This window comes from Epinephelus fuscoguttatus, linkage group LG23, assembly GCF_011397635.1.
Source record: "Epinephelus fuscoguttatus linkage group LG23, E.fuscoguttatus.final_Chr_v1".
Lineage (NCBI taxonomy): Eukaryota > Metazoa > Chordata > Actinopteri > Perciformes > Serranidae > Epinephelus > Epinephelus fuscoguttatus.
In genome coordinates this window covers 29,547,653-29,691,312 of record NC_064774.1, presented here as the reverse complement: position 1 = coordinate 29,691,312, position 143,660 = coordinate 29,547,653, and the positions used below count along the sequence as shown (strand labels likewise).

The 143,660-nt window shown below is 40.4% G+C and overlaps 8 protein-coding genes and 1 pseudogene across 11 annotated transcripts in view; 7 read left to right on the top strand and 2 right to left on the bottom strand.

Annotated features, from left to right (window-relative positions):
- The window catches only part of nectin4a (nectin cell adhesion molecule 4a), a 24,518-nt gene extending 2,671 nt beyond the window's left edge, over window positions 1-21,847 (top strand). The window contains exons 2-11 of the mRNA XM_049568512.1: window positions 4,200-4,394; window positions 5,049-5,216; window positions 6,872-7,150; window positions 7,715-7,832; window positions 13,251-13,405; window positions 13,494-13,653; window positions 14,040-14,115; window positions 14,413-14,475; window positions 18,427-18,615; window positions 18,764-21,847. Coding sequence (XP_049424469.1) covers window positions 4,200-4,394; window positions 5,049-5,216; window positions 6,872-7,150; window positions 7,715-7,832; window positions 13,251-13,405; window positions 13,494-13,653; window positions 14,040-14,115; window positions 14,413-14,475; window positions 18,427-18,615; window positions 18,764-19,156 — 1,796 coding nt within the window. The 3' untranslated portion in view covers window positions 19,157-21,847. The remainder of the gene's footprint in view (window positions 1-4,199; window positions 4,395-5,048; window positions 5,217-6,871; window positions 7,151-7,714; window positions 7,833-13,250; window positions 13,406-13,493; window positions 13,654-14,039; window positions 14,116-14,412; window positions 14,476-18,426; window positions 18,616-18,763) is intronic.
- Window positions 21,848-23,926: 2,079 nt separating this feature from the next.
- otub1b (OTU deubiquitinase, ubiquitin aldehyde binding 1b) lies at window positions 23,927-30,761 on the top strand. The gene is made up of 7 exons (XM_049568151.1): window positions 23,927-24,081; window positions 26,409-26,470; window positions 26,898-26,996; window positions 29,167-29,285; window positions 29,534-29,618; window positions 29,874-30,068; window positions 30,171-30,761. The coding sequence occupies exons 1-7, from the start codon at window positions 23,997-23,999 to the stop codon at window positions 30,366-30,368; spliced, it is 843 nt and encodes a 280-aa protein (XP_049424108.1). The 5' UTR covers window positions 23,927-23,996; the 3' UTR covers window positions 30,369-30,761.
- A 1,086-nt stretch (window positions 30,762-31,847) lies between these two features.
- On the top strand, window positions 31,848-36,126 carry cskmt (citrate synthase lysine methyltransferase). The gene is made up of 2 exons (XM_049568152.1): window positions 31,848-32,026; window positions 34,544-36,126. Exons 1-2 carry the CDS (start codon window positions 31,951-31,953, stop codon window positions 35,218-35,220), a joined length of 753 nt encoding a protein of 250 aa, XP_049424109.1. The 5' UTR covers window positions 31,848-31,950; the 3' UTR covers window positions 35,221-36,126.
- Window positions 36,127-38,102: 1,976 nt separating this feature from the next.
- Window positions 38,103-44,633, top strand: LOC125883678 (C-type mannose receptor 2-like). 2 transcript variants are annotated; one of them, XM_049568148.1, is made up of 5 exons: window positions 38,103-40,360; window positions 41,683-42,063; window positions 42,160-42,564; window positions 42,649-42,746; window positions 42,840-44,633. In XM_049568148.1, the coding sequence occupies exons 1-5, from the start codon at window positions 40,324-40,326 to the stop codon at window positions 42,957-42,959; spliced, it is 1,041 nt and encodes a 346-aa protein (XP_049424105.1). In that variant the 5' UTR covers window positions 38,103-40,323; the 3' UTR covers window positions 42,960-44,633. The 2 variants fall into 2 exon arrangements, with proteins under 2 accessions (XP_049424105.1, XP_049424106.1); XM_049568149.1 differs by having other exon boundaries at window positions 38,105-40,360; window positions 42,160-42,393.
- A 4,002-nt stretch (window positions 44,634-48,635) lies between these two features.
- LOC125883456 (uncharacterized) lies at window positions 48,636-49,661 on the top strand (annotated as a pseudogene).
- A 1,938-nt stretch (window positions 49,662-51,599) lies between these two features.
- On the top strand, window positions 51,600-54,514 carry LOC125883679 (C-type mannose receptor 2-like). Its single transcript, XM_049568150.1, has 5 exons — window positions 51,600-51,619; window positions 52,678-53,058; window positions 53,155-53,505; window positions 53,645-53,742; window positions 53,836-54,514. Exons 2-5 carry the CDS (start codon window positions 52,806-52,808, stop codon window positions 53,953-53,955), a joined length of 822 nt encoding a protein of 273 aa, XP_049424107.1. The 5' UTR covers window positions 51,600-51,619; window positions 52,678-52,805; the 3' UTR covers window positions 53,956-54,514.
- A 3,363-nt stretch (window positions 54,515-57,877) lies between these two features.
- Window positions 57,878-66,706, bottom strand: epdl1 (ependymin-like 1). Its single transcript, XM_049567743.1, has 13 exons — window positions 66,547-66,706; window positions 66,293-66,327; window positions 64,343-64,477; window positions 62,822-63,008; window positions 62,653-62,740; window positions 62,370-62,504; window positions 61,331-61,350; window positions 60,227-60,361; window positions 60,015-60,049; window positions 59,739-59,873; window positions 59,462-59,654; window positions 59,202-59,289; window positions 57,878-58,354 (listed from the first exon to the last, which is right to left on the bottom strand). Exons 1-13 carry the CDS (start codon window positions 66,608-66,610, stop codon window positions 58,231-58,233), a joined length of 1,374 nt encoding a protein of 457 aa, XP_049423700.1. The 5' UTR covers window positions 66,611-66,706; the 3' UTR covers window positions 57,878-58,230.
- Window positions 66,707-70,519: 3,813 nt separating this feature from the next.
- alpk1 (alpha-kinase 1) lies at window positions 70,520-82,682 on the bottom strand. 2 transcript variants are annotated; one of them, XM_049567805.1, is made up of 14 exons: window positions 82,660-82,682; window positions 81,769-81,949; window positions 79,405-79,559; window positions 79,123-79,321; window positions 78,863-78,922; window positions 78,682-78,768; window positions 78,523-78,599; window positions 78,315-78,410; window positions 75,741-75,845; window positions 73,751-75,578; window positions 73,509-73,656; window positions 72,446-72,608; window positions 71,117-71,303; window positions 70,520-71,015 (listed from the first exon to the last, which is right to left on the bottom strand). In XM_049567805.1, exons 2-14 carry the CDS (start codon window positions 81,884-81,886, stop codon window positions 70,813-70,815), a joined length of 3,426 nt encoding a protein of 1,141 aa, XP_049423762.1. In that variant the 5' UTR covers window positions 81,887-81,949; window positions 82,660-82,682; the 3' UTR covers window positions 70,520-70,812. The 2 variants fall into 2 exon arrangements, with proteins under 2 accessions (XP_049423762.1, XP_049423761.1); XM_049567804.1 differs by lacking the exon at window positions 82,660-82,682 and adding an exon at window positions 82,510-82,649.
- Window positions 82,683-85,526: 2,844 nt separating this feature from the next.
- Window positions 85,527-139,020, top strand: LOC125883513 (RAS guanyl-releasing protein 2-like). 2 transcript variants are annotated; one of them, XM_049567830.1, is made up of 17 exons: window positions 85,527-85,979; window positions 101,216-101,351; window positions 101,645-101,747; window positions 101,955-102,011; window positions 102,292-102,423; window positions 102,806-102,956; window positions 105,200-105,373; window positions 110,824-110,940; window positions 111,576-111,857; window positions 117,906-117,980; window positions 118,272-118,391; window positions 118,894-119,009; window positions 119,091-119,232; window positions 127,977-128,013; window positions 134,226-134,384; window positions 134,908-134,970; window positions 137,522-139,020. In XM_049567830.1, exons 2-16 carry the CDS (start codon window positions 101,282-101,284, stop codon window positions 134,964-134,966), a joined length of 1,794 nt encoding a protein of 597 aa, XP_049423787.1. In that variant the 5' UTR covers window positions 85,527-85,979; window positions 101,216-101,281; the 3' UTR covers window positions 134,967-134,970; window positions 137,522-139,020. The 2 variants fall into 2 exon arrangements, with proteins under 2 accessions (XP_049423787.1, XP_049423786.1); XM_049567829.1 differs by having other exon boundaries at window positions 85,529-85,979; window positions 118,269-118,391.
- The last annotated feature ends 4,640 nt before the right edge of the window (window positions 139,021-143,660 follow it).

Sequence of the window (143,660 nt, the reverse complement as noted above, 5' to 3'; positions counted from 1 at the left end):
ACGTAGGTTAGGTTTGTGAAAATAAAACATGGTGACAATGTACCTTAAAACAACTTAAAGTTCACTTGATTTCACATAGGACATGAATACCCGTCTCCTGGGTGAAAGTCCCATATTATATACATATTGTTAAACAACATAATGGTAATCAAAACTAGACAGATTAAATTCATAGACATTAAAGGAGGAAAATACTAATGACAAAATTACTTTCATTCCTCATAAATGACTCTTGGCAGCAAAACTTTTACACATAGGAGGCATCAGTTGTTCTTTGGCAGGCAAGGAGGGGTCATCACAGACTATGTGCATAATTAGTTCATGGCTCTGTCTCATATCTGACAGGTGCAATTTGAATTGCTAAACTTGCCTCCAGTCTCCCCCTTGTTCTCTTTTAACACTTCTACCACTAATACTTACATACTTTCAAGATTAGATCACAACGGTGAACCTGAAAATGTAGACTTGTGAAAACAGATCCTGTTAGTGATCAGTTTAAACAAGTTACCATGACTGTCTACAGCACAATAACTACTGTTTATGATAGCAAACGGTGAGAACAGTGATCATAGATAAGAGGCTTGCTTCTACTGGTCATTAGGCCATTGTAGGGGCAAGTGGTGAAAAGGCCAGATGTACTGTATTTCACCTTACATGCACATGGTCTGTCATGTTGTGAATTGATAAATCAGCAGTGTGTATGAGTAATCCACCTGCTGAAATTCATTTTCCATACAAGCTGTTTTCCTCCGGTCTCAGTGGTGTCATCATCATCAGGAAATCGCTCCTTTTGAAAGAGAATCAATCACCAGCGACAGAAGCCTGATGTCAAGAGCAGCAATATAATAATACACTGTGGTGATGAATCACCTGTCCAGGCTTCAGGTAGCATAAGCAAACATTACACTTGATGGCATTAGTAGAACTTACACAACACAGAGTTTTACTTTAGCAGCGCGCCTACAAACATTTCTTGTTTATCATTAAATGCAGGTTGTAGTGATCTACATCTCGTGACTGTATATTCACTGAATGGGTGTGTACTTTATGAGATTGCTGGAGGACAGCAGACAATAATCTGTCACATTATAATTTGTCGACATCAAACAGAAGATAAGAAAAGCAGTAATATGAGAGATGTGTTTGTGGTTTATAGCATTGCAGTGTGACGTGCACACAATACACAGTGTACGTGTTCTACGTCTTGTATGTTTCCTGAGGCTTTGAACGTCTCGCTCTGTCCAGACACTGTGGTAACCCTCTGTAAGTTTACTTTGAAAGCTTATCTCGAACAACTAGTTAAGCGACATATCTTTACTTGCACTTCTCCTCACAGACAACTTGTTCTCTCTCTCCTCCCTCTTCTCTGTCTTCACTCTGCATGAACTGTTTAAACCCCGTCTGTGCTCATCTAGCATTCAAGTCAAAGTTTGATGTCTGAATATGTATTGTCATACATGCCGTGATATTTTTACCCGATTCATTCATTCTGTAGATGTTAAACCTTTTTTGATTCAAGGCCAGAACACTGAGCAACGGTATCTCATGAAAACCCTTTGTGTTATGCTAAACTTACTGGCTGCTGGCTGGAGCTTTATATTCAGTGGGTGGATATGAGAGTGGTATCCATCTTCTCATCTAAAACGCTGCAAGAAGAAGGCAAATAAATGATGGCGAAGAGGAAGCTTGGACTGAAATGATTGTGACTTGATCTCTACCCAACCTAGATAAGTAGCCTATGGCTATAGCTTGAACTTGAAAGGACAGCACAGACAAAGTAGTAAGGCTAGACAACATTCTTCGGAGGGAGGTGCACATGTTTTTTTTTTTTTGTTTTTTTTTTAAAGATATTTTTTGGGGCATTTTTTACCTTTAATTGATAGGATGGTTGAGTGTGGAGGGGGGGAGAGGCATGCAGCAGGGGGCCACAGGCTGGGGTTGAGCCTGGGCCGCTGCGGCAACAGCCTTGTACATGGGGCGCCTGCTCTACCACTAAGCCACCGATGCCCCAGAGGTGCACATGCTTTTGCAATATTAGCTTTTACTCTCTTTTGAAGTTGGCAAATTAGCAAGAAGAGCAGTGTTCTTTGGCTTCAGAGTGTGTAAATTAGCAATTGGGATTATTCTCTTACCTGCTCTTCGAGGAACTACAAGTTCAGGTTGCAGGTCGAAGGTCACTCTCAGGGATGTGGTAGAGCTGGTAGGGATTTTGTGTTGAGGTCAGTGTCACTGTATTACACACTGAACCTAAGACCCTGTAAACACTTGATTTTAAAATTTGATGTTTCTCAGCTGTCCCCCTGTCCCTGTCATGTGTCTCTCTAGCTAACCACTTGTGTTCAGATTTTGTTGTTACATAACTGGATAGCCCAGTCGCCAGAAGAAAATGTTGCCATTGTACGTTTCTGCAAACCACAGATGTGTTCCATTTGTATGTTTCATACGTATCATATCAACTATTCCAAAGTGACATGAGCTGACTTTGTTATCATGAGGTGGAAATGACACCTAGGTGACACCTGCCAAGCTGCAGATCACAGTCCAAGAACAACAAAGAACAAAAGCGGCTGTTTTTTTTTTTTTTTTTTTATGAATCACAGCTGTGTTTCCAATGGCTTTTTAGCTGCCAAACGTGGGTGTTTTTAGGGGCCTATTGCTGTTTTTCCAGCAGTTATAGTTGCACCAAAACCAGGCATTTTAATCCAGAATATGATTTTTCTCCCCAACCATAGCCAAGTGGCTTTTTTAACCTAAACCCAACTACCTGTTAACCATAGCAATGTTGAAATGTAGAGTTTCAAGGTATCCACTACATAATAACATGCAGGTATCTGTGGTTTGCAGAAACATACAGTTCCAAGATTTTTTCTGGTGACTGGATCGAACTTATGTCAAAGCGCTCTTGCTCCTCATGTGAGCAGTTGTGTCCTACAGCGGGAGATATTACTGTCAGCAGAATCCAACTGATCACCTTCCATTGGGCTAAACAATGAACAGTCACACAGAACTTAGTCCAACTTGTCCTAAAATGGGCAAGTTATTGAGAAAGTTGCTGCATTAATCACCATGTCCTGCATTGATGACATATTTTCCTTTTCGTTATCACAACCCTTTTCTGGCATTGTAAAGCATGTACGCACCTCTACTCTAAAAGTCTGCTGTTTCCACCCAGACAACAAATAAACAGCTAGTGATGGTGAAGACAGCTGCTCCCGCCTCATCCTCTGACATTTTCCCAGTGAGTGAGAGATGGACAGAGAGATGGAAAGTACTAAGAGAAAGCAATACTCAACCAAATTTCAGACACCCTTAAAAGAATAAGTCTTGTGTGTTACGGAAAGTTTTGAAGGGGACCTATTGTGCTTTTGTGTCTTAGTGTTATAATGAAGAATGTTAATATCAAATGTAGCCAAAGTTTCAGATTATAATGTAAATGAATCCTTGTGAGCAATACCACAGGTTTCCTACCGTTCTACCTCATTTATTCGACATTTGTTTTGTACTCTGACTACAGTGTGATGTGATAAGAAGCTATTTATGGTGTAGACAGAGCTGCTGTTTTCCGTTACGTTCATCCCCCACCTGCAAGTACACTGCTAACCTACATGTAACTACATGTTAACATCAGGGAAACATGTAAACTTGGGTACCGATGTTGTAAATTTCTCCCCAACCACAGATCATATTCCTGCTGGAACATGTCTGGTTGTGTCTGAAGCTTTTAATGGTGATTTTTCAGGGTAGAAAATGCTGCTATTCTCCGTTACGATCATCTCCCATTTGCAAGTACACTGCTAGCTACATGTAGCTACATCATGCTAACGTCAATCTTGGTTGCTGGTGTTATTAATATGATGATATGAATGACTGAAAACTGATGAACGCTGGTTTATGATCGAAATTCCTGCAAGCTCACGCTGAAGGGGCAAATTATTCTGTATGCTTTCCTGAGAAGTAAAAGCGAATTAAAAGTATTTTTTACATAAAAATGCATTATAGATGTTATTTTCTTTTTTTTTAGTCTTTTAAAGTCACCAGAATGCAAGAAACAAAGTTTTTCAAAATGAAATTATTTATCATTTAATCAGCCAATTGCAGGATCTCTCAAAGGACTCGTTTTGCTTGGCATCTTGTTCTCTCTACATCTCTTATATTTCTTGGGTAGATGTGATGACTTACCAACCTGTCTCCTCTTTTAGTTACAGTGATACGGGGAGACTTTGTGGATCTCCCTCCAAAGGATCCCATACTCTCCTTGGCAGAGGAGGAGACCATACTGCCCTGTCGCTACCAGTCAACTGATGAAACTTTGGTGCAGGTCACCTGGTATAAGGAGAAACCCGATGGCAACAAGGAGCAGATCATGACTGCACACCATATTAATGGACAGACAGGTCGGTTGGTGCCGTGGCCTAGCTCTAGTTGTGTTCTGTCTGCCACATGCTAAATAAGTTAATTTAAGAATAACTTCTCTTTTCCTCACAGTGAGTAACTTTCTTCTTGTCATAGCACTAAGTCTGATGTGCTCATTCCACCGAGCAAAATTTCTGGTATTACAAGCTGATTTGTCAGTTTCAGTTGGCAAGTGTTGGTTGGAGGCTTTTTTCCTCTGCTCATAGAACGAATAGAGCTTTAAGGCAGGTCTTCACAACCATCTAAAAGTTTTAAATAAACTCTAGACTGTGAGAAACTGACAATTTTGCTGTGATATCACAGGAATATTTCACAGGTGCCAAGATTCTGATCTTTGCACTATTTATTTTTGGCTTCGTTTCTTACTGTGCTGAATTAGGAATGGAGGCTAACACCGACTGTGAGTGTGAGGCATGCCAGAAAAAGACCTCGAGCTAAACGCCCAGAATGTAAATGTAATTTCTAGCATGAGTGCAAGCATGTGTATGGAACTTAAAGTGACAAAGGAAAGCTCCCAAGGCCTTTTTTGAACTTGCTGGACTTAATTTTTTGTGTCACATCCCTCATCATAAGCTCTTGAAAGTCTCTCCCTTCCTAACTCTCTGTCTCTCTCCCTCTTTTCTGCCTCTCTGCAGCGTTTGGTGCGTGGTCTCGACGTGTGCGCTTTAAAAGCAGCGACCCCACATTGGACTCTTCTCTGGTCATCATGAGCACGGAAGTCTCTGATGAGGGGAAATACCTCTGTCATATCAGCACCTTCCCCTCCGGCAACTTTGACTTAGCGATGTCGCTCACCGTGTGGAGTGAGTTCCTTCATTCAGTCATGGTCATACAGTAAAAAAGTATAGCTCAGTAAAGTTTGTAACTGCAGAAACAGGAGTGCTAATATCTTGCACAAGGATCAAAATTGACAGTAATTGCCAAAGTCTATCTAGTCACAATGGGAATCAATATGACTGTTTTTTAGTTTGCTTGTCAATATTTCACAACCTGATTCACATCTAATCTAAGGCCCAATATTGTACAATAATAAAATTATAACAACATATTAACTATCAACATATTAACTATCACCTTATTTGTCGGTAGTTTTTCTCACACGTTTCTCACAATTAAAGCATTTGTTGTATTCCTTATAAGGTGATAATCACCAGAATAGGAAACATAATGTAATTTTATTTTGTTGAGGAATTAATGACAATAATTTCTGATAATATATTGTTAGATTTTCTAATCTGATGGCTTTTTAGAGAAAGCAATTTTTTTGAATATATATACATATTCCAACATTTTTACATTATTATCCCTCTCTCGAGTGTCAGAGGTTCCCGGAGGATTGTCATATTTAAGATATATTCAGTTTTAATTTGAAGGGGCACACTGATTGTAAGGAACTAAACATTTACTGGGAACAAGCCTTCTCAACAGTGTGGGGGCCAGCAATTATATCAGGGTGGTCATGGCCCCCCTGGCCACCCCTTCTCTGTGCCACTGTCTGCTCACCCTTCACAGTCAATCTTTCTTTTTGTTGCATGGCTGGTTTTCAACATGCCAATTCCATTTTTTAATCTAGGCTCCAACATTGAATTTCTCTTGATAACAAGTAACTATCGCTGACTATTTTATTTGTTTTATGCAAAGGTGGGAGTAGGTCGCATGTCCAAGTAACAAGCAAGTTTTAACCTTCAAGTCTCAAGCAAGTCCCAAGTCACTGTGGTTAGAATCAAGCACGTCAAGTTCAGTCTTTCCTTAGGTCAAGTTAAGTCACATGACTTGACCAGAGTCTGACTCCAGGCGCAAATTTTAGGACTTGAGACTTGCTTGACGAACACTGATGAAGGACTCAGCTTGACTTTGACTTGGTATTCTTGACTTGAGACTGGACTTTGACTTGAGACAGAGAACTTTTAAGGACTTTACATTTTAGTAAACATATATATATATGTATATATGTATGTCATAATCACAAACTATCAACTATCAAATTTGCAACTTGAGTCAGACTCGAGTCAAGTCATGTGACTTGAATCCTCCACCTCCAGTTTTAAGAAGTTAAAGTACTAAAGGCCCTGAAAGCTTTGGATTTTCTATAGCGCTGAATGTGAAAATAGTAACTAAAATTATTATAATAAAGTTAATATTTAACAGTTAATTTAAAACTTAGCAGGAAATGTATGACACCAGCTTTCTATAACTGAGCTCTGCCCACTTCAAACCAATAAGCAAAGCACCAACAAAAACACAAATAAGGAAATCTGTTATTTGAAACAAGGAAATACTTCTACAAATAATTTTGTTGAAAACTGTGTTCATGTACCAGTCAGTCTTAGTAGCTGATTAAGAAAATTGTTTACAGATGTCTTTAAGTCTATGTGTGCATTCAGCTCTGCCTGCTAAGAGTGCTGACTCATCATCATTATCTTCACTCTGACCAAACACTGTAACAACCCCCCCCCAGCCATTCCCATCTCCTCCCTGGAACCTGTGGTCCTGGTGGAGGGACAGCCCTACCGACAGGCCGCTTCCTGTCGCTCTGTAGCCCGTCCGCCTCCCCGCCTCTCCTGGGACACCGACCTGAGCGGCCAGTCCGTCAATCGTAGCTCCGACAATGGGGCGGTCTCCTCACACTACTCCCTACACCCTCTTAGGGGCATGAACGGCAAGAAGCTGGACTGTCTGGTGTGGCATCCGACTCTACGGGGCCCCCGCAGGATCCCAAACAAGTTGGTGGTGCACTGTGAGTATTCATCACCATCACACAAGACAGTGTTACATTTTACAAATCAAGGTTTGAATTGGTCCCTTTAAAAACACACTCTAAACCAAAACAATGATACTTTCAAAACATTCAAAGACCATCTAAGAAAAAAAAGTTTTTCCACACTGGTAGCACTTTCAGAGCTTTACTTCCTGTTTTTATCACTGCCATATCACTTCAAAGCAGGAAGAGACTTTGTAGACACTGTATCACCTTTTCATATTCCTCTCTTTATTACTGAGTTTGGTTTGCAGTACCCAAATGACTCTACCATATTAAATTCCCTTTCCTTATTTATGACTTTAGTGTGAAATCTAATACATGATAATTTTACAGGAAATACTCAGGGTACTAAGACTATTTTTGGTTCCTTGTGAAATGTTGTATCATAGAAAGTTGTCATTCACAACTGCATCAGCTTCCTAAAAGCTTGACTATTCAGCCATAGCTGCTGCACATTAGATCCTGGTCTTATTTTATATCCCCCCCCCCCCCATGTTCCCTGGCAAAACAACCCTGATGAATTATTGTTCTTCCTTTCAGTCCCTCCACATGCAGAAGTGGCTGGCTACAATAAAGATTGGATCGTGGGTATGGAGAATGCTGCCCTGAGGTGTGTGAGTGGAGGAAACCCCAAACCACAGAGTTTCACCTGGATCAGGTACAGTAGGACCCGCCTCCCTCTCCGGCTGTCTGGTACTCATGTGACTAACCGTCTGATGTGTCTGGTCACTGTTACTTTTCTCGTAACTCTGGGAGTAATTGTACCAATTATTTTGCTACGATTACACCAGTCAAAAGGGCAAATGGGATGTTCAGTGAGGTTGCACTCAGGGCATTGTCAGGGGCCAACAAGTTATTTCAAAAAGCATTTCATTCAAAGCAATATTGACGTGGGCTACACTATAAATTTTAATGATCAGTTTCGAGAGAATGACCTCATCTTTTATTATTAACTCGATTTAAATAGAGAAGTTTGCCAGTTTCATGTCAAGTCATAAGTGCAGTTGTATTAGACTTACATATTCTTGTGTGCAATTGGCTGATTAGAGTGTATGGAAAATAAAGAACTAACCCTCTGTTTTGTTTGTATCATAAGCGCACGCAACCCTGCTGGTGTCATACACATTCATGCTGATGGTTTCCTGCCATCTGTTAAGCATATTCTGCTGACTGACAGTGTGGCAGTGCACAAGAAACGTACCAGTACACTCACAATGGCACTGAAGAAGACTGCTAACAAATGAACATGATGTAAAAAATCTAATGAAAACAATTTAAGAATTGAAGATCCCTTCCACTCAAAAATATGTTTTTCTCCTGTGTAGGTCCCCTAAAATGTCTGACTTTAACTATACTGACTTGAATCTGTACAGAGTTTGTCACTAAAGAGGTGTTTTCACATTCTTCTACTAAAGAGGACAATGTCTTTGCACTTCCCTAAAATCTGAGATTCAAATGCAGGCTTCCCAGGGCGAGCGAGGTTAGGTATGCCACTAATACGAAAGCCAATTGCTGTCTAATACGGGAAACACATATGGAGAGAGGAACAGACTTTGAAACATCAGCAGCAAAGACACCTAAAACCTCCAGCGCAGAGTGGACTTGTCAGTACAGAGTGTGCGAGTTAGCATGAGCATAATGAAAATTTTGATAGCAAACATGGTAGAGTGTGCAGTTTTTGGATGTAAATGGAACCCTGGAGCTTTGTTACACTATCTACCAAAACCCCACCATAGCAGGTATAATTGTATGTGTAAAAACTCCTACAAGTGGTACAAGAAGCCAATTTGATATAGTGGCCAAACTGTGGAACCACAGCGTCCAAGTCCATCACATGACGCCATGTGGCCCAGAAAGATTGTATCTCATAGACTAGATGTTAAAGAGACATCTCGAAATCACTGAATAATTTTTTTTTTTTTTTTTAGTGGCACAACCCCCACAAAATGACTGGTTTCACTAGTGAGGTTTGATCCATTCAGTCCAATAACATTTCGAAATGTCTAAAAGAGCTGCATGATTAAATCATTTTATCCCCATTCAAGTTAGCAAAGCGCTAAATTGGAAATTAGCAGTTAGCCAGAGAAAGTCTCCAGTTCACATGCTCTATGGGCCCAATGTTGTGGAATATATGAGTAATTCTGCACCTCGGATGTCAAACTTTTTTGGCTTCATGAGCCACGGAGCAACTTTCATAGGAATGAATGAGGTCCCACCTCCCACACTGTAACCAGTTCTCTTTTTGCATCCCTCCTACTAATGTTGTACTAGTCACCCCCCATTAGCCTACAAGCCAACAAACAACAAAATTAAATGAGAGGTGCTCACTGCACTTATTCTGTTACATGTATGAGTCATCGATTTTGATGCACAACAGACTCTCTATCTGAGGCTGGCACTGACTGAGGCTTTTCCTCTAACACTAATGCTAATGCTCATGCTAATGCTACTGCTAACAATCTTGATACGCACTGCTCTTTCACCAGTCAACCTCGTGCCAGTCTCACATAGCCAGACCTATCGCCACACTTCATTTTAGCACTGTGCCTGTGCTGAAGAAAGTGAAAAGCAAAAGCAAAACTTTCCGCAAGTAGCAGTGGTGGCTGGGGCGGAGGGCCAGATCCAGATTTTCTCAGTGAGGGAGAAAGAGTAGATCTGCTGCCAACCCCTTTTCAGATTTTTAAATATTTTTATGTAGGAAAACCATGTTAATTAATGTATTCACCATAGCAAAGTGTTTTGTTTGACATATTTTAAAACATGTATGGAGAAAATTGGCTCCACAAAAGTTGAAAAAAGAAGAAAATGCACTCAATACTTTTGTTTGACCTCATAGATACACAAATGTCATTTCAATGAGAAACTCTGGAAGTAAACATTAATAAACTCTGCAGCTTTTATATCTGAGGTTTATCAAATTGATCTGAAGTTGGCAGTGACGTTGTGGTGGATCTCCACCCTTTCCACGTGACTTAACCAAACAAGCCCTAGCATCGTCACCTGCAGATTTTGCTGCTTCAGTGGAAACTAACACATCCAAATGTTGTGTGTGTCATTTAAAAATGTGGCACATTGCTGGCCAGCTTTAAACGCCAGACGAGGGTTTGACTCAGATCCGTCTTCTTCTGCTTGAGTCACCTGTTGTCATCTTTAAGCCAATTCCTTTGGTGCATTAATATTCTTAGGGTGTGGCGTGGAGTTTGGCTCGAAAAATATGAGCTACTCAAAGTGACTGGAAGAGGAATGGCTCCCATGGCATTATGAGCAGTGACAGTTAGGCCCCAAGGGAGAAATTCCTTTGATGGGGCATAGGACTCCTAAAATGTAAAGAAATGTGAGTAAAATGTTTAAGGTTTCTTCTGATTAGAGGTGTATTTGCCAGACGATGATGTAGATATCACTTGCTGTTAGTCACAGAAACACACCTTGGTAAAATGAGTTTTTGTGAGTACAGCTCACCAGACAAATACCATTAACACAAACATACACACTCATAAGTGAACATGTATACACGCACATACACAGCACCAAGTCAGCACTCAAAATCTCTGGTATCAACCTCTCCTTACTCATGCACACATTTCACATGAACACCTACACACACACACACACACACACACACACACACACACACACACGAATGTGCGGCAGCGGCTGCAGCAGCGGGCAAACCTGTTAGCTTTGTCAATAAAAGGCGGCGGGTGAAGTAATAGCTGGTGTCACAGTGTCGTGTTGCGACTTGTGCCGAGAGCAGACAGATGAGACAGTTTCACACGAAGGAGGGAGGAAGAGGGGGGATGAGAAGAAAAAGGGAAAGGGATGAGCGGCCCCAGTGAGAGAGGTGAACTAGTGGGAGCAGGTATAGGCAGAGGGGCTGGGGTGAGCCAAGGCAAGGGGGTGAGAGGAGGAAGAGAAAGCAGAATGTGTAGATTTTGTGTGAGATGTTATCACGGAGGTGTGTCTACTGCGTATGTGAAAAAAACAGACAGTTCCTGTTTTCTGTGTGTGGTGGGGGTTAGTGTGGCCTCTGTGAATAGAAACTAAGTTTACTTGAGTGCATATGTTCGTATAATTGGGGAAATACTCTCTGTACTTCTGGGGCAATGCAGGTTGATAATGTTCCCAGCTATAGGCAGGCATTAAGGTCAAGTCTGTTCCAAATGATTAAATCAAATTATGCTCAAAACAACAACAGTGAGGCAACACCCTGGACTGTGTTGCTCATCGACTTTTTAAAAACATCATCCCTGAGTCACACTACCAGGAAATATACGGTGATTCCAAATAAATGAGGGGCATTATGTTGCTGTAACATAGATTAAAAGAGTTTTTTAATATAAATAAATCAGATTTCTACTCTACCTCACTGATTAATCCTGTGTTACACAAGCATAACTGTCCTTTGTGTATGTGCTTTATGTGTTCAAGTTTGAAATAAAAAGCAGAAATGGTAGTGTGGTCAGCATGAGCAGTTACAGGCAACATGGCTGAATAAAGCATATGGCATCCCACAGAAATTACAACTTCACAAGTGACAATTTTTTATCACTTGTGAAGTCAGTCAGAAAAGATGTATTTTCCATTTGGTGGGGTGAAGGGGTGAGAAAAAAAAGAAAGCAGAAGTACATTAAAGGCCAAAAAAAGGCAGAATCTGAAGATACATACATCCCTTTCTTGCAGCTCTGACCTCTCTGTCCTAATCTTATTCATTGTAGAGTTGCAGACTGTGCATTGACTAACCCCTTCGTGCCCTGCTGTCTCCTTCTGTTCACGAGACCACAAATGCGACAAGAATTAGCTGCTAGCCACCCCATAGTCCCTCCGCCTCACTCCCCACCACTGTGGATTGCTTCCCCAGGAGGAAAGTGGGCAGCAGCTCAGGAGACAGACCTTTGGTCAGTGGCTATAGCAGCTCAAACAACCCAGCCCCGGGTATCACAGTGGGCTGGTGGCCATCGGCAGTGCAGCGTCTAACTTGTGTAACATCAGTAACAGAAAGTTTGCTGATGTGGCAGGGAGTCAGAGCCGTGCGGTTCCCCCAGAGCTTGAGTTTGTGTTGGCCAACTGGGGGTCTGTCTCTGGAGCTGCTGCCGTCTCTTCTCTCGCTGAGGTTGTCTGTGAGGGGTGAGGCTAAGAACATACCTTGTTTTGAGGCTCTAATGTTAGCTTAAGTTAGCTGCATAAACTTGAACTTGATGCCACAGCCGTGAGCCTTTAACTCCCATTAGCAAAAAGCTAAACTATTAGCAACATTTACTCTCCATCTCTGAAATGCTTTTGCCATTGTGTTTACCATCAGACTCTCTTTCAGACTCTTTTTGAGAAGTTTGTCTTCCTTTTTTGGGTTGCTTTGCAGTGTAGGCTGTTGTTACAAATGTCATAATAGCAACCTACCCTGTGAGATTCTCTGCTATTGAATCAGGCTTTCACTGAAGCGGCATGCATGCCCATCTGTAATTGTGGAACAGCCAATGGGATTGCCATCTCTCTGAAATTGCCTACGATTGGCCAACATCTCCTGTCATGGCCTAGATTTTCTAAAGCCCTAAAACAGAGCCAAGAGGAACTCCAGAGGTCTATTTTTCTCTCAGACCACATGAATTACAAGTTTATTGTAGGATTTTTGCCCAGTGACTTAAAAAATGAAACTGCCTACCCTAGCTTTAAAGTTAAATGTGTCAAAACACTTGAATAAGTGACAGGGACAGCTATTGGTTCAAAAATAAAGACTGGCTAGAATATCTGTAAACAGGATGCATCATTTTGTCATGTTGTCCACAGTTGCTAATTACACCTCCATTGTGCGATCAGGTGGTGATATTAAAATTATTGTTCTGTTAACATATTAAGATTTAAATTTAATAGTCATTACTGGCAAAATACACTGCATTAATCAATAGCGTCACTTATAAGATTTTGTGAGGAGTTTTTTTTTGTACAGTCCCTAATGGTTAGTTATTCTTTGAATATATGACCAAACATTTGTAAAAAATGTGGATTACCACTTAACCCAGATTATGAGGTCTATGCGTTAATCTAAATGCACTGTAAAGTAACTGTTTTGTCCTGTTTGCAGAATGGGTGGAGATTTGCCAGAAGGGGTAATCCCCCACCCTAATGGAACACTAGCTTTTGGGCGACCCCTAAGCTTGTCAGACAAAGGCACCTACCAGTGTGTGGCGAAGAATGATGTGGGAGTGGGGAAGGCGGAAGTGGAGATTAGTGTGGAAGGTAGATGACAGCAATGTCAACACTATATACTAAGACTCACTGTGAGAATAGATCTGCCAACTTCCCTTGCTGACTTTTTGCTTTACAGATGCTCCCGAGGGGCAGACCATGATCGAAAGCATGCTGATGATCATCGTGGGGGCCGTGGCTGGGGGGCTGCTCATCTTGATGCTCATTGTTGTAATCTGCGTCACTTGCCATCACAAACGCAAGAACAAAAAGCTGGAGAGGGAGCTGACTGAGAAGAAGTATGTTGTGATTTTCTTAATTAAGATGAGATAAGATAAGATGAAACGATATCCGCAGGGAAGACTGAGCCAGTAAGAATAACTATGAATGGAGCAAATCAGGGCTATTAATCATATTAGCACTGACAGTTACAACAGTAGAGTGTGCTAAGTAGATTTAAAACAGCAAAAAGTGTCAAGTTCAGTTGATAAATGACTATGTGTGCTGGATGTGCAAAATAACAGCAGAAAATATGTATGAAACTAAATAAAGAATGAAAAATATGCAGTATGAACTACATTAAAAACTAAAATTCACAAAAATAATTCACAGTGGATCTCTGCCAATTTCTTCAGTCATTTAAATATCTTTCTCCCTCTTTCTTTCTGTGTCTTGTTTCTTACAGGGAGGAAATAAGTACTCTCTCCAGGCAAGCTTCTTTTAGGAGAATGAACTCTGTCAGCACAGATACCAGAGGAGCGGTACTATGACTGAATTATTCTTTTCATACTGAGCATAGTGTTCTACTGTAGCATCATCTTGTGTTTTCTCCTGTGTCTGCACGACCTGATTCAGGCTGCTGGTCCCACATGTTTCACACAATCCTTTATCACAGGATTCTTCTCTGTACTGTGATGAATACCAAATAACATGTCAGTCAATGATAATATCACATCTGTCATCCATCATTGCTTCACAAAGGGCATGATGTTAGATGCGCAGATTTTTTTTTTTACAGTCCCACAGCTAATCCAGCCCTGTGCTTCTTTTCATTGCAGACAGAGGAAAACATCCCTCTGAGGGTGGAGGGGACCATAAGGACCAGCCTGTCTTCACTCGGGGTCAGTCTAGCTATCTATCTTACTCTGCATGCAGGGCCAGGGCTGTAAAGTGAGGCTTTACTGTCCCAGATGCCAGACGAATAAGTTCTGATCTTCAGCGTTTCAAATTAGAATCTAGTGCATCTCAGATATTGGTAAGGGCCTTATGTTTTTAGCGCAGGGCTTTTGAATTTCTTGAAACAAAAAACAAGGAATGCGAAGAAGCATATTTCCCATAATGTCAAATTGTCCCCTTAATTTCATCTATGGTGTAATACTGCTGACCTGAACCATGGTGTTCTGTGCAAGGTTATTCCAGTACACTGTTTAAACTCTTTATATGGTTGCTGCAGTTATCAGCCTTTAACACGTGAGACTAAGGTTATCAAACAGGCCCATGGGCCAGAACTGACCCATTAAGGGGTCTAATCTGGCCCACTGGATGACTCACATTGATGCACTTGTGAAGGCTAAGAGGCGCCATATTTCTGGCCCAAGTTAAACAGTGAGTCACAGCTCTCTGACAAAACAGTGAGTACTTATTATGGTCATATTTAAAGATACTGATCTTTGTGAAAACAGACTTCTATCTCCTATCTAACCCAGTCACTAGGCCACTGCCAAAACATTTGGTTTGTAAATAGTCTGTAAGGCAGGGGATAACTCAACCTGCTTCCTCAATAGCTTCCACGTTAGTTTGGTGTGGTGATGCCAGCATTACACACAGGAGTGGACATGTATGGAAAAATGCACATGGAATGACAGTGAGTGGTAGTGAGTGGTACTAACTGAATTGTACATATTTTTCTCAAGACATCTCAGGCTGGTTTTAATCTGTTTAGCAAATATATGAGCATTTTTAGCATGTACCTCAAGAAACAGGAAAAAATGAAAAATGGGTTGTTAATTATTTATAGGTCATTATACAGTGGTTTTACTGGTCTGGACCACTTGACATCAATGTGGGCTGTATGTGGCCCAGGAACTAAAATGAGTTTGGCACCCCTGCTTTAGCTACACTGCTAAAACCTTATGATATTCAGTGGCCCTTGAATTTTATTCAGCATTATTCTTCCTGATGTGTCCTGGAAAGAACTATGTCATTTGTTATTAATTTTTGGAAACAACGAACTCATAGTAGTCAGTAGTCATCATTTGATATTAATTTAATGGCTAAATTATATATTTTTGTCGGTGCAACATAGTGGTTTGAGTACAAGATCTGAGAAAGAACAATATAAGTAACATTGTTAACACTGTGCTACATTACAGAGAAATACAAAACTGTACTGATGAACCTTCATTAATATAGGCCTATATTTTATCTACATGTGCACGTCACACACTGAGCGAGCCGCCTGTTAATTACACTGTTGGCAAAGCAGTAATGATTGTGCTAAGTGGCTAATGGGCATGTAGCTACTTACATGTTTCAAATGATACGTCATGGTTGTAGTCAACAAATGGTAGGCAATTGCTGGGTTCGTCCTTCACTTTCTCCAAATGATCCAACACTTTGGATTTCCTGCTCAACATGTTATTAACTAGCCTGTGTAATAACTGCAGGTACCAGCCCTGTAAAGTAACATGACTCCTGTCCTGTCTGACTACTGAGTGTGGCCTCTTCCTGTATCTGTCCTTTCAAATTAAATTCCCACATGGTCCAGTCATATAGATTTTGATTTATTTTTGACAAGGTGCAGCTCCTAATAGAGTTTCACATTTGTTTTTGTTTTTTTCTGCATATAAGCGACCAATGAAATCTTGCCAACTAATGACTTTCTTGGTCGACTTACGTTTGGTCGTCAATGAAAGGGCAGCCCTAATTTAAACACAAATAAACTAATTAATTTTTTGTGTATTATTACCTGATTTTTTTTTATCATGTTGATATACTCATTTGTTGACAAAATTCATTTTTGCATGTTCACCGAACTTGCTGTGCACTGACTAAAAGATTCCTTTGGACACAACCCAGTTGCCAGAATAAATGTTAGCATTGTAGGTTTCTGCAGACCATGGATAGGTAACATCTGTATAATGTTATGTAGAATTTGTTGAAACTTTAGATTTCTTTACATTTCAACAATTCTGTGATTAATGTGTGGTTAGGTTTAGGCACACAAAACACTTTGTTATTGTTAGGAAAGTTTTGGCTTAAAATACTCTGGTGGCACAATACCGTCAGGAAACACAGCGATGTCTCTGTAAAAAACTTACTAAACTTACAAAATTACTTTTTGCTGCACTATCTCAGTGGAAAAACAGTTTCAGGAAGCGAAGAAACACCCACGTTTGATGACTAAAAAGCTGCTGGAAATGCAGTGATGACAAAACAGTGATGCAGTGATAAAAAACAGCCTGTGTTTTTGTCACTTTAGAAATATTTATATGATACATATGAAAAGTACAAATGTAACATATTTGTGGTTTGAAGAAATGTACAATGCCAACACTTTCAGTTCACATTTGTAGTTTTTCCTACAAAGCATCTTGGAAATTATTGAGACATTACTCAGAAATTTCAGACCCATTTAAGTTTTGCATAATCTTGCTTATCTTGGCAAAAACTAATTTTTTAAAGGGCCCCTAGGGCATGCCAGCAACAGCAGTTACACTATGTTTTAAAATTTTGTATTTCCTAAATAACTCAATAAATCTGCCAATAGGGTGACAGAATTTTCATCTAACAGGGATATTTTTAGCAAAGGAAATTTTCACATCAGTCATCACTTTTAGAAAATGTTTAAAGAGGAAACTGTGGGAAAGGGAAATTGTTTGCCTTCTTGCTGAGGGTTAAATGAGAAGATTGGATACCAGGAAGTTACTGCGCTCAGTCAAGAAAGAGTCTGGTGCTAAAACTGCAACATATCTGTTTTACACTTCTTTTTTTCTTTTTTTTATTACAGATTAAAAAACAAACCGCAGATAAGTGGTAACTGATATAACTGCTGGGAGGTGGAGTTTGTCACCTCTGGACAAAGCGTATAGATACAACAGTGGAATCAATTTTCTCATCTAATTCTCAGCGAGCAAGCAAAGAAGCATGTTTCCCAATATGTTGAATGTTTGCTTTAATTCATCAAAGCTACAGTAGGTAATGTTTTCTCAGCAAGAATTAGTGTACCATTTAGCTGTTACAGTAAATGGGAAAGTTTGCTCTGGCCCATGGACAGGGCTTCATTTTGCCATGCCTATGTACAACATGGCAGTGGGGTCACAAACTGCAGGGGAGATTGGATGGTTAGAACATTTTTGACATTTCTTTTTGTATCTTGCAGCTCTTTGAAGCCAGTGCATTCAAAATGTGATAAGACCTAATTACATGTGTCTGCTATTAAGTGGCGTAACTGTTATCTCTGTAACAGACAGGGCATGGTGTAGTCTCAAACACAAGGACTGAAATGTTACAATTCACCCCATAGTCTTGGTTAGTTGTAACAGAGCCTGGGGTGAAATGTGACATTAAACACTTGAATGACATTTTAACATAATTAGTGTGTGTGTGTTTCTGCGTCTGTGTTTGTCTGTTTTCTCTATGTGTGTTTGTGCTTGTCAGTACTGCACTCATGTGTGTGTGTGTGTGTGTGTGTGTGTGTGTGTGTGTGTGTTAACATGTTTGACAGCTGCCCTCTCTGTAATGACCTGTGATTGGTTAAAGGCTAGATTTTCTACAGCCTGAAAATAGCCAAGTGGAGGTGCAGTAGTGTTCTCTCAGACCACTTTACAGTATGCTCAAATCTTATAATCTGATTTTTACCCAATGATGCCAAAATTAAGATGCCTACCCCAGCTTTACTGTGCATCAGAAGTGAATTAAGTTATGTCACTATGATTTGGCCTGCTTCAAACTGACACTGCTCTATGTCTAAAGTCACTTCTGTTTAAGTTAGGGTGAAAAAGAGATCACAATCTGTGGGCCTAATCAGTGTATGTGTGAATACTGATCAGTGTCTTTTCCTGTGTTGACAGGAGCAGGCTCACTGCCGCGACAGCCGTTCTACTATCTCAGGTGGCAGGGGAGGAGGGGGAGCATTTGACTACTTGGGCAGACCAGTTCTACACAACAACTCGCGGAGAGGAAGAGAAAAGCTTCTGGACAGAGACGAGGAGAACCGACTCCGAGTGGAGACATATGTGAGAAACAGCGCCATCTCTTTAGTAAGTGTATCTTTGTTCATGTGTTGTTCTGGGCAAGTCAAAACCTGATTTCATCAAATTGTGGAATGCATCTTACTCAGCTTCACTTTTGCATACTCACCCTAATGATGATGCAATTAAGAAGTGTGACTACTCTGTGTCTTTGCAGCAGGAAACTCGTTTCCACCCTCCTCTCACGCCATCGCCCTTCCCGATGGTACAGTCCACCGAGATTGTAAGACAGCTAAATGGAAGCGCCATTATCCCAACAGATGGGGGTTCACGGTCAGGAAGTGTCGCCAAGAATCACCAGCACCCTCCTACAAGCTCTAGCTACCCAGCGGTGACAGATGATGAGGATGAAGTAGACGAGGGTTTGGGGGGTCCTGCCAGCCAGGAGCATCCTGATGACCAAGACAGCGAGACCAACAGCTCCCAAGTGTCTGAGGCTCACAGTGCACGCTATCAGCAGACTAATGGCACAATCCGACCCAAACCCCGGCCGAGTCCGGCTGTGGTCAGTCCCCATGCCTCCCTGATTCACAAGGCCCAGATAGTTTAACGGGGAGCTGGAAAAGAACACATGAAACTACAAGACTGGACAGTTCCGGTCTTAGATTTGGGCCAAATGTGGATACACTGGCAAAGTTTGGTCAAAGCCCAGAAAACAATGCAACTGACTACAATGCTGCGTCTTTTTATTGTGTGGGAACATGGTGCAATAGAATAAATGGAAAATCTACTCTAAAGCATCAACTGGACATTTCTGGACATCTGATTTCTTCCTGATTTCTGATGATCAACATTATGCTGTGTATTCCCGGAATTACTGGCACAAACAGAGATGATGTTGCAATATTTCCGATGCAGCTACTACAGCGTTTAATCGCAGACAATATCCTTTTCTCATCTTTCGCAATACACTATCTGCTGCTCTACCTGGCTGTAACAAACAGGTGAATGCAGCATACATTCCTTTTGTGGGGGATGTCGAAAGCACTCAAAGACATGACCAGTAGGAAATCAGGAAACGCAGGACAAGTCGAGGAGGCTGTGGGAACATTGGTAAATCAGAAACTTAGATTGCAACACCTCTGTATTGAGCGTGGATTTTTACTGTAGAGGTGTTTAGTGTGTTAGTAGCTTTGCCTGTGTCATGTCCCATTACACAACACTGTTTGGGATCTGATCCAAACCATGGGGTTGTTCCTCTCTTGCCACACCTGCAACATTCTTACCTCCGTATTGTCTTCCTGTTGTTGTGGCTTTAAGAGCTGAGACATTTTGGATCAGATAAAGATTTCATATTGCAGCCAAAACAGTGGTGCCCTAATGCGGAGGCCAGTGGGCATACAATCACTTGCCCCCCTAACCCCACCAGGCGATAATAATACGAGTACGATATTACTTTCTTTAAGACGCAGTGGTGTGAAGATAATGTATCCTCTGAAACTAGAAAATCTAAGGCATCCATTAGTACCAACCATGTTAGCATAGCTTGTAGTGAAGGGGACTAAATAACTCTCCTAAGCTGGGCTAAATTTTGGCAAGGCAACAACCAGCATAGACATTTTTAAAGGGGTCCCCTGAACTCTCACCTCTAGATATCTGAATGAAAATGGGTTCTATGGGTACACACTGGTCTCTCCTCAACCTGAAAAGGCTTGTTCTCTTTCTAAGGAAAAAGACAATCATACATATACATAGGTAACACATTATAACAATCTTGCTGTGGAACTCAAAATGTTAAGTGCACTGGTGTTAGTCTATGCACATCAAATACTAATAATAACTGTAAGTAAAAACCCAGAGTATATCAATGTGTGATTCCTTAGGGGTCATGTATGCTCAATGTTAGCTACGGAGACAGACGGAGCCTTCTAGTCCGTACTTTGTGTTTATTTGGTCTGCATTTGTGCACGTTTTGTGGAAGCTTATGGATACAGACAAAACATAGCAGTACCACCAGGCAGTGTAGTGTAGTTCAAGTGTGATATGACTGTAGGAGACGAGAAAGAACTTTAAATAATGGCGGAACAGAATGAGTCGGTTATAAAGTGAAAAGAATTCTCCGTTCACATGTCTGAATGTATAGCCTATAATGGCCACACAGGCCACTGCCATCTACAGCGCTGCCTTCGTTTAAAGGTACAATATTGCGACCTCCTCCACTGTCACCTCTGATGTCGTGTCAAACTTTTGATTCTGCCTCTAGTGCCATCTCTTGGCTGTATTTATGCCAACATAGAGGATGCATAGAAGCATGACAGTGACATTTACAACATTTGAAATGGACGTATTTATTTTAATACGTAAAAGGTGTATAAATTAACTCTCCATATTGACATAGTTTTCAACTCGCCTATATACTTCAACAGCATAAGCAAATTCCTGTGCTACACACGCACATAGCAGATACATAATTTACCCTGCTCCTGCTCCTATGTAGTGAGGATGGAAGTTTTAATATTACTTTATTAAACATACACACACACTAAACAGATAAAAACATTCACATGTTGTGTACCGTCATGTATGCACAAACATATATACAGAGGATTAAAGTTGGAAAACCTGCTGTACATTTGTAAAATACATTCTTTATGTGATTCTTTTGTAAATACACTTGGACTCTTACACTAGAGACCCCAGACATCTGTATGTTGGAGAGTTTTCTCTGCCTGCAGGACTTCTTTTAACATTCAAGACAAGACGACCGTCAAAGAGGAATTTGACATAAACTGGTTATTTTTGATACTGAGGCAAAACCAGGCATGTATTATTTATCTGTATAAGAACAGTGGTAGATACATTTTGTATATTTGTATGTATTTGGGTTCTGTTACAGCCCTGATATGGGAAGCAATGTGCCAAAGGGATAATATTAAAAAACTCACTTTTGCCTTTTTGGCAAATATGAAGTATTATTTTGTTCTGCACACATGTATCACACTGTACTACTACTGTTTTGATTTGTTACCTTCTGTAAGTACAAAACAAATATGAGCAGCAGATGAATGGCATTATGTGCAGATTGTTTTTAGTGTAGACAGTGCCCCCTGACGTGTACTGCTGGAAAGTGCAGGGACCCGATTGAGCCTACTGCAAAACTATGTTAACTATGAAATTTCACTGTGACCTGGGGAAATGATTTTCCTGGTCACTTGCCTGGATTTTCATTTGTTTTAAGGGATATGTATGGGTATCAGATTGTAATGATGGTTTGAAATAAAAGTGCATGTTTTTTTGTAAATTGTTGGTCCTAACACAAGCTTTTGGGTAAAAACTCTTCTGAATCATCTTAATATGAGGGGTTTACACTGATATTCTGGTTTGCTTAGGAATTGTCTGTTGAGATACATGTGAAAATGTTTTCAGGGGTTGATTAACAAAATTGAGGTGCCCTGGGCAGGACTGGATTAAAGGACACGATGAGCTGTGGGCCCTATTAACCACCTGTTCCTCCTACTGTAGCTGCAAGGTCTTAATTCAGGAAAAACAACAATGTAAGCATAACATCAACAAAGACAATAAAAGGTATTAAAACTAGATTTTGACAAAGGGTCATACAAAACAGAACATTATTCGTAATTAAAATTAATCCCCAAGAACCAAATACCACGCTGTGAACACACAGTGTGGCCTTTAAGGCCACCCAAGGTTCTGGAGCCTTAGAACATTTGCCCCTTCTGTGTTGTTGGTGATCTGGCCTTGACCCTCAGTCAAGAGACCTCCTATGAAAATGATTTAGATGTCTCTCTAACTACAACAGTTCAAATATTAGGGTATTTACATGGCCCCCATTTGGTCCACCTTAGCCACACAAAAGTGGACCAAATCACCTCTAAGTAGATAAGTAGCAACTGACTTCAATGCCTGAGGTATGTAAAATTGGCAAATGTTGATTTCTGTTGTCATTTTCAGCTATAACATTTAAAAGTGCATAGTTAAATACTGTGGTCCGACCTAGCTGATGTTTCTGCTGTGCGTATGTTACTTTGCCATCATCTTGCCATTGATAAACCAAATCTACCAGCATGGAAGCTAAGCAATATACTGTTGTGGTCAGGGCGATGAATTTCAGCCACATAGAAATATATTTTTTAATTTTTGCTCCACTTTTCCTAACACACTGACCAATTGAGGCCACAGTAGACTAGCAACTTCAGTGTTGTGCCAAGGAATATTACCATGTTTGTCAATAAAGTCTGTTGGCTTTGAGAAAACCACTTTAATTCCCCGTTGGAAAAGCCTGTCAGACAGCAGGCAAAACAGTAAAAATATTTTTAATATAGCGGTAAACTGTTACTGATTTTTTTGGTGGACATTTTTTTTTGGGTGGCTAAAAACTAAACAAATTGAGGCAGCATTTGCTCAGCGCTGGTTGATTTTATGTATGTGAGGTGGGGGTTTTCTACCCACAAGTTATTGTAAATAAAAACTGTGATTCAGACTATGGGCTTTTTGCACTATACTTATCCCCAGGCTAAAGGAGCTTGTAGCCTGGGGATAAGAAAACGTTCACGCCAGCACAATCCTGACACATTCCAACCCAGCCAGTATTTGTGTGTGTGGCCCATATGTGTTGTAAATGGGCTGAAAATGGGCAACATGGGATTGCCCACGAGTTCCGCAATGGCCCCATTTCAACTGCCCACATGTGGGCCCCAGATAAGATGCCCATTTTGGGCCCATACCCACGGGAGCGTATCTATGTTTCCCGGGTTCTATGTTCCCCACTTAACCCTGCAAAAAAGGTTCTATGTTCCCCGGGTTCTATGTTTACCGCTCAACCAAGTGGGGAACATAGAACCCGGGAAACATAGGGATGACCCCATACCCAATTGGTGCCCTGGTAGACTTAGCATAACCTATGTGGGGCCCACTTGTGTAAACCCACCCATGTGGGCAATTGGCATGAGCCTATTATGGAACTTGTGGAAAATCCCGTTTAGAATCCCCTTTTCAGTCTATTTACTACCCACATGGACCCCACATACAAATGTTAGCTGGGAAGAGGCTAACCCAGACTTCAACCTAAGGCTTGCTGGTACATTGTGACATGGGTCTAAGTTAACCGAATAGATAGAATTTTGGAATGTTAACACCTGTCTTTAAGATGATATTTAACCCGGGTCTAGTGCAGTGTGAATAGTATGCCCCTGGGCTTATGTTCATATTGTTTGTGTCAAAAGGGCAAAGTAAGAGAATGCAGTGTGAAAAGCCTGCTACTTCTCACAGTTGGAGAATGTATAGTATACATTTAGCCAAAACAAGACTGGTTTTGTTCAATTTCAGTTTTGTTTATACTCCTCTCGACATGGAAATGTCTACCATTGTTATTAAGAAATATTAAACAAACACAAACAAGCAAATTAGCTTCGCCCGGAAGTGTGTAATGAATGAGGTCATGCAGAAGGAGGAAACACATCTCGATAGCTAAGATGGCGGAAGAGCAGCAGGAATCATCACAGGGAGAGGTGGAGGGTGAGAGAAACCGTTACAACACTAAACAACCATGTAACAGCGCGGTCACCTCTCTAACAAAGGCAGCCAACATCCATGCGAGTGTCCGCTCGGTGTTAAAGTCGTTGCCCTTTCCGTTATAACGGCGGTTGACATGCAGGGATGAGGGGGAGACAGAGGCCACAGCTTGTTGGCTAACGTTAGCTAGCTACCATTGCTACACAAAGAAAAAACGGTTGTTTAGTTACAGACAGGGCAACAGTAAATGACAGTCTCAGAGTTTTTGACCTAAGGAAATACTGAACTTGTATGCTGAACATTAAGGAAAGGTCACCCCCTCTATGTCAGCTAAATTAACATATTCGTCGTGACTAGATTTTGTTTTGTTTCGCACAGGTCGAGCTAGCTAAGTTGAGCTGACTGACGTTAGCCGGTGTTGTGGATTAACTTGTTTTTATGTTGCTTGTGGTGACAGCATGTGGTGTGAAGAGAGCATGTCGCTGTTTTCGTAAATGCTTCATTAATATCTCCATTATGTTACATTTTTAATTTATACACATCTGATTCTTTTTTTTATTGACGTAAGTGCAGTGTTGGTGTCGCCAAGCAGACACCTCGCCTGTCTCTTCATAATGTCAAGAAAATAATTGACTGATAAACAAAAACAGATCCACATACAGGTTTTTACACTGAACGCACCAACCACCTCTGCCTCCGGGAAACAATTTGTGTTGGAGCTGCATCATTTCTCCACAGGTTGTCCGGCCGGGTGGTTTGTGTAACCCAAACAATACAGCCAGATTTATTTGTGCATGCAACGTGCAATGCAGCTTCTGGTCCTACACCTGCAAACAAGCGACCCAGAATAGTTTGAGAGATTATTAATGAACAAATCAAATTATTTTGAATCCGTGTTGTGGCTTGTTTTTGACGGGAATTGCGAAAACGTGTTGCGGTTGTATTGTGCATGTAAAGATGATAATCCAGCAGTATTGTTTAGGTGGCAGGGCTGCATATAACACCTGCATAGACAGCTTTACTGTCTGTGTGTGCAGGTGGTTTTCTGTAACCATTGTTTTGCTAGAGGGCAAAGCAGGCTACTTTTGTGTATACTCACACCGCTGTGTTTATTCATGAATTTCTAAGCTTTAACAATGGCATCATTATTTAACAGTGGATTTCTGTTGTTGCTTGCTACTGCATTTGCCAGATTGTAAATCTACATTATCGACCTTCCAACATACCAGCATTTCAACATTATAGTCACTCATTTGCTGTATCGTGGATTTCCACCAATGTCCTTGAGGGAGTTCCAGGGGTCTCCTGAAAAATCTGGAATCGATAATTTTTTACTATTTAATTCACTACACAAGTGAGCCCAATGTCAGTAAGAGTCATAAGAGTGACTATTTTGATCATAGTTTTCATTCCCTCTGCAGGTAACTCCTCATCTGTTGTTGACAGCTACAGAATTCTGGTCTCAATCATATCTGACTACTAAATCTTATCAAATAGAGGTTCTTGAAGCAAAATCATATCAAATGGGGGTCTAGGGATCTTTGTCATGAAAAAGTTTGAGATCACTTCATTAAGGGATATGAATTTTGACCAATTTTTCTTTTGGATTGTTTCATAAACCTTGGCTCTGTTCTGATGCAGATTTGAAATCCAGATGCCATGTAATTCATTAAATGATTCTTATGGAAACATCCATCACTGGCCTCAGGTGTAAATATAGACAGTGCAGGCAGGGGGCCTGCACTGGGTGCTCATGGAGTGAGGTCGCTCATAGAAAGAGGGCCTACCAACAATATGTGGACAGAAACTGAGCCCGTGTGTGTTATTCAGATTGCCACCTCATGAAGAAATACGCCTGTTTTCAAAGAATTCAAATCTAATTATAAATGGTGCATTATATGCCATTGAAAAGGCAAAACCATCTTCATCTTGGTTTTCTTTTTTTTTTTTTTTGGTAAAATATTAAGTGACAATCTTTAGCAAAATATGTTATAAAATATATGCTTGTTCTACAGAAACTACAAAAAACATTCAGTTAAATATGTAATTCATTATTTTCTTTGGTATTTTTGTCATGTACAAACATGCCATGATGATATCTGGGTAGTATGTGTGTTGGTGTAATCCAATGTCAAGCTCATGTGATCATGTGATGAGAAGATTTTGAGGTAACTAGCCTAGGTGCATGACTAGTAACTTGTGTGCACTGGGGCCCATTGAAACTACCACTCACTGGCCTTGTACAATGTTGGCTATCATTGTGGCCTGTCTGTCTTCGTTTGGAGTGTTTCCTCCTGAAGCCTAATTAATCTGTCCTCCTTCTCTTACAGGAGTGAACTGCCTCGCATATGATGAGGCCATAATTGCTCAACAGGACAGAATTCAGCAGGAGGTGAGCAAACTCTTTTCAGGATCAGTAAGTTTCACATCAGTTTAACATCCAGAAAACTCAGCTGATTTGAGGACACAGCTGAACCCTTCATATGCAGCTGTCACAGAAGATGCCCTAATGCTTTGCCTTTGCAATTGATGTTTATTTTCATGACCTGCTGGTCTGTGTTTTAAGAAAATGCAAAATTGAATTTTGGGTTCAGTCTTTAAAAGCATTTTTTAATAATAAAAACTTAACACATCCAAAATTTCACTGGAAGTTCTGTATAATTGAATTTTAAATGCATAGATAATTTTGTTGGTCAAAATTGCAACCTTTATTCAGACTACAGGCAGAGCCCACAGCTGGGCAGGACATAGTCACCCATGTGTTTAGTTGCTCACAGTGCATGCTCTAATTTTTGTTGTTGTTGTGCTTGGTTATCTAGATAGCCAACAGTAACCCTTTAGTGTCGGACAGACAGGATCTGGCCGTGCTGCAGAGGGAGTACGCTGAGGATGACACAGTTTATCAGCTCAAGATCAAGGTTAGTCAAACCACACCACACGAAGCAAGTTTAGCGTACCAAGGATATCCAGTATGCTTATCAGGTGGTTGACGCTACATATTTTCCGACGCGTGCTCTCTGTCTGCTGGTGGGAGTGTGCTCAAGTGTGTGCACGCACATCAGTGTGGAACTCCGCCGTGTGTGATACAGAGAGCAGAGGAGAATTGTAAACGCAGGACCATGTAGAGACAGAAATGACATGCTGTCATGTAAAGTCATATTCATCAGAGCGAAATGTAAATGCCTGTAGTCGTACAACTGAATAAAAAGATATAAAAACACTGGAAATAATTTCCAAATCTTAAAAGTAGGCTAAGACTTAAAATATATGTAGGTATTATTACATATGACCTAAGTGTAGAGTGAGGATTCCTTGCTATTTAGTTGGATGATAAAGAAACTACTCTGAATATTTCACATAAAACTACTCATTAAGTAAGTAATGGCAGACTGATTCTGCTACTGATGTAACGAGTAGAAAAGCAGTCCATGACTGATGAGGTCTCTGAGTGAAATGTTGTATTTATAATCACAGGAGCCAGTTAACAGTGTGTGGAATATTTTCTTAAAAAAAACAACAATATTTGGTTTTTATTTCCACTTCTCGTCACACAGGTGTCTCATGCAGGGGCAATTGCTCCGAGACAACAAGGGAGGCTGAACTTGCCCTAAAATTTCATAGAAGAAATGGTCAAATATGCATTATTGAATTTACATTAAAATAAGAATTTACCATGTTTGAACAATATTATGAATTCAATATGCTAACGAGGAGGAGGGTGGGGGAAAGGGGGTTAATCGGGTGAAAACAAAGACAACAAAGGCAGTCATTTCTTATGCTACCCACACCAAATGTTTTTCTTTTAATGTCCTATTTGTTGTCGGCAAAAAATCAATAAACATCACAACAAAAATAAAATAAGAATTTACATTGCATTAAACATGCACTAGGATGCGTTTAACATCATGACTATGATGCTTAAATGTCAGCTTTTATCACCAGTTTTCAAACGTGACTTCCCTGTCATACATTCTCGCGTCAGCACAGTGGACGCGGAGCCTCCAAGCATTCCTATGAGATAGCGCCGTGCAGGTTTTTTTCATGGAGCAAAGCGAGACGGTCATTGGATAAATGTGACAAAATCGTCACTTCCAGGGAGACTTAGCTTCGCTGGGACCGAATGGAGCGGTAGGCGGGGGAGGACGCTCGGTGTATGCATGATGATTGGAGGAATTGTCTAAAAGGCTGAACCCCTTTGTGATTGACAGCGCTTTGGAAATACTCACAGGCATCGTCACAATTCGAGCTCAGTCCCATGCAGATATTTGTGAGTGGAGTCTTCTGATAGAGTGTCGTCCAGAGTTCCTTATTTCCATAAGCGATATAGTGTATAATGTAGGAGAACGTTTATTTAAACCAGAACAGTGGTGCATTAAACACATTGTTGTGTTATGCAGGCGCACTGTGTTTTAATATTACAGGGTTTAATTCAGTTTGATTCAAAGGGGCTTTATTGGTGTAGGAAACAAAATTGTATGTACAATAAGCAAAGATCTACCAAAATTTGGTTTATATACATAATGCCGCTGATTGGGCACACAACTGACACACCCACTGAATGAGAGAAAACGTACCTGAAAGGCTGCTGCACACACCATTCTGAGGAAACATGTCGTTCAACCTGGAAACAGGAGCAAAATGGTGAATGCAGTTTTCAGATTGAATGTGCCCCTGATGTGCCACCATGATCGTGATGCAGTAGCTAGTTATAGCTACTACAGTGTGTGGCTACAACTCAGGACTTTTGTCCATGGAGCGATCCTTTTTTCCCCAGTGATCGGATTGGTCAGGGTGTTGACAGGTTGTGATGTAATCCTCTAAGTTAACCTGCTTCCCACAGTGGTTCATCATACTCAAAAGTGATCTAGCTTCCTATTACTGAGAATACATGGGTAATTCTGCGGTTACCTCAATAACCTCAAAACCTGCTTCGTAGTACAAGCCTCTGCTCTCAGGTTACTGCACCCACATCAAGGTGCACTTCCTCCACAGTCCAGGGTGTCATTTTATCCAAAACCGCTGAACAAAACTCTATGTTCCTTGTTGTTGCATTTGATTGTGTGTAATTCTTTACTTGTTCTGTTGCAGGACCTACACAAAAAATACTCGTACATTCGCAAGACACGGCCAGATGGGAACTGTTTCTACAGAGCCTTTGGCTTCGCACATCTCGAGTCCCTGCTAGATGACAGCAAAGAACTTCAGAAGTGAGTTTCACATACTGTTAGTGCTGTAGTAGCTATCGGTCTCAAGACTCAAGTTCACACTTTTGTAATCTTGGACCATTAAAGCCTGTTTTGGCACAGTTTTGCCTTCTCATGGCTGCACAGATTTGATATATTTAGTTTGTAGTTATGTAATTATGTAATTGTGTATGCAGTCATTTAACATCTAATGGTGAAAACTGTGTTTGCCATGAGTTATTGAATACATGTTTTTTTTTGTGTCTCTTCAGGTTCAAAGCAGTTGCAGCTAAAAGTAAACTGGACTTGGTTAACGAGGGCTTCACTGAGTTTACCATCGAAGACTTTCACAATACTGTGAGTTTCGTGTACAAAAAAATACATTAGTTCTCACAGTACTTAACAATATATCTTTTATCCTGTTGGATTAAGTGTGTGATGGCGTTTATTGCAGTTTGCTCATTGCCCTGCCAACTCTGAATGATCATCTGCCAAAGCACATGATATATTTGATGATCTGGAGCAGACAGACACCTTAGATTTGGACAGTAATTTGGCAAGCAGGACATGCACACATCAGTCTAATGATGTAAATGATGTCTCTCCTCCCAGTTCATGGATTTGATTGAACTGTGCGAGAAACAGCCAAACCTGCAGGAGCTGCTGAACTCCTTCAACGACCAGAACGTGTCAGACTACGTGGTTGTGTACCTGCGGCTGCTCACCTCGGGCTACCTGCAGCGAGAGTACGGTTTCTTTCAGCACTTCATAGAAGGAGGACGCTCTGTCAAGGAGTTCTGTCAGCAGGTGGGTTTTATAACACGTATCATCACAATGTTCCATATCGAACCATCTAAGTCCTGCGAATACAAACTCACACTTAATGTGCTTCTTTCTTTGTTTTTCAAGGAGGTAGAGCCTATGTCTAAAGAAAGTGACCACATTCACATCATCGCCTTAGCCCAGGCCCTGAACGTTTCCATCCTGGTGGAGTACATGGATAGAGGAGAGGGAGGAACAGTCAATCACCACGTTTTCCCCGAAGGCGGCGACCCACGCATCTTCCTTCTCTATAGACCTGGCCATTACGACATCTTGTACAAATAACACTCCTGGCCACACCTCATTGTCCTCCTGCTGTACGCTGCAGCAGTGGGTTTAAAAAAATAACTTCAGCAGCCACGTTGATGACGCATACATCTGTGTATGAGATTACACTCATGTATTTAAAAAAAAAAAAAAAAAATCAAAATAAAAGATAAAATCACATTACATGCCTCCCTTACCCCTCTCGCCCCAAACTCCCAAGTTTATCCTCAGTCATCACAAAATGGTTAATTAAAAAAGTCTTTGGAAAAATAGAAGTGACTCCAGGCATTTAGAGTTGTACAGGTTTTTTTTCTTTTGTGGTTGTAAATGTTATCTACTTGCTTTATGTTGGATTCTTTTCCTTTGTTACACTGCGTTTCATTGAGTTTTATTAAAGGGATTTACATCTTATTTCTCGTCACGTTTTTTTTTCATAAATAGTCAGGTTACTGTTCAGAAATACCAATCAATAGATGACTTGGACCCGAGTCATGCTCAAGTCACAAATTTAATGACTTAAGACTTGACAAAATCACAAAACTCGCAACTTGGACTTTGACACAGGTGACTTGTGACTTTACTTGGACTTGAGCCTTTTGACCCCCACGGCCAAAGATGAAAAAGTGTGCCACGAATCATTTCATTTCCTTTCATTGCTTGAGTCAACTAACAACTTGTTTAAACAAACAAGTAGAAATTTTGAAAAAGTATTCATGATTTTTTGTAAATTTAATATATTATTACTCTTGTTAAAGTGGCATTGCTTTGGTGAAAAGCATGTTATAACTTGTTATAGACACAAAACTCAAAGTTAATGTGTCTTGGAACTTGCAAATCTTGACTTGGGACTTGACTAACTTGACTTTGGACATGCCTGTCTTGACATGGGACTTGACACAGGACATAACCTGACTTGACATGGGATTTGCCCAACTTTACTTGGAGCATGACTTGGGTCTTGCTTCTCATGACATGAGACTTGACTTGGGACTTGAAAAAGGCCTTACCTGTCTCGACTTGGGGCACAAGGTTGGACTTGAGTGCAAACACTTGTAACTTGAAAACAATGACTTGGTCCCTTCTCTTTCAATTAATCACCTACATTTGTTTATATAGCTCAGAAATGTAAAACTTGTCTGAATCCAGTGTGACATCTTCAAACAGCATTTTTAGCAACACCCCAGAACTCAAAGATACAGTGTTTGCACTGATCTAAAAAAGGAAAAGCAGAAAATTCTCACATTTGGAAAGCTGAAACCACACATACATTTTTGCTTGTTCATTTGTTTTCTTTTCATAATTTTATATACTTTATTTATCCCCGAGGGGAAATTCATTTTTTTAAATGACTGAAACAATAATAACTTAACAAGAAAAAAAATGACATTGTAAAACACAAGGTTGATCATGTTTCATCTATATGGCAGCATTTACACCTGCTCTTAAACAAGCGCAGTCAAAGACCGTCTCCTCAACGGTGGATGCCATCTCGTTCCCGTTTTCAGGAACGCTAACAGTTGCCGTTGGTAGTAAGAAATACGGGCAGAGTGAGAGCTCTTCTTTGGACAAGAGTAAAGACAGGCAAAGTCGCTGAGGGAAAATGTTTATCAAGTCGTTGACATTGTCAGGCAGGAGATTTGTTGCAGCTTGTGTACGGCATCACTCCTCTCTTACAAGTAAGTTACGTTTAAACCTTATGAAGTATCCGATTTTAGATATTTACTGAAATGTTTCTGTGTCGGTGTCGTAACGGCAGGAGACACATGGCAGTGCCACTGCTGTCAACAAACGTTAGCTGGTTAGCTAGCTACAGTGGGTTAGCTATGACGTTATGTGTGACTCGCTAGTTCACTTAAATGACATGGGATAATTTCACATAGCGTGAATGTGCAGTTGTGTGCAAGTTTGTGCACAGGTTCTTGTCACGTTGACAATGATAAGGTCACTAAAAATTAATGAAGGAGCTATATTGTTGATACGGACAGGAAGTTACCATCAAGTAGCACTTACTTTTCCCTCTTAAGTTGTACACTAACACATTAACTTAACACTTAATTGCCAGTTTAGCTAACGTTACAGCAGGCTAAAACTGATGCACTGATGTCTACAAATGTCCTGCATCACCGTGAAATATTAACGTAACCTTCATGAAAGGTTAGGGACTGTTCTTTACTTACCAGAGGAGGGGAGTGGCTGGGGTGTGATTAAAAAAAATAGAAAATAAATAAAAATTGACACTCCTCGAAGCTACAGATATTTTTTATTAGATGTTTAAAGCTTACCCTTTGATGTTTTAAAGTTTAAAGTACAAGACAAAATCCTAGAGTTGAAAAAAGCCTTGGTTTTTCCACTCTTGTCGTGCTGCTGGTTAGTTAGTTAAAATGTTATATTTTTGGCCAAATTTTAAACGAGACATAGAATAAAGTGATTTTTAATGGAATATTACTATTTTAAACAGGCACTGTGTAGGAATTTCTCCCATCTAGTTTTGAGATTGTATATTGCATTCAAATGGATAGCGCACTCTAGCGCCTCACTGTTTCAAATGCGTATTGCAACAGCGGTAGCTGCTGTGTACCAAAAAGCTATGATAACATTGATGAAACCATGTCATCCGATACTTCATGGAGTATTCGTTCAGGCTCCTACACAGACACACAACGCGAGTTGACAAACCCCCTCCTCACCATGCTGGCTGTGTTTACAATGTAGGACTGTTGGGGCGGGTGTAAAAACAGCTGTTAGCCGCTGTTAGCTGTGATTCTCCTTCAGCAGCTCTCTCCACCTGGGAAAAGCTACCCCGATGTTGACCCTCATTTTTTGAAATCGCCGGTCACGTGGCCTTTTCAAATGCACCGGCACTTGTGAGTAGCCTGCTTGCTGCTGCTTTTCGTCACTCTACCTGCAGGCGTAAACCGGAAAACAACAAGTGAAAACCCAAAAGGCGATTCCGTATTTCTCAAGTATGTCCCTGTACGTACCTGTATTTTCAAGATGGCGCACATACATGATGAGACACCGGTCGCAATGTATATGATGGAGGTAAATACACATGTGCTAAGACACACTTTTGACTGCAAAATTTGTTTGTCTCAAAGACCAACTGAAATTGTTACACATAGTGCCTTTGAGCTTAGATTTGGTAAAAAAAAAAAATTCTGACAGAAGTATTCATCACACATTATGTGTCCAAGGACCCCTGGAAATTTGAAAAATCCAATGATAATTTCAGTTTTTTACAGTTTCTGGTTGTGATAAATGGTATCATTTTAGCAATTTAAAAAAAAAAGAAAAACATGCCTTTAAACCTTGCAAAATGGGCGGTAAAATAAATACAAAATACGACCATTTAATTTAGTATGTGCCTTCCCTAACCAAAAATAAATAACGAACAGTCCCTTTTTGTTGAAACTGAGAGGTGTTCAATATCATGATCATTTTAATGGATAGTTTGTACATTTTAGAGGTTGTGGCTGTTGCCTACCCTCACTGATATAAATGGAATGGACAACATAAAAACTCTGGTCAGTGTAACACATTATGATTCAATAGCACCATAAAATGCAGCCTCAAAAGGGCCATACATTTAAGTAAATACCTACAGTGGCCAAGATGATTCAGACGAACTGCATATCCAAAATGCTGTGCAAATAAAAACACATTTGCACCACTGGAAGAGACAAACACAAATGTCACAACACGAATGCCAAAATCAAAACACTCCACATGTGAAGTCAGTGATCAGTGCTGGGAAGGTTACATTTGAAAAGTAATCAGTTACAGATCACTAGTTATCCTGTAAAAAATGTAATAAATATGTGACTAATTCTGTTAATGTGCTTCTTATTTTTCAGTTTGCAAAGCATTTTGGATATTCTGTTCATTCACACTGTCTCAGCCACCATAATTACGTCTCTAAAACAGTCACTAAATTTAAAGATGGTTAGTTTGGTAGGCTGTCTTCATGCAGATTTCAGTAGTGGCTGCTACGGACCTAAGAACAGCTCTTAAATCATGTGTTACAAGGAAAGACATTTTTTATAAGCAAGGAGATATTAAATTGACAGATTTTTAATAAAGTTTGGCATAAAGTCCCTCAATATATGACAACTATGTAGGCACTAACTTCAGGTGTATGTTACACTGCTAATGTTCACTAACTAACTCTTATAATCCCATGTGTTTCTGCCTAGCTGAGCTGATTGAAAACATGGATAAGAAGGCAACCTGGGACCGCTTCTACACTGAGAACAGCAGCAGGACTAACACCTTCAAAAACTTTGAGTGGTTCTTTGGCTTCGATGCTCTTCGGGACTTTATTATGCCCCTCTTACAGACCAAGGTCCACCCAGATGCTCTGCTCCAAGTCCTGGATATGGGCTGTGGCACTTCAGCTTTGGGGCCCTGTATTTACAGACACTCTCCTCTCCCGGTCCGGGTCACTTGTGCTGACATTTCCCCCGTGGCTGTGCGACTCATGCAAGAACACATCCAAGCCGAAGCCATTCAACCTCTCAATGTTTCTTCGCAGCTTGAGTTTGTAGAGCTGGACTGCACGCAGCTTCACAAGCACTGTGGTTGTAGCAGTGTGGACGTTATAGTTGATAAAGGCACCACAGACGCCTTGTTGAGGTCTAAGGAGGGGAGAAAGAAGGCCAGTCTGGTGTTGAAACAGTGTTTGAAGGTGTTGCGGAGCTCTGGATCTCTGCTCCAGTTCTCGGATGAGGACCCTGATGCCAGGCTGCTGTGGCTGGAGACTGAGGCACAGGAGCCTGGGCTGTTGGCAGCAGATGTTGGGGTGCAGGAGGTTGGGGAGTTGAGGGGAATGTTGTACTACTGCTACCAAGTGACTCCTCGCCCAGTTGTATAGCAGTAATCTTCTACCTCTGCATGGTCAGAATATTAGATGATTAAATTATTTAACATGATTGTTCAAAAAATGGATGTGGGTTTTCTTTTATCCAACCTATATAGAACCTATGATGCTATGCAATTATACATTTAAAGGGACAGTTCACCCCCACAAATACACATATCTTTTTTTCCCTCTTACTTTTAGTGCTATTTATCTCTCTAGATTGGTTTGGAGTGAGTTGCAGAGTGTCTGTTATAGAGATATCGGCCGTATCGGCTGTGACTGCCATGTCACTATAATGGAACTAGATGGCACTCAGCTTGTGGTGCTCAAAGCACTAAAAATGCATTTGAGAAACTGAACAGTAATGTCTCTTTCCATAAATCATGGCCCAGTTAGCCAAGATAATCCACAGACTTTGTAGATGACATTTTCACATAGGAACTTTTTGTTTGTCTACCAAACTACACCTGTTAACTGTATCACAGCATAGCACATAGAGAAAGTAAGGTATAGAACACGCAAACAAAAGGGGCAGGGGACACTGTTAGCCTCCAGGCATGCTAAAGTTGATCTTATCAGTGATGATGGAAAATATAACAGTGTTTAAATCAATCAATCAATCAATCAATCAATTTTATTTATAAAGCCCAATATCACAAATCACAATTTGCCTCACAGGGCTTTACAGCATACGACATCCCTCTGTCCTTAAGACCCTCACAGCGGATAAGGAAAAACTCCCCAAAAAAAACCCCTTTAACGGGGGAAAAAAACGGTAGAAACCTCAGGAAGAGCAACTGAGGAGGGATCCCTCTTCCAGGACGGACAGACGTGCAATAGATGTCGTACAGAACAGATCAACATGATAAATTAACAGTAATCCATATGACACAGGGAGAGAGAGAGAGAGAGAGAGAGAGAGAGAGATATGCAGGTAATGACAGTATCTTACAACAACATTAATGGAAGTAATAATATTATAGTTATAGTTCTGGTTACTGCGGTACAATATGTTGAAAGTATGTATTAATACCTGGCAGTATACATGTGTGACAATAATCATATGTGTATAATAACAGAAGAAGTATGACTAATGACTAATGATGGCAGCAGCAGCAGGAGGCATCTGGCGGGACCACGGCAGCAGCACAACCACACACGTCACGCTGTCCAGGCACCGCTGTGATATGAGTTAATCTGAGAGACAGTGGAGCACAAAGGCTCCGGAGAAGAAGCCGAGTTAGTGACATCCAGAATGGCCGGGTTAGCTAGATGCAGTAATAGGATACGAGAGAGAGAGAGAGAAGGAGAGAAGGGGCCCGGCTGTATTATAGAGGGGTCCTCCGGCAGACTAGGCCTAAGTCAGCCTAACTAAGGGCTGGTACAGGACAAGCCTGAGCCAGCCCTAACTATAAGCTTTATCAAAGAGGAAAGTCTTAAGTCTAGTCTTAAATGTGGAGACGGTGTCTGCCTCCCGGACCGTAACAGGAAGATGATTCCACAGGAGAGGAGCCTGATAGCTAAAGGCTCTGGCTCCTGATCTACTTTTGGAGACTTTAGGGACCACGAGTAACCCTGCGTTCTCAGAGCGCAGTGTTCTAGTGGGATAATATGGCACTATGAGCTCTCTAAGATATGACGGAGCTTGACCATTTAGAGCTTTATAAGTTAACAGTAGGATTTTAAATTCAATTCTGGATTTTACAGGGAGCCAGTGCAGAGAAGCTAAAACAGGAGAGATATGATCGCGTTTATTAGTTCCTGTTAGTACACGTGCTGCTGCATTCTGAATTAGCTGGAGAGTTTTTAAGGACTTACTAGAGCTACCTGATAATAGAGAGTTACAATAATCCAGCCTTGAGGTAACAAAAGCGTGGACCAATTTTTCTGCATCTTTTAGGGTCAGGATAGGCCTAATTTTCGCAATATTACGCAGATGAAAAAATGCAGTCCGTGAGGTTTGTTTTAAATGAGAATTAAAAGACAAATCTTGATCAAATGTTACTCCGAGGTTTCTTACGGTAGTGGCAGGGGTCAGATAAAGAGTCTCTGAGTTGTTTGGGGCCAAGAACAATAACTTCAGTTTTGTCTGAATTTAACATCAGGAAATTGGTGCTCATCCAAGTTTTTATGTCTTTAAGGCAATTATGGAGTTTAGTTAATTGATTGCTTTCTTCTGGCTTCATTGATAAATACAACTGAGTATCATCCGCATAACAATGGAAATTTATAGAGTGATTTCTAATGATGTTACCTAACGGAAGCATATATAGAGTAAACAGGATTGGTCCGAGCACAGAACCTTGCGGAACTCCAAAACAAACTTTAGTACGTAAGGATGGTTCATTGCGAACGTCAACAAATTGAAAGCGATCAGATAAATAAGATTTAAACCAGCTTAGTGCTGAACCTTTTAAGCCAATTAAGTGATCCAGTCTCTGCAGCAGAATTTGATGGTCAATTGTGTCAAACGCCGCACTAAGATCTAATAAAACAAGTACAGAGACGAGTCCTTTGTCTGAAGCAATCAGAAGGTCATTTGTAATTTTAACTAGAGCTGTCTCAGTGCTATGATGCACTCTAAATCCTGACTGAAATTCCTCAAATAAATTATTATCCTGGAGAAAATCACACAGCTGGTCTGCGACTACTTTCTCAAGGATCTTTGACATAAAGGGAAGATTAGATATTGGTCTATAGTTGGCTAACACCTCTGGATCCAGGGTGGGCTTTTTTAGTAGAGGTTTAATTACAGCTACCTTAAAAGACTGTGGTACATAGCCTGTTAATAAGGATATATTGATCATATCTAATATATGAGTGTTAACTATAGGTAAGACCTCCTTAAGTAGCCTAGTTGGGATGGGGTCTAAGAGACACGTTGATGATTTGGATGAAGAAATCACTGCAGTCAATTCTTGAAGAGAAACATTATGATTAAATAGTTCAGATGTTATTGGAGATCAGCTGTGCCCATTAATACACTTTTCCCATTAATTATGATGAAACTGATGTTTTCAATGGGACTTTAGGGGATAATTAATGGATAATGGACGCACCTCTAGCTGGCGTGTATTGTGCTGTGATGGATTCTGCGCAGCCCTGCTTGCCAAGCAAGATAATAAACACAAAAGAGGGAGGGGAAAATACAATAAACAAAACAAAAGTAAATGGATAATAATACAAACTTGTTTAAATTCCTGAGTTATGATGAGTAATGGCCAGAAAAGTGTTTTTGCGGAACATCATGATGTCATAGTGAAGTTGACCATATCCATGTGGATATAAAATCCTATCAGACATTTGAGTGAAATTTTGTCAGAATTAACGCATGAATTCCTGATTTATGGTTTGTAAGGTTAAAGTGATCTTTGACTACCAAATTCTGATCAGTTCTTTCTTGAGTCCAAGTGGATGTTTGTGCCAAATTTAAGGAAATTTCCTTAAAACCTCCATGAAAGATTGCATTCACAAGAATGAGAGGGATACAAGGTCACAGTGACCTTTACCTTTGATCAGTGAATACTATTCAGTTCATTGTTGTGTGCAAGTGGACGTTTGTGCCAAATTTGAGGAAATTCCCTCAAGGTGTTCCTAAGAGACCACATTTACAAAAATGATAGATGAGGTCACAGTGACCTTTGACCACCAAATTCTAATCAGTTTAGTTAGCGGAAGTTTGTGCCAAACTTTAAGAACGTCCCTCAAGATGTCTTGAGCTCGTGGGTTCACAAGAAAAAGATGGACGCACAGCTGTGCGGACAACCCAAAAACATAATGCCTGGTCATGGCTTCCACTGGCTTAGAGGCACACAAGAAAAAGAGTTCCCATTGACACATGCAGCTTTATAGTGACTTGCCATGTGAAGACAAAGGCAACAAGACAGAAACTGAAGCAGCAGGGAGATCTCAACACATTAACAATGATCAAGCCAGCATGCTATAAGAAACAATGTGTCACTGTTAAACCTGTAAATAACTGAAATGGTTAGGGGGAGCACAACTCAACTTCTACACCTGAGAGACATCTGACAATATATTCTAGTTCCTATTCAGAGGACTTGAAATGTGCACAAACAGTTTGTACACCTACCTACTGACTGACAGCTGCAGCAGAAGAAAGTGCGCAGCAGTTTCAGAAACAAAAGAACTTTGAAGACTAACTTTGGAAGAAGTCCACTTAATTTGTTTATTTTAACAGCTTTACAAGAACATTTTTGCATGAAATAAGTACTGAAAAATTTGTCCCCATTTACTTATACTGAAAGCGCATAAGGAAGGGATCTTTTATTACCCAACTCAAGTAAGAAGATGCAGTGAATTTTGAGCCCCTGGTGTGTTTTCCTTTATTTTCAGCTTTGTAAATATTCTCCAGATTGTTCTATCTCATTTCATTATCCAAAAAAAAAAAAAAGCAAATAAATACAAAAGCAATGTCTTTTCCTAAAAAGCTATTTTATTCATGAAATGTATCTTCAAGAAGATAAAACTTAACGTAATGACTTGATTTTAATTGTGTTTAAAATTGATTTAAAACAAACAAAAAACAACATGACAAATAACTACACATTGCTGTCCCATTATTTACATACCAAATTACTAGATAAGAAAATGTCTCTGCCCATACACTAATCTTTGAAAGCAACACTTTCATACTTGCATCTCACAGGCGTTGAAAGGCATTCTGAATGATGTAGGAAATTGTTTTAGCTGGTTGAGAGACAGACAGAGCGCATGGAGAAAAATTCCGATCTTTCATTATAAAAACAAAAATGTGGTCTGTTTTGAATATTCTTGCAAACTTGATCAGAATATGAAAACCACACAAAGATCTGCGATTGGCTTCCTTGGAAATACATAACTAAACCTTCCGGACAGAAAAGTCTTTACTTTGAATATTCAGAGAAAGGCAGACATTCATTTTTGCAAATATCTGTCAACATTGCCATGAAGCCATCCTGTTTTTTGCATAAAGAGCCCACGGACCTATAAACTTTACCAGTAACATAATAGGAGTGGGTGTTGACTTACTTTAGATTTGCCTATCAGTAATCTTGGTTGAGTTTCCTTTCAGAGCCATACATAGACACGCACAGTCCACAGAGCAGCATCACCATGGAAAGGATCTGGCTGGGTGTCTTGTATCTCTCAGGTCAGTAATTCTTGGATATTATTTATGTCTGACTGCTTATTACCTTATGATACCCTAATATTAAAGTCACAGGCGTTGTCCTGGTTAGTTTAAAAAATATTTATTTTTGTGCTGGGACCCCCGACAGACTATCTGTGTTGAGAGCCTACTTAAAAATCAAAAGAGAGGTGTAACCGCCTTTTAATGTTGCTAGTTTAAATACTTAACAAACAGTTAAATAATTTTGTCCAGTGGTTCCAAACTCAGGGGTAAGGGCCCTCCAAAGTTGTGGCATGATTGAATACCTGCAGAAAAGAAGAAAAGTGCATCTCATTCATAGGTGCTGAGCCCGTAAAGTAAAAGTAGGCAGGTACAAGACTCGCAACACTGCAGCTCCCGGTAGAAGAATTCTTTTATTGAGTGACTACTAATAACTAAAGATTACATAATAGATAAAGACAACATTTCGAGCCCAAACGGGCTCTTTGTCAGGTCAGTGATTAGACAAGTGTGTGCAAGTGTTCATCATTGGGGATCATCATTGGAGACACAGCTGATGATCATAATGGCACTCATACAATATACAAGCAAGATACCAAAAAATGTTTAAATAACATGTACAGTATAAAAATAGGGATTCTGTTGTTTAATAGCTGCAAATTTGATAAGAAGGGGCTTAACCCATCTCAAAGAAAGGAATAAAGGCCTGTGTAATCAAAAAAGAAAAAATCTCCACTAAGAAAATTTAAGAGACTCAAACGAGGACAAAACTAATAAAATAATAATAATTCGAAAAATGTAAGAAAAAACATATATTATGGTTGTCTGGGGGATATTAATGAGGCAGCCTGAAGCTGTCAGTTGATGAAGAATCAAGTTCCCCTTCATGATTGAATACCTCAAAACAGTACTTAGTGTAGTACAAAGCTATATCTGTACTGTGCCTGCTCATCTTAAGTAATTTAAACCTGCCCGCAATCAGGCAACTCTTTCCTACATCCAAATCGCAGTATGTTCCTGCAAACCACAGATGCGTTACATTTGTACATTATTATGTAGCGGATAAGTTAAAACTTTGAACAGCTTTGTCATTAACAGTGGTTAGCTTTAGGGACAAAAACCATTTGGTTAGGGAGAGCATGACATTTTGTCTTAAAATACTCATTTTGTTATGTAGTGCCACAGGCTTTAATGGCTCTTTCCATGGCACTATCCTGGCAGGAAACGCAGCAATGTCTCAGGACAAATATTCAGATGAATGAATGATGAATGGTGGGCATAATTTGGGAGTTCAAATGTGTTGGGAGACAGAAACCTTTAACAAAGCCTTGTTCCCCTCACAGGCTGGCACATCTCCTCATGCTTTCTCCGTCAGTACCACTATGTTGCTGATCCAAAGACTTGGACTGAAGCTCAGGCCTACTGCAGAGAGAAATACACAGACCTGGCCACCATTCAGAACTCTACAGAAATGGACCAACTTGCCGACACAGTTTCATCTTCTGGCCACAACTCTGACGTCTGGATTGGTCTGTACAGTGTAGTTGACTGGAGGTGGTCAGACGGCTACAATGGGAGTGGAGCGGAATATAGGAACTGGCAAAACCGTATTGACAACGAACCAGACTTTTACTCATTCCATCAATTCTGTGTGAACATTGGAAGCGCCGGAGGGTGGTGGGATGATTCATGCTCAATATCCTACCCATTTATCTGTTACAGAGGTAAGGATATAGGAAGGCACATGTCAGTGTTGAAAAGAAATTGATTTGGAATTCATTATGTGAAATTAACAAATCTTCCCCAAACCCTGACTGCAGGAACACAGCTGGAGCCTCAGTTTGTTTTAGTCCCGAATGGAAAGAATTGGTCCGATGCTCAGAGGCACTGCAGGGAGAACTTCATAGATCTGGCCACTGTGAGGAGCGGCACTGAGAACCAGGAGATCCACAGCTTGGTGCCGAGTGATGCCTGGGTGTGGATTGGTTTGTCCAGAGACCCCAACATGTACTGGTCAGATGGGAGTGGCTACACATATAGCTTCTTGTCCACAGGTTCAATCAACATTAGCTCGACGAGCGTCATATGTGGTACAGCTCAGCAGAAATCAGGAAAGCTGAGGCACTGTGAATCTAGATTTCCATTTGTCTGCTACAGCGTCCCTCCACCTCATGAGTGGTTTACTGTCCTTCAGTGGAAGAGAGGGCATTACATTAGAATAAGTGGTACACTGTATGCAAATATGTATGGTGGATGAGTTTGGTGTCACAAAGATAATTCCAAACATGTTTTTTTTCTCTGTGTTAAAGCACCTCTAATGAGACAGGTGGTAAAGCTGAGGATCGAGCCAGACGCCCCCTCTGTGGATATGAATGACCCTGCTGTGAAAGCAAACATCCTAAAAAAGGTGAGTCTCCCAAAATCTACCCTGGCCAAATAAAAGCTTCCAACAAATATTGTGGATTGACGTTTCAAAATGGCTACCGTCTGTGTTTCCCAGCTCCAGGACAGGCTGAAGGAGAAAGGAATGAGTGGAGTCACCCTGAAGTGGAGAGAGCAGCCCGATGGGAAAGTCTTCCACAAGGAGAAAAAAAGTTCACGGAAGAAAACTGAGCTCTGAAACTAAAGTCCAACTTTACTTCTGTTTATCTGACACCTTTGGTGAATGGGGATTCTCTGTAGTACACTTTTGTAGCAGCTATGTGAAATATTTTAATGGAATGTAATGATGTTGAGCACGGGCAGAGCCGGAGGTTGTAAACATCTGGGGCTCAGCCAAAACCTAGGGGGCCCAGGGGCATGCTACTACAGGGAAATTTTTTTCCCCATTACAGCAGCTAAAGTATATGCTCTATTTTCAATCAACTTAAGATCATAGAAGACCTAAAAATCTGTACATAAATTGGGCAAAATATGATAGTTTCCAAGGAACAAAATATAGGGTTTAACACGGCAAATGTTGTGGATGACTCATTTTTACGCCTGCCACCTAAAGAGGCAAACATTGTCTGATGTCACTATTTAGGGTAGAAACTTGGTGTAAAAAGCATTACTAATCTTGAAACCTATTTTTGTTGTGAAACTGTGCTGGAGTGGAGTTCACACAATGCATCAGAATCAGAATCAGAAAACCTTTATTGTCCCTTGCAAGAAGCAACGGAAATTCGTCTTTGACGTGCTCACAAATGTACATAGAATAAAAACACAAGTTAAAACACAGTTTAAACATAGAACATCAATGCAGAATAAATACAGTGAGGACATTAAAAGATTTCATTGTGAGTTGTTGATGATGCTGATGGCGGATAAAATGAATGATTTTTTGACTAAGTTTGTTCTTGTTCGAGGGAGCCTGTATCTACGGTCTGAAGGAAGGAGTTGAAATGAGCTGAGGAGCGGATGTGAAGGGTTGTGTATGATGGTGGCGGCTTTCTGTCTGACTGCCTGAGTGTGGAGGTCTAAGAAAGAGGACTGTGTGATGCCTCTTATTTTACTTGCATGTTTGATGACCCGTGACAGTTTGGATTTGGTTAGCTAATAAAGCTGCTACATTCAAATCCATGAGATAATAATCTGGGTTGTTCTAATTTCAAATCAGGGACATTGTCCCTGATGTTTAGGCAATTTCAAATTTAGTCAGAATCTGTCAGCTCAGTTAAGAGTTTTTTTTTTCCGATTCATGGTCATCACTGTGTCATTATATCTTTTGGATGACCACTGACAGTGAACACACATCATCTTTTTAAATTGCAAATTAATTGAGCGCTTCAGGTACCTGCGAGGGAATTAAAGTGCAACACTGCCCTCTTCTGTTTGTATGAGTTTATTACTATATTGCCTTTAAAAAAACAACATATATGGGGCTGCAATTACTGTGTACTGTTAGTTTTAATATCTTCAGAAACATTTTCAACATCTGAGTGCGGTTATTTATAATCCCTGTTACATATATTACAATTTATAATAGCAGAGCCCTGCACTGAATGTATACATAATATTCTTGTACAATATGCTACAATAAAATAATTAATAAATGTCTTGTCCAACACGCCGAACCATCAGATATTTTTGTTGACACAAATACTAATGTATCTCATGGTGTGACATTAGGCTTAATGTCATCTCTGGGCTCACGGATGGCATTTATGTGACGGGTATTTCATATAGAGTGATGTGACGTGACTGGAGAATTATTGATTTTGATTGTAGAATAATGCTGACTTAAATATTTATTTTGCCTTACAATGACATACTATCAATAGCACATAATGTTCTACATGCAAATATGTGACAATAAAACCTACTGGGTAAAAGACATTTGACATATTGTTTATTTCAGTGGAGTTTTTCAATGTGTGATGTAGTCTTATTGGTCTCATCATAAGGTTTCCTACTCCTGACACATTGTAAACCCAACCATTTATCCATTAATCAAACAAGTACATACTAGAATACTTAACAATGAGTAATCATAAATTACAGTCCCAATACATTAAAAAAAACAACGAAAAAACAAAACTATACTATAAATATTTTTAACATACTATACTGTGACTTTAATTGACTAGCTATACTTTGACTTTTTGGACATACTACACTGTGACTTCTTTATGAGTTTTTATGTGCTGTACTTTAATTTTTTTTCACATGCTCACGACTGACTTTTTCAACAGATTTTTAAACTATGCTATGACTAGGTTTTTGACATGTTATATTGTGACGACTTCTTTTTGAGTTTTTTTTTTACATGCTTTATCATGAGTTTTTTGTGACTTTTGTTATTATTTATGACTTTTGAAACCATTTTTCATCATGCCATACAATAGGTTCTTTTGACATACCATGCTATGACTTTTTATGTGTTTCGACATGCTATACTGTGATTTTGTGACAGTTTTTTGACATGCTATACAATGACTTTTTTCAACATACTATCCTATGACTTCCTCATGAGTTTTTGTTGACATGCGACAATGACTTTTTTGGACGTATTATACTATTTTTCCGATATATACCTTTAACAATATTTTGAATATTCTATAATATGACATTTTTGACAAACTGCACTGTAACTCCAGCTCATTGTTTTGTTTTATCTGTGCTTAAATCACTGTCTATATTCCCATCAACCGAGTCATCCATCACATTGCTTTTTGCATGAAGGGTGTGGTAGCTCTTTAAACTTAGATGGTAGAGGAGCTGGTGTTGACTTACTATAGATTTGCCTATGATGTTGGTTGAGCTTCCTTTTCCATACATTGACACACACAGTCCACAGAGCAGCATCACCATGGAAAGAATCTGGCTGGGTGTCTTGATTCTCTCAGGTCAGTGAATTGTTTGATATTGTTATTGTCTGACTGCCTATTATTTTATAATACGGTAACACTGAAAGAATAAGTGAAGTCACAAGTGTTGTCCTATTTAGTTTGAAAAAATATTTTAACACTCTTTGGTACTGTGTTGCCTTAACAAACCTATTTTTTGGCCATTTCCACAGACACAAACACATTTACACTCTTTATAGTTCAGCATGACTTTCTCAAGGCTATGTTGAGTCCCTTTTTGGGGGCATCCTTTGCATGGCTCAGCTTCATCAACTCTCTAAAAAAAAGGTTTTAAAACTTTTCTGTCATTTTGCAATCTGGAAATCATTGGATTTACAATAAAAGAGATGAGTAAAGTTTGGTTTTTAGTTGTTTAATATGCTTTATTTGATAATCAAGTAATAGAAAATTGTTAAAATGAAAATGTTGCCTTGAAGCAACACTGTACATTTATTGAACCCTACCATATCTTGTTTTGGTACTGTGTATTCAGGTTTATATACCGTTCAAAAGCATGACAGTCATCATAATTTTCTTTTTATCTTTACAAATGAACATAGATACATTTAGTATTGTTAATGGTAATACATTTCAGGCTATAGCACTTTATAGTCTCTATAACAGTACACACATTTGTCTTTCATTTAAAGAACAAATGCAATATTATCATATGACTCTTCAAAGCAGAAGAGGGTAAAATTAACACTCCCAGTTGATGTTAGTGAGGATGAATCAGAATTTAGTAGATTGGAAGACGACAAACTGCAACCCAGCAGCAACACAGCAAATGGTGGTGACCTACAGTATGTCAGGAAAGACACACACCAGGACACTGCAAACAAGAACAAATAATCAAACACTGAAATATAACTCATTATATTGCTTTGATGATGGTTATGATAGTTTAGTTTGATAAATTGTTGATGTTAAGTTTGTTTGCACTCTTTAATGCATTCATTCCTGAAGGCTGTTCCACAGCGGTGGACAGTGGTAATGTTAAGACAAACAAATACTATGTAAATAGTTGATTTGTTTTCCTATTTCAAATAGCATGCATTTAAAAGTCAAAGGTTTTTGAATATTTCCATAAGTGTTGTATTTAATTTGACTAACATTTTAAACAATAACCCTCCTTTGTCTTTTCTTACGATTATGGTACTGCACGCTAAAATAATTCACTGGTTCAACTGAAAAAAGGTAACAATTTGCATGCATCTTTTTAAGTAGTTCCAGCTCTGGCATATGAGTCTCTTATCATCTGACAAACTCGGTTAAATACAACCAACATGATTTGCTCTTACCTCAAAAAAACCTAATTAAGTTGAACCAACTTAATATTTATCCAAAAGTTGTGGTCATATTTAGCTGTCAAATAATTTAATTTTATTCAAGATATTCCAACTTATTTATCTTAATTCCTGCCTACTCAAAAATATTTTTTGATTGTGATCAACTTCTTAAAATAAGTTGTCAGCTGGCTAAAACATGTTAATGTAAAACGCCTTTATTCTAAGCGTTATCCACTAACCCCATGAACCATTTTTTGCTTTAAGGTAATGCACCCAAAAGACTAGACTACCCCCCAAAATATTCTTTTGAACATTTCTTTAAATTATGTGTACTTGGTCTATTTTATGACAAAAAAGTGTATTATCAGGAGTTAAATATATTTATTTTTATGCTGGGATCCCTGAGGCTTCTTAGTATAAAAAATGTTCTGGTGGTCTATGTTCAGACCCTTTACTTAAAGGGGAACACCACCTAAATTAAGAATTCCAGTGTATTTTTTCCATGGTCTATGGTCAAGATGCTGCAAATGGTTTTGTTGTTTGTTGGTCTTGAACAGTGGTCTGCAGCTTGGCAGGTGTCTCACTTTGGCGCCACATCATCTACCATCCCATTCACCTCCAGCTGACAAAGTCACCTCACAATGTTGATATGATATGAAATGTACAAATGTATCCGTGGTTTGCACAAATGTACAATGCCACCATTTTCTTCTGGCAACTAGGCTGCACTCTATCAGGGATTTGGGAAATTACAGTGATAATTCACTCTCATAAAGCAATGTCCAAAATTTAAAATGTTACAAAGCTCAAGGGGCACAAGCCAGTGTTCTCATTGGGCCGGTTCCAAGCCCGGATAAATGCAGAGGGTTGTGTCAGGAAGGGCATCTGATGTAAAACCATCTGAAGGAGAAATCCTGGAGTGAGTTCGATGAAGTGATGCAGAATATCCCTAGAGGTGAGAGAGTGGTGATCGGTCCAGACTTCAATGTACATGTCGGGGCAGGGAACAGAACAGATACCAGGTTTGGTATCCAGGATAGGAACGCAGGAGGACAGATGGTAGCAGACTTTGCAAAAAGGATGGAAATGGCTGTAGTGAATACTTCCAGAAGAGGCAGGAACATAAGGTGATTTATAAGAGTGGAGGTAGGAGCACACAGGTAGTGTGTAGATGATGTAATCTGAAGGAGAGTGTTTGCTAGACAGCATAAGGTGGTAGAGTGTAGGATGACTCTGGTGGTGAGGAAGATGAAAAGGACAAAGGCAGAGCAGAGGACAAAGTGGTGGAAGCTGAAAAAGGAAGAGGGTTGTGTGGTTTTCAGGGAGGAGTTGAGACAGGCTCTGGGTGGCCAGGAGATGCTCCCAAATGACTGGACAACTACAGCTGATGTTATCAGAGAGACAGGTAGGAGAGTACTTGGTGTGTCACCTGGTTGGAAAGGAGATAAGGAGACCTGGTGGTGGAATGAGGAAGTGCAGGAGTATATACAGAGAAAGAGGTTAGCTAAGAAGAAGTGGGACACTGAGAGGACTGAAAAGAGTAGACAGGAGTACAGGGAGATTCAGCGTAAGGTGAAGGCAGAGGTGGCAAAGGCCAAACAAAGGGCGTACAACGACTTGTATGATAGGTTGGACAGTAAGGAGGGAGAGACTGATTTGTACAGGTTGGCAAGGCAGAGAGATAGAGGTGGGAAGGATGTGCAGCAGGTTAGGGTGATTAAGGATAGAGATGGAAATGTATTGACAGGTGCCACAAGTGTGATGGGAAGATGGAAAAAGCACTTTGAAGAGTTGATGAATGAGGAAAATGAGAGCGAACAGAGAGTATCAGAGGTGACCATTGTGGAGCAGGAAGTAGCAAAGATTAGTAAGGATACAGTGAGGAGGGCAGTGAATAGGATGAAGAGTGGAAAGGCAGTTGGCCCTGATGATATACCTGTGGAGGTATGGAAGCGTCTAGGAGAAGTGGCAGTAGAGTTTTTGACTAGGTTTTTCAACAAGGTCGAAGAGAGTGAGAGGATGCCTGTGGGATGGAGGTGAAGTGTGCTTGTTTTTAAGAACAAGGGAGATGTGCAGAGTTGTGGCAACTACAGAGGGATAAAGTTGATGAGCCATACAATGAAGCTATGGGAAAGAGTAGTGGAAGCTAGACTAAGAGCAGAAGTGAGCATCTGTGAGCAGCAGTATGGTTTCATGCCAAGAAAAAGTACTACAGATGCAGTATTTGCTTTGAGGATGTTGATGGAGAAGTACAGAGAAGGTCAGAGAGAGAACTGCATTGTGTCTTTGTGGATCTAGAAAAAGCATATGACAGTGTGCCGAGAGAGGAGCTATGGTATTGTATGAGGAAGCCTGGAGTGGCAGAGAAGTATGTTAGAGTGATGCAGGACATTTATGCGAGGACAGTGGTGAGGTGTGCTGTAGGTGTGACAGAGGAGTTTAAGGTCATCACATCAAAGATCAGCTCTGAACCCCTTGCTGTTTGCTATGGCGATGGACAGGTTGACAGATGAGGTTAGACAGGAATCTCCATGGACTATGAGGTTTGCAGATGACACTGTGATCTGTAGTGAGAGCAGGGAGCAGGTGGAAGAAAATCTAAAGAGGTGGAGGTATGCCCTGGAAAGGAGAGGAATGACGGTAAGTCACAGCAAGACAGAATACATGTGTGTGAATGAGAAGGACCCAAGTGGAATGGTGAGGTAACAGGGAGTAGAAATAAAGAAGGTGGAGGATTTTAAAGGGGCAATAAGCGAAATCGTTTCACCATTAGGTTCGCTGTTGTGAACTTCATGTAGAGCAAAACAAAGTGTGTCATGAGCCACTCCTCCCTCTACTTCTGCTCTCCAACACCTCCCACTTGCCTCGTCTGTGCTGGTGAGACGAGTACCGCAGCACGGACTATCACATCCAGACGGTCCCGGTGTTTCTTCCGCAGGCTCCGCTTCACTCAGCTTCACTCAGCTGCCCGATATACCCGCTGCTTCTTCCCACATTAACCTGAATAACAAACCAGGGCTCGGTGCTCCAGTTGGATCCAAACAGACAGCCGCTAGCTGGGAAGCTAGTGGAGGCTAACTGGCTGTGTTAGCAGCTGAGTGAAGTGGAGCATGAGGAGGAAGCACCGGTTAGCCCCAGCTTTCACTGCAGGCAGATTCACTCGCCACAGGGGCGAGGAAATAAAACCTAAACAGCCACTTTGTTTAGCAGTTAGCAATGTCTTTCACTCACTCTCGGTCTCTGCTATGTGTAGCTATTTCCCTGCTTTCCTGTTGGCGTTAGCACTCCTTGGCTACCACGCTAACGCTCCAACTCCAACTGAGCTGGGAGCCGGGCTCACGGTCTCACGGAGAAGAGTTGGAATGTTAGCATGGCAGCCCATTAGTGCTAACGTCCCCACGCTTCTCTGCCAGGCTCAGTGAGTCGGAGCTGAGAAGCGTGGGGACGTTAGCGTTAGCACCAGTCGGCTGCCATGCTAACGTTCTGGGAGCCTGCTTCTCCGCTCCGGCGAGCTCTAGCGTGGAGCCTGGTGGGCTCACGGAGAAGAGAGGAATGTTAGCGTTAGCTCCCAGAGTTAGCACTAGAGCTACTATGGCTATTGGAGTAGCTTGCAGCTATGGAGCGCTTCTACCAGCTCTTCTAGTCACTGAGCCTCGCCTCCATTTCAGCAAATATATTGCATTTATTACAGGGACCGTTATCATTGAAGTAGGCAGGGGAATAGCTAAGCCGCCAGGCTGCCCGCCAGGCTACATTTTACAATGCTAATTGCAAATGTTAGCTGGGCTGCCGGGCTACTCACTTAACACAACCGTAACACCTGACCCATTGCTGGGACCAAGCCGCTAATAACTCAAGCTCTGGACATTAACCCATGCAACGATTGTAACATTAAATTTAATTGAATCGACATAGTGACATGTGCCTAATGTTACTGTAACACTAATTAAAACAGACATTTGACTTTATGTTGTACCTGTCCAGGAGAAGAAGAGCTAGCTCCGAGTCAGATTGTAGCCCCTTTAGCTCTCGCAGTGCTCTCCACCTTGGAAATGCAAGGCCAATGTTAATCCGGGTTCTGTCCCTTTCTTTATCCGACAACTTCTTCGCCAATAACCGTTGTTTCTTCAGAGGTAATGTCAGATCCTGGTTGTCTTCAGGTGGATGTTCCGCTCTCTGCCATTTCATTTCGAAAATACGCGCTGCCATTGCTCACCGGCTGTAGCCTTTTATAGGGAGGGAGGGCCAAGGGCTCCGAGAAGGGGGGGGTTCACATGAACGTACATGAACACGCAGCCGGACGGGCTTGTAAACAATGGGCTGGAGATCAACACAGAGAGAGGGTGTGTGAGGTCATGCTATACTCCAGATGAAATTACACCTCTAGTTCTTCACATAGCAATTTTTTAATCTTCAATCTAGAAATGATGAATTTTGCTTATTGCTCCTTTAAGTACTTAAGGTCAACAGTCCAGAGCAATGGAAAATAGGTGAAGAAACGTGTGCAAGCAGGTTGGAACGGGTGGAGAAAAGTATCAGGAGTGATGTGTGATAGAAGAGTACCAGCAAGATTAAAAGGAAACGTGTACAAGACGGTGGTGAGACCAGCAATGTTTGGTTTAGAGACAGTGGCACTGAGGAAAAGACAGGAAGCAGAGCTGGAGGTAGCAGAGATGAAGATGCTTAGGTTCTTTTTGGGAGTGACGAGGATAGATAGGATCAGGAATGAGTACATCAGAGGGACAGCTCATGTTAGGTGTTTTGGAGATAAAGTAAGAGATGCCAGACTGAGATGGTTTGGACATGTTCAGAGGAGGGATAGTGAATATATCGGTTGAAGGATGGTGAGGTTGGAACTGCCAGGCAAGAGGCCTAGAGGAAGACCAAAGAGGTAGTCTGAGTGTCAGACTGAAGCTCCCAGAACCTTCAGTCTGACATGGCTTCCATTGAAGGCGATTTACAAGGGGGAGGGAATTTGATTTTTTCCCTAACCAATCAGTAGAGATCAACGACTCACCCAGAATCTGACGTCATTAGTATCCATGCCTCGGGGGTGCCGAAAACAAGCGAGCATTGCCCATTTAAAATGTCTCCGTCGTCGTGCGCGCCCATCTGCATCACCGTTAAATCCAGTTTAGCAGCTTCCTTAATTTGGTCCTCCATTAACGCGAGTAGTGGCGAAATACCTCGATAGCATCGTCAATGTGGTCTGTAGGATCTGTAGCGGTCGCCATTGTTGCTATCCTCACCAATTACCCACTGGCGTACAGCTTGACATCAGCATGGCGCTGATTGGCGAATCGCTAGACCCCCGGCGTTCATTGCTCCGTCCAGCGTTTGGACGAGATAAATCGCAAATTCATTGAAGTATGCCAGACCAGAGATGCAAGCCTACTCAGTTGAGTGGGCGGGGTCTATGGTCTGGAACCAGGCTACCAAAGAGGAGATTTATGGATGTTCTGAAAGAGGATATGAAGTCAGTTGGTGTGAGAGAAGAGGATGCAGAGGATAGGGTTAGATGGAGGCAGATGATTCGCTATGGCAACCCCTAAAGGGGACAGCTGAAAGAAGAAGAAGAAGAAGAAGAAGAAGAAGAAGAAGAAGAAGAATTCACCCTTATAAAACATATTCAGATGAATGAATGATGAATGGTGGGCATAATTTAGAGGTTCAAATGTATTGGGAGACAGAAACCTTTAACAAAGCCTTGTTCCCCTCACAGGCTGGCACATCTCCTCATGCCTTCTCCGTCAGTACCACTATGTTGCTGATCCAAAGACTTGGACTGAAGCTCAGGCCTACTGCAGAGAGAAATACACAGACCTGGCCACCATTCAGAACACTACAGAAATGGACCAACTTGCCGACACAGTTTCATCTTCTGGCCACAACTCTGACGTCTGGATTGGTCTGTACAGTGTAGTTGACTGGAGGTGGTCAGACGGCTACAATGGGAGTGGAGCGGAATATAGGAACTGGCAAAACCGTATTGACAACGAACCAGACTTTTACTCATTCCATCAATTCTGTGTGATCATTGGAAGCGCCGGAGGGTGGTGGGATGATTCATGCTCAATATCCTACCCATTTATCTGTTACAGAGGTAAGGATATAGGAAGGCACATGTCAGTGTTGAAAAGAAATTGATTTGGAATTCATTATGTGAAATTAACAAATCTTCCCCAAACCCTGACTGCAGGAACACAGCTGGAGCCTCAGTTTGTTTTAGTCCCGAATGGAAAGAATTGGTCCGATGCTCAGAGGCACTGCAGGGAGAACTTCATAGATCTGGCCACTGTGAGGAGCGGCACTGAGAACCAGGAGATCCACAGCTTGGTGCCGAGTGATGCCTGGGTGTGGATTGGTTTGTCCAGAGACCCCAACATGTACTGGTCAGATGGGAGTGGCTACACATTTAGCTTCTTGTCCACAGGTTCAATCAACATTAGCTCGACGAGCATCATATGTGGTACAGCTCTGCAGAAATCAGGAAAGCTGAGGCACTGTGAATCTAGATTTCCATTTGTCTGCTACAGCGTCCCTCCACCTCGTGAGTGGTTTACTGTCCTTCAGTGGAAGAGAGGGCATTACATTAGAATAAGTGGTACACTGTATGCAAATATGTATGGTGGATGAGTGTGGTGTCACAAAGATAATTCCAAACATGTTTTTTTTTCTCTGTGTTAAAGCACCTTTAATGAGACAGGTGGTAAAGCTGAGGATCGAGCCAGACGACCCCTCTGTGGATGTGAATGACCCTGCTGTGAAAGCAAACATCCTAAAAAAGGTGAGTCTCCCAAAATCCACCCTGGCCAAATAAAAGCTTCCAACAAACATTGTGGATTGATGTTTCAAAATGGCTACCGTCTGTGTTTCCCAGCTCCAGGACAGGCTGAAGGAGAAAGGAATGAGTGGTGTCACCCTGAAGTGGAGAGAGCAGCCCGATGGGAAAGTCTTCCACAAGGAGAAAAAAAGTTCACGGAAGAAAACTGAGCTCTGAAACTAAAGTCCAACTTTATTTCTGATTATCTGACACCTTTGGTGAATGGGGATTCTCTGTAGTACACTTTTGTAGCAGCTGTGTGAAATATTTTAATGGAATGTAATGATGTTGAGCACGGGCAGAGCCGGAGGTTGTAAACATCTGGGGCTCAGCCAAAACCTAGGGGGGCCCAGGGGCATGCCACCATAGGAGACTTTTTCCCCATTGATGGTAGCCATGTGCACTATTTTTCAAGCTGTCTGTGATAATAGAATACCTTAAAATCTGTGCATTATTTGGAAAAAAAAATCCAAGAAATAAAAAACAAAAAAAAACATGATAGTTGCCAAGGACAAAAATCATTTCATCATTCTCAAACTATAACACAACAAATGTGGATGACTCATTTTCCTTCATGCCATCTAAAAAGAGGCAAAATTGTCTGATGTTACTATTTTTCAGTTCCATAACATAGGTAGGGTTGGATTTTACCAATCTTGAAACCTGTTTTTGTTAAACTATGCTGGGATGAAGTTCACAGAATTAATGTTTAGCTGACAAATCTGCTAAATTTGAATCCATGCCATAATAATTTGGGCTGCTCTGCTGCTTGTTTTCAATAGTGTGACTCTTATGACACTCAAAACCCATACCGAAGGCAGGAAGTGATAAATCTACATACTGTGCAAATTGAATATAGAGGAAAGGCAGGCAGCAGGCCAGAAAATTGAAACTCGTATTGGATGTGATCCATAAAAAATTGGGTACATTTTTGGTTCTTAAAACGCATTGAGAATGTTACAGTGCAATGTTCTGGTAATGTTTCAGCGGGACGTTTTCTTTCAGAATTGTTCTCCTTAAAGGTAGGGTAACATTCTCTACAAACAACCTAAATATGTTTGGTGATATCCGTCTTAAAATGTTTTTGATTAGAACATGGTGACCTAACATTCTTAAAATGTTATCAGTGATAGGTTTTTTTAAAATGTTCCCAGATTTATTTTATCGTAGGCTAACATGCTTCAAAAACATTATACAAATGTTTGGCGGTACCATTATTAAAATGTTTTTGTAACATTGTTAAAACATTATGCCCTAACATTTACACTTTCAGTAGCAAGCTTTCTTTCTGTACCCAGAATATTGTTATAGAGTAGAATGTGCTTTAAAAACAAATCCTTTGTGCTATCATTTTATTAAAGTAATTTAACATTTTAAAATATACACTGTTGACTTTTTTTTTCAATTCCTTTTCTTTTGTCCTCTATGTCTTTACATATTTAATGCAAAAGTTTACAAGTTTACAAAGACAAGTGTAATGGAAACACATGTTTACATAGCATGTGTGTCCTTGCATCCACTGCTAGTTATAACTGGTAACGTCTTCACTAGCAGTGGCATGTTAATTAGGATATTTTATTTCCTGCACCTTCCTAAAATGCAACATTGCAGCAGCCACATTTTGCTGTATAAAGTAGGCTATGTGAAAAACACCTTTAGCCTCATCTTGTTAGTCATATGATACCCTGAACAGACCCGCAGTCGAGTACAGTATATGTCAAAAATATCTTAAACTTCAGTAAAGATAATAACTGCAGCTATGGTACAGCAATGTCCAGGCTGTATGTACAAGATCAGAGACCCCGTAGCAAAATTTGTCTTACACTAAGTCAGGAGCTGCCCAAGTATTGCTGTCTCACAATAATAGTCCAGAAGAAATGAAAAGCATACACCATAAGAACATAAAAACACATACTACACATAACAGTATTGCACATGAGCCTCTCATGTATTGCACATAACACCAGCACACAACAGAGCACCACAGGCAAAACACAACATAACCCAGTGTTTGCTCAAGTGGGTAGTCAACCCAATCATCGTGCTGGTAGTGTTTGCCTCCAGTTGCCTGCCCTCCATCTAGAAAGTGCACTGGTGTATGACGTCATGTGCAAAGAAGCAAATCAAGGAACAACAATACCAAGTAAATGTGTTGTTCGATACTCTCAACTGAAAATTAGGCCAACAGAAGAACATTTACTCTGTTATATTAGGCTACATTTCTTTCGGGGATAGCATAACGTAGCACCAGGGCTTTTGAGTTAACATTCAGAAGCCATCTCCTACTCTCAGCAATTTCAGTCAGAATTTATCAGCTCAACTAAAAATATCCTTTCACATCATCATCACTGTGCTATTGTATCTTTTGAGAGATGAATGACTATATGAACACTTGCCATATTTTTCAGTTGCAGGTAAACTGAGCTCTTTAGTACCTGTGAAGGAACAGAAGCCCAACACTGCCCTCTTGTGTTTGTCTGCGTATATTGCCTTTAAAAACACAGCTGAGGAATTGTAGGAAACAAAAGAGGCATGCTATGAGTAAAACAAGGTGTAAAGTAATGAGTAAAAGTATATAAAAAAAAATTCAATTAGTAGCCCCGGCTATTATTTGCTTAAATCACTGAACTCCACAGGCGTCTATATGGGACTGGGCTTTAATTCCTTTCCTACAATAGTGTTGCTCAGCAAAGATGGGAAATATGATCGAAGTGTTTACTTGAACCAGTATGAATATTACTTGTATGAGCATTTGGCTTCGAATAACATATCAATTATGTGTTATGTTATGACACCTGTTTCAAGGCACTTGCAGATAACAGCACCAGGCATACTGACACAGCACCACTTTATCCTGTTAAAACAATATTCATAACTTGGATTAGTTTTTATGAAAAACCCTTTTGATTCCTTTGACTGGTGGACCTTTACGGACTAAAGAAATATAAATAACTTACCGGGTAATTGAGGAATGGACACATATTTTGACTTTATGACAGCTACAGAGGTAGGAAGTCACTTTGTCTCTCTTTATTTACCAGGCTGATAAATCTGAATGAATTACTGTCTTCTTTGGTGCTCATGGTTTCCAAAGAACTTCTGTGAATATGGACTGCTTGGCAACAAGACCAGGCGTCTACCTGAGGCAAGCTTTATTTGTCAAAATGAGTAGCAACACCAGGCTAATAAAAGAGATGTTTAACGCAGGCGTTTAACTGGCACTAAGGTGTTAATTGTCTAAGTATCTTTAGACATATTCTCAAAATCTGTTCTCTCTTTAAATGTAGCTTAAATCATTTTTTTCACAAGGGCACTGGTGCAACATCACACTCATTTCATAGTTTCAAACTCATATGTGCACAATAAAAATGTCCTTATTCAATTATATTGTGCCATTATAACAGAGCCATGCATTTAGTATTTGTACAATATGTTACAATAAAATAATAATTTACAAATGTCTTGTCCAAATAGCTGAATCATCAAATAGTTTTGCAACATGAAACAATAATGTATGTCATGGTGAGGCATTAGGCCTAATGTCATCTCTGGGTCATGAGTGACATTTATGTAACAGGTGTCCGTTATAAAATGGAGGAGCACCCCTGCAAATCATGACAGTTTAGTGTTTTCCAAGTTAGACATGACCGCAGAACGCAATGAGAGACATTCGAAAAATGGTGTTACGGAAAAAAATTGGTAATATATTGAAGAGAATTCTCCGTCCACATGTTGTGATGTATTTAATGGCCTCACAGACGACTGCTGTCTACAATGTTGCCTCCATTAAAACGGACATTATTATGACCTCCCCCACCATCACCATGTTTGTTGCTCTCAGAAACCTTTGACTCTGCCCTCTAGTGCCATCTAGTGAATGTATCTATGCCAACATAAAGGATGCATGGAAGTATGTGGGTAGTGATGTTTACAATGTTTGAAATGAACATCATTTTTGTACATAAAACACGGGTTAAAATGAGCCTCAAATTGGTGTTGGTGTTGCTCATAGTGTCCGTATGATGCTCACCTTGAAGCTCTATTTGAACTCTCAGAGATATTATGCTGTCTGGTTAGATTTTAATGAAAGAAGAAACAATCTATTAAACAGATTTTAATATCTGGCAAAAATAAACAAACAAGAAAAAAACTCAATAAGTGAAACATTTGACATTCACCTTGTGATATTATGTTTTCTAATGTTAGACTACAAGTGAAATTATATTGTACATATAATTCCTCCCTTACCCTGTATTTGCAATAAATGATTTGTGAGGTAGGGACCCTCACTCTGTTGCTTGTATTAATCAAAACTGACTGAGTAATGACATTACCCTCACGAATTCTATGACACCAATGACTGCAACTAAAAAAAAAAGAAATAATACAGTGCAAATAGTCATATACAGTATTGACCATCACAGTGCATTACATTTTTGAAAATGTAACATTTTAAAACAAGCTGAAGAAGGTCGCTGGATCCTCACCATCCTCTTTCTCCAGCTGGGCGCCATCACAAAAATGTGGAGGGATGAGCCATTGAGGGTCTGTCAGTCCCACGACGTTGTTGAAGAAGCTGAAGGTGGAAAACAGGAAGAACCCATGATGAAATCATTCAGACGAAACAAAGATGATGCTGCTACTGTAGTTTACTGAAATCAGGAACACAGAGGCTATGGGGTCAGGGGATTCAGGTTATCAAGGGCTGTAGCCAAGTTAGCTCAGCTCAGTCCAACACATAACCCCTCATAAAACCACAAATTGTTGTTGCTATGCTAATCATCGCCTAGCTTGTTGAATCAGTCTTCTCATCTAATTCCAGGCAAGAAAGGCGATAAGCCCATTTCCCAAATTGCTGGACTATTTCTTTAAAGGGACAGTTCACCCTAAAATCAAAACTAAATATTTTTCCTACTACCTGTGGTGCTGTTTATCAGTCTACATTGTTTTTACAATGTGGGTTACAGAGTGTTGGAGATATCGGCCCTAGGGATGTCTGCCTTCTCTCCATTATAATGAAACTCAAAGCCCCAAAAAACACATTTGGAAAAACTCAACAGTAATGTCTCTTTTCAGAAATCATGACCTGGTTACTCAAGATAATCCACAGACCTGGCTTTGAACAGATTCATGTAGGAGCTTTCTTGTACTGAACCAAAAAATGTTTTTTTTTTGTTTTTTTTTTTTTTGGCACTCTGAGCACCACAAGTTGAGTGGTCATCTAGTTCTGTTATGTTTGGGAGAAGGCAGACATAAGATAACATAATGTGTTCTATATATTTTTACAGTTTTGTTTTTAAGTTTTTTTCTTGTAGATGGAAGTTTTCCAGAAGGGTTGGGCATTGGAAGTCTCTCACACACCAAACATTTTGACTCAACATAAGAGGAAACTAAAAGTTGTCATGTGATATGCACACACTGACCCTGTCACGACCCATCCGTTTTTACTGGTATGAAACAGAGTGCTGACAGGAATGCATCCAAACTCAGTGACGGTGCTGATGTACTTTGCTGCAGAAACAGAGGTGGGTCAAAGAGAGCTGAGGCAGCACAACCAGACAAGCAGGTTCACAAGCATAAAACAGGAAGGCAGCTATTACACTGAAAGACCACAGAAAGTCATGTGCTACAGTACACCACATGACATGCATATTTCCTCAAGTTTAGTTCCGTCTTACTCTACCTGGTCCCCTCTTCGTCTGCAGCTCTCCCCACCAGTTGTTGACCAGCAACCCTTGTCCTGGACCAGATGAGCTGCCTGTCACAGTCTGCCCCATCAGGGAAGCATTCTTCGGGATGGCTAGCGGGTGGAACTCTACACTCAGTGGTTTCTTGCAGCATGTTTGGTTCCTGTAGTTAATCTTGTACATGACAGCCTGCAGGACAGTATGGCATTATGCAGCAATTTGTGTTGGGCATGGCATCTAGTAATGTAAATGTTACTGCTATGTTGTCATTACCTGTTCGTAAAGTAAAAGTACATCAAAGTGGAAGGTCTTGTTCTTGTAAGTTCCACATTCTGATAGACGGATGCGCTTTCCCAGTGCGTCATAGCTGTACTTGGCATATGCCATCAGATTCTCACTTTGGGTGGACTTGGAAAATGACAGAAATTTTATTGAAAGTTTTCTTATTGCATCGAGCATTGTAATACTTATTTCGAATAATAGTAAGGTGAATAAAATTTAAGATTTACGCTGTTGCATAAATACATGTGGAAGGAGATAAAAACTTACCACATAGAGCCTTCCAGTCAGCAGTGGTGGAGATGCTGTTAAGATTAAACTTTTTTAAATAAATGAAGCATTTACATCATGACTGTGCGAAGCTTTTAACATAGTTGTATTACTTCCTCATAAATACTAAACTGAATAGCAAAATCATAATCACCATTCGGAAGAAAACTAGATATATGAATGAACTCAACATCTGTTGTGTTTGTACTTACTGCATGGCTGTGGCCTCTGAGCGAGGCAGCCCACTGTCAAGCACACAAACAGGACGAGGGCTCTCATGTTGTCTGATGGTAGATTCCTCTGCACACACAGATGCAAAAATGCTGCAGCTTCAGAGTGCTCACTTCCTCATAAACCAGCTGGTGAGGCTCCCAGTCACACCCACTGCCAGGTTTTGTTTTGTCTTCAGTAGCTCATACACCTGTCCTGTCAAAATAAAACACCATTAATAATAACATGTGGGATGTTTCCGTGACTCAGCTGGCACAGATTTTATCAGATGTTCTGTTTGAATCTGGCCTGAGATGTTTATGTCACGTGATCTTCTCTCTCTCTTCCAGTCCTTTGCTATCTCCTTTTGAGGTAGCAAATTAGAGGGAAATGTTGGTTTATTTCAACCTGTCTCCTATTGTCCTAAATTTGTTTCAAGTGACTAGTGACATAGAAATAATAGTTAGCATGTTAGCTGTTAGCCTAAATACAGCCGAGGCGCATAGTAGCGTCAGACCTGTTAAAACGTAAGTGAACGGGCATACTTCAAGTGCAAAGTTAGTCCACTAAACAAGCTTTTTTTCCACAAAGACCGCCTCATATCGTTAGGATAAATGTCAGAGAACATATAGAAAACAACATGTAAACGTGTTGTCTGACCTTACCGGTCAGTGACCTTGACCTTTGACCACCAAAGTCTAATCACTTCATCCTAAAGTCCAAGTGGATGTTCATGCCAGTTTGAAAGAATTTCCCTCAAAGTGTTGTTGAGATATCACATTCTCAAGAATGAGACAGATGAGGTCATAGTGACCTTGACCTTTGACCACCAGTTCTATCTCTAGGCGGCTTGAGATATCACTTTTGCAACAATGGGACGGACAGATGTACTGATGGTAGATGGATGGACAGACAGAAGGATGGAAGGAAGAACAATTTGAAAACATAATGACTCGGGCCACGGCTATTGCCAGCACATAGGTATTAAGAAAAAAATATTTCAAAGGGAGGTAGTTGGTAAAGTGTTGCCGTATGGAAAAAATGGGCAATTGTGGAAAACTAATTTTTTTCCTGTTTAAATTAATCTAACAATTTATATGGCTTACCAGGCCCGCTGTGTGTCTTGCTAATGACCAGGACAAGATAATCTCCAAAGGCCCCCATGTGTTTTTGACAAATTATTCCAGCAGGTTATACAGGGCCTTCTTGATCCCTCCCTTGACCCAGGGCCTGGTCAACTGACCTGGTGTCCCTTGGTGTTGGTAGCCCTCTGGGTTACAGTCCAAAAGGTCAAATACACACAGATCATTTCCATATTTGCATATAATTGCCATATGGCAACCAGTTAACTATATCATTTGACAACAACCTTATCACATCTAAATTGGTTTTAAAAACTGAAAATTAAAAGTTAACTGGGACCCCCTCGCAAACGAGATGTCACATCTCAAGGGGTTTATCCTGTTAATAAAGAAATTTCATCTTGCCCTAGGAATTCTGCCGTAATACTGAACACTTTGTCAACTTTTGGAGTGGGGAATTTGGTTTCAAGAATTAAACAATACTTTCTCTGATCACAAAGATATTTTTGAACCAGATTTTGTCCTATTAAATTTTTTAGAAGTGCAGCAATGTTGTCATCTGAACCAGTACAGTCATATTAATTTTCCTGCTGTCACTGGACAATTTACAGTAGAAAAGGTGTGGATTCTGTGAACTTTTAAATTCCTGTTACAAATCCCCAAAAAAAATATTACAATGCTGAATATTGTATGTTGTCGTTACAAACAGAGACAAGGTGAAATATATGCATTTGTTTTTTATTGATTAAAATGACATGTGGTCACACTTCAGCACATTGATAGAAAGGAGTTTTTTTTTTCAAAATCAATTGTCAGTATGAAAACATTTATAAGTTCAGCTTTAAGGCAGAAATATGAAAAAAAGAGAAGAAAAGAAAAAAAAAGGAAATGAAAATATGTCAAATTCCGCTGAATTTTGTCTGAGACACTCACAATGCTAAGAATGACACATTCTTAGCAGGAATAAATGTGATGTATTCCACATAAAAAAAGTTATGAGTAGCTCCACTTGTTATATTTCAAATCTCAGAGACAGTTTGAGACATCAGTTTAAGGGAACCCTCAATTCTTGCGGAGGAACAAGCTGAGGAAGTCTACCGGTTCCTCTTCACTGTCAGCCTGCATCTCTGAATCCCGGCAGAAGTCTGGAGGGTTGAGCTTACTGGGGTCTGACATCCCGACGATGTTGTTGAATAAGCTAGTGAACACAAAGTGACATCAAGATCGCTTAGCCAAATGCAAATATTTCTGATTTTCAAAAGTCTGTATCTGGCCTGTCACCATCACACTTGTCCCTTGTGCCCTACAGAGTGATTTACACAGTGTTGATGTTAATGTAAACTAACCTCGTTAGCACCCATCCATACTGGTCAGTGTGGTACACAGTGCTGACAGGAATGCATCCAAATTCAGTGACTGTAGTCATGTACTTTCCTGTAAAGTCAGAGATGAAAAATAAATGTGTTAAACTGGGATGACTGAATAGACAGTTCAGATAATTGCGTACTCATTTACCTGTTTTTTCGGGCAGATCTCCTGTCCAAGTGTTGACCAACAGTCCTTGTCTGGGTCCAGAGGAGCTGCCCAAAACAGCCTGGCCCAGCAGAGATGCATCTTTTGGGATTGCCCAAGGCTGGAAGTCTGCCTTCAGAGGCTTTTTCTTACAGGTCCGATCATGCTCATTAATCTCATACATGGTAGCCTGATGGATAAAAGTAATGGGATAGGGATGACTGATGCTTTTTTGATTCCTTTGACATTTCTTTCTTTGACACTTGACTTTTACACCTTCTTTAATTTGCAGTGATTGGATAAAACACCAATACATGGCATTCGGGGTGTCTTTTAGCATGTAAAAATACATGAGAAAACACAAATTGCAGGAAAGTGTTAGGGTTTTAATACTTTTTAATTGCGATTACTGTAGAACAAGCTGATAAAAAATAGGCTATTATACAATTTCAAGCTTGTAATTTGACAGGATAAGAGGTATTTCTTCAGGTGTAATATTTCTTTTATAAAACAGTTCTACAAATGCCATTTATTAGTTAAAGGGTAATCAGCGATAACACGTTGTGATGTTTGATATTTTTTTGGCTCTGCGAACACAAATAGTTCCACAACTGAACTGGGTCTGGACTGTTGCCAAGCAACACATAACATGTTAGCATAGGACAATTATTTTGTATCATGTACATTTATGTGTATGCAGTGCCGCACTGCAGCCCAGATGGCTTTTGCCTTTTCATTTCCCTTTCTCTAATAGTCTTCCATATGTTTCCCTCATGTTTGATTTCTTTAAATGTCACTTTGGTGGCATGTGTGATTCTCATGAATAAAAAGCATCATTAGATAATATGTTGTGACATTGGCTGATGTCATATGAGCAGACCTAGAGGGATGCAGTGAAGTATCCAGGCTTCTTTCCTTCCCCTCGTCCTCTTCTGACAACCATTAATTATGTAATTCAAATGCTGTTTGTGGACATATCTTCATCTTTGCAGGTTAATCATTCGTACAATGACTGTTAATGTCGGCTAATTAATGGTAAATGTAATTAACACCTGCAAAACGGAGTGATATATGCATAGTCCCAGTGCAGCTGTACTCTCTATCAGCACTCGTGGAATGCCTCTTGTCCAATCAAATAACTTTGTCGGTTTATGGTTTTTTTGATGTCATAACCAAAGGACCACTCATGCATATATAGCTATCGTTTGCAAGGTCAACATACAAGTTGTACTACCACAATAATTTAAAACTCTTCTTTGTTGAGTGAGGAGCGTATACTAAAGACAGCTTAATTGAAATTAAAGATAAATAACATACTCTGAATCAGACTTCATAAATTCCTTACAATTTTCTGTAATTTATACTCCTCACTACCTGAGTACACTCCTGCTGGAATAATCTTTAGGAGCAGATCTCTGTGCTTCTACTCAATAAGATGATATCTCTTTTGGTTTTCACTTGTGATCAGGAGTGACTGTACAATAAAATAAATATTTAGGATGTTCGTGTCATTGCTTTGCTCACCTGTTTGAAGAGCAGCAGAGCATCATAGGTGAATGACTTATTCTCGTAAGTGCCAACCTCCATGAGCCGGATCCGTTGTCCCAGTGCATCATACAGGTATTGGGCATAAGTCCACAGCTTTTCATTCTGTGTGGACTGGAGAAAGACCATGTAAGTGAGTTCACATCTCTCTCTTCAACCAAATCACCAGAATAAACTTTGGCATTGTACATTTCTGTGAACCACGGATATGTAACATTTGTACATTACTATGTAGTGGATACGTTGAAACTTTAGGTTTCAATGACGCTGTGGTTTATTTGTATGGAGGACCACAAGTGTCACGGAAATGATAACAAAGTATTTAATTGATAATGTCACGCAGAAAGAAATTGTTATTAATAAATTTGTTTACAAGTCAATTTAATAATTTATAATTAATAATTTATAATGTAATGTAAGACTAAATTACAAAGTAATTCATTATCAGACAATAAAAAGAGGAATTATAGAAATATTTTACAAATGAAATATTAATTCCTTCTCTAATGTTACCACCTTTTCCTTCCCACCTTAATGTTATATTTGAGTCAATGAGAGAGTCCCAGAGTGTCATGGAAATGCTAAATGGGGATGCTAAAAGGAGAAGCTAAATGAATAAGTAAGTAAATCAAATGATTAACAGGAAAAAGAAGGAGCAGGGAAATAGAAATACAAATGGCAAAATGAAATTGGCCTCTTTCAATGCCGAATTAAAAACTGTTTTCTTAATTCAATTTGTAAATCTATTTCTTTTTTAAAATCGCATTTTCAAATAGAATTTTAAATTCCATAATTAATTAATTAATTAATCAATGACATTCAAATAATGTACTTATTTTTTGTTTAGTGTTGTTTTGCTTAATCCCTTTTTTAAATTGAACTGTTTATTGATGGACTAATATTTCATTTGTAAAATGTAATTATATTTCTTCTTTTTATCGCCAGTAGAATATCTAATAATGAATTACTGTAATTCAGTCTATTTATTTCGATTGATGAATTAATTAAAACAATTATGATTGACTATACAATTAGTTATTAATTAATTAAATGGTTTATTACTATTTCAGTCAGGACCACTTTAGTCAAAGAAAACTTTGCATTTGCAGTATATGTGGCTGTATGGCTCTGCTCTGGGGCCTCTCTGCCGCTCCTTGTGCCTACACAGAAAGCCTAAGGTGCAGAGAGCACACCTTTTCCTCCTTCCATGTGCCTATGTGGAAAGCCTTAAAGCAGAGAGCGCAAACCTCCCTGCCCTTCCATGCGCATACAAGGAATGCCTAATGCATTGAAGGCAAACCACAAAGACCCCCCAAGAACAGCACAGAACAAGGATCAAAGACAAACAGAAATGACATTGACAAGTCAGACACAAAATGAAAAGGAGCTGGGGTGGAGGCAGATTGCAAAGCAGCTTGCAGAGGAAGCAGCAACTAGGCAGGCCAGAGCAGTTGAAATAGGACACCTTGAATGAGATTTGCCAATTAGTTGCATAGAAAGCAATCACGTGATCTGTCAGCTGACTCCTTCCATCAATCATCCATCACTTGATTGGGCTGCTTGAGATCAGCTGATGTAGCTGGGGTGTGAGCTGAGCTTGACATTGTGTCCTGCCTGAGCTAATGCTATGCTTCAGTAACAGGTATGGTCCTCCATAGATATATGGTTGATTATGTTTTGGTTGCACAATCCCCACTGGAAGCACAGTGATGGGTATCTAAGAAAAAACACCTGCTTTTTGTTGCACAATCCCTTTAGAAATGCTGATGTATGACACTGTAAATGTAATGTATCTGCTGTTTGCAGAAATGTTTCATGCCAACATTTTCTTCTGCAATTAGGCTGCCCTCTTTCACACTCTGTAATCCTGCTCAGTCATTTTACTTAGGTCCTGCTTTATGATGCTCATATAGCATAATAAACACTCACCACAGTGAGGGCTCCGCTCAGAAGAGGAGGGCTTGCTGTGTTATGGAGGAAGATGTGTGAAATAGTAACACTGCATTATTTATCGAAAACACACATTTGACACAATAAAACAGCATTAAATTAGCCTGATCACTGTGTAAGTCAGTAACAGTATAAATATTCTAGAATATAATGAAAGCTTTAAAAAGCATAATACATAGGAGCTAAGAAATCCTACTACCACAATGACTTTTCTCTCCCGTTATTATACTTACAGCATGGTTGAGGCTTCTGAGCCAGGCAGCCTGCCAGAAGGCATGATAATACTAAGAGTCTCATGCTTTAGGACTCCACGCTCCTGTTGTCAGTTAGCAACAAATAATCTGGTACTGCCGAGTGGAGTCACTTCCTTATAAGTGCAGGTACTGAGAGTCCAGGAAAGAAATCCGGCCTCCGGGGTTTATTTTTAACCCTTTTACACCCATTTAACCCATTAATCTGGGTGAAAAGCTATTACGACACCTGCTGGTAAATATTTTTCAGAAGACAGAAGATAGTGTGTGTATCTGTTAGGAAATAAATAGTACATCTTCACAAATTTCAACACATTCACCTAAAATACACGGTTCAGTATATTTTGCTGAGAACAAAATACAACAATACACTACTAGAGAAGTTTTCATTAAGTGCATGTAGCCAGAGTGACTGTGGGGTCTGTGCACTGTGGGTCATGGGTAAAGAATGTTGTTTGTGCTCACAAAAGATGGTGGCTAATAAACCCAGAACTGGATTTTGGCTGAATGGAGAGGAGGCTTACACATGCTCTAGGAATTACATCACTGTCACATGATGTTGAGGCATGTGACTGCACTGATAAGGGCACCTGTTTATTGTCTTCTTGCCTCATTGACTTATTCCTCTGAGCAAATACTTAATTTAGCAGCATTACTTTATAATTTCATAATGTTTCCCCCCCTTTATTTCACTTTTTACACTTGCATTTGGCTTACACAGTGAAAGTTAAGGTCACAAAATCAAGGTGACATACAATCATGCAGTTTTACTGTATGTAGGGGAAAGTAGGGTCAATTGGGACAGTGCCTTTTTAGTAAGTAAAAAAGCAACCATCCCTATGCCATTCACCATGCTCATAACCATACAAAAAAACACATGGGACAGTGACACAGCTACAGTTGGGACAGTATTGTCTATAGCTCCTACCTTGTCACAAATCAATAAAAAGTCAACAAACAAGATAAAGGCTTTTTGACTCACTTAGAAGTCAATTCATGTTTTAAGGTATATTTTGTCCAATAAGAGAATTAGAATGTTAAGCCAAATTAATGTGCCAATTAATGTGGGCTGATACACGCCACTGAAATGAAACTTGAGAGACAGTCAAAATCCATATTATAGTATTTCATTAAAATATAATGATTTTACAAATAACATTTTTCTCGAAGAAATGTTAACAAATGACTTTGTAAACAAAAGGTGTTTTAAACTAAATTAAACTGAACAAGGTGAGCCAACTGATGCTATCCACTGTACCAGCTGTCCCTTGGAGGCAGAACTTTTGGAAAATGCACTCCTTGTACATTCAACAAAGTTGTACTTTCCATGTTAAGGTTGGGCTCTAAAAAACGTAATTAATTATTAGCACCTGTATCTGTTCAGGGATCAAATTATAGTCATCACAGTTCATGTGAATAATAGAAGGTTATCTTGTGTCAACACAAATGCGTCGACCCCTATAACAAGGGGATAATTCATGCTCTCCTTCATGACTATCGGTGTTTTACTGTTCTGACTCACAAGGCTGTAACTACCATTGAGGACACCGAGGTCATGACCTTGGTATTTTTTCCAACCTAAATGAATGAATAAAATGAAAATAAAAATAAACCATTTCATTTGTGCGGTCAAAGTTTGTGGGAGGATCGATGGAAGGTGATTGAGTGACTCTCTCTTCTCCATAATAACAATTATTTAAAAAAGAAAATTCTGGTACTCTTGTTTGATCGACGCACTCACACACGGGCTGTGTTTAGTGGGGCGACTCGAGCACCTGTCCGCGATCAAGCCAGGTAACTGAATAAACTAAAATCATTCCAGTGTGGACTGCTTGCTTGCGTCTTGTAATTCTTCTAACAAGAGGCAGCAGCTAGCTGTACTTGCATGAAGTAACGTTGCAATGAATGAATGAATGAATGAATGAAACATATGAAACGTCAGCAAACGTTAGCTAGGTAACGTTAGCTTGCTATTTTAACCCTATGGGCCCGAACGACGCATAGTGCGTCCAAATTCACACCTGTTCTTCTCTATTGATTTTCTCCGTGATCGTTCGTCATAGCAAGAAGCCACGCATATCATGTGAAACAGTGGGACCGTAGCTTTCCGACAAGACCTTGTCGGTAGTCCAATGTTTTCATAGCGAAAAAAAAATGATAAAGCTACACTAAAATGATGTATAACAAAGCTTTCATACAGCTTTGCACACACATCACTCTTGGATGGATTACTTGCGAATGCTTGCAATAATGAAAAAATACTGGCAATCATGTCCGCCTGGCACAAACCACGTTTTGGACAACTGTGAAGTGACAGAATGTCCCACCAGTTCTTATATTGACAGATTCCAGAGAGTCTCCTCTCTTCATATATGGCAGAATGTGTCATTTTCCAACTTGCTATTCTGAGATACATGTAAAAATGTGATGAATTTAGTAACGCGGATTTGTTTTTTTCATTGATAGAAAAATGAATACTGACAACTGACAGACGAAGAGAAGTACTTCCTGCTAAAGAATAAGGGGTTCAAACATAATTATAAATACCCACAAACAAAGTTTGGTGAAAGGCAATTACGCTATAGTATGAAGTGGGAAGAGAAACATGATAAGATGGGATTAATATAATATGATGTGTGTAGTTCTTTATAGATGTAGCCTCTTAATTTGGCTGTCAAAGTGCACCAGATTGAAGCCTTTTGATATGTAATTGTCAAAAATTTCTGACCCACTCACGTGCACCATGACTAAATGACCTCTGTATTTCAAAAATCCTGCGTACGGCCCTGCTGACTCATGCACCACTATGATAGGTTTCAAGGTGAAAAGAGCAGAAGAGCAATGCTTTGTTCTCATAATATATAGTTGCATAACATTTACACAAATGTTTGTCAGTGACAAAAGAAAAGGACGTTTGCAAGAAAAAGATGGACGGACCTTAGAAATGCAGAGCGGTCACCTTGGCTAAGCTACATAGCTTAAGTAAATATTTTCCACCTTGCTGTATTCATATTGGGGTTGTGTATTCAATCACACCCCTTTATGTTTGAACAAAGTCACCTACATCTTATTCACACATTTTAAAAGTCACTACTCATGTTGGCATGTCTACAACGTTATTTTCTATCTGCAGTTGAAACAAATAAAATGGTTATTTAATAAAAATTAAACTGGACAAAACTTTTGCAGCAAAGCTGAACAGCTACCACGAGGGTGTTAATAGTAGCAACATAAGTTCAGATCAACACAGTGCTCCTGATGGAAAATTTTCATAAAGCACATGCTTCATTGTCTGTCACACTGTCAGGTGATTCCTGCACTGCCAATCCAGTTAGACAGCAATCCAGTCACACAGTGATGAGACAGTGATTAAGTTAAGTATTATTTCTAGCAGTACAATCGAACTTCAACTTGCAATCCTGTGGCTGTAAATAATAAAATGTTATTTTCTGACAATTTTTTGAATAAAATCTATCATTTCTTTTCCCATTTTCAAACATGGAAACATGAGACTGGCTTATCATTGAGCTTTTTTAAGCACCTGACCCATCCTTAAAAGTGAATGAGTCTGTTTACACGTGGGGAAAGATATTCAGCTGACTAGCTTTCACAATCATATTTTCCAGGCCTGGAAAAGTCATTGAACTGGTAAAAATCATTAAAAGTTTTGGGAAAGTCGAGGAATAATTGTTACAGTTATCTTCTGTAGATAACCTTTCATGTTTTTTTCAGTCTTTTATCCAGAAATGACTTCATCATCAAAAGCATTAAGAATACACTGATAGTAAAATAATTTCTATTTCCCTCATGCTTAAAAGCCAGTGCCAGACTACTGATATAATGTAAGTGCTTGTATGACTGTGCCCGTGGTTTAAAGTACTGGAAGTAAATATGAACATAACCCACTATTAGAGATTAGACCAGGTTAATTATTAATTTCACACAAGAATTAACATTGGGAGTAAAGTATACTTTACAATTCTGCTTGTGTTATATGTTGTGAACAGTTTTGGACATTTTATTATGGCTCCCAAAGAAATCATGGAATAGTCTTGTCAATGAAAATATGTGGGAGCCCTGCATTAAAAATGCTAAAAATACACAATCTATATTAGTTGTACATGAAAAATACAGTAAACCTGTCAGGAAGGTTAATCAAATGCATATTCTCATATATTTTCTAAGCTAAAAATATGTCAAGTTTTCACATATTTGAGAGTGCAAACACTCAACAACTCCTCAAACTTTCTAAGGTAGAACATACGACTGTCTGACAACTGGAGGTAGTTTGAGCAGCTGGCAAATGTCATTGCACTCTGGTCCATGCTGCTGCTCCAGGAAGATCCTGAGACCTCTGGCGGCAAAGTTGGAGGGGCCTCTGGGGGTCTTGGTGGAGTGAATCTGGGGGTCAGTGAGGTAGGTCAGCCCTTTGCCATTGGCTGTCACCCACCCTGTGAAAAAAAAAGAAAGGATGATGTGTTGACGGTTAAGAACAAACTTTTATTATATATAGTACATAGTGATTTCAGTGATCAGTGACACACAGACGAACCTTGCAGGTCAACAACCACTTCCTGGCAGTCAGAGAGCAGGTAGGTGAAGTGTCCAAAGGCAAGGCCATATTCTGTAGCCTGGAAACTCTTGTCCTTCTTCCAAGTGTTGTTGGTCAGTTTGACAAAGTCTCCAAGCATGTAGGGTTCCACTGTTACACACCCCACAATCTCATTTCCATTCAGAATCTGTTAACAAGTACAGAAAACAAAAGGGGAATTAAGAAATATTTAAAGGGACACTTCACCCCCAAATCAAAAATACATATTTTCCTCTCACCTCTAGTGCTATTTATCAGTCTAGATTGTTTTGGTGTGAGTTGTCAAGTGTTGGAGATATTGGCCGTAGACATGTCTGCCTTCTCTACAATATAATGGAACTAGATGGCACTATTTTCTCTATGGCACTACACCTGCCAACCGTATTACTGTGCAGAAAGAAGAGTGCATATTCTCATGGATGAGAGGCTCATGCTCATGATGGCATGACATGTGCACATAATTGCATCCTCCTTGGCTGAGCTGTAATGTTAGCTAGCTCAGTGGCGCCAGTTGAGCTAGCTGTTGATGCACGCTACCCTCTGCGCACTGATACTGTTGGCAGGTGCAGTTCTGTAGAGAAAAAATAGAAAATAGACGTGAAACTACTCACAACAAGGTCTGTGGATTATCTTGAGTAACTGATTTCTGGAAAGAGACATTGCTGATGAGTTTTTGAATTTATTTTGGGGTGTACTGTCCCTTTAACAAGCAAAAATACAATTATGTGTATTTGTGTACTATAATTTTCTTCAGTAACCCAATGGCTTTATTATGTCAAATTAAATGTGGTGTTAGAGCATGATGGGTCTTCTGTCACTACTCAAAATATTCACTAGTGCAAGTAATGCAGTCTTAGTATATGGTGTTTAATTTGGGGTGTGTGCAGAGACACTGAAGAGAATGCTTGCCACTAAGCTATTATTTGTATTATAATGTCCAGTTATTACCAGCCCATAGTGCATTCTAGACTAATAACCAACAAATGATCAGCTCTAACAAAGTCTTGAGAGTATATTTCTAGTTGTGAACTGACAACTGGAGGGTGTACTGGGGTATTGCATTTGAATTTCAACTAACACTGCTCAAAGGCAGCTGCAGGCTATTCTGCACTCCGCTGTCTCTCGTTATGTATTTGTGTAGGGGGTCCTATTAAAGTGGCATTTGTGAATTGAGCCATTTGAATTCTCATGCAACATCTGATATAGCTACATTTCTTAGATGAAGTAAAACTTTCTATGTTTATTTTATATGTATGGCATGTCAGTGTGGTGTATATGATATGGCCTCACAAGTAGAGCTTCTGAGGGAATGAAGAAGATCTGAGCCATGACTTCCTTGTCGTAAAGACTCTTGTTGAATTCAGTCACATAGTACTGGGCTGTCATCTGTCTCTCCACATCTTTCAGGTGGAACTGGATCTCCTTTGGCTCCAAGTAATCTTTCCCCACATAACTAAATAAACATAAACATAAATACATAAAGTGAGATATAGTCCCAGTCCCATTTCTTAGTTTTACTCCTGTGCATAATTTCTGAGTGCCCCTTTGCCCCTTGGCACAGAGTTACAAGAGGTAGTGATTGAAATCTTCCCCTATGAGATAGGACAACTCTTCAAGAGCCTGATATATCATCAGTAAGCTAACATCATTTTCACTTACATGAACAGATGCAACTATTGCAATAATTGTATTATAACAATGACATTTGCCATTTATCTGAAAAGCATGTTTCAAACTATCAAAGATGTCATCAAATAAAAAAGGACACTGCTTTATTACCAGGCCACTGACAGTGCTCTGTAGGCTAACGTTAGCCACTTGGGATCCTACACTGCCAGTCTGAACTAATATTAGAGGAGCTGCTGTACATGGATAAATTTTGGGCGTCATATGCCAGTAAGGGGTGGGGGCAGGGTTGCATGAAAATATGTCAAAATGTGAGACTGCGTGGCACAAATCATCAACAACAATGTAAAGTTAGCTACCAAGCTAGTTAGCTACTGAGAAATTAGCATACTACCCGTAATGTTTTTGTTATGAATGTTATAAAGAAAAGGACATTGAAACGATATTTAGCTAAGATAACAATGCTTATCGTTTAAATATTCATTGTTGAAGAAAAAGGATTTGTGGGTTTCATTTTTTGCTTGTGCAGCCATCTTAACATTCGGTTTAGAGAGTGCTGCTAAAACAATCGCAGTTTGGAAGGCCATGTAGCCCTAACTTATAACTCCTTCCCAGCAAGGTATCAGGATACTACCCCTTGGCGTGAACGTGCCAAACAGAAGGGTAGAGCTAAGTGGTCGGGGCAAAGGGTGTATCAGATTTGAGCCTCAGATGTGCAGCTACATACCTGCTTAACCTCTCCTCCTGGTGTAAAAACTGCACCCATATTGCCTCTCTCTGCTTGCCCTGCACCCCCATCGGCTCTCCGATGTAAACACAGGTCTCCCTTGCTGTCCACAGTCCTGTGGCTTTGGAGAACTTTAAATGAAGAGCACCTAGTAGAAATGATCCAGAGATCAACAGACAGTTACAATCAGTGTTTTGTACTGATGACACAGACACATTTCAACAATAGGAATTCAAACTTACTGTAGGCAGTTTTGTGTGCCTCTAGTTTGAATTGTATCTTGTCATTGCACAGTCTCTTCAGCAGACATTCATGGCAAACTCCAGCCAGTAGGGCTTGGTAATCCTGCTTTGACAACAAATACTGACCATCAGGGATGACACCCGCTGCAGTGCTGTGCTCTAGACAGCTGTAGCACCAGGGGTTCTTCATCTGGGGGCCATTTACTTTCTCTGAAAATGTAACTTCACTACCCTGGTGTCCACTCGGATGCTCCTCCAGCATCTCAAATGAACTCTCCGAGGAGGTTTCAGTGGAAGCACACTGTTCTAGGACTAAGTGAGAAAGGTTTGGGTGTGGGGTTGCTAAAGAGTTCTTGGCATCAGGTTTTACAGATACTGAGTCAACTTCCGTGTCCATATTTGGGTCAACATTAAGGCTCTGCAAAGGTTTGGAGTCCCATCCAGATGTGTGTTTTTTGTGTGTGGGATCATGAGCTGAATCGCTGCTTTCAGAATCAAGTGTTTCTAAGAGGAAGAAGCTCTCATTGGAATCTGGTGACTTGCTACTTTGGCCTTTGGTTCCTGCTTTTAAATGGCTGCTTGGCTGTGGTGTTCTGTTTGTGTGGGAGTTTAGGTCAACTGGGATTTTCTCCCATGACGACTGGGAACCGAAACTGTCACCAAGAGAGCTGGAGGATGTTTTGAGAGCTAGCTGGGATAAGGATTGCGCTGCTCCTTCGCCTATTGACGGTTTCAGCGCCACATCAACAACGTTGGTCATCCAGTCCTCCTCAGTGCCCAGTGTCTCTATTCCAGCTTGTATCACTTCAAACTTCTCTGAATCACCACTTGCATTGGAGGAGGAAGTGGCTGGTATTGCAGATGTCCGGACTGCATGGGAACTGACACCAGGGTTACAACCCCGTAAGTCTTGCTTCTCGTTTTTATCAGCAGACTGCAGAATGCTGTCTGACCTGTCATCAACCTCAGTGGTCAGCAGGCTCTGATTACGTGCATTTACCTCACGTTCAACGGCACTACTTCCTATGAAGCCACTGCTGCTGGGCCTGGGAGACCCTGAAACACTTAAGGAGAAGTTCTGCCATGAAGAGCCAAGGTCATCTGTGCTTCCTACAGTGCTACTCAGTTCAGGCTTTTGAGGTGGGCGCACAGCAGATGACTTTGAACCTCTCTGTTGTGGCTCCTCTCCTTTAAGTGACACTCTGCAGGCTTCGGTGCTACATTCTGTGTTGAGTGTACCAATGGTCGTCCCCAGTGCAGTAATACATACTGGTAACCTTGCCCCGTCTATCTCATCACCGGTCCCCTCGCAGTTTGTGTTAGTTGCCTCACAAAGTGATGCGTGATACTTTTGGAATCTCTGCATCACCTTACAGAAACCTTCCAGAGTGAACTTGACCATTGCATCTTTAATGTTTTTGTAGCTGTCAGGGATAAATGACCCCTTATCTGAATTATGGAAAGGCTCTACTTGCAACAGAAGCTTGACTTGGGTGACCAGGTGCATGATTTCAGCACAGAGGCCGTCTTTATCTTGAGTATCTGCACTGCAGTAGTCATAGAAATTTGCTAAAGCTTTTTGGCAAGCATGAGTTGCCTGTACCACAACCTCCTGAGGAGTGCCAAGCCATTTGTGAGCAACAGTGAGAGAATAGGCAGCCTTGAGGAAGGTGTGAAGCTCCTGCTTGCTGGTGACCAGCTCGCCCTCTGCTTTAGTGAGCAGGCCGATTGCAAATGCCTCTCTCGCCTGCAGGAGGAAAGACTGTCTTTCAGAGGCAGGGCACTGCACTGAGAAACTGTACGATAACAAGCAGGTCCCTTGAGTTGCCTACAGCAAAAAAAAGTTCAGAGAGAAGCAAAAGAATCATTAAAGCAGCACCAAGTAAGATTTATACCTCTTTGCTGTCGGTATCAATTGTGATCAAAGTGATTTATATCACTTGCATAGAACAGTGAGCCCTGGCAGAGACCCATCAACAGAACAACTTACCACATTGGTCAACACATAGAGTGAAGTGTACTGGCTGTATACCACCGCCATCTTAGCTGCCTGGGCTGCTGAAAGAAGACGATGACTCCCATCCCCGAGGAAAGACTGCTCCAACCAATCAGACAGACATAGATAAACAATTTTACAAGGGAAACAATACACAGGGTTCCCACACATTTTTAACAATGACTTTTCTAGTTATTCTACCCCATTCCCATGACTTTTACAGCCATACATTTTAAACACATACTTTCCAGACATTTGCTGATAAGCAAACTGCTAGCATCTGCTAACTTTACTGTTAGACATTTCAGCCACCAACTTTCAGACAGTTTTTTCAAGAATTCAAGAATTCCAGGTAAGTAGAAAGGTAAGTAGTACAGGTGGTTCTGTGCAGAAGTAGTTTTGATGTAGGAATATGGTTATTAGAGTGAGTTAGGTTCATTACATTGCATTTTGCCAACAGTTGAGTGCAAGTATGAAGTAAAAATCCACTGTGAGGGCCCAAGGACAGAGAGACGTCATTTGCTGTAAAGCCTTCTGAGGCAAATTGTGATCTGTGATATTGGGCTTTATAAATAAAACTGAATTGAATTGAATTGAAAAAGACAGTATTAGGTTCTGTGGTAGGTTGAAAGATTTGTAACATCAGAAATGTGAAGACCTTGACTCATTTTAACAAAAAGAAATTAAAAGATGAATAAATGAAATTAGATCAAATGTTTGTGGCAATTAAGACCTCATAATTTAAATGTAAGACTATTTAATTACTTCTAAGGACTAATATTTGTAAAATTTGATTGAAAACATTTCCACCCTTTTTAAGGATAGACACCCTAACATAAGAGTACTTTGCAGGGGATAGAAACTAAAGATCCTATAAATGTACAAATTATAATTTTGACAAGTTTGTATGTATATATTGCTTGTTAAACCAACATTTGTTTTGTTGACTTGTGTAATGATTGTTTTGCAGCCTTGCCTGAATCTGAGTGGTTGTAAACCCTTAATGAAATGAGTTTGATCTCCGTCATGTCCTTTCAGTCTTCTCCCACCCAACTGGATGAGTGACCCAATACACTGACTGCATAATGCTCATCGGACATCTACACATGTATAAATGCTTGGATCATGGTACCTAATGATTAAATTTGATATGTATATTTGACTGGATGAGGCTAGGTGGTGTCTGTAAATAACCAACCTGTTAATTTGGTTTTAATTTAGCTGGAGATGACAGTCTAATCCTGCTATACTGCATGATTGTCTTGCAGCAGCCTCCCAATAAAGCTAGCGTTAGCTATCCATTAGTATTAAGTGTCAGCAGCATCATTTAACCATTTCCCATACAGACAGTGAATATTTACGAATCTTATGTGTCTCAAATCTCAGTGTAAAAGCCTTAGTTAACCCACTACACAACAGCTTTTCAGCATTTTCCTGTGTCTCTGCATTTTTTTGGCTTGTTTTAGACAGTGGAGGAAGATGATACAAGTGGTGTATTCAGTAATATTCCTTCTGACTGTCGGAGTGCACTCTGGCTCGTAAATTTGTAACACTGTCTAGGCTGTCTAGGGTGACGGAGCAGCAAAGTGCTGAGTGGGGTCAATGTGTGATTAATTTAACCGTTTGTTGATTCATGTAGAAATATAAAGCTCCATTTCTTTGATCAACAGGGCTCTCATTTTAGTGTAGAGCATCACATTACATTTATAAACGCAACACGCCAGGTCAGTCACTGTCCGAGACCGTGAGTGTCACTTGAAAAACTAAACACTGAGCCAACAGGACCAGACCAGCTGACCCGATTGCTCTCACTCAGTGGATGGATGATCTCTCAGGATTGCTGAAGGTGGGATGGCCGGTTTTTTAGTTTTTTTTTAGCTTTTTAGTTGATTACCTACTGCACTACAAAGTTAGTGTTATGGAGAAATCCAATATTCCTCCTCCCAAATTTCTGATTACGTGGACATGATAAACCTTAAAACACATAATGTTATTTATCCCTACAACAGTAAATACTTTTTCCTTAACCTGATAAAAAGAGTGCACTGCACAGGCAAGCATTTTTGATGATTGCCTCCGTCCGGTCCTTTTGTCTTATGGCATTTAACCCTAGTTGACTTTGTTTTTACTGATGGGCAGTGCTGGCTGGTATGTGTTCAAATTTAAGCTTTGAACCATGATTCCTTCTATTCTGCCACTCAGTAACACAACAAGATGACATTTTAAGAGTCCTGCGTAGCTGAAGACTCCTCCTAAGCGATGATGTAATGCTGGTCTGGTCTGTGTGTATCACGTGACACTGTCTTTAAAAGACACACAGCGCAGCACTACATTTTAAATTACTATTGCAATACACATATTTTGTGTAACATTAGAAATATTTTAGGATTTTATAAGCATATTTCAAATAACAGCCAAAACAATGCATATTTAAAACTTTTTGAAAACATTCGTTAATTTCAAACCATTTAAAGGCCTGCAAATAGTTTTTCTAATTTCAAAGCTTTTCCAGAAATCAGACCATGGGAACTCTGAATATAAAGAAATCATTATATCAGTTAGACTGACCAAATCAATATCTGGATTAGTCCTAAAAGCGTGGAAGTCCTCATCGTTCATAGACACCAATATGTTGGCCAGTATGCCAAGAGAGGTTCCAATGCCCTATAAAATATACAGACATGCAGAGCGAAGGTTTATAACAGGGTGTTAACTGGGATGTGCATGTTTACAAGCTGATAATATGGCAACTGCCTTGTTGTAGTTGTCTCTCTACCTTTTTATCAGGTTGAGGAAGTGCGTAGTAGCCAACCAGAGAGGCCCAGATTAGCTCTGCAGCCTCGCGCCACAGGCCTGGAACAAAGTACACAACAGCCATGACACCACTGTATTAGCGGTTTAAACTACTGTCTTTCCTTAAGGAAAAAGATCTTACCGAGCTTTTGTAAAATCATTCCACGCACTTGAACACTCACAGCCTGCACAAGAGCTCTGTCATTTTCATTGTGGTACACCCAACAACCTGTGTAAGAAAACAACAGATTTGGTTTTATTGAGCTTGAAGAAAAAACAACATAATACATTATTAAAGGCAATTAAAAGAACATAGCACCTACCTGTGGCCCCGCTGTCATTAATCAGACTGCTCAGTATGTACTCTGCCTTCTGCAGTTTGCCTGTGGGGAAGATAATTTTAATGTTTATCCAGCTCTGTATAACAAAACATTCTATCTCTACAGTGACAATGTGTAATTAGGACAAAGCCTTTTCACATCTCTATGTTATGAGTTTGTATCAGTTATTTCCCAAAATAATGAATAGGATGATGTATGAAGTGTTACTCATTCATCAACCCCAGGTCTTCACCACACTGTACCAGAGTTAAAGTAGACTCTGGCCTGCCGTATGACCAGCTGGGGAGCCACAGGGGTGTCGGGGTGGCGTCTGTGGAGCAGCTTGGTGATCCTTAGCAACCGGCTGGACTCGTCTGTCCAGTAAAGGAAACGGTCAACTAAAAAGACCACTGCCAGCGCCGTGCATGCCTCGTGAGCCACGATGGAGGCCTTCAGAACAGCCTGGAGACAAAACAAACACAAATACAAGTCATTTTGTTTGTTTAGCAACTCTGCAAGGAGGCCATTTCCTGTGGGATTTTTACCAGCAGTGGAGACAGGTGTTTGCTGATGAGGTCACTGAGGTTGGTCTTGTCACTGGCACTGATTGACTGCTTGTACTGCCACTTCTCCGGCACAAAGGGCCACTTCATCTCCATTGCCTCTTGCAGGAGAGAGGCAAGCTCTGCACACAGCGAGTCTGCAGGAAATTAGTTGGAATTCATAAATCAAACAAAGTGTGTGTTAAGATGAACCGATCCAAAAACTTTGTGTGAATAAATGACACAACACTTGATAAACTTATTCAACTTTTTGGAAGAGTGAATAACTAAACTAAAAGGTTAAGTTTGGGATTTTCCAACCTAGACCATATTTTCCCATATTTTGTGACTAAATGACTCATGTGAACACAATTCTTGGGACTGGTCCAGTATTGAATGAAAGAGCTGCAGCCAGCAGTAGAGCAACATGCTGCAAGGTAACCACTCAGGGCAATTATGCATTTTCAATGTATGTCCATTAAAAGTGACTTGTTTTTACCACTGACAGGGTCAGATTGTTATGAGTGTCTGACAACTTTATGGAAAGGATCCCTACAGAGACTGACCTTTTTGTTAAAAAGTAAGATCCTTTTTGTTGAAGAAACAGCCTTGAAACTGCTGATGGCAATGCCACCAGACTCTAAGACTTTAAATCTTACTATATAATGACGAAAACTCTGTCTCTGGGTGTGTCTGTCTGTGTCTCTGTTCCACGTTTTTCTCCTCACTGACTTGGTCAATCCATGTGAAATTTGGCACAGTGGTAGAGGGTCATGTCAGACATGAAACTTTGCACGGAGATGCCTCTCCTCATGAGGAACAAATTTACCTCAAGAACCCATAACTTCCGGTTATATAGATTTTCAGCCATTTTGAATTTTTTGAAAAACACTTTAAATCGATCTCTTCCTAGGAAGTTTGACCGATCTGCATGAAACTGGGTGAACATAATCTAGGGACCAATATCTAAAGTTCCCCCTTGGAAAGTTGGAAAACTTACTAAAACTGAGCTTCTATAAGGCAATGAATATTGCAGAGGGCGTGGCTCATCACATAAAGGTGTGTAACATCTCAAGGGTTTCACCGATCACCACGCAACTTTGTAGGCACCACACATAATCTAAAGGGGATCCCTCCATTATTGTCCCAATCAAACAAAATGGGTCATGGTATGGTATGCTGTACATAATCACAGAAACTGTCAGTGTGTCATTCTGTCAGTCAGTCATTCTGTCTGTCCCACGTTTTTCTACTCACTGACGTGGTCAATCTATGTGAAACTGCACATAGGCACTGAGGATTGGCATAGGTAGAAGGTGACAAAGCTACCAATGGGTATGGACTAGTAAAGAGTAATTTTAGTGTGTCTAGAGCCAGCATATTTTCACTTCACATTGTTGGAACAGTGCAAAAATGAACCTAGGCAGTTTTTGTGAGTTTCATTTTGGTTCTGTTGACTTCAAATAAAGTGTGTTTTACCATAATGAAATTACTGTTTATTTAAATGGAGTCTGTTGGGTTTGGATGGTTTGGGGCATTTTCTCTTGTAGAATTGCATCAGTTTCATTCTAGGGTTAATATCAGGATTAATATCAAACCAAATAGAACACTGCTGTTTTGGCATTCCTTGCTTTGACAGAGATGTGATGTGGGCACTTGTAAGGCAGATGAATTTGATTATATTGAGTGAATGAGATTTATAATGAGTACTGCCCCATCTTGCGCAACTAAAAGGTTTTGGCTAAACAAAAGGAAATCCCCTAAAATTCACACTGAGCATTTGTAAAGAATGCCTTTGTCCCTCATTCTCCACACAAACCATGGATGGCATTTTCATAATTTTTTGTATATGTATAACACATGAATATTATATGCTACGGCTGGTGGGTGGTGCTTCTTTTTGGCTCCACTGCTTTCAGCATGGCAACCGAGTCACAAATGTTCTCATTTTACAGCTAAACAGTACACTAAAATGTTTCTGAAAACATTTGAAACAAGACATAGGCAATGCAGTAACAGAGTCTCAATTCATATTTGATCAGCGTTGCCTAGTTTGACAATTTGACTTTAGTTCACGAGCACTGGCAGCTGTATTCAAGACTCCTTGGCTCTCTCTGATTGCCTGTTTTTGTTCAGCAGTGGTAGAGTCTAGCAAATGCCATTAGAAGGCACTATGACAAGGAGGAACTTTTTTTCACAGATTATCTGCCTTATATACTACTGTGAGGATATAGACACAGTTTCAGCAAATATAACCAAGAGTTATTTTCATAAAAGTTACTTACTTCAATTTTAATCCAAACCCCAAACCAATCTCCTCACGTTCCCAAATGAAAACTCAACAAACAGCACCATCTTGTGTCTGACCTTTGCAGCTACAGTAGTTGAGCCTCTCTGCCTCAGTGGGTTGGTTGGACTGCTTAGCTGCTCTGAGGCACTCCTCCAGTAAACCCCCCACCTGCTGGCTGTCCATTCTGGTAAACATATCTTGTAGCTGTTGCCTGGGCTGAGAGGATTTCTTCCTCTCTCTGCCTCTTCGCTCTTGTTCCTGTGTTAGAGTGATTCAAGAAGGGAAGGGGGGTTCCAATGAATGACCAGACTGCAGCTGAGAAAAGATTTCACCATCAGGTCTGTTTGTAAATTTCAAAACATGAAATATTGCATCAATACATGAATACAAACTCAAATAAATGAATAAATAATATCACACAATTCTTGTTGTTGTTTTTTTTTATTCCAATTAAAATAAATGTATATGAAATTATAAGTTTATGGACAGTACATCTCTGTTGATGTGCCTGTTTTTTCATGAAACAATGTCACAGGTAAAAAAAAAACCTTTGGTTTATGGTCCTTAAAGAGAGTCACAATGTTTTTTGTTTACCAATGATTTTATAGTGAGCCATACTTTCGGTTCATTCAGACATAATAATTTCATACTATATTACAGCGCATCATATAATATGTAAAACAATGTGTAAAAGTTATTTTGAGTGTATGAACTCTCAGTCCAAGGACAACTTGCAAGTGAAGTGCACATAGAGAAAACACACTATATCGTGTAATATGCCAAACACAGTGCACTGACATTAAAGAAACTCCACTCACATAACAGGGGTGAAAGTCACTGCTGTTTCTGTCGTCACGTTTAAAACAGTCCTTCTCACTCCAGTCAAACGCCAACTTTACAAAACTGTATCATTTACTACAATGTCAGATTGATGAAACATTATTTTCATAAACATAAACAGCACCTACCGTTTCCTCAGGTTCTCCTCGTCTTCCTGAAAGGGCAGTACTATACTGTGCTGCCTTCAAATGCTGTCGGAAATATTGCAATTTCAACTGCAATTGAGAGCGCTCGTTTCAAGTTCCCTTTGTACTTTTTAGTGACGAGATGTGTATTTTCCGGTATGTTCACACACTGACTGTACTTTCCACATATCAGCAAGATGATAGGCCATGTGTTGTAAATTTGTCAATGAAAAAACAAAACAAATTACGTCACTGCGTATAATACCTTAGCATTACATTAGATCACATTATCACTCACTTAAAGGGGAACACCACCTAAATTAAGAATTCCAGTGTTACATGTCTGTGGCCCAGGAAAGTGTAATTAGTATTTGGGAACATGAGCTACTCTCTCTCAAAGCCAGAAACCAGAGAAGTAAAGCTACATCTCCACCTACAGTAGCAGTGTGGTACGTTTCAGTTCAGTCCAGTAAGCATTTTTTCCGTCTACACTGTGAAAAATTGTAGATGGTACCAATGGGGCCATTCTGTACTGCCCCAATTTTGGCCACCCCTCTGTTGGGGTACCTAGCACGCAGATCTGGTACTAAAAGGTGGAGCTAAGAACACTACAGTCAGCTGATTGGTCGATAGCATACTACTTTTGGTCAGGGCTAAGCTGTAGCTGGTTTTGTAACTACTGTTCATACTGTGGCAAGTCTTATATATATTAGTAAACTACAACAATAAAAAAAATAAAGGATGTTTTGCTGCCTCTCGCGGCAGCTGTAGTCTAAGAAAAAAAAACCCCTCAATTCACTGGGCCGACTGCCGGCAACTTTTAGGGTGGAATGTTTACTTATAATATTACTCAGTGCATGAGTTCAGTGAATCACTCACTCAGTGAATCCATCAGCACATCTTAAATTTCAATGTGACAGCTTTGACCATCACTATAGTTGTTGTTTTTTTTTGTCTCTCTTGGATGACGCAGACTTTTAGTAATGAGGGGATCTTCAAACATATATATATGTATATATATATATATATATATATATATATATATATATATATATGTATATTTTGACCAGATTTTGTGAACTGAAAAAAAAAAGCATCGCAGAGTGTTGTTCTTGGGGGGTCTGGACGGCTGTGCTTACCTGGGAAGGACTCAGTGCACAAACCCACTATTTTTAAATATCCCATGGAGAGAAACTCTCACTGCAGCCACTGTTTTTTGTTCTGAAAATGTCGAATTGTTCTCTGGACAAGAACTGAGGTGCGGATGTTCCATCTATGAGGAAATACAGTGAGTGCTGGACGAAGCAGTGTGTGACAACAACCCCGCCCACATTTAAGGGTACTCTTTGTGGTGGAAACACTAAACATACCTAGGGTCTAAGTACCATGTCTGAAGGGTCACTTTTGGTTCCAAAGGTACCATACTGAAAGTGTTAGGTGGAAACTGGACTTAAGCCTCAAACTTGTAATGTCGTTGGGTATAAAGTCTGGAGCTGCTCCACAGACAATGAATGTGAGCCTGATTTTGTGGACCCACAGAATGTTTTTTTTTTAATAGACAAATGGGCTTTATAGACCCTATTACTGTGACATGGCGCAAACATTTCCATTGTTGAAAATTGCAGAGATATGCAAAATCTGCGAACTTATTTCTTTTTTTTCTGTTGTCATTTCCTGCCATAAATATGTAATGTAAAGATGTATACTGTAGTTCAACATGGTGGTCTGACCTATCTGACCTTTCTGCTGTGCTTATTTTATGTACTTTGTTGCTTTGCTAGCGTCTTTGATAAAGCAAATCTAACGGCATGGAAGCTAAGCAATGTACTGCCACTGATGGGTGCCGCAGTGAAACGCACTAGCCACCTAAAAAGATCAATATCACTTTAAGTGTTAAATATATTTGGAATATTTTCCACACTTTACCTTACACACTAATGGATTGAGGCCGCAGTAGACCAGGAGGTAAAGCATTGCGAGGTAAAGCAATGAAAAAAATTCTAAATATAGCGTACATTTAAACTGATTTTGATTTTTGTCGGTGGGCCTTTTCTTAAGGCGGCTAAAAACTAACTGAGGCAGCCTCTGCTCAGCACTGTTTCATTTTATGTATGTGATGTCGGGGGTTATTGTTAACAAACTGTGATTTAGTCACCTCAAAACATTCTCTTGTTACATAGCACATCTTTCCCAATTCATTGTCTAAGGAGCAGCTCCTGACATCACAGATCTGAGTTTCAGCACTCTGGATTCTTTGGATTTGTAAGAAAATGTTTTATGTGTTGTAATATTTTGGGACTTTCTTAGACCATAGGAATAATATGAATGGCTTTGGGAAATTGGTATAGTCCCCCTTTAATCCCCGTGACCTGAACGCAACATGTGACGTCATGAAGGCAGCAAACCCCTACCCTGCAGCAACAGGTAGGTGTACTATATGTTCAACATATCACTATGAAAAAAAAACCCCGTGTATTTAATGTGCAACCGTCCTGATTCACCTAATAAACAGCAATGCAGCATATGTTTTCTCTAACTGCCATGCAGTGTTATAAATGCATTTATCAACAAATGCATGAACGTCCCATTCTGCCACTGCAGCAGCTGTCTACTCCTTGGTTACTGTCATCCAGCCAAGTGCACGAGACCACTCGATAAAATGTTAAAAAAAAAATCGAAATGTATGAAGTGTATGTGAAGGCAGCACAAAACTGAAAGTGTAGACATGTGTGAGACTATAAAGAAATTATACATTTTGTCTGACAAGACGCATTAATATCGCTACGGTGTGTGATGGTGCGTGGCGGCTCGTGCACAACAAGCATGTGCAGACTGGTGCTGCTGTGCTACTACCAATAGGCGGGACTGTGGCTCTGCAGTGTAACTGTGAGCCGCACAGCTGGAACAGGAGCAGAGGGCTGGCACGCGGTCCAGCTGCGACCAGATGACTGAGCTCAGCTGCTCCTAACACGCCAACAACACATCGCATCCATAAACTTGCTTCCGAGCGCGCCAGGAGATGACTTGTGCGCACTGTGGGGTTAATGTGCCGTAGGAAAACCCCCGCATAGCCCATTCAGAGAGCATCAACCCAGCATCAACTCTGAGGAGGAATCCGAGTGCATCTCTTCTGATGACTTATTGGGTTTCGATCATCGGCGCCTCTCTCCGCAGGACCTCGTGTTCCTACTCCGTAGCCGAACAGGCGCTTTGAGTTCGGTACGTGGTGCTGGTGATGTAACGCTTTGCATCTCAGTGCTCACTCCACAACTGTTCTCACTGTCGCCTCCTCTCCCAGAGCATGGGACCCTTCGAACTCTAAGGTAAGACGTGTCATAACTTGCATGTTAGTAATCAGAGGCCGCTGGAGACTTTTTTTTTTTACGCACGGCGGGTTTCAAAAGCTTCTCTTTCTCGTCTGGTCAGACACTTGCATTTAGAAGAAACCCACCACAGTGTAATGCTGCGTGAGTCTTATTTCACTCCTACTTCACCTACAGCAGTGTAAATGTGTATTGTTGTATTGCAACAGTAGATACGATCATGCGAGGACTTGTGTTCTTGCACCATCAGCCACAGCAAATCAGAATTTCATGTTGACTCATTGGGGAGTCATGGGTTTGTACTTCGCGTTGGATAAATTAAAGAAAAAAGCATACTTTTTTATCAAGAATTTGGGGGTGGTGGTTGTATCCTCAAATACATATTATAATTACTGCCTTGAGCTGAACTTATACAAGGCAGTAATTAAAACATATGTATTTGGGGGACCCCCCCCCTCAGTGTATTGATAGAAAATGTAAGAAAGATTTGCTGTGCTTCGAGAGGCAACCCGCACTGCTGTCTGAAATAATCATTAGCAAATGCAATCATAATCATAATTAAACTTTAAAAATGTAATTGCATCACTTCAGGTTCTGGTATTTTGATGTACTGCGTAACTTGTGCAAATGGCGTTGCTGTACCCCGGCTGACACCATTGAACGAAAGTTACAGTTTGTAACTCTTATAAATTTTACAATAAATTACATTATTATCACCTTAAAGGTTACAACTGTGATATTCAACCACATTCAGAGTTTTATTGTTAAATTCATGCAGGTAAATATAGTAGTTTTACAGAAGTACACCACTAAATCACAGTAATATACGCAGTTTGACTGTGAGATTACAGTAAAATATAATAATGCCATGGGAGCATAGTGCTAAATCAATATACTCCAATGTACACAGACGGTGAAGTTACAGTTAAATACATTAATTTTACAGGAACATACTGTTATATTACAGTGATGTAATAATATATGGCTTTAACTGCAAGGATACAATTGAATACAGCAATTTTACAAGAGCATATTGCTAAATCACAATAATATGTTGGCATAACTACTTTGAGATCATAGTATACAGCTGTCATTTCACAATAATTTACTGTAAAAATGATACAGTAACTTACTGTGAAAGTGATGCAACTAGTTGCTAAGAATTTTCTGTAAATGTATATATCTCTAGTGGACTGAAAAAGCAATTGGTTTTATCATTCTAGTAGGCTACCAAAAGTTTAATTTGTATTTGCGATATTATTAATTTATATAATAAAAAAATACTTGCCGTCCATGTATAGATACAATATTGCCACACAAAATATTATGATACTATTATGTATTGATATTTTCCCCACCCCACCGCAGACCCAACTTCAGGGTTTGGCCAATTGAAATAGTCATAAGTAGGTGATTACAGCCCTGAACTAAAGGAATTAATGGGTCAGTGCAATTATTTTCAGGAAGAGGAGCCTCACTGGGCGTAGAGTAGAGAAGGAAATAGGAATTCCAGGGAGTGGCTGGGTGAGTGAGAATAATGGTAAACAAAAGTCTGCTAGTGTGCAAACTTACTGCCTGACCTATCTGGTAAGAGAAGGGGAGGAGGGAAGATGCCTTGCTGAGGGTTCCATGAAATGGCACTAACACTGACCTTTAAGACCCCTGGCAGCTCTGCTAATAACCAATAAACACCTGTGTGCTGATGGGAATTCACCATGACTGGAGAGGCCACATCCCAGCTTATTGTGCTGGGATGTATTATCGTCAGCCTTTGCTGCTGAATTAAACATAGGAGAGGTCAGATTTAGCTCATTTTTCCCCCCTTCAATCAGCCCACCTCATTACCTGTTCTCTTATACAGGCTGCAGCTGTCTGACTGCAGTGATTCGAGGTGATTTTTCTCCCACCACCCTCAAAGCAGCGGGGATTAGGAGGCATCTTTGAGTGCCGGGGCTGCTGATTGCTTGTTCTGCGACGTCTTTGCTTATACTTCACCCCTTCCTTATCCGACCATGTTTTGATGTCAGAGCGGTGGGGATTTGACTTGTAAGCTGCGACTGGCTGCCTCTCTGGATATCTGAAAGTCTTAACAGCCGTAGTTGTGCAGCCCGTCACATCTTCGTGGGAGGCACTTCAGTGTTTTTTTCACAATTTGGCCAGAGCAGCATGTTGCTGATTAACCGCTCCTATTTTGAATATTGGACAGGCTTGCTTTGTGTGCACTTGTTCGTCCAGATCTGCAGCTGATTCAGAGAATGCAAATGTGGCAGCCATCAACCGCATTATCATCATATGTGACAGACAAATCTGTCAGCAAAGCACAGATCAATAAAACAATTAGTCCAAAGTCCATTTTAGCAGCTGCCTCACAGTAACCTCTGTGATCTGCCCGACAAGTGAAGTGGTGCTTGACTTCAAAGGTACAGCTCTTTAAAATGAAAGGATTTCAAGAATTCAGAGTGCCTCCAGCATGATGGTAAAATCAAGAAGTAGAGATTTAAAAAAAAAAAAAAGAAAAAAAAAAAGATCCTCTGTATCTTTATTTTTCCCTCTTCTCCTCTGCTGCCGCAGTGCAATTACTTCAGGCCTCTGGAACAGCCACCCTTGATATTTAGCATCACTTCCAGCCACCTCTGCCACCTCAACCTGCAGCAGTGTTGCACTTATCATGAAAGCCAGCCATAATTGGATCCATTGTGCAGGGGCTGCTGCTTTATGCCAAAGCAGCAACAGCGACAAATCTGGGAGGAGGAGGAGGAGAGGAAGGAATAAAACTAAGGCAGAGCAGAGGGATGTAGTGAGGAAGAGGTAAACAAAACTCAATATACATAGGAGACAAATCAAACAAAAAATTATTACAGAAAACCGACAGGAGCAATGAATGTTCGCCATCATTGGTGTTTACGATCCAATGGACATTTTATCTCTGTCCAGTGCCCTCCCTATCTCATCTGTTCCTCCACAGTCCCTGTACTCACCCCAGCCACCAGAGGAAAATGTTACATTACATTTGTAAATTCCATATGCATCATATAAACATTTCTGTGATGTAGTGTAGGAGCTGCGGCTTTTTAGCCAGTAAACGTAGGCATTTCTTAGTGCCGTGTTGTTGTTTTACCACTGTGGATAGTGCAAAAAGCTTTTGTCTTTTACTGAGATGCCGCTGCATTTCTGTCTGGGATAATACCACGAAAACTGAGACATAGCTGCAATTCCAGGCGGGACATTGTTACGAAAAGCAGTTGGTTTTTTACAGAGACATTGCCACATATCATGCCCGGATAGTGCCACAAAAAGCGGTTGTTTTTTATCGAGACATCAACAGCTTCTCCGGCCGTGATTGTGCCAAAGCCCACCATGATCTTTTCCTAACCACAACCAAGTGTTGTTGAAGATCTTCAGTTATCCAGGCTCTGGCAATCATAAGTGTTGTATCGTAGGCAACTGGACTGGCTTGAGTTTCTTGAAGACGTTTCCCCTCTCATCCAAGAGGCCTCTTCAGTTCCTCTTCTCAGTTCTGATTCTCAGTTCCGAACTGAAATAGCCTCTTGGATGAGAGGGGAAATGTCTTCAAGAAACTCAAGCAAGTCCAGTTGCCCACAAAAAAGCACTTATCATAACCAAGTGGTTTTTGTGCCTAAACCTAACCACAGGTTAATTACAGTGATGCTAAAACATAAAGGAATGTAAAGTTTTAACGTATCTGCTATGCAATAACATACAAATTAAACCTATCTGTTGGTTGCAGAAAGGTACACTGCCAACATTTTTTGTGGCAATTGGGTTGCTGTACTGTGGTCCTAATTACCTGTATCAACCCTTCACATTTTATCTACTGGATTTCATTCACACCAAGCATTATATCATAGGCACCAAGGCCACCTGAATTTATAATTTTTCTTCTAAAGTAAATGTTGGAAGTGTTTTTTTTTCTTTTTAACACCAGAAAGAACATTTAAAGACAGGCAGCATAGGCAGAGCTGGAATCAGATTTAGTTTGGCTCCCACTAACTTGGCAGGACAACAGTGATCCTAAAACTACATCAATAAATGCTCTAATTGTGAGTGGATGTGACATTTCTTAATGTGAACAGGGTCCCTTCAAAACCCGGTGGTTCAGTCCAGAAAAATAGTCATCTCTGCTCTTTCTCCGTCCCTCCTGGGATCTTTCTGCTTCTCTGTCACCTCTGTAACTGCCATGGAAGTGCACAGACCCTGTAAAATCTCAGTCTGTCAATGCACTGTGCTCTCCTCACCTTTAAAGGCATGGCTGGAGTGCAGAAGAGTGGGAGACATAGGAGGGGACGGTAGCTGCTGCTGAGGGAAAGTGCCGGACCTGAGGGGCTATAAATCAAGCTGTGGCTGGAATTAAATCAGTCAGGGGGGAACACAGTTGTGGATGAGCCCGGTGGGAGGGCAGATCGAAACTCACAGGCTGCTGTATCTAAGCTGGTGGAGTGATTACTTAAGGCAGTGAATTAGCAGTGATGGTGATTGCTTGGCTGTGATTAGTTCAGGTTTCAGTTGAATGGCATCACTCTGTGCTACAGGTGTTAGGCGTGCCTCACTTTCAGAAAGCGAATCGAAAAATGAGTGGAACGCCTGTAGCATCCTGCACCTGCAATCAAAAAAAGTGCATACTTTACCTTTGTTTTCATCAATCTGGTTGCAGTCTGTAATCTCTCACACTCTTTATCGGAATGTGCATTATGAATGGTGTATTATGACGACAGGAAATTGTGGGAGTTGTGGTCTGCTCAGGGATGCAAGCTGTTTTAGGGAGGAATACGTAAACAGGAACTAGCCAGGGCTAACGCTGTTAGAAGAAAAAGCCTGCAGGGGTAATGAAGAGGCTAGGTGGGTGAATGTGAAACTCCTAGCATGCACACACAACATTAAACTAGTTTAGAATGACTGTTGTATAAAACCAGCGTATAGCTCAGTGAGCACAACTCTGACAGGCAGGAGGAAATGAAGCAGATAAACACTGCAAAAAAAACAAAAAAACAAATTAGTCTCCAGATGCACACTGTGTGCCCTAGTCTGCAAACCACACACATTTCTTAGAAAACCTGAATTGTGAAAAAGGATTTAACATCACTTGGTGTCTAAGCCCGACCAGCGGCTGTTTTTAGGCAGATGTTTTCCTGCAGTGTTTCTGCATGTTGGGCCTTTGGTTCCTCTTGGCAATGGAACTGAAGTTTGCTGTTAAAGAAAGAGTTCAACATGTTGGGAAATATGTTTATTCACTTCCTTGCTGAGTTAGAGAGAATCAAAACCACTCTTGTATGTGCTACAACCAATAGCCGGTTATCTTAGCCTAGCATAAAAGCTGTATGTATATATAAATATGGATGTATTTGGAAAACTAGTACATGTGGCCCTGTTCAAAATGGTTCAACTGCAGCGTATAAAATTACTTGAATGATCCAGGGATGATCAGCACCGTTCCCGCACTGTGTGGTCCATAGAGCAGGTGCACTAGGGACTTACGGTGGCTGAATGGGACCGAGTGCAGCTTACTTTCGCTGACTGAATACCTAACTTCTGGTTTTGCGCTCTGCTAACTTGAAATGGGATAAATTGTTTTAATCCTGTGGCTCTTTAAGACTTATGAAAGGATCAAATCCCAATAGTGAAATGAGTCATTTGTCGAGGGTTGTGATGCTCAAAAAATGTATCCACTGATTTACAGACCTCTCATTCACAATGTAGGTCTATGGGAAAGAGTCTTTTCGGCTGCAGGGCATCACATGACGCACCCCAGAAACTGTAGCATCACAGTTCGGCCAAACAAAGAGTTGCTTCAAAGCCTGGTGCACTTCCTGTAGGCCTTAGTTTGCCAGTTAGGCCTAACCAGTGGGTACTCCAGGAAGTTACTGGTCCCAAGCCAAAAACTGCTGTCAACAAATGTTAGATGTTGTCTAGTGAAATTAAGAGGTGCTCGGAGGCATTTTATATTACCTTCGAGAAAGCCAAGCTAGGTGTTTTCCCTTCTTATGCTCCGCTAAGCTAACTGACTGCTGGTTCTAGCTACATATTTGCCATGTAGACATGAGAGTGTTATTATACCTAATGTCTCATTTTCTGTTACCTATATGGAAACAGCTAGCCTAGCTCTGGTCAAAGGTAAGAAAATCTGCTAAGTTAAACTAATTGAAGCTAACTGGCTGTCGGCCCTAGCTTCGAATTTACTGTACAGCTATGAGAGTGGCTATCCTCTCATCTAACTCTCGACAAGAAAGCAAAGAAGTGTATTTCCTAAACTGTTGAACTATTATAAAAATTTGCTGAAGTAGAAATTGTCCTGTAGGCCTAATGCTTACAATTTCCATAAACTATTTTTTTTTCGTGATATCTGGTGAATGCTTGCTTCTTGCAGTATACAGATGTTTTAGATTATGTACTATTACATTGAATTTGTTTGCCCGAGATCTAACACTATATCAACAGGAAGTGAGATTCCTGACATCAGCACTGCAGAAAATGAATGCTGACAATGGCATGCTCTGATATTATCAGACAGTTGGCAGGAACTGTGAGAAACAAACGCTAATACAGTTGCATAAGATGACATATCAAGTTTGCTCTTTTACACAACACACCCTGTGGCCTCAGCTTTTACTCATCACAGAGCGAGCTTGAGAAGGAAGTTATGTGTGTGTTAGGGAGATAACTGACAGTGAGGAAATCCTCTAGTGTGGCAAAAAATTGAGAAAATACTTTTTTTTAAGAGTAATGAGAACTCATATCACTGTGAAAAAAACAACTGCGTATGAGACTGTTTTATAAAAAAAGTGTGGACATGCACATATACTTGCCACATTTTGCACACACGCACCAACACACCCTTCCGGTATTTGTTATGAAGCAAACTTTCACATCTGGTAAAAGGACAGAAGTTTGAGCAGGAAGCCTCAAAACAAAGCAGTAAAAACAATGTGACACAATGATCCAGTGTTGTGTTTGGGGGGTGCAGGAGGCAGATATTATCACGGCACATATGAGATCCGAAGCAATGCCCTCTCTGTCTCACACATGGCACTTTTCATTTGAAGTCAGAAAGTTGAGATGTGAGATACGAGAGTGTGCCAGATGTGGAACAGGATGCATGACTTTGTTTTGCTTTTGGAGGACGTAATAAAACATTACACTCTAGCAGCTGCTATGTCCCAGCAACACATTGTGAAATGTGCATTTTTTTATTCTTTTGTTATTTCAAGATTATGAAAAAGCACTGCTTACCTCCTTCACATATACAGAATTAGTTTTGCTTTTGGGGCAGATTTTCTTCCCCTTGTGTTTTCGATCATTACTATCCCGCCCTATTTGATATTTTTCCCTCTTCAGCCAACAATCTCTTTCCATGTTTGACTGGGCTGAAGCAAGGTCGAGTGCACTCTCTTCCTGCCTCCTAGTCCCTCTCTTTATCTCCCATTCCTCCTCTCCACCCTCTACCTCCCCCCCTCCATCCCTAAGGAGCAACTGTAGCTGCTAATCTCAGTTTGCAGCCGGTGCGCCCCCACCGATGTGGCATTCTGTGTGTCCAGGGAAAAGGAAATGTTTCCCTTCCTGCTCTCAGTACCCTGCAGTCTGTAAATAGAGCCTGTCACCAGCCGCTCTGTAGGCCCCTCCGGAGAACTATATCTGTCCCATCGTGCAACACCCTTGCTACAACTTCCTGAAACAAACTAGGGGGTGTTGGGCAACAGATAAAGGTGGTGTGTGTATGACATGAAAAAGTGTTGTTTGTATGTGTTTTTGCAGTGTTGTAACTCCATCCACGTGGCCTCACAAGGACAAAGAGATGAGATAAAGCTCCAATTTACATTATTGTCCCTCACTTTGGAATCAGCTCAAAGTTACAGTCAATGAATATAACCATATTAATCCATACCATATTAATCTGAGACACTGTTTTTTTTTAATATAGTAGAATTTCTAGTTGTGGCACCACTATACTCACAGATACAGTGATAGTAAGATCTATGTAAAATGGAAAAAGGAGTAACAGCAGCACAAATGAGACATTTAAGAGCAAAACCTCTGATGTTACAAGAAGCAAAGAGGTATGTTGGACGTGTGGTCTTTATTTTTAGAAAAACAAGTACCAGCAAAACCACTGATGTGAGAAACCACTAACCAAATCAGTAACACAGTTCCGTATTTATACACGTATTTTTCAGACATGGATATGTACCATGACATGCAAATATAGTACAAAAATGTACTATATTTAAATGGATACACAGCAAAAATCACTGTTTTTATCCATTATAGGTTACTTTATTACATGATGTGTAAAACCAAACAATCTGTAACGTTTTTTTAATATGATGAATAATTAGAATATAAAGGATGAATACAGTGTAATTCATGATATAAGTCATTTACAAACAACAATCACTAGGACCTTTAACTATGCATGTATCACTGGTTGTTGCAACAAACTTTGCATCCTGAAGATGAACATATTTCCATCAATAACATTTGAGTTAAATTATGAAGGGTTGTCAGAAGAGGACAAAGGGAAGGAAATAAGCCTGGGTACTTCACTACAAACCAGGTGTGCTCATAGTACATCAGAGGATGTCACAATGAACTGTATGATCAAGCTATTAACTCATGGGAATCTCACATGCCCCCAAAGTGTCTGTCAGCAGAATCTTATTATACTCGTTGCAAGAGTAAATGGAAACATACAGATAAATGTACCTGATACAAAGTAGCTGGGCTGTACTAATGTGTAGACCTACACAAAGTAGCAAGCTAGTGTGCGGAAATGTTGCTCGACAACAGTACAGTGCCAGTCCAGTTGCAGAACTATTTGTGTTGGCGAAGACGAATGATAAATAAACAATCATATCATAATCTGTTGTAGCTGTTAACTGTCGGAACTGTGGTAGAGCAGCTGTGATTATCTTCGACTGAATCACAGGCGTGCAGATATTGAGTGCAGCAGCACAGCCTCGACTGTGATATTACTCAAATAACAAGGCTCTATAAGGCTGTGCTTAGGCCCAGTGGTACTTTAAGCAAAATGCTATTGTCTGCTAACATGCTCACACTGAGAATGCTATCATGCTGGTGTTTAGCAGCTAATATTTGTATCATACTCACCTTTTTTATTTTAGTGTGTATTTTGTAGGTTTGGGGCTATAAACTGAAGTACTGGATTAATTTTTTTGACCTGATGATGGCTCCAGGGGTGCCTATAGATTTTTTTTTCAGAGGGGTGGACAGATGGGGCCACTAAAAAACTTAGGGTGGCACACCACAACCAAAAGTCAAAACTGGATTTCAGGAATTTGATTATGCTGTCAAAGTATATAGGTGAGTTGAAAACTATGTCAATATTTAAGGTAAGGAATTACATACTTGTACTTTGGTTTCTTATTTTACATTTAATAACAGTAGTTATCTGATGCGCACAGACTAATACCAGTACAGTTAACACTGAGTTCTGCATCAATCCAATCAATAAAAAGATAAATACAAAACTTTAAATTATAGAAGTACATTGATTGTAAGCAAAAAAAAAAACTATTGGGAACAAGTCTTCTCAAGTTTAAAAACACCACACAGTGGACCTCTGTTATTTTATATTGTTTTTGTGAGGGAAGGGCTTGTGGTGGGGCCAGCGGTTGTATCAAGGTGACCATGGACCTCACTTGGCCACCCTTTGGCTGTGCCACTGAGTGGCTCTCAATTAAAGTACAGTACATCCTAATGACGAAAGTTAGTCCATCACTTGGTTGACATGATGGAGTGACCAGCCAACATTGCCATTCTGAGAGCACCGCTGCTAGTGTGGCTTAGAAATAGAACCTTTTAACATGTTGGTGTGCGGCACAATGAACAGACTGTGTGTGATTTTTAGTGCCTGCCTGATAGCTAATCAGAGTGAATAAATGCATCCTCATCTTTTAGCTTGTGACCATTATCCATGAAAACATCAATCAAACTTGTTTCACCCAAATGCCAGTGGGGAGGGAATAAAACTAAATCAATGGCTGTATGGAGACTGTGCGTTAACTTGGGGTATTTACTAGCATGGACATGAGCCCATTATGAGAACATCAATAGCAGGATGGATGTCATTATCTGTGTGTCTGTCAGTGTCTAAGCATCAATCAGTGCTAGTGTCAATTTTAAGACATGAAAAGGTGCTTAAGATTTATACAGCCAGTTTCCCTCTAATGTGTGGTTTTTGTTTGAAGGTGTACTTAGCTTAGTCTGATGGAATCTAGGCAGGAAAATAATTTACTCCATTGGTTAGAAAATATATTCTTACCCACAAATAGCCTATTTAAAAACTGTAGATCAACTGCATTAAATTCTAAGGGTTTGAATTTGTTGCTTTAAGTGTCTTGCTTTGCAAATAGTGCTAGCGTTTGTAATATGTTGAATATGGTTTCCACTGTTTTTTGACTAAATCTGAAAAGGTGTGCTATGCTCAGCCATTTTTTTTCTCTATTTTCTGATGTTTCATATACAAAACAATTAATTTAGAAATGACTCCCCAGAATGTGAAAGACAATGAAAGTATTACTTGCAGTTCTAAATTGACTAAAATAAAAATTGAACAGATAAAATAATATGAGTGAGTAAGTGATTGTTATTTGCAGCCCTACATTTAACTGCCCAGTGTAGACAAGCTCTGGTCGGTATAATAACTATTTCTATTATATTGAGGTATCCTTAACAGTCTGTATGATATCTTAAGAAAATGCACATACAGCGGTTCAAATGACATCTAATAAATTAGCGCCCAACAAATTGAAGTCATGTTATGTATGTAATGTAAAGTTAAGTTAGATTTAAAAAGAAACAGGGTTAGGTCTCCACACATTGGGTACTTGATGTAAAGTTATGTATGTATGTTACATTTAGGCAAGTAGAATTTTTGCATTAAAATGTATTAAACGTAAAGTTACATAGGTTATGTTTAGGAAAAGAAACATGGTTAGGTCTTGTCATGTTACATAACATAGAGTTGCACAGGGTAGGTTTATGCAAGTTAAGGTATGCAGGTTAGGTTTAGAAAAGAAACATGTTACATTAGGTACTTAACGTAAAGTTATGTTCTTAATGTAATGTTACATAGGTTAGATTTAGAAAGAGTGATAACATACCTAAGAAATAACTCAAAATTCACTTGGTTTCACATGATCCTGAACACTGGCTTTCTGGGGGAAAGTCCTGTGTTTGTTTGACCCATCCCCCATCCTGCATCCTTGCATGGACTTTCGCTATTTATACTACTTCTTTCTTTACTACCCTCAGAGCACTGGTCACAGCCTTTCTGATTACGTGAGTTCTACATAAATACTCGCTCATGATTACAAGGGTTATACGCAGAATTGGTGCATTATTTTTTGTACGTATACGTACAAACAGTAGATGAGAACAGCCTTAGTATACAGTATACACATATTGTAGTTATGCAGTAACTAATGTTCTTTTCAAGTAAAGGAAGCAGTATACAGTGGTTCTAAACCACTTTTAAGGATGTGACATTTTCAGTGCCCACTAAAGCAACAGCACACAACAGATTCTGCATGGCCAGGATTGACCAGGCACCCGTCAACTTGCCTTTATCCCCGCTGCGCCCTCAACCCACCCCTAATCTGTCTGATCGATAGCCCTGGACCGTCGTCACCAGGCAACCAAGGATGACACCAAAGCTCTGGTAGTGTGCGGTATACCTAACAATCAATCTACCTAAATCATCAATCAAACACTATCAGAAATCATGTGGGGAAAATACCTAAAGAATTGTAAGAAAGGCAGAAGAGGGGCGCTTATTAAGGATAAATCAATCTCTGGATCCTCCTGAAAGCACAGAGAGAATTGTTCTATGGGTTGCGACAAAGAGCTCCTGTCAGTGGGATGATGAATGGATGGCGAGATGGTATCATCATCAAGACAGGCTCAGGCTGTGCTGCAGTGCCTCACAAGACTCCAATAAAAGCAGGTTCACCCTGTGCACAGGTGACACCTTCTGCCTTTCTGCTTTTTCAGCATTGGGCCTCTTGGGATGGACAGGTCCTTGCATCTGATGAGAAAGTAGTTTAATATCTTCAGCTCTTGAGGACAGACTGTTCTGAAATGAACGCTAGAAATGCAGAAGCGAAACAGATGCCCACTTTGTCACATAGAAATCCATTTCGGCTCAAGTCTAGATGACTTTCTGATTAATAATGACTCTTGTTGTGTGGCAAGGCCACTTTCCCTCTGATTATATTCATGAGATGTGAGCAATGGTATCGGTTCATATCTTGTTGTGAGCCAGATGTCACAGGTCTGGGTATATTTTTTCTTTGAGGTTTCAGACTTACAGCACTGCTCTATGGCTCAGACGCATTTCCTGTGGTGACCTTAGCATCCTCACAGGAACTTTCATGTCTATCTTTAGCAACAGCACATCATTTTGATTGTAGTCCAGCAGTCTGTCATGTCTTTACACTTTATCTCTCCATGATCTGACCACGTCCTTTACAAAAGCACAGATTTGAAGTTGACAATTTATCTCGTTCCTCATCATCATAGTGACTTTCACTCACTCTCACCACATGACTGATGATTTAAGCTTTAGCGTTACACTTGTTCCCTTTTTTTCCCTATCTTTTCTTTCCCCTCCATTCCTGCATGTTTACATGTGTGTGGCTGAGACAGCTCGTGAAGCCTGTAATTGAGTGTGTCCGCCCACCGTGTTTGCAGCAGAGACAGCGCAATGGAAGGCTTCATTGTGTCAGGCACAATAGATACATACACATACTCATCACACCCTTCTCACACTGCCACACTGGGGAGCCATTAGTAGAAGCAGCAGCAGAGAACATAGTGGATTTTGTGGCCCAACTCCATCACTTGAGCACAACCTCAGTATTACCTTTACGCTTATAAGCAATGAACCAAACAGTCCAGTGGCTTCTTTTATCTCCTATTTTACCCCCAGATTGAGATGTAACCTATATAGAAGATTAGATTAGTGCATTTGACTTCTTTTAGACTCAGTTAATGCATTCAGGATTATAGTAAACAATAGACTCCCTCAGGTGACGCTTTCTCTTAAACCATACTTCTTACCACACTTGTTTTGTGCATGTGTGTTGCGTGTAGAGGTGTACCTATATGTTGTGAAAGTGTGACTGGGCAGTAAGATGTGGTTGCCATGGTTCCCTGCTGCAAGGACCTATTCAATCACCAAGAAAAACAGCATACATTTTGTTCTTTCTTATTCCTGCAACACACGTGTGATAGAACAAAATGCCATCATGCATGTCCAGATATTTGTCAATGTGCCTTTAATACTTACCATGCTGGCATTGTGTTGTATACCACAGACTGCACTGGAGCGTGTCAAGGACAGATAAAAAGGGGTTTCCTGTTGATTGTGCTTGTGGCTGTTTATCAGTTCTTTCTAACAAACCACACTGTGGTCAAAGCAGGCCAAATTGTCTAGATAGGTCATATTTTGACAATAAAATGGTCATATTTGCATGTTACAGTATGGTGCAGCATGTTGATCATGCTTATCACAATGTGTAGATGCAAATTAGACTTCAGAAATTGTGGAAGTTTGAATTTTGATAATGATACAACATGAACTGAAACTGCCAGCCAATATTTTAGATGTTTTATTTTCTTTTTCTAAATCTGACTGTTTTCATCAGTGGTGTAAGAAGACATCAGATCCTTTGCTTGAGTAAATGTATTAGTTCTATTAAACATCAAAAAGTGTATTTAGTTAGGACCTAACACACATATTCTTTGATCAGATATGTCCTACTAAGTCATAATCATAGACTGTATAAAATAATGAATGTAGCTATTGTGATGTCTCGCACTGGTTTGTGAACTCCTGTTTCAAAGCCTGGAGTTTGACATTTTGGCTGTCGACATCTTGGATTTTTTTAGCCATCAGTGACCATATTTGGATGAGAGGGTGGAGCTAACCCTAATGCAGGGGAAAGCAACCTGCAGCTCTGTAGCCACATCTGCTCTTTTCTCTCCCGGTGGCAAAAAATAAATAAATATTTTTTTTACATTTTAATTTTAATTTATTGTTGTGGGCCTCAAGACTTTCTTACATTTTCTATTTATAAAAATGTGGTGCTGAACCTTATTAATGGTGGCTAGCCTTGAGTCTCCCCAGTGAGTCTAGTTATTGATTACAAATCCAAAAATAGAAAGTTCTTGGAGAAAAATAAAGATATTAATAACTGTTGGACACATTTGTTACCAAATATTCATTAACAGCCCACTGCAAGGTTGCTGACTCCTGTCGTAAATCTAGCAGCTAGCTTGGTCATTACAGTGCATTTAGAGCTACGGTAAACTGTGATCATGCTAATCATAATTTTTGCTAAAACGGCTGTAGGCTACTGACTGGAAAACTGAATATCTGACTCCTTAAAGGGTCTTTTAGTACAACGAAACACTTAACAATACTTTTTTAGAATGCATGGGTTGTGTTACCCAGCAAGAGTTGTTGCCGTCATAGCGTCATGTCAGCAGATAGAGCCTTTAGGTCATGCAAAGTGTCCATGCCCTTAATTATTATGACTGACTCAATTTTGGACCCAGCCTCAAGTGGCCATTAGAGGAACTGCAGGTTTTGACTTTATTTTTCAGCCCTGATGGTTGATGCTTAGTCTTAACTTATCTTACTACAAGTCAAAACTTTTCCAGTTTTATTCTGTGTAGCTACTTGTGTTGTCAAAAAGGTACTGTTTTTGTATATTACTTCTCAGGTATCATATTGACAGCTGTATCTAAAAATGTCAAAAGATGCAGAGCTCTGCGTCTCACCAAGAGTAATACAAATGCAAAGCCTCTTATAAATTTAGATCATTAAAGATGTTTAAACTCTCCACTGAAAGCTGGACCAATTATTGTGCTCCCTCAAATAGAGCTACTGACAGTGCAGGTTTTTCAGACTGACACATTGAATTTGTTGAGTCAACTCAACCCATCATATCGGATGGGGGATGACACTGATAGGCAGATAAACCCATTAAATGCGCCAACCCTAAATGTATTGTAAACAATCCCTGATTATCTCACTCACTGCAGTGAGAAGCAGTATACAAAAATAACTGACCACACAACTATTCCAAACACGCAGCCATGACCACTACGAAATTAATTTCCCCTCTCTTTGCTTAACACAGCAATTACTCTATTTTGCTCTCCTTTGATCCTCTCTTTTCATCTTCTTTTGTGTTCAGTGAGAGGACGAGAGTCAAACCAGAGAGAGAAAGAAACGAGGGGGAAAAACAGAGAGGAAAGCGACGATGGAGTCCATATTGTCGGAGCAGTCGGCCGGAGTGGACGAGCTAGTGGAAGCATGCATCCAAGCCTTTGGTTGGTCATTTGAACACATTTCTTTGAAATTGTATTCATTAATTGAGTGAGTAAAAACAAATTATTATTATCATTATTATTATTATTATTTTACCATAATTCTTGTAATTAATGTCATTATGTGGAATTTAGAAAAAATGTCTTCTCCATGGTGCTGGACACATTGGTGATCAGGCTATGACCTACACTCACTGACCACCAAAGCTACGATAAGATCTAACTGATAGCAGGTGATGCTTGCCCTGTGATTTTATCTTCCTGATGATGAACCATATTTTGTTGTCTTCTTATAGATGAAAGGGGCACTTTGAAGGATACCTCCTTGGTTCGCATGTTTCTCATGATGCACCCTTGGTACATCCCGTCAACCGACATGGCGAAGAAGCTAGTGCTCAAGTATCCTTCACCTTTGTTTTCAGCTACCTCAGAGATGTTTTCCTTGGTGCTTGTCTACAAATATCACTTCACACGCTGCTGACAGAAAAAAGGAATCAAGGCCAGATCGTTTTTTTTTTTTTTTACTGTTCTCCTAAATCTGTTAAATCTTTATGAGATATAAGAGAGAGTTTTTGCTTCAAAGTTGCACCTTGACTTTTAGATAAGATCTCAAGAGGAGAGCTGCACTGCTGAGCGCCGAACAAGAATATGCCACCTTGTCAAGTAATAAACTGTCATCTTTTTTTATTTCTTCTCATGCAAGTTCTCTCTGAACTTCATTCTGATGATTCATTTATGAGTTTGTGAGTTGACAGTTGAATATTGACAGTAACAACACGTCATGCAGAAATTGTCTGACTTGGCGAAAATCACCACATAAAACAATCAGGGAAAGGTCTTAAATGTTAGATCGCATTATTGTGTCGATGTAAACAAGTCTCTCTCCCCCTCCAGTATTATTCATCACCCTTCCCTCTTTTCATCCCTTTGTTCTGCCTTCCAGGTACTGGATCTCTGAGTTTCCAGCAGAGTTCAATCTGAGTCCGGAGCTGGCTGACCAGATCAAAGACTTTAAAGACCTCTTGACCACTGAGGGCAACGAGCGCCAGAGTCAGCTCATTGACCTCGACAGTGTGTGAGTGAACTGCTCGCTGAAAGCTGCATGTGTTGTTGACAGCCTGAATGAATGTCTCTGTCTGTGGGCGTTTATGTCAGCATGCCCTTTTTATTGCCTGTTCTCAGAGATTGCTGAGCTGTGCTATGCGGGGTCAGCGACTTCTCTTTTTCCCATAAAAGCCATTTCTGTGTGACCTCGACTTCCCTTTAGTGTCCCATAAGTAGAAGGCTTTGTGACTTACTGCAGCTGAGTGTTTGCAAATGAGGGAAATGAGGGAATGTCCTTCCAGGAATAAATACTGCATTTACAGAAAAAGCTCAATAATGGTACTTTTTAGCCAAAAGACCCAAAAGGAGAAAACCTTTTGTAAAATATCCTCCAATTTTTGTGCTTCTCTCAGGCCGTCATATAAATGGAAGCGACAGGTGACTCAGCGTGTCCCATCAGTGTCCAAAAAGAGGAAAATGTCCCTGCTGTTTGACCACCTTGACTCCTGTGAACTGGCTGAACACCTGACCTACCTGGAGTACAAATCCTTCTGCAAGATCTTGGTCAGTTTGCCTGCAGTCTGTGCTGAAGTTGTGTATATCTACTGTGATCTTTACAGCTCTTAAATTCTTTCAGTTCTCAAGTAATGTCACAGGCTGCAGGCTTATATTAGTTGCTAAGCAATAGTGGGTAAAATTGACTTTTATTGGTGGTAATTATATTTGTTTTCTGGAAGCATTTTGCTCTTTGAGTGTTATTTTGGGAAGCAGAGGCAGTGACTGGGTGTGCACTGATTTAGATGCTTTTAGATAATTTATTCAAGTGTGATGGTGTTGGTGGCAAGATGGGGACAGCGGTGGTGATTTGTCTTGGCTTTGTCTTTGTGTGTCTCCTTACAAAGAGATTCTGGCTCAATACAAAACAAAATAAGCCACGAAGAACAGAAATATAGAGAATCTAGCCTTTTGGTCATAATGTGCAGTAATGATGCTTTTCTGCATGTAGAGTAGGTGAAAACAAATCTGTTTTTTTTTCTTTGTATTTCCCACATTAAAGGTTGGCTTAATCAGTCAGTGAATCAGCCAGTTGGCTGCTTTGTTATCCACACTGCTTTCCTAAAGGAATAGTTCAACAATTTGGTAAATACAATTAAAATACACCAGAAAAATCAATCGGACAAAGCCAAGAAATAGAAAGTTTTATTAAGTCCCTGTAATACAGTAAATATTTGGTTTTACACTTTCCTGTCTGTACAGAGTAAAGCTGGGGTAGGCATAAATCTGGAAAAGGCAGAATTTAAAATTACACCCTCCTCCTGCCCCATACATTAAGTGTTTCCCATGCAGTGATTTAATAAATCTTATTCACCCCGCCCCTGTTTATCAAACAAATACAACAACAATTGGCTGCTAGCCACGCCACAGTCCCTCCACCTCTCTCCCTGCCGCTGTGGACTGCTTCCCCAAGAGGAGAGCCGGTAACAGCACGGGAGGACAGATCTTTGGTCACGGCTGTAACAGCTGGAATTTGGCTGGCACAAACCCCTCCAACGGCCAGTGGCAGCCTTAGGTCTAAGGCCCTGATCACACAGAAAGCACACTGCCTTTTGTTTAGGTGGAGGAATTAAAAAAAAAAAATCCTTACTGCATCTTTTTATTGTTGCCAGGCAACCACCCCATCACCTCCTACCCTAACCATGTAATCAATCATCCGTTTATTTTATTTTATTCATTTCATAGTAATTGGTAGCTAGTTCCTAAAATTGACAGGTAGAGGGTACTTGCTCTGTTTGAGGGTGAGAGGCTGTCAGTAAATAGTTTGTTGGGCACAGGGAAACGGAGATCTATGTGGGTACATGAGACCCTAAAAAAGAGGGTGGATTACGGGGAGTACCACCAATTGGTCCAGGAGCTTCACCTAGATAACGGCCATATCAAGTGCTGCACTTATATGCTTTCACGCCTACTGATTTCTATTGAAATTGTGAAGTTGTATAGCTTTGTGTTTCTCCTACCTAACTTGAGGAGTTCAGAGCGCTCTGGCAAAAATGCCAGGCAACTGGAGTGCAGAAAGGTGAGGCGCTTAGCAATGCAAAAACAGTGAGCAAAAAGCTTCATTGTCATTAAAAACAATCACAAAATCACCTCCAGCTGCTAAAATGCTTTCTGTGTGATCAGGGCCAAACCTGTGTGACAGCAGCAACAGAAAGTTTGCCGAGCCTGGCTGGCTTTCGATTGCTATGGCTGCCGACTGGGGGCTCTCCTGATGAGGTGGTCTGTAGTTGCAGGGAGTGAGGTGGAGGACACACTGTGATTCAAGGCTCTAGCTAACATTAGCTACTTAAATTTGAACTTAAGGCTGCAGCCGTTAGCCTTTGGCTCTGGTTTGCAGAAAGCTAAACTATAAGCAACATACTCTTCAACTTTTGCACCAACAGCCAATAGACACCTCATCTCTCTAAAATGACCTATGATTGGCCAAAGTCTCCAGTCATGGGCAAAATTTTCTAAAGCCTGAAAACAGAGCCAAGAGGAGGTGCAGAAGTCTAACATGGTCAAAAGTTATTATGGGATTTGTGTCCAGTGATGCCCAAATAAAATTGCTTACCCCATGTTAGTGAGCTTTAAGGGTGCTGGATGGTGGATTGGATTATACTTTCCCCAAAATGTAAATGTTATGTAACTCAGTATGTCTTTTGTTAGACCTTTCCTGACATTTTACAACAACATTTGAGGATATAATCTTTTGGATATGCAAAAATACTGGGATATACAGTAAAATGTGTCATGCCCCTTCCTGCTTTCAGTTTCAGGACTACCACAGCTTTGTGATGCACGGCTGCACAGTGGATAACCCCATCCTGGAGCGTTTCATCACCCTTTTCAACAGTGTCTCCCAATGGATCCAGCTCATGGTTCTCAGCAAGCCCACTGCCCCGCAGAGAGCCGCCGTCATCTCCCACTTCATCAGAGTGGCACAGGTCTGTCTCTTGGGCCTGTTAAGACTGCAAACCTTTTTCAGACAGAGCTGGAGGGAGTTTTTGCATGTACAGGCAGACTGATAAGAGGTAACTGCCTGGAGCCACAGAGCAAGAGGAGAGGAAGTCGTAAAAAGGTGAATTACAGATAAAACCAAGAGATGTGGAGAGAAGGGGAAAAGTCAGGGTGAAGCCTTGATGACTTGCACGCACGCACATACGGATATGATCATTACCGTTCAGTGTGAGGAAAAGTGAACTTAATTTAAAAAGGCTTTAGAGATATTAGCATGTTCAGATGCCCACTGAGAGCTCTTTAACATAATGCTGCTGTTAGAGGAAAGTGAATTAAGAAAGTCTTGTTTTAGCTGGGTGATGATGCATTTTTGGCAAAGCTTTTATGGGCCTAGGGGGTTGTTAAATTGTCTCAAACACTGGAGGAGCATGTAAAACTGTATTTAAAAGAATACAAATCACCTAAATTTGGGATGCAACATTTTCCACCCCAGTTGCTAGAAGAAAATGTTGGCATTGTGCATATCAGCAAACAACGAATACATTACATTTACAGGTTTCTTACCTATTATATCAATGTTTCTAAAGTGATGCAGTTTATAAGCAGACTAACCCATCGGGATGTGGAGGGGATGGTGGATGGTGTGTCTCCTAGGCAAGGTGCTGCCAAGGTGCAGACCACTGCAGACCACTGTTTGAAACCAACAAACAGCAAAACCAATCTTTGCCGTGTTTCCAACAGGCTATTAGGCACCAAACGTGGGTGTTTTGTAGTGACCGGTTGCAGTTTTTTCAGCAGTATTTCAGGGGCTAAGCGTGGGTTTTGTAGAGACCTGTTGCTGTTTTTCTATTGCCTTTTAAGGCACCAAATGTGGATGCTGTTTTTGTGACCTGTTGCTGTTTTTCCATCCGCTTATGAGGCACCAAACATTGGTGTTTTGCAGCAACCTGTCACTGTTTTATAGGCACCAAGCGTGGGTGTTCTGTGGCGACCATTGCTTTGTTTTCAGTGGGGATAGTGGCATGAAAAGCAATTGTTTTTTATCAAGACATAACTACTTTTCCAGCCAGGATTTTGCCCAAACTGTGTATTTCAAGCCAAAACATGATCTTTTCCTAACCAGTACCAAGTGTTTTTTGTGCCTAAACCTAACCACATGTTAGCCACAGCACTGTTGAAACATAAAGTTTCAGCATATCTGCAACATAATAACATGCAAAAATAACCTATCCAAGGTTTGCAGAAATGTACAGTGACAGCATTTTTTTTCTGGCAATTGAGTTGAGATTTTCACAAACAACAAAAAAAAAAAAAAAAAAAAAAAAGAACAATAAAATGTCATAATTCCTAAAAGAGGATGAGCTTTGTTCTACAAAGAAGAGAATGTACAAATAAGACACAGTGTGTCATTACTTAATTATGAATTATGTGCACTTTCTATTGGCTAGAAAGAATCAAATGATCCTTCTGTAAAATACTTGAAAATGTTGACATGTTGTTGGCCCCATGAAAAAGGATCCAAGTCATTAGGATTCATCTTTTTCGGAAAATCTGAACTACATTTTGGGGTAGTCCATCTGATAGTTGTCATTATTTTTCATGTAAAATAACAAAGATTAAAACTTAGAAGAAAAGTCGGGTTATCATCAATGTTAGGATTCATTGTCTAGGGCCACGAATGAATGAAAATTTCTTGGAAGTGCATTAAATAGTTCAAAGTGGTGGACTGACTGACACTGCTATTCCTGGAGCCATGCTGCTATCATAGCGAATGATCTCTTTTCCTGCAAGTTTTGCCTTCACTGGGAGGTCCAGGCTTGTCTTTACTTACTCATTCCTCTGTATGAGTCTGTTGTCTTTTATATTGCTGGTTGCAAAGATTTCCCCCTGTATATTGAGCCTGAATAACAGTCTGACACATTTAACTCCTTTGGCTCTCCATCTATCAACTTATCTCTTCATGTCTATGCTCAGCAACTGAAATCATGTGTGGTCATCCACAGGTCAACATGGTTCTAATCCTAATCTTAACTTAATCTGGTCTCTCCCAACCAACTCCCAAACAAAGTATCCAGCTTGCTGCCTTTTATGGTTCCCTGCACATATGCCTTGAGTCTGTCATTCTTTCACAACAGAGACATCCCTCTAAATGCCGTCCTGGGCTTCAGTGTAATTGATTTAATTTCAGTTTGATGTTATCATTTGGTCTGCCAGATGGGCTGGGTTCTCTCTCTATGTGACAATTCACTCATCTCTGTGAGAGGGAGCTTCAGTCGACCATAGAAAGTGCAGGAAAAAAAGAATATTTATCCCGATAGCCTGCAGTGTGAATGCATCCTCATTACTTATTGCAAGTCTGCTCCTGGACTGATACCCATTCTCCATCTATCCTTCCCTTCAGCTGCAGAACAAATTTCTGTCTCTCATAATTTATTTAGTGGGGTCTCAGCAGGTCAACACCTCCCTCTGTTTAAGTACACCAGCACAGCAACACCTCAGCAGAGTTCTTGTCTCGCGCTCTTGTTTTTCCCTCCTTGATATTGAATACTTGGACATTTTCCAGTATTTTGTAAAGCTTTGACAGTGTTGTGGTGGAGACAGATGCTGATTCTGACCAGTCTTGTGTGGGATGAATGATTATGACAGATCAGCGGCAGAAGGCCTGAGAATAATCTCCTCTTGATCTAATGTCTCTATCCTCCTTTCCAAATATCACCACTCTATCTGTACCTTTCAGATCATTTGGAGTGTAATGCTAATAAGCATATGTTAACATGCAAACATGCTAAAGTAAGATGATGACCATGCTAAATATTAGACCTGCTAAACACTGAGTATTCTGACATTAGCATCATGCTCAAAGCATTACTGTACCTGAGGACAGACTGACAGAGCTGCTAGCATGGCTATGGACTTAATCTTGTTACAAGACAGCATTGTTTGACAATGACAAAAGTTGAATCTGTCAATACATCGCATGTAATATTCCTTACTTTTATATACTGTGCTGGCTGTTTTTAATGGAACGATTACTGAACCTGGCCCTCATCTGCAAAATGTCACACAGATTAATATTAACTGACTAGGAAAATATTCAGCATGACCACACAGAGATGCAAAGGCACTGCAAAGAGACATAAAGTAATTACAAAAAAGGGCAAAGCCACCAAATAAACAAAACAGCCAAATAAGACACTGAATTACCACAAAGAGACACAAAATTACCTCAAAGAGACATAATGATAACACAGAGACAAAAAAGTGATGCATTATAATGATAAGGAGATTTAAAACAACAACACAAAAAGAGGCTAAACAAATATAAAGTGCGTTTCTTGCTCATACATAGGAGAGGTGGGGGGTCTTTTGCATACCAGCTCCCAGATTCCCATTGTCTGATATTCCTGGTAGTGTGTCCATATTAGAGGTGTAAACTCCTACTTTTATCACAATATAACATTATATCAATTCTTTGGACAACAATGCATTATTAGCTGATAACACTAAGTCTAACATGATAAGATTTTTATTCAGTTCAGGTTCCTTCAATCGATTTGAGGTTATGTCGTATGCAGATTTAACACATTTGGTTTCAGAAGAAGCTGTCACCCCTTCAAGTGAACTTTTTTTTTTCGCCTATACTTTTTCTTACTTAGATTTAGTTACTGCATCTCTCGACATAACAGAAACTTTGAATTCCATTTGCAGCCTACAGAGCAGCTAATATTTCCCTCGTGAAAGCAAGAAGTTAGCAGTGGCATTTTTTCCACATGGCATGTGCTTTGTCTGTTGACCCGTCTTTTATCCAAAATCCAAAATATTTCCACTCTGCTGATTTATTGCAGAGAAGGGAGTAAATATCCTTGTCTTTCTGAGCTGCATTGTTTGATGGTGACACAGACGCACCATGGGAATATCAAAATAAAGGCGAATCTTAAAGGGGTACGTTGCCAATTTTTAACCAGTTCTGTGTCACTGCAGTGTGGGCAGTGTGTGCAGTTGAGTGGAGTTGAGGTGCTCCCTGTATTATTATTAATGATGCAGAATGATGTGTTTCACATCAACTTGTGGACTTTTGCTCACGGCGTGGGCAGGGAGTTCATGGTGCTGCTGGCAAGGGGGGAAGCCAAGCACCATTCATCTGCACATAAAATTCCCCACATTGCGGAGACACAAGTTTCCCTTTAAAGATGATGATATGGATTAATGTTTTCATTGTGCATTGATGATACTGGATGATACTGATCATTGAATTGATACATCAGTCCAGATCGACGGATCATTACACCCCTAGTCCTCATAAAGATAATCACTGTTTCTCATTTTGAATGTAATGCCCAGAGGTCATTTGGGACTGTCATCTATCCATAATGGGTGAACATTTGGGCAGATACATCAGAAACAGACTATCCCTGCTGGAAATCCCGTAGTCAATTCTCTGCCAATTTGAAACGCCTCAAACTTTGGTATTCAGAAAAGCATCCTGGTGTGAGCACATGCAGGGACAAAAATTATGTTCAAGCTGATTTCAGATGTATTCAGAGGCAGCACAGAAGGTAGCCTTGACACACTTGACATTTCTCAAAGCTTCAGGGTGTGCTGGTTGTGTCCCATTTAAGCTTCCTGTTGGGCGTGCATTACTAATGGCTCATGTTCATAAGTCTTGACTGCGCATTGTGTTATAATTTTAAATGCAAAAACATCCCTTTCATGCCTATTGTAAAGCTCCATTTCAATCAATTTTACAATATGTTTGGTCTGTGCCTTCGGCTTTCATAAATAGCCACATCACCAATTGGCTCTGTGATAGCAATTAATTGACAAGAGGATGAATTCCATCTCCGAACCCCATCATACAATAGATGTATTGTATACCCAGTGGGAAGCCCTGGCATATTGACAATGACACCTTTCTCAGGCCTCGCTCGTGGTCACATGCACGTGCAGTTTAGGCGAACATACTCTGCGAATGCTGGGCTGCTTTCCACATTGCTTTGCCAATTGATTCTAAAGGGTGTTTGAGCTGAATCAAATGATCCCCTCTGGCAGCCCTCCCACACAGCTGCGACCCCATTGATTTTCTGTGAGATGCCATGCAGGCTGAAGGGCAGCGGGGAGCCCTGCAGAGCGCCATTCACAAAGTGTTAGCTTAAGTTTGACATAGACAGGTTAGAAAATTCAGTAATATCTTGGTAGGCCAATACTTTAATATGGTTATGTGTGGATGTGCATGTGGGCTGCTGAACGCTAGTCTCTGGCTTTATATTTTGAGGGTTTTCTCTTTCCTGACTCCTCATACTGTACATAGTTTTTTTAACCTGTGCCACCCTCACTCTTTTGCTCTCCTTTTTAGATCCTCTTTGGCAGTGGCTTTCACAGTCATTCACTGTCTCCTCTTTCGCCCTCACTCCTAATATTTCCTCCTTCTCGTCCACAGAAGCTGCTGCAGTTGCAGAACTTCAACACACTGATGGCTGTGGTGGGCGGCCTCAGCAACAGCTCCATATCTCGTCTCAAAGACACGCAAACCCACATCAGTGCAGAGACCAACAAGGTGCAGTATCCATCCTCCCAACCATCACTGATCTCTCTCTGGCATCAACAGCCTAACACTGCCACACAAATTCAATATTCACTGCATGTCGATGCTCTTAGCTACCAACTGATATTGGATCTTGATTCAGTAATCCACATGTCCTCCTTGTGAGCTGCCAAGCTCCTTATCTGTGCCTGTTACTCCTACACGGTGGCTTTTTAGAACCATGAATTTGAGCCATATAACTGGAATGCAACTGTTGTTGGGGGAGTTGCAGTCAGTTATGTAAGTCCATCTGGAGTAAAGTTTTCCAGAGTGTTTGTGATACTTCTAAACAAGTCTCTCTTGAGATAGGCTTCCTGTTTGCTGCCAAGTCTCATCTTACCCCTTTCCATTTTGTCCACCCTTGAAGTGGAAATATACCCGTTTTTTTTTTTGCTTTAATTCATCTTTATGAAGTAAATGTTCATTGAACAACAACAGTGAATGACTATAGAATAATGACATCACCAGCATTTAGATTGGTTCCCTGCAAGGCTTACTTTCACTGTGCAAGTCTGTCTGCCACTGTCTGCCACCTAACCTCCTAAGCCTAACCCTGACAACATAACCCTTAAATTATTTTCATCCCCCTCCATTTACTCAACCTGCAGGTTTTTAACAACCTCATTGAACTGGTGACATCATGTGGAAACTACAGTCAATACCGCAAGCGCTTCTCCGAGTGCTCGGGCTTCCGATTCCCCATCCTCGGTGTGCACCTGAAAGACCTCATAGCCGTGCACGTGGCGCTGCCAGACTGGGCCGACAAAGAGAAGACGCGGGTCAACCTGGCTAAGACCCAACAGCTGTACGCCATCCTGCAAGAGCTGGCACTGATCCAGGCCACGCCGCCGAACATCGACGCCAACACGGACCTGCTCAACCTGCTTACAGTGAGTGCAAAGAGTGGACAGAATGTGTATGTGCAGCGTTCAAGGTGTTAGGCTCAAATTAAAGATGTAACAGCTTGTGCCGGGTAAAATCAGGTCCTGAATCAGGTGCTGTGAGTTGGTTATTCATCACAAAGTGCAAAATTTGAAGGCGCCCAGACAGCATTGAAGTAGGAGGAAAAACTTTGAGAAGGCCGAGCACACAGCCGGTGTAAGAGGCAGTCTGTTTGATACACAGAATTTGTTCTGCCTTGATTTGATTGGCTCGTGGTCAGACCGACTGAACAGCAGCCAGCTGGGACGAAATCTGTGAACAGACAAAGGCCAGAGATTATACGTAACCAAGGCATTCAAAACATTAACCTCCAAGCTCGCAGTATTCCTGTCTCAAATAGATGTGGTCCACAGTGGTGAGAGCAGCCTTTATATCATAATACAGGACTGCTGTAAAAATAGATTATATTGAGATTGACAAGCAAGACATAATAGAGATAGATTGATACTTCAACCTACAGTATTTTAACAATAAACAGCAGAATGTCATCTACTCAATGCAGATAAAAAGTTTAAACCAGGAACCCGATCTGAGATTACTCTGATGACATCATCAGGATTATTTTTTCACTTTGGAAAGCTCCTACAGAGCCACAGAAAACATCAAAACTGTTTCCACAGGCTGCATAATAATGATGAGTACACTAAATATCTTTGGTTGACTGCTGAAACACTGCTATCTGGTTGCCAGACTCAATTTTCTAGCATTGTGCTGTCACCCAGGACAAAGAGTCACAACCTCAGTTTAAGCATGCCTTTGTTGAACTCCACTGAACTTTAAATTGTTAACCTGCTCTGAAGCCTTTTGTCTGTTCCTGTATCCTAAGTAAAGACTAAAGAGCTTTTGCTGTCAGAACGTTTTGGCTTTGAAATGACTTAAAAGAGGACCTCAGTGGAGTCAGTTTCTCCTTTTAAATCTCAACACTTCTGCAGGGAAGTCTTGATTTTGAGAGATTGCATTGCTATATTGTGTCATCAGTGCTATCAAAGGGGACCTATTATGCTTTTTGTATTTTGTGTCTTAAAGTTACAATAAAGGACGTTCATATTAAATGTGGCCAAAGTTTCAAATAACTAGGCAAATATATGTAGCAATCCCTGTAATCCCTCATTTTGACATAAGAACTGTGCAGTGCTCTTGGCATTTTTAGCCAAATGGTTAGTAATCTTGTATCGTAATTACCAAGGCTGGGAGGTCATTTGAAAACCATGTAACTCCAGCTTTGATGATGTTTTCTGTTCTTATTGCCTGGCATTGAAAGTATTTATAGTTCCCTCTGGGAGAATCCTTTTAACACCGATGGGTCATTTCTATAATACATGGCTTCCCATAGGGATTCTACTTTCACCTTGCCCTTCAGGCCTTCTGCCTTCTGTTATTCCCCTGGCTGCAGTGATCCAGAGACTTTGCTATACGAAAGTCTCAACATTAGGCCCGTTTCCACCGCAGGAACTTCAGGGTAATTTTATGGGGCCGGAGCTGTTGGTGCGTGTCTCCACCGCAGGAACCACCCCCGAAGGACAGAGTTCCGCAACTTTTACAGGGGCTAAACAAGTCCCTGCCTCGGAGTAGGTACTCAGAACGGCCCCGAGAAACTCCTGGCTGGGGCTTGGGGATTACTTGGTGCTGACTGGATATACTCAAGGCGGGATGTGACGTTTTGTAATTAATAACATGGTTATCGTAGATTAGCTGGGATTACCATTAGCTGTTAGCGGTGACTGTAATAACTCATTAAACGGTCCGTGAAAAAATATTTTTTCCAGCGGAGATCTTAGTTACAACATGATTGAACTAGCAAAGCAGTTTTGTGTTGCTATGTATGGTGTTTATTCAGTTTTGGGAAATCACGATGTCTAGAAAGCATCAGCTGACAAGCATCAGGGACAGCTAACAGCAGCAGCAAAGCTAACATCAGGACGTCATCTGTTAAAAGCCTCCCGTTGTTGGATACGACATGAAACTACTCCAGTTAGCTCAATCATGTTGTAACTAAGACATCTGCTGGAAAAAATATTTTTTTCACGGACCGTGACCGGAGTTATTACAGACACGGCTAATGGCGTCCCCACACCCCTACGTCGCTCTGGTCAAAATGGTCGCGCAACGATCACATCACATACAGAGCCCGGTGACTTTACAGGAACCTTCCTCCTACTCTGCTCTCTCTCCGCTCTCGCCGTGGAGACACGGCGGTTGAGAGGGCCGAGGGGACGTTCCTGTAGTAGTTCCTGCCCCCCAGATAGTACCAGGAACTTCTTCAGTGGAAATGGGCCTAATGCTGACCAATCAGAGCAGACCAACACATTCTCACCCAAGACCTCGTCACATGTTGCAATTGGTCATGGACTTTTGCGTCCAGATACGATGTGCAAGGCACCCTGGGTGTGTTGATTGTTGACGTTCTGGGACCCCGTGTCAAGTTCGGCCTGTTACATGCATTGTCTTTTTTCAAATGCACTTCCGTTATCAAAGGAAATTTACAGTTTACTTACAGTCCCTTTCAAAATAAAGGCACTACATTGGTACAACACTGCAAATTGATGTTTTTTTTCCTTCAACAACAAACGCACATGGTTGGGTTTAGGAAAAAAAGAACAGGGTTTGGCTTTATAATCTAATGGGATGGGAACACCGTTCTCCTAGGAGAAAGTTGATGTTTGTTGGACCCATCCACCAGTGCACCCACAAACTCTACTCGGACTTTAGCTGCTTTAACTTTTGTTCTTGTCCCCCGCGTTTCCCCCGATGCCGCCAAGCGCCATTAAAATATAACGGTGACCGGCCACGTATCATGCCCTCGTTAAAGGAGGGCTTTTTCCGATGCCGCAAGTTACCGGATGTTGATGACTTTGGAGTGAGACTGGATTGAGCAGACTGGGCTTTTTGGAGTGTGGCTTTAAGTATCTCAGACCAAGGGTGAATACAGGTGTTCCAGCACAGACGGTATGAGGGAAGTAAAGGTGTTACAAATCAAGCATATAAACATCTTCTGGTAGAGACCTTAAATACAAGTATGAGCCTGAAAAAGAGTATTATAGGGTTCCTTTTAAACTGTAAAAGTGTAAACATTTTACAGTACAGTCATTTTGCAGCTTCTTCCCCAGACTATTTTCTGTCTTGGCTTACAAAGGAATGCTCTCTCCCTCTCCTTATATTACACTTTGTGCCAACATTGCACTCCTATCAATCACCAAAGACCGACAGGAAGAAATTGAAGCCTCCATCAGGAAATAATCTTCTCAAAACACATTGTTGCCCTATAAAATACATTAAGCTCGTAATGTGAAATGATGTGGGAAAGGCATAATTTAAAAATGCTTACAAGTATCATTGAGGAAATTACCCTTTTTATATTCTGAGTGATAGTTATCTATGTCTGAGCAAACAGTTAAATACAGCTACAATTTATGTTTAGTGCAAGCTCTTAAACTGGGAATAGTGAGGGAGGCTGATCTCAGTTTTTGTTGCTGTGTGCACTTCAGTATGAAAGCTAGGGTTGTGTTTTGGCACTTCACACCAAACCCCTGAGTGTGTGTGAGTATTTTTGGCAGATGCAGATAAGAGTTTCCTGAATTTGAGAAGCTCTCTGTATTTAAACAATCCCAAGGGATTAATCACTCAATCCGGCTGCAGGTGTTCGCGTGAGATTGTAGCTGGCGCCCCCCCTTTTTTTTCTGTGAAAATGAATGAAAGAAAACAACTTGACAGGTTTTGGAGCCGAGGGGAACCAGGGAAGTTTGCTGGACAGAGTCAATACCCAATTATCTTATGCCAGTGCTTATTGGACTTTATCTATCTTGAGTCTGAGGGGATGAGCGCAAGGAGATGGAAAGAAAGTCGATACATCCTTCAAAATAATCTCTACACGGGCATGCCTGCAAACCACACAAGTTTAATCATACTTTCCTCCTGTTTGATTCAAATTCATCAGCCCTTCAGATAATTCAAATTCTACCAAATGATCTTGGATGTGGTGAACAAGTCACAGTTAACCTTTTCACTGAAATACAACAAGCATCACTAAATCAGACGACCAAACAAGGAGAAAAGCCTTTTTTCCCCCTTCCGCACTTCCCACTTCAACTCAATAAAAGCCAGGAAACACAATTACGGTAAGAGAATAGCTCTGAGGAAAATAATGTGAGGACAACAATGGATGCAGTGGATGATAACATGTGGCACTTGGCTGCAGCATTTTAGTTTGAGCAAAAAATAGATGCTGCTCTCTCACCTGTTGCCATAGTGGCTGTGTACATTATAATGAACAGGTCTGTGTGTGAAAAGGTCTTTGTGTTGAATTCCTAGAAATATAGAAGTGTGTGAACTGAAACACTCATCTTCTTTGGTGTTTGCAAAAAAATAGATGTTGGCCAAAATCAAAGGGTCAATTCACTCAAATTAGAATTAAATTATTATTTCATTAACATCTTTATATGGAAGCCCTGAGAGGAAAAAAAAGCAACCTGTGAAAACTGGTGTTTTTAGAAATATTTTTATTGATCATCTGTGGAAACAGGTGAATTCTTTGTTTTTCTTGATAATTTTTGCTGTGTGATACTATAAAAAAATCATCGCTTTTCACAGATGAAAAAATAAACTTGAAAAAATGATCTTGGAAAAAAAATGCATCTGTTTTCAGTGATGGGGAAAACACATAAAAAAAAAAAACCCAAACCCATCTTGCTTGCCTCTCAGGGCTTCTGTAACTTATACTATTAATTTGATTGATTGATTTGATTATTTATTTTTATTTACTGCTACTCTAATATGATTTAGGTGATCGATATTTTAGTTGCAGTGCTCTCAAAGTTGAAAAAATGACACTATAAACATTTGGAACTCAAATAAATACTGAACAGTTTCAGTGAAGGTACACAGCAGCCTTATTTGGTCACTTATTTGGTCAACTGTTTGTATTTCCCAGATATTTACATTTGGCTATGCCTTTAAAAGGCTCCTTTTGCAGAGAATTTATGCAGAAATGAATTAATTTTGTGATGGAGATGAATGCTAAGAATGAAGGAGGGTGCTCTGAGAGCTGCTGAAACAATGCAGACAGACACTCTCTTCATAAATGCCATACAAAAAGAAAAAACCATCAAAGTATTTTGAGCATGGCTGTTTATTCTTGATGTCTGAGAACAGTAAAATAATCTCAGCTCAAAGGCCCATTTACAAGCTTTAACAGCTCATACAGCCTTCATTATTCTGCAATCTACTGGGTCAAGTGATGATAGTCATATTTGGGGAGAAGATTGCAACCCCTGATTTAGGAATAATTTCACATCTCCTGAAAATATTTGTGCTCAACACAGTTGGTTTACTGCTCACCTTGCTGCAGCTATGTAGAAGTGTACTTCAGGGTGTGTTAGTATACTGTGATGTCACTGGCAGGTTTAGTTACAGGTGCAGTAATGCAGGTTTGAAACTTCCATCCAAAAAGATTACAGTGAAATACTGCTTTTCAGCCTGCTGTTCAGATACACTATTGAAGCAAAATCACTGATATTAATGTAGTGTGCAAAATATATGATTTATATATGATGAGTAAAAAAAATCATAAAAAGTCATTGTGCAGTGTGTCTAACAAAATGTAATAAAAAAAATTATCGTATGCCTTAAAAAGTCATAGCAAAGTATGTCTAAAAAAAAATCTTTCAAACGTCATATGTCGTAAAAAAAAAAAAAAAAGACAGAATTGTATGTCAAAAAACAGAAGAAAACAAAAAACAACATTAAAAAGTGATAGTATAGTTAAAAAAAGTCAGTGTATGCACAGAACCTCTGATCTGATAACCCTTGATCTAAGATTTTATTTTCAAAATGCTCTAAAATGGTTAGCTTAGCCCCAGACCCCCCTGCAGAGCTTTGGGTTGTTAAATAGGTGATTTTAGCCCTGCGCTCTGAAATGTAGTAGAAGCTAATGTCACAAATGATTGGTTCATCTTAAGACAAAATGATCACACTGGCTCCTCATGTCTTGTTCTGTGCAGGTATCTCTGGACCAGTACCACACAGAGGAGGAGATCTACCAGATGTCTCTACAGAGAGAACCTCGCAAGCCAGCGGTGAGCAGCCATTTAATGTACACACTGAGATCCCATACTGGGCTGGTCTCATGTATCCCAAATTTGGCAGTGTTATATTACTCTGCTCCTGTCTTAGATGATAGATCACATCACGAATACAATACACAAATCTTTGTTTTTCCTCTCTCATGACATTTTGATCTGCTGTTGTAACCCTTGACTGCTGCTCTGTACAGCAGCTGTCTTTTCTTGTCCTTGGAAGATGACAGCGTCTGCTTCCTGGGGTTGATACTGATCTAACCCTCTTTGGTTTCTCACTGGTTGTAGCAGAACTCCAGCCCCGCCCCTGCGCCTGAACCCAAGCCCACCATGATCGATGACTGGGCTGTGTCGGTGAAGCCCAACGCTGACCCAACAATCATCAAAAAACACATAGAGAAGATGGTGGAGGTGAGTGTGTCAGCCTCTACACATTCTCGTCTCTCAGCGCTGATTGTAACCTGAGGGGCGCTGGAAGGCTGAGGGAAAAATATCTGTTGTTATCCTCTCCACAATCATCTTGCCATGAGTACTGCCAAGTGCTCTTGGCTTTCTGGCCAAATGGTTGGTAATCTTGTACCATAATAACCAAGGCTTGGAGGGTCATCTGAAAACCATGTAACACAAGCTTTGGTCCTGTTTTATGTTTTTATTTCTTGGCGTTGAAAGAATTAATAGATCTCTGTGAGAGATCCTTTTAAAAACAGTGGTTCAGTTTGTGTAATGCATGGATTCCTGTTGGGATTCTATGAAAGACCTGAGAAGCATAGTTCGTGGGCAAGTTTATCTCCTACATACAAGATATTATCTCCTACGTATGTAAGGTTATCATCTACGTAGGAGATGTCCTATAAAGGAGAACAACTTTTGGCCAACACACTGAAACTAACCTTCTCAACCCTCTAATTCACAGTCGGTCTTCAAGAACTTTGACTCAGATGGTGACGGCCACATCTCCAGGGACGAATTTGAAGCGATCAGGAACAACTTCCCATACCTCAGCAAGTTTGGAGAACTGGACAAAAACCAGTGAGCACTCGCAGATTTATTCACTGCTGTAAAAAGTTCACACATTGAACCAGCGTCACTTTTCTTTGCTTTCTCTCCCAGAGACGGGCAGATTAGCAGAGATGAGATGATAGACTACTTTATGAAAGCCAGCTCTCTGCTTAACTGCAAGATGGGCTTCATCCACACTTTCACTGAGGCCACCTACGTCAAGCCCACGTTCTGCGAGCACTGCGCCGGCTTTGTGAGTAAACACCTACTTCTCACTTGTAATCATGTTTTGAGCTTATGTGTTAGGGGCTGTTCATTACTTTTGAGGGGGTGGGTTGGGGGGGGTTTGGTAATTTTTCCAAGCACTGGAGAGGGATTGTTTTTTATTTTGGCTTAGGGGAAGGACATACAACTTTAAATGGTTGTATTTTGTATTTATTTCAAATACCATTTGAGCCTCAAAACCTGCTGGAAGGTTTAAACAGCATGTTCACTTTAAAAAGGGCTAAAATCACACCATTTATCATAGTCAGAAACTGTAAAAACTGAAATTATCATTGGCTTTTAAAATATCTGAAAATGTCATGTGCAACCAATCACTTTATTATTTTATAAAAATAAAAAAAAAATAAGCATTTGCACTAACCAGATCTTGTAAAAAACATTAAATTCTGCATTCCTGCATTCACAAAAGATATTTGGACCTTGGGAAGGGTTGATATAAGAATAATAAACGAAGTCCGAAACCAGCCATTCCTCCTCTGATAAATAAAGAACAGTCCCTTACTTCACTGTAACCGCCCTCAGTCCTAAAAATACAAAATACTTTGCAATACTTTTAAAAACTGTTTTCGATACAGAATCAGCTGTATGATATATAAACCCTTCAGGCTCCTGTGGAGGTCTTTAACAGATATCGATCTTTTTGTTGTTTGCTTTTGTGCTTTCAAATGCATAGATTTTTTCATTGACCCAATCAATAGCACGTGTCATAGTTTGTTAAAAAAAAAGGTCAAAGGTCAGCTGTGCTCACCCTGCCTTTCCACAGCCATGTAGCCGCATAGACTATCCGCACTTCATTATTTGTCTCAGCAGTCACTGGCGGCGCGTGATAGGCTCATCTCTCAGAGGTTCCTCCTGTCAGGTCAGGGCAATGCCAATTACTTTGAGCTACAGCCACGCGCTACTGAAGTTGCATTCTGGGAAATATGGGAGGAAGGTAATTGGGCGAGATGATAACCCTCCTCTGTGGCAGTGTTACATCTGTGTGTGCGTGTGTATGTGTGTGTGTCCTCTGGCCCTTAACATTCCCCAAAGTCCCCCAAGGATCTCTCTGTTATTTAGACACAGAGAGTGAGTCAGCACTCAGCTGTAATGAGAACAGGAACAGAGCCCTCATATTGAACTGCAGACAATGAAATGACATCCCATTCATTTGTCTATGCTGCATATGTAAAAAAAAAAAAAAAAAAAAAAAAAAAAAAGCTAGAGGAGAGGATGCTCAAAGAGAAGTATGCCATAGATTATATGTATAGACTTTGATTAACACTCAAAGGAGCACACATTTAGACACAGTCATTCTCCGGGGGAAGCTGGAGCATTTTCAAACCATCATGAGGGGAAACTCAGAATAGAGAGCATGGAAAGATAAGGACTCTGGCAGCATGCTTCTTCCTTTGAATATGTGTGTGTGGCAGAGGTAGATACACTAGCCACTTCCTCCTTTGCCTGCTTTGTGCTTCCCTCTTGGCTCCTGTGCAAAAACAATATTTTCCCGCAGTCCATTTTTCAGCTCTTGTCTCAAACACGGCGTACAAGCCAAGCTGGCCCTCCTGTAAACACTGCAGAGTTCACTCACCTCCAGTGTCGCACACGGATCGTCGTAATCTTACTCCGCTCTGCCTGCAACCCTAATTAATGGCACACAGATGAGTTTCACTAAACGCACGAAGCAAGGAGACACATCACAGGGTGTGAGATTTTTTGCATCTCGGGGGAGTACCGCAAGTTTGTAGCTGGAGGCTCAGAGCACCTTTATATGAGAGATTGCAGACAGCAATGCACAAGTCTCTTTGGGGCTTTTGACAGTTTAGCTTCGTAGAATCAGAGTAAGAAAAGCAAAAAAAAAAATCTCTTGTTTCGTCTTCTCAACCTGACTGAAAAATCGAGTATTTGAAAATGATCTCACTGGGGAAAATGGCTGTCTACTCAATCTATAATGAAGCAACAAAAGCAGGCATATTCACTGTTCCTTTATGTGATCACACACCTACAGATTCATTTCCTTTTATGTATTTGGTGCATTTCGGTTCACACTGGACTGGCAAAGAAACCTTCCATTAACATGTTTGGGTGACCTTATCCTGCTGCGTTCCAGATTTAGAGAGGGTCGTGCCAAAAACAAATTTGTTTGCAGTCTCTGTTACTTTAACCAAACACAATTTTTCTTCCTGTAATGCTCAAACCATTTAAGGACACAAACTGTATGAGACTTAATTAACAGCTGAAACATGCAGAACTTACATAGGTTGCTCACCTACAGATGATTACACCGTCTATTTGTCAGCAACATGCACACTAAGTCCTCAGTTTCCACAGTGGATCTGTTCAGTCCTGTTTGTGTTGTGCATGTATTGTGGAGGAGGGAGAGAGGAGTCTTCGAATTTCACAAGCTGCAATTTCTTCCTTTGTGTTAGCATGTTGCAGAGGTGAAAGGGATAACTTTTGGGAAATGTGTTTGCCAGGTAGCAGTTACCTTAGCATGAAAACTGGTAACGGGGGAAAATGTTATAAGAATTTGCCTCCCTGCACCTCTACAGGCTGTCCTCATGCATAGTTTGTACATATACCTACAAAAAGTAACACTGGTAAGAGCTGGTAATTCATGTATATCCAACATAATCGCGAGGACTGTTATCACGTGACCAATGCCCTGACGGGAGTAAAGAAGGAATAAGTATAAAGAGTGAAAGTCTGCTTCAGGAAACATGTTGAGGTATTGAATGGGTCAAACCCAGGACTTCACCCCAGGAGACGGAGCTCTGGAATGTGTGAAACCAAATGAACTACGATTTATTTTAAAGTACGTCTTCACCATGTTTCTTTTCCGAAACCTAACCTATGTGACTCAACTTGCCTTGTCCTAACTTGAGTAACCTTACATTAAATATGTCACGTGACAAACCCCAACTGTGTTTTTCTGTGTGACTCTATGTTAAGTACATAACATGACAACGCCATTCGTGGGACACTAATTCATTTGATATCATACCAACCCTTGTTTGAGATTTTGTTGACCTTGAAAAGCATAAACTGTATAGAATAATGGACGTAGCCACCATTATTAGTTTGTTGACTCCTATTTTGAAGCCTTGACTTGTGAAGCTTTTTGGCTGTCACCATCTTGGATTTTTGGAGCCAGAACCTGATGATTCCCAACCTTATATCTTTTCCATACCTTTGTGCTAACTTTGTGTTTAGTACGTAACTTTACATTAAGTACATACTGCGACAACGCCCAACCATATTTCTTTTCCTAAACATAACCTAAGTAGTGGGGCACTTATTTATTTGATATCATACCAACTGTTACTGTTGTTTGAGATTACATAGATCTCTAAAGCATAGACTGTATAAAATAATGGACATAGCTACTATGACATCACCTATTAGTTTGTTGACTCCTGCCTTGAAGCCTTGGGTTTGTCTTTTTGGCCATCTCCATCTTGGAGTTTTGGAGCCAGAAGTTACTCAAGGTGACCATATTTGGATGAATCTAAGTGGATGAGTTCTATAAAAATCCCCCCCCCCCCTCCCCCCCGTACAGTTGTAATGAAGGAGCTATTAATGTTATCTACAGCTATTTAGCTATAGAGAAACTGTTGTACCAGACTGTAAACATGTTTATTTCTGCTGTAAATTTGGGCATTTCGACATGGTGGTCTCTGGGGATTTACTCACTTTTGAAGCCAGCCTTAAGTGGTCATTCAGTTTAGGACACTTTCACATTGGCTTCATTTTTCAGCTGCAGAGGTCGCCACTTGGTCTAAAGCTCACTAATTAACATGTTATACCTCGTACAAAAAACAAGAACTTGTGGTTTTTACAGGAAATAAAGAACTATTTCTTGGCTGGGTGGAGTGACTTCCTGAAGTCCCTGCTGGTTACCAAACAACCTCACTGTGACAAGACTCAGCAAGATGTGTTAATTAGGGATGTTGGAGGTAATGGTAGGCAGTTTAATTGACCTTTGGACAGGCTAGCTGTCTCCCCCCTTCTTCAAATCTATATGCTAAGCTAAGCTGTAGTCTCATATTTAACAGATGAATAGATAAATGAACCCTAGCATATGCATTTATAACACCAGCAGGCATGACAGAAGGCATTTTCTGAAGATGCATATACAAGTGTGATAAATAATAATATTTTAAAGTACGGGATGAACAGACCTCTGATAGGGAAGAACAGTTATGAAGGATCAAACAAAACTGCCAAATATTATATCTACTGTAGATACTGTACATTTCAAAGTTTAACTTTGCTCATGTTGTGTTTTCCTAGTACTGTTAATGGTCAATATGTCAGTGTCCTGAGAGTCTGTTAACACATTTTAAATCACTTTAAAACACTGTGGTAGCCGAATGCCAAAAATGTCAACGTGAATTTAGAAAATGTCAAGAGGAATCTCTCCTCACTGTGTCTGTTTATCTGCACTCGCTGTACGCAGGAATAGAGTGACATGTGATTGGTGGCACTCTTAAAATGTGTTAGGAAAAGATAGAAGGCACTTTTTGTAGTGAAATAGCAAAACAAAAATTATTTACTTGAGAGGAAAAAAAAACCTTTTCCCTTCAGGGGAAACCGGTGTTGGTTGGCACACAGCTATGTTCTGGTCCTTTGAGGGTCACAGAAACAAAGATGTAACATCAGATTGTTTTCTTTCTTGGCCTGCACTCATTTAATAAAACATCTGAAAGTCACTAACATTTTTTGGTGACATTTCAGTTTTATAATATTGAAAGTAAAAAAGTGGTCTGTGAATGTATTCTTAAACTGTGTTAGAGATACTGGAAATGTGTTACTGTAATTAATAGAGAGCGGAATCAGCTACATTTTGATACAAGATTTGAAAGTCTTTGACGAGCGATTGTAGCTGACAGAATTTCGTCAATTTTAGATTAAAGAGATTAGAGAGATTAAAGCCAATGTTTACATAGCTAGTTGATTATTTTAAATAGTCAGTGGCGAAAATAATTAGTAATTCCTAGGGTTGGGAATCTCAAGGCACCTCACAATTTGATCTGATTACAATTCAGATTGCTACAATTCAATGATAAAATGATTATCGATGCATCCTGATACGTCTTGATGCATCAGCATTTTTTTTTATTTCTGTATTATTTATTTTCCTCACTGTGTGACTACTTGCTATTTTTAAAACATATCATAATATATTTGAAGTGATCCATAATGAAATAAACAGATTCATTTGCAGATTCAAAATGTATAGCTTTTTAACATTGTGCCAACCAACCCGGTGATGGGGCTGTGCATAAATGCAGAACATGACTTTTATTATAATGTACCTAATCTTAGAAAACATTTGTGTATGTTAAAACAGTTTTTTGTAGTAGAGGCTTTAACCTACATATTCTCACTCCGACCTTGTCACATGTCGACATTCGAGCAAGGCCTTTCCACATCGACATATGACGCACAAGGTAGCCTGGGTGAATTGGTTGTTGATGTCCTGGGACACCATGTCAACTTCATCCTGTTTACATGCATTGTTTGTGCATTTCTATTTTAACAGGAAATGTATAGGATGCGGTTGGGTTTCGGCAACAACAGCACCTGGTTGGGTTTAGGAAAAAAGAACAGGCGAAAAGAAGGCGAATACTGTGCTCCTGGGTGAAAGTTGGTGGTTGTTGGACCCATCCACTGTCACACCCGCCCACCTTACTTGGACTTCCGCCCCCTTAAGTTACATTGTTGTCCTGCCACGTTTCCCCGATGCCGCCGAGCACTGTTAAACAATAACACCAACCGGCCGCGTATCATGCCAATGTTAAAGTACGGCTTTTTTGGCGGTGTCTGACGCTGGAAGTCCCTGACCAGGCACTAGTATTCGACAACTACGAGAACGAGTAACCTTAACCTTTCATTTGCTGCTGGTTAGAATATTCTAACATAAATTATGTCAATGGAAGGTGAAAAGTGAAAAATAGGCCAACCAATCCCAGTCTCTCCCACTTTGAATTTGCTGCTAAAATAAGTAAACATACAAGATTACATGAATGGACCCACAGTTATTAAAGAGTAATTAAATGCATTCTGCTTGGAAGATTTTATTTTAAATGCAGTAACATCAAACATGTCAGCTCAAGTTTCATGCTCAGTCACAGTCTGCTGATTCAAAAGCTTGTAAGCACATAAGGAGACATTAGCAAAGGAATCCAAAAATATAAACATGAATACCTCTCAGAGTGCATTTTTGAAATTGAATGTGTAACTGCTGGCAGTAAAAGTGGCACATTTCCTCCACAATAAAAAGCAGGATTTGCAATTTTAGTGCCAAATCATTTCTAGATTTGTAGTACAGTTTTTTAAAAGCTTGCCGTAAAACCGTGAAGGAAATGTAGTGAGTTTGTGTGTCTCCAGCTCTTGTTTGTAGTGCATTGTGTTTTTCAGTCCACAGAGGCAGTAAAGGTCAGTCAGTGTAGGCAGAGCTGTGATGATAGTTGTGTTTAGATGTTCTGCTCGTAACTGACTTCTCTTTGTTGTAGAGCCTCTGGCTGTGTTCACCGTTTCCAACTGTGTGTGTCTTTGTTTGTGTGTATATGTGCAGCAACGAGTGTATACGTTTGCATGCATGAATGTGTGTGTGTGTGTGTGTGTGTGTGTGTGTGTGTGAAGAGGTCAGGATATTTTGTGCCTCCTCAGATGTGCCAGTGCAGTGTGTGATCTCCAGCTCGGCTCTTTCATGTCATTGTTCCCCCCACTGTCTGTGCGCTCCCTGTGTCCCGCTTGATCTCGTTCCCCCTCCGCCCCCTCTGTCCCGCCAACCTCCTCTCTCTCCTCCTTTCTTTACCTCCATCTCTCACTCTCTCCCTCTCTCTCTCTCAGCCTACATCCTTCTCTGTTCCATTATGCCCATTTTCTTCATTCGCCTTTTTCCTCCAGCCTTCACTCACCGCCTCAGTATCAATGGGGTATATCAGGATGTGAACTATATGGGTGTTTAAACATGTTTTAGACCATTGACTGCTAATTGTATGTACTATCTCTTTACTGCCACCCACTTCCTAAAGCATACGTTTTAGATAAATTTCCTTCCTTCCCTCGAGTTATTGGTTTCCATTATTTTCACTTCACTGTTCATCACAGCTTAGAGACTTGGTGGTTTCGACAAAAAGTCAAAGGCACAACATGTGAAGAGTGAATACTGTGTTTTAGTTATTTAAGAGCTGCATTTCATCAGCTAACACTGAATTGGAGGGACCCTGAACATACCTGCAATTTCCCGGTCCAACAGTCCCAGTTCACCACATTACACTGCAAATTTGAAGTCCTACTGATTTTAACAATGTAGCTAAATGAACAGAGGCTAATAGCTATGACATTATTCCAACATTTGACATGCCTAATAGTTGGCAATCACATTCGTAGCTAATGGGCTAAAAACTACTACAATCCTTCAAGCTAGTGTGTCAAAACTAGCAATCATACTTAAAGTGCTATTATCACGCTGTGAAAATTCTCTGTCCTGTATTTAAAACCTTACTAACTGCAAGTACAAGCATGTTAGTAGTATCGGCAAAATATACTTTAAGTATTAAAAGTAAAAGTAGTCATTTTGCAGTAGAACATTCCCTGTGGTGTTTTACTGATATGTGATGTTTATCTGCTACATTCTGTGCAGCAGTAATATTGCATTGTGCTGCTATAGATGATTAGGCTGAGCTAATTTTAAAGGTATACTATGCAGGATATTCCTAAAAAACAAACCTCTCAATCATCACTTATGACCCACTAGAAGTGTATGGCAGTGTATTTATCTGCAGAGACACCTTCTGCCTGATTTTTCTTCTATTTTTGCTATGTTTGGGATGTTTCTGGGCACAGCTTGCAGGTGAGGTAAGGACTTTATAAAAAGGTGCCAGACCATAGGAATCTCGCATCCTAAAGGAAACTAAGAAAAACGCAAATATAGTGAACACCAAGTGGACAAAGGTTGCTCAAAAACGATAGTGAAACTGGGGTTAGCTTTCACTTTATTTCTGGCAACGACAATAAGCTTTCTGAATTATTAATAATACATATGAGCATTGCGGCAGTAGGCCACCGTCCACAGTCAGCTTTTCACAGTGTTGGAAACCAGCCCTGTTTTCAGCTTTGTAATGATGCATTGTCACACTAACCTAAGAGGGTTTTTGAAGAGTTTATTTAGCCTAAGAAGTTGGAGAATTTTCTCAACATATTTATCACAAACATTCAACATACACACATGTGGAGACACATGGTTTCTCACTGGACAGCAGGGGGATGAAAAACTGTAGAATTGTAGCACAAGAAACCTATAACAGAATGCCAATTCAAAGCTAATTCATATTTTTCTGTTCATTGCTAGCATTCTGATTATTCTACTAGCTACGTTTATTATTCTCTGCAGTTTTGCTTTGTTGCTAACAAAAATTAAATTTTCATACCTTATGACCACATTAAAGAAAATTAAATACTCTCCACCAGATTCCTAAATATCATTTCCAGTATATGCTTACAGCTACAAAATATTTGGATTTTTGAAAGTACACTTGCTAAAAATGTATAAAGCATTTAAAAAGCGGAGCATTTCAATTCTTATAAGAGTGGATCTTGAACATCTACTTTCTGTCAGCTCAGATCTCTGTAATTGCTGCATCACTCTGATGAAATGAAAACACGTCTTAATTAACACCCACCCCTGCTGCCCTTTAATTTCTCTCTTTCTCTCTGCAGATATGGGGCTTCTACAAGCAAGGCTACAAGTGTAAAGGTAAGAGAGCAATGCACTCAGACTCAACCCTGTGTCTGTTGCACAGATGTGTGTGCTCCACGCAGAAGGACGAAGCCTTAAAAGAATTAACGATTCTTTTTTTGATGCCATTGAATCCCAGCCATCGTTCACAAACACATGCACACACACTGTAGACAAAGATCTGTAGAGTTGAAGTGCTGAGTAAATGTAATCAACACAGACAAATAAAACACACTGTTTTAATGTATGTTTATACACACAAAGCTCCCTTTGCTAACCATTGGATAAGCTCCATCAGCTGAGACCACGCTACACATAATACACTATTATTTGCCCTTTAAAGGTTCCCAGTAGACCAGTGTTTGAAGAAGCTGCTTCATTTCACAAATGTACATACACACAGGCAGCCTCATCCTCATTAGCCTTAAAAACACACGCGCACTCAAACAGCTTGCCTCTACTCCCTCTATGGGTGTGCCGCTGGTGGTCTGTGCTGACGCTAAAAATTAAGTAGTGATAATCTGCAGACGTTCAGCGCACTAAATAACCTACGCTGCATATGTTTCCACACAGATGTCAAGCAAAAACTTTGGAAACGATGCCAAATGTAAAATGCAAATTATGCAAGTTTCCATCTGCTGGAGTGTTTGGAGAAGTGATTGATTACAGCTCTGCTTTATGAATGGGAGAGGTTTGAGTGGGCAGTTATTTTATGGGCAGGATTTCATTGTTTTGTCAATTGGTCAACAAATTAGTTTCAATTGGTGTTTAAACCACAAGGCTGTGTGTGTGTGTGTGTGTCTGTGTGTGTGTTTGTGTTGAGCCTTCTGCATGCATTGGTTTCTACATTTTTGGAAAAAGTGAAATATTACTGTATCAAGTCCAAGAATAATCTGAGAAAGTAGACCTACATGTATGAATGCATGTATGTATGTATGTGTGTCATGTATTCATGTTCTCCTTGTCCTTTTTTTGAAAAACAAGCGTTTCAATTACCAACTCTCTCTTATCCATTCTTATTCTTAGCATTAACTGCTTTCCCATTCATTCAGGTTCATCTCAGGTTGACGCTTATTAAAAAGCTTGCAAGTTACCATCAAACATATGAGTTGCATAGCAACTAGAGTAATTAAGGCTCCTTGGGGCCTTTGAGGTCTTGTGGTCTAACAGTGCTCACCCTGTGCCTTGTGTTTAGGAGAAGAAGATTCTTATTCTATCACTGCTTAACTTCTTAATTACCATGACATGTTCTACTTAAATCAAGTGTTTGTTTTTTTATGCCTCCACACCGGTGACAGCCATGGTCAGACACATTATGTTTTCTGGTTGTCCATTGATCCTGTTCTCATGAAAGCGATAGCTCAAGAATGCCTAAAGGGAATTTCTTCAAATTTGGCACAAACGTCCACTTGGACTCAATACTAAAGTGATATGTGAATTTCGGTGATCATAGGTCAAACGTCAAAGTGACTGTGACCTCGCCTGCCTCATTTTTGTGAATGCAATATCTTAAGAATGCCTGAAGGGAATTTCCTGAAATTTGGCACAAACATCCATGTGAACTTTACAACAAACTTACTAGATATTGGTCGTCAAAGGTCAAGGTCACTGTGACCTCATCTGTCTGTCACATTCTTCTGCATGTGATATGTCAAGAACTCCTTGAGGGATTTTGTTTTTTCAAATTTGGCAACAACAACCAGTTGGACTCAACGATTAATTGACGAGATATTGGTTATCAAAGGTCAATCACTGTGACCTTGCTACAGCTCATTCTTGTGAATGCAATCTTTCAAGAAGACCTTAAGGGAATTACCTCAAATTTGGCACAAATGTCCTCTTTGACTTAAGAGTGAACTGATTAGTGGTTAAAGGTCAAGGTCACTGTGACCTCACAAAACGTGTTGGCCATAACTTGAGAATACATACACTAATTTGGACAAAATTTCATGCAAATGTTTAGCAGGATAAAATAATGAAGTGATGACAGTGTATTTCCAAAAAGTCAACCGTGACATCATAATGTATTGAGAAAAAAAACCACTTTCTGGCCATTATTATAACTGAGGGACAGATGTAGAGCCATTTGGTCAGATACTGAATTAGTGACACAAATCTTGGGTGTCTACCTAGAAACTGTGCTGATTGTATGATCTTCTGTGTTGCCAGGGGGAGGATGTGTGTGAAGCATCCATGTTTTCCCAGACATGGATATAAACTGTTGACTGTTTCGCAGAGGTGAACAGCCATGAGATAGTAATTCTAGTTTCTCTGTAATTTTAGCTTTTCTGGTGCAACTCAGTTATTAAAAGACAGACACTCTTACATGATTGCTGCTGTCGAGACAAAAGGAGTAAAAAAAATGGCAGGAATGTGAAAAGAGATTAAACACCCATACCCCCAAACACTGTACTTTCCCATCGCCTCTCCTCTCTGGAGAAGTGTATGTCTGAAAGTCTGACTGGGAGTGTTCTGGCTTGTTCCAGTGCATTAATGAGACCACAGGAAGTCAATGAGAGAGGCCGCTAGCCATTCATCCCCATTACCATTGTTAGCCCGTACTCAGGGAGGTAGAGAGAGCGGCAGGGACATAATTGAAATGAATCACCCTTCCTTGGCAGAGCAGGAGCGGAGTGTGTTGAACTCTGAATGTGTGCGTGTGTAGTTAGATGTGTGTTTTGCAGTGGTAGACTTTAGATATTTACACTTTGAGAGGCATCTCACTGTCTTTGAATCAGCATGATGTCACAATCCCAGTATTCACAAAGACAAGTCTCCTCTTGTCTTTGACCCTCTCTGTTTAAATGACTGTAAGTCAATACTATGGGACATACACTTATTCACGTTCTTTCAAAGGGATAGATGAGATGATCAATACCACTTTCATTTTCCTCCTGTTTCCAGTCTTTATGCTAAGCTGCAGTTGGCTAATCAGCTGTAGCTTCACATTTAATTGACAGTGGTATTGTTCTCCTCGTGTAGCAACTTCTTCTCAGCAATAAAACAAGAACACGAATTTCCCAAAATGTGTAACTTTTCCTGTAAGCCTGAACCCCTCCTTTGTTGTCAACATTTTACAGGTTTATTCTAGCTTTGGTTGATGTGTTCTATGTCCACTGAGTGGGTGGAAGCCAAAGTGATGACAACCAACCCAGTCACCAGAAGAAAATGTTGGCATTGTGCGTTTCTGCATACCACAGATCTGTTACATTTGTACATTTTATATCATATCAACGTATAAGCTGACTTTGTCAACAGAATTTGTTGTGTTTCAGTGAGTCATTGTCGCATTTCCAGCTGCTTTTTAGACACCAAAAATACATTCGACTGACACGTATGGGTACTCAATGTCAGAGCCGTACGCCCTTTGGAGGACAAAAAGCCAAAGATCTTATTGATGTCAATGCAATTTTGTGTGTGTTTAGATTATAACTTTGACATTTTTTGAATGCATTTATTTCTTCTTAAATAAACATTTGTCTGAACCCTCGGACTCACCAGCAATCCTGATCAACATTCTTCTCACTTAGAGGCTATAGTGGCTATAGAGGCTAGAGTAATGATACTCGTATCATATTAAACTAGAAGACTGAAGGCATCCAGTGGTATCAACCATGTTATGCTAGCTTCTCAGGAAGTGAGCCAAAAACACTCCACAGTCAGGCTAAATTTTGGCAAGGGAAAACAGCATGGTCTTTTCACAGAGGTCCCTTGACCTCTCACCTCAAGTTATCTGAATGAAAATGGGTTCTGTGGGTACCCACAAGTCTACCTTTTACAGACACGCCCACTTAATGCTAGTCCCATGCAACTTTGGGCACAAACTATGGACTTCTTTGCATGCAGTATGAATTTGTTTTTGAATATTGCTTCATACTGATCTCCCTGAACAGTATTTGAATTGCATAACTTGGGTCTGACTGGAATGTGATGATGTAAGCCCCAGTAGTATTTCATTGTAATGAGACTTTTTTTTTTTCTTCAAACAGACATCACTCAATAAAATGACCTGTTGTGGCCTCTAGGATAGTCACAGTCTCATGAAACTTTACAGCCAAATACTAGAGACCTTAAGCATTCGGATGATGGATGGCTATCTTGGGTATATTGATGATAAGGTGGATTTATCAGCAGTTTCCAAAATAATTGCTTGCCATCCAATTGCCGAAAAATGCAGTTCTTACAGAAATTACCAAATATCAAGTTTTTTGACATCAAATCAAAGCACAGATTTTTTCTGTGGTGTTCCTCAAGGTCTTGGTGTCTTATTGTGGTCTTCTAAAGGGATTTTGACCATTGTGTTCAATCCTCAACATGTCTAAATTTAGCACCCAGCACATGGTATCAACTCCAAAATTGCTGCAACAACTTATGACACATAAATGATCATAGGAATGGCTGATTAATACTTAAGTTATAATGTTCTAATAGTGTATATGATACAATATGCACTCTAAACCTTTAAAATCTGAATAGGCGCCTGACCAAAACGAAATGTTTATTACAGATTTATGATTAGAAAAACAGAGTGACACAGAGTGCTGAGCTGAATCTCATATTAATCTTGAGGTTTCCAGCTTCCAGATGATGTATACCATTTCTGTATGGCATATACTGTTGACCTACTATCTCCCCCAGAAGATCCCTTGTCCCGCACAAAAAAGCAGACAAAAATGGGTCTACATGTGTTAAAGACATGTCTAATAATTGGTGTTCGCAATACCTTAATGAATTAAGCTTCCTTGGTCCCTTTAGTGTACGTCCATCCATGTGGGATGAATGATGCAGAGGCTGGATATTGCTTATCTGGATGTCTATAGTTGATTGAATCACTGTAATCACTGTAAGTGCCGTCTGTAAATAATCAGCCTGTTAATAGCCAACTGTTTGATCTAGGCGGAGATTTTGCTGTAGATGAGTGATGCTGCTGTGCTGCAGCAGCTTTCCACTAAAGCTAACATTAGCTATCCTTTAGTTGTAACATAATGAATATTCACTTATGTTATGGGCTTCAAATCTGTGTGAAAACCTTGGTTAACTTGCTACAGCTTGTAGACGTTTTTCCATTTTTCTCCTGATGGGACTGTACATGTACATGTCCCACCAAGAGGGAACACAGAGATGATGATGTTGCATTGCCAGGCTTGCATTACTAATTGAAAGTACTTTTTGGAGACATGCTTTAACCTCCACTTTGTATGCTGTTGCTGTTTATGCTAGATGCTGGATCGTTTTTCCCCCAAAAAATGGCGTGGTGATGAAAGCCTACTCTGGATAATGTCTTACCAATCTGATGCAAAAGTGTCTTTTTATTTTAACCCAAACATGATCTTTTCCTAACCATAACAAAGTGGTTTTTGCCTAAACCCGACCACATGCCAACCACAGCGTTTTTGACATGTAAAGTTTTGTAAGGTTTCAACATATCTGCTACATAATAATGTACAAATGTAACATATTTGTGGTTTGCAGAAACATATTTTTTTCTGGTGACTGGGTTGTAATAACACAGCAAAGTCAAAGCAACAAACCAAGTTAAAAGAGTGTTGAGAAGAAGGTTCTCTATCTCTGCATTTCAAGGTAGACGGCTCATCATGGATGAAGTGGGTCACACATTTCCTGACTGAGAGAGAAAGAAAAATTATTTTAAACTAGCCTATTATGCTGCCGAGGTGGCCATGAGATGGGATTTTTTAAACACCATTGTGAAAGGTGTCTGAAATTTAAATGTTGAGGACAATCTTCTGCAGTGGTGTCAAGGAGAAATTCTGGTCACCATGACTGAACTACACTACAGCATATGAGTGTGTGTGTTCAAGTTCTTTGACTCATGTTTTCATGATGCTTTGCTCGATTACCCATCGCTCCTCTCCTCTTAGACTCCCCCTGGCTGACAGAGTTGTTGCCAGGCACAGTCGGCCTCAGCGTGTGCATGTGCGAGTGTAGCTGTGTCTGCATGCCGTGTCGAAACTCTTCCCCGTCACCACTTGCTCTGCCGTTAGCCCCGATGTTTCTGTTTGCACCCGTCCCTCTGTCTGATCCTCTCCGTCTCTCTCCCCCCCGTTCCCCACCTTCCCCTTCTTCCCGGCCTTCCCCTCTCTTCTTCCCATCTCGCCTCCTCTCTCGGCGACTCTCCCTCCCTCTCCCCCGAACTCCCCGTCCGCTCCTTCTCTCCCGTCACCTCTCTTTGCCACCATCCCTCTCCCGCCACATGGATGCTCCGGCGGCAGCCTGTGGGGTGAACTGCCACAAAGCCTGCCGAAGCCGCCTGGCCGTGGAGTGCCGTAAGAGGACAAAGAGCATTAGCCACGAAACTCCGCCAGCCCTTCAGGCCAGATCCTACAGCTTCCCTCCACCTGCTAACACCCCGCCAAGCCTGCAGAGCACAGGTGAGTGAATAAAGTGCTCATGGCAAACAGCCTCACAGTCTTAAAATTTGCAAAAGCACTGGCAGAAGAAACCCTAATGCAGCCATCCTCTTATGAAAGTAAAGCTTAGAGAAATTCTTACAACACATTTATAGCACTTCACTCCACTGCAACAACTTCACCTTTTTGATCGCTGCTTTTGTCTCCCTCCGAGCATATGGAGCACTGACATTTGGAAGATATTCTCAAACAATAGGGTGTAATTTGCAATGGAAATGTAATTGGCCCACCGTGGTGAGGCCAGTGACTCATAGGTGCAGTGTTTTCATCAGGACATTAGCAAAAGTGGTGCCCTGCCTGGCTTTAATATCACTGTGAACCTGCTTGATCAATGGCCCAGACAACGCTGCAAGACAAATGAAAAGGCACAGTAAACAGACGAAGGCCGCACATCTTCATTAGCCTTAGGCACTGTTTTGCATTTTCATTTGATTGACCAATCTGTTTCTCATTTCTGTATCCTCACCTTCCCTGTTTCCATCAGTAATTGCTGAAGAGGACATAGAGACAGTGGAGGAGGGAGTGTTTGATGTCCACCTATAACCAGGTAAGAGAGGCTTTCACTTCTGCCGCTAAAGAAAAGTCCTTGTATTCTCGCACTACTCACTGAATTCCAACTATGATTGTTATTGACATCATCGTTTGTGTTCCTAATCACCGAAGCAGCAAATAGAAAGTCACATTTTATGAACATCTGCTCTTTGATTCAATGGTGACCATTAAAGGAATAGAACAACATGTTGGAAAATACCCTTGCTTGCCTCCTTGTTGAGAGTCTAAATAAGAAGATCTCACATCTGTACGCTAAAAACGTAGTTGGAGCAGGCAGCTGGTTAGCTTAGCTTAGCATAAACACTGGGAACAGGGGCTCTGTCTGAACGTAGTAAAATCTGTCTACCAGCACCTCTGAAGCTCACTAAGAAACGTGCTGTATCTTGTTTGTTTAATCTACACAAAACCCAAAGTGTAAAAATGACATTTGGGGTTTAAAAGACTATTTCCTGGAGTGTTGTCACTGTGACACTGCCATACAACCAACGAACACTCTGTGAATTTATTAAAATAGTGGCATACATAACCCTGGCATATGATTAGTGAATTTCAGAGGTGCTGGTAACCAGATCTTGTTTCATTTGGACAGAACACGGACTGTATAAAACAATGGATCTAGCCATAGTGAGGTCACCCTTTGGTTTGTGGACTCCTTTTTTGAAGCCTCAAGTTTGGCATTTTGGCTGTCACCATCTTGGATTTTTGGAGTCAGAAGTTAGTTTATTTGGACTAAAGGTTTAACACTAGCGGCTAGCTTGGTTAGCACAGTGCATTCACAGCTATAGTTAACTGTGATGATGCTAATACAATTTTTTACTAGCAAAAAACAGGCCTAAAACCATTAAAACAAAATTTATTTATTAAAAAACTGAACATCTTCATCCTTAAGAGTTATGTTAGTACGATTAAATGCTGAATGAGACTTTTTTAGGTGACCAAAATGTTACAGTTAACTTAAATGCACTGAAAACACACTAAAATAGTGACAGCTATGGCGACACCTGTACTCTGTGTATCTGGGGTTTACACCATGGCTACATTGCCTATTTAACGTTGTTTCCATGGTAGCAACCTGTCAATGGATGGCACCAACCTGTCACACCCTTAATCATAAATAACTTTAAGCTTTGATCAAATAAAACGCGTGTGTTATATAAAAATTCACCTGGTGTACAGTTTGTTGAAATTTAATATTAAGGAAAACCATTTTACAGCAGACATAAACATGTTAGTCTCTCCTGTAAGGTTGGGCATTTTAACAGGGTGGTCAGTGGGGATTCATTCACTTTTGTAGCCGACCTCAAGTGGCTCTACGAGGAACTGTCAAAGAACTGTTGAGGAACTGTAGTTTTTGTCACTTCTGTTTCCGATCTTTATGCTAAGTTAACAACAGCTGGCTGTAGCTTTTTTGACAGACATGAGATTGGTACCTCTTGGCAAGAAATGAAAAAAATGAATGAATAAATGTGATGGCCAGATGTAAAAAACAAACGTTAGGCTATAAACAAAGTACACCACATCACAACCACAACGAGGTTGTAAAGCCGTGTTTGGGGTGATGACGGTCTGTAGTCTTGTTTAGCCACTTGTTAGCAAGTAAAAGCTATAAAAACAAAATTCACAAGTGGGGCATTTACTAATGTATTTTAGGTCGTCAAAACAATGTACAAACATTATAAGCTTGTGTTAATCACAGACCTTACTTCGGGCATCTAACCAAAAACCAATTCAAAAAACCCAACGACTTCAAGACGAGGAAACCGTAAGTAAAAAAAAATGCTAATTTCCGGGTTTTAGGATTCATTCTTGCAGCACTCTACAAACACAAGTTGCATATGAATATGGCATCATAGGCATTCAATCAAACAGCAGTTTTGTCTTTTCAGATTGTTTGATTTTAATAATTTCATGCAGGCCTGCAGATAGAAAACTAATGAGCATTTTATAAGTGACTGGAAATAATGGAAAAAGGAAATCTGGAAAAAGATTCTTCTTTCTTGTCTTCATTTGTTAGTAGCCTTAATAAAGATGTAACATCGTTACTTTTATCATTAAGGCCAATACATAAGTTGGCAGATTAACAATAGAACAACAGATCACACCTAAGAGCTTAAAAGACCATGGCCTGATCAAGCTACAAGGGAGCCCTAGGGCAAATATGAGCAATTAGTTGTTTGCAAAAAATGTTTTTAGGAATATGTATCAACTGGAATAATAATAGTCTTAAGGCTATATTTTTCACACAGGCACTAAGCATTATAATCACCACCTTAAGGCCCTTTATTTTTTCAGTTGGTATTAATTGGTGGATATTCCCCAATCAGTTAGACTAAGAAAACCACAAACCAGATGATCACCAGCCCCACCCGGGACGCTGCCATTATACACACTTATCACAGTGCTGATGTGTTTTCATGTAGATATATTCCTTCCATATTTAAACCTGTACCACTGGATGTATCAGTATCACAATCCTTGCAGAGGCCTTGAGGTTGTGTGTGATTTTGATGAACAGGCCAGTGACAGTCTCCAGCTCTCTATTTCAGAATCCCTCCTACGGTCGGTGTGCAAGAAGCCAAATGAGCGACTGTCGGGAGCCAGACACAGAATGTGCTACAGTATGTCAGTTCAACAACCCTCAACACTGATGAGAAATTGCACTGAACACAAGCCAGGATACCTACATGCTGCCACGCAGTGGACACATACCGCAACGACAACACCAACTAACTCACATGAATGTGACAACCAATGTGAATGGAATGTCTTTGTATAATTTCTATGTACAATTTCTGCATTTTGATTATATGTTGGCCCAGAGTGTTGCTGTAAAACTTACTATATATATATATGAAAAAAAAATCCATAAAATTGTATTTCTTGGTGGAATGTTAAAGTCAGTGGAGTTGATAATTTGAGCGCACTTTGCTGCAAATTGGAATGGCTGTCTATTTTTTTTTTTCTTTAAAACATAAAAGAGGTGCTGTTATTGCCAAGAATGTAAACCTGCCACCCAGACAAAGCTACCGTGTTCTTTGTCTGACAAGCTCCGCTGTTTATTGTTTATCATCTTGTTTTGAAATACATTTCAGTGGACCAATAATAGGACCAATTTTGATGTCAGATAAAATATTGTTGATTCGTGGTGCCCGACTGAAGCATGATGACAACAGCAACCGTTTGGCCAACAAAAGAAACGACTGTGTGGACAGTTATAATTAGGATGGACTTTGAACAATGTTATATTTTTGTCATGTTTACCTGAATATCAGTAACTGTCCTGTAGTTATTGCCGTGGTGTTGTTTTCAGTATACAGTACTGTCTTGTACTAGCGCACTGACAGATGAGCTCTCCTTTTGCAGTACTGTGAATGTAGCACAAACAGTGAAATACTGCTGTCAGATGAAGATCTCATTTTCCCCAATAAAGGCTGTATGTTGACAGCAGAGAGCAGGAGGCTGGCTAACTTCCCACTGATTCTTCTATCAGTTTTTGAATGGTTTTCGGAGTTCTGTCAGTACAGATAATCAAAAGAATAATACCCACACGGAAGCTTTTCATTTGACAGCAGTGTGTAAATTGTATATTATTTCCCTGAAGATCTGTTTTGATGCAAGTTGTATTTTGCTGTTTTTAATCCTGCATGCTTCTCCCGCCATAACTCTATTTTCTGGACAGAGATCGAGGATTTTTTTTTATGCTTCAATGTAGCACGCCAAGTTAGCATTTATTTAGGAAACATGAAGTATTGAACTTCCAGGCAGAGGAAATGTTTCTGTTGCTTTGTGCCTGTGCAGAGATGAATTCACACTCGAGTGCCATATTGTTAAGTGCTGGTTTGTCATTGAATGAGACTCTTCCTGTTGCTGGTATTTATTTTTCTGTATAAATAGCTAAATAGCTGCCGGTCCTTCTGTGTTGCCGCCTGCCTGACGAAAGATGTTTGTTGTCATTCCGTGAATGAATCTTTCAGACTGATGTCATGTTACTTCTTGTGGTCCCCAGACGATTCCCAAGTATTAAATGCAGCAGGCATCACTAATATGTGTTCTGGTTTAGAAAAAGGGTTTGTCTTGCCTCTCTTAAATGGAACGCTTTAGTCCTTATAAATCAACACTTGTATTGCAGTTCACTAGCAGCTGCTTTGATCTAGAAATACAGTCTGTTTGACTTACTTACATTTCTGTTAAAGGAATATTTCACCCGCAAAATGACCATTAGTTACTCACTGCGTTATCTTGAATTCGTGAAGAAAATTACGTTTTTCTGCCATGCCTTTATATTGAACAGAGAATCCAAAAAATTCTTCATGAATTGAAGTAATCAGGGTCTGCGTTTCCTGGGCAGTATACTCCAAGTCTCCTCATTTCTTGGATTTTCCGTTCACTATATAGGCATGCGAGAAAAACAAAGTTGTCTTCATGCATAACTGATTGGTAATTTTGCAGGTTAAGTATTCCTATAATACTGGTCATTTTCAGATAAAAGCAAACAATTTCATATGATTTTAATATTTTCAACTTGAATAACTCGTGTAATGCTGCGTTCACACTACATGCAACAACGCAACAGCGTAACCAGCTACATCATTGCAGAGTCGCAGAGTGTTGCTTAAGTGCTCATAAGCGCAATGCTAGTTACAGTGCATCATCATGTGTCTACAACTTGCCACACTATCATCCAAAGTTTGTATTCAGTCAAAAAAATATCTGTGCTTGTGATCATCTCCATTTTAACATCACATTCCGCAGCCTCATTGCATCGCCGTGGTCACTGCAATACATGGAAAGCTAGGGCAGCGTTAGCTAACTGAGCTAAATAACACAGTACCATGTATTATTATACATCTATGAGTACCACAGCTAGAAGCAACGATATATGATTGGTTGAAAAAAGTTGAGGCTGGCTCAGTTTTCATTTGTTAGCAGTGACGTGTTTAGCATCAGTTTGTAGCTTCATGTCACCAGCTTTCACTGAAAATGGTTGGTAACCTGTTGCATTGTCGCCTGTTTCGTGAACACAGCAAAAGACTTAAAGGGATACTCTTGCCAATTTTCAACCAGCTTTGTATCACTACATTGTGGGTAGTATGCATAAATGAACTGTGGTAAACTTCCCTCCATTTAACTTGTGCCCAGATCTCCCTGCTTTTCTCCCAGCATTTTCCAATATCCGGCGGGTTTTTGCTGGCTCTAGGTCTGTTGCTTGAACTACATATTGTACATCCTCATTTATGTATGCCCACCACCACTAACACTTAGAGTATAGAAGTGGATCGAGAGCGAGCCACCCCTCTCTCTCTTTCTCTCAAACTCAGACCAAACTCTGATCAAACGCCAAAGATTCTGTTACTGCATTGCCTGCTTCTCACCTAAAATGTCTTCAGAAACATATTTTAGTGCACTGTTTAGCTCTAATATGAGAATTTGTGAATAGGAAGGGGGTGCCATACTGTTTCCTGTATTGTAAAAATGGAGGCTGAAAAAAATTGAGATCAAATGGTAAACCCAAGCTACGCTGATCAAATGTGAACCAAAATTCTGTTACTATGTTGCCTTATTCTCACCTAAAATGTTCTCAGAATCTGTATCTGACCAACTACTGTTTAACTGTAATTTGAGATCATTTGTCACCAACTGGCCACTATATTGTTGCCTGTGTCAAAACGAATGAGTGCGCATTACTTCACCCACCAGCTGGAGCGTTTATTGGTCGAGTAGTAGCGCAGTGCATTCTGGTTGTTGTAGGCTTTCTACCTCTTGAGCTGTGTGAATGCCACAGTCTTTTTACTCTGTTTTCTCTGGTCACGTAGCACCGATTTCAAAACTATTTGTGTCTTCCTACTGCGTAGACAGCCCAGTTTATGAAAAGACCATCTTTCCAGCAGTGAAATACTTCTTTAATCTCTGGGTTAAGAAATCTTAGGTTATTAAAACCTTTTCAAAACTCAACCTGGAAACACTTGTCAAGTCAAACTCAAAGCAATTTTTCTCCAATCCTGAAAAGATGACATTTTGGAAATAAGGTTCACTTAGCAAAAGCGATAATACTATTGTTGCACAGCCTTTAATCTGTCCCCGCGTTGAATGCACAATTCAAAATAGTCCCGATGAATAAAACATAAGACAAAGAGGTCCAACACTGAGGCGGGTGTGAGATGATTTGGCTGGCACTCCAACTGCAATATTGCTTAATACAAAATAGCCCATTAGAATACCAGAATAGCCCACAGCACATTGTTACTTATTGATGCAACTACTTTATCATGTTGTAACTCCACCCTTTCCAACAGAAGGGTTTCACAGCCATTGCAACACAGCAAAATCTCAAACCACATCCCCTCCCAAAACATCCCAATCCCAGATGTTGAAATCGATCCTACAACTGCCACTGCACACTTCTGCCATCCTTCATGTGACCACGACCCAGTGTCCTCTGACTGTCTATTATAGACATTAATAACCAGCCCTGAATGAGCCTTGCAGTTGGTGCCACATCTAATTACTATCAGAGATGAAGTCAGTCTGGGCCTCTGATTGCCTGGCTCCCGCTCTGTATGTTCGGTTCAATGGGAGGACATCGATCTGGCTATATCCAGCCTTTGAGTCGGCTCATATCTCATCCAGCGCTATGATACCGCTAAATGCTCTCATGTGGGGCTGTGTCGGCTAACAATGAGCTGATGAACTGCAGAGGTGATGTGCTCATAACTTGGCCTATCGACCTCGCTCACACACAGAGCTGCTTTCGGTGTTAACCACACGATTATGCAACTGCGATTCAATCATTTCCTGTAGCTGCTTGTTCTAACAGTAAAGAAATCCAGGGTACATCATTGATAACAGACAAAGAAACATTTACTTTTTTGTGTTTTCAATTGAGGTGATTTGCATGCTGAATCCACACAAAGAAGAAGGCGCCACGGAAGAGTATGCAGACTCCACACAGAAAGGATCAGGGCTTAGAAGCAAACAAAGAGGCTTCTTTCTATCAGGCGACATGCTAGGCAATGTCTCTGCAAGCAATGAAGTCAAGATTTCCAGATTTGTGTCTTTACCACAATAGCGGTCGATACAGGGTAGACAAAAAGAAGCGGGAGCCGTGCCGTAAACCTGACACTCTAACATAATATCCCCTTTGAAATATCACACTCCCCACATCTCCCCACTGCCACTTTTCCCTCCAAAGCCTACACGACTGCGCCTTAAAGAGTGTGTGTGTGTGTGTGGTCATCGCTTCTGCAGCATCGAACGTCTCTTTTAGCTCAGTGATTGATACCTCCCATTCAGCTATAGAAAAGCCCTCCTAGCAGCACAGCCATTTAGCGGGCAGCCCTATGCGATATTGATCTGAAATGAGGGAAATTGAATAGCACTGCAGCTAATTACATAGTAATGAGGACAGGAGAGAAATAACCTCATTCATTGTTAGCACTCTCACACTGCAACCTTGATTGCAAGGAAAGGAAAGATTCAGGGTCTGATAGATGAAACGAAAAAGATGCCATTCGCCCCTTCAACAGATGGTACAGGCTTATAGTCCCGTGCAATTAGACAGAGATTGCAACGCACATCACCCTGATAGGCTATTGAGAAGGCTATTTGTGCCAGAGATATTGGCAGGTAGGTATTTTAGCAGCTATAGATACACATAAAAGGTTATCATGGATGGAGAAAAGGATTTGGCACAATGAGTAACCACATGCAATATTGATTTGCTTGAGCAGCACATCACTCTTAAATTTCCTCTTGTAAGACTAATGAACAGATTATTGATTTGATGTCCGCTCATCAAAAACTGGGACCGCCGCCAAGCTTGGCTGTGATTTGACGTCTGCTCGTCTTTTTGAACCCGCCATGACACCTGCATCTGCAATGCTGTTCCCCTTGTGGTGCACTGACTGCAAGCATCTGGAGCTGTTAACCTCACACCAAAGTGGGGGTCATGGGCATCATGTGCCACTTGGTGGCAATGTTGAGCTGTTAAATGGAAATGCGCGTGTTGTGGGGGGATTTCTACCAGGAAGGTGGGAGCACTGCCAGTGATATGGCAAAAAACACAGAGCCTCTGTTTGGGTTTATGGTGAATCACAATGCAGCTTCACAATGCAGATAACAGCACCACATTTCTCTGTCGTTTATATGTTGCTTCCCATAAAAATCAAACCTATGCATATGCACAAGCGGACACACACTGTAAATCAAATGAAATGTTGCTTCATGCTTGTTTTTCAAAAGCTGACAGTCCTCTCGCATCCTCTCGTTCGCCCCCACACACAGACAAACTGAGGAAAACCCTCCAGTATCACTGCAGCTACAACACTTTGCTTGCAGATTCTCACGTGATTGTGTTTCATCAGTTTTTGCGACACTTTCAAGTAAAAGTAATTTTTAAAAAAACATCAAACAAAATTGATGGCAAGTAAAACAAGTCAAACAGCCTCCAGTGGAAGTGCCTCTTGTGCTTAAATTCTGCTAATCTGGCTTTGTCCACATTCAAGGCGCGGCTCTGTAAACTCACAGAGTTGAAGCTCCATGAGAGGGCTGCAGCCTTAATTGCATTAAGCTCATTGCTGGTGAAGCACTCAACACTGTAGGGGGTTGCAATCCTCATTAGAGTAGAATCAGTTATGACGAATATTGCTTTGAGAAAATGTAACTTATGCTGAAGAAACCCGATGGGAT

Bases quoted from the DNA above. Each gene is read 5' to 3' on its own strand.
- LOC125883679 (XM_049568150.1), top strand. From the start codon at position 52,806: ATGGACCAACTTGCCGACACAGTTTCATCTTCTGGCCACAACTCTGAC. The intron at 53,506-53,644 runs GTGAGTGGTTTA...TCTGTGTTAAAG, and splicing joins CTACAGCGTCCCTCCACCTC to CACCTTTAATGAGACAGGTG. The intron at 53,743-53,835 runs GTGAGTCTCCCA...TGTGTTTCCCAG, and splicing joins AAGCAAACATCCTAAAAAAG to CTCCAGGACAGGCTGAAGGA.
- cskmt (XM_049568152.1), top strand. From the start codon at position 31,951: ATGTTTATCAAGTCGTTGACATTGTCAGGCAGGAGATTTGTTGCAGCT. The intron at 32,027-34,543 runs GTAAGTTACGTT...GTTTCTGCCTAG, and splicing joins GCATCACTCCTCTCTTACAA to CTGAGCTGATTGAAAACATG.
- LOC125883513 (XM_049567829.1), top strand. From the start codon at position 101,282: ATGGAGTCCATATTGTCGGAGCAGTCGGCCGGAGTGGACGAGCTAGTG. The intron at 101,352-101,644 runs GTTGGTCATTTG...GTCTTCTTATAG, and splicing joins AGCATGCATCCAAGCCTTTG to ATGAAAGGGGCACTTTGAAG. The intron at 117,981-118,268 runs GTGAGCAGCCAT...CACTGGTTGTAG, and splicing joins GAGAACCTCGCAAGCCAGCG to CAGAACTCCAGCCCCGCCCC.
- epdl1 (XM_049567743.1), bottom strand. From the start codon at position 66,610: ATGAGACTCTTAGTATTATCATGCCTTCTGGCAGGCTGCCTGGCTCAG. The intron at 62,505-62,652 runs GTTAGTTTACAT...TGTGTTCACTAG, and splicing joins TATGGATGGGTGCTAACGAG to CTTATTCAACAACATCGTCG. The intron at 61,351-62,369 runs AGGGTTCCCTTA...CCTGGTCATTAG, and splicing joins TTGTTCCTCCGCAAGAATTG to CAAGACACACAGCGGGCCTG.
- otub1b (XM_049568151.1), top strand. From the start codon at position 23,997: ATGAGGTCATGCAGAAGGAGGAAACACATCTCGATAGCTAAGATGGCG. The intron at 29,286-29,533 runs GTGAGTTTCACA...GTGTCTCTTCAG, and splicing joins GACAGCAAAGAACTTCAGAA to GTTCAAAGCAGTTGCAGCTA. The intron at 30,069-30,170 runs GTGGGTTTTATA...TTGTTTTTCAAG, and splicing joins TCAAGGAGTTCTGTCAGCAG to GAGGTAGAGCCTATGTCTAA.
- LOC125883678 (XM_049568148.1), top strand. From the start codon at position 40,324: ATGGAAAGGATCTGGCTGGGTGTCTTGTATCTCTCAG. The intron at 40,361-41,682 runs GTCAGTAATTCT...TTCCCCTCACAG, and splicing joins GGGTGTCTTGTATCTCTCAG to GCTGGCACATCTCCTCATGC. The intron at 42,565-42,648 runs GTACACTGTATG...TCTGTGTTAAAG, and splicing joins GCATTACATTAGAATAAGTG to CACCTCTAATGAGACAGGTG.
- alpk1 (XM_049567805.1), bottom strand. From the start codon at position 81,886: ATGTTTACCAGAATGGACAGCCAGCAGGTGGGGGGTTTACTGGAGGAG. The intron at 78,923-79,122 runs GTACAGTGTGGT...TCTTCCCCACAG, and splicing joins CAGAGTCTACTTTAACTCTG to GCAAACTGCAGAAGGCAGAG. The intron at 71,016-71,116 runs GTTCGTCTGTGT...TTTTTTTCACAG, and splicing joins AGTGGTTGTTGACCTGCAAG to GGTGGGTGACAGCCAATGGC.